This window comes from Notothenia rossii, assembly GCF_949606895.1.
Source record: "Notothenia rossii genome assembly, chromosome: 9".
NCBI classification, from domain to species: domain Eukaryota; kingdom Metazoa; phylum Chordata; class Actinopteri; order Perciformes; family Nototheniidae; genus Notothenia; species Notothenia rossii.
This window is the reverse complement of record NC_136907.1, coordinates 48821403-48965003: the sequence shown is the minus strand read 5'-3', so window position 1 is coordinate 48965003 and position 143601 is coordinate 48821403. Positions and strand designations below refer to the sequence as shown.

Here is a 143601-nt window from a genome sequence, read left to right as displayed (position 1 = left end):
TTTTGTTCTGCACAACTGTTGACAAGGTCCATAAGAGACAGATTTATTATGGCTAGCTTTTCCACATTTTAGTTGCAAGCTTTGGACATTTCTGTCCTTATAGGAAACTCAGCTGATGCAGGACTATTGTAAATGCATTGGCATCCAAACTAAACTCAAGTACAGGAACTGAGAAACCTGTGTGTGATTATCACAAAGATAATAGTTTCATTTAGAGAAGTAAATTCAAAGAAAAAAGCACATTAAGCCAAAAGGAAAGGCAGGATGTTTTCCAACACCAAAAAACACTTTGATTCATAAGCCAAGTGCACATGTTGGTGGAGTAAATACTGACCTACTACAAGGCCACATTCGGGGCAGATCATGTCCCCTGCTCTGTAGTCCTCCACCAGGATGGCATCAGGGTGGTTGGGACACTGAACTCTGGGAAGGGCGAGGGCATCTCCGCTACAAAAGGCAGAACAACAACGGTTAAGTGATCAAACAGCAAGACACGACAAAGATGGGGAAAGGGAGGACATTGAAGAGGAACAAACAAAGGTTAGGGTTTAAACGGACAGAGCTCATGATGAGGTCAGGACGCAAAACACACTTTCATGCTAAAGTCTTCAAAGTTTGGTGACATCTTGCAAATCGAAACTGCATCGGGACATGTTGTTTTCCACTTTTAAATACATATTTGACATAGTATAGATGTATTATTTCACCCTCTTTTGTCTGGCAGACAAAGAAGAAAACAATATAATCAGTTAGTATGAATCCATGATTAATAGTGCCGAAGTCAACATCAAACAACCTAAGGGCAAACAAATAATAGCAGCACAGAAGCATCAGCTTATTTGGAATTATTAAATTACTTTATTAAATTATTATATAGTTTATTTGTATTTATTGTATGAAATGTTAAAACGTAAAAAATGCACATACGTTTTCTAGAGCGGCATCCTTATGAAACATGGCTAAATGTGTTCATATAGAGAACATCCTTCACATTAAAAAAATCATACAAATAATATGTCTTATTATTGTTGCCTCAGTCGTTGAGGATGAATGACCACGGTGGATTCAGACATAATCAAAACATAATAACGTGTACATGTTGGTTCCTGGGCTATATCCAACAAACAAAACGTCACGATGATGTGGCGATAGAAAAACAGACTTTCCATGGGCGTCAAATCATTACTATCCTGCATTTACTCTTTACAATTGACATGTACACACACGTGAGACACACGTTTCCCCGACAATGATTGTATTGTCAACACTAATGACTTAACGTTTATGTGACAAACTAAGGCAAGAGCTGAAATAGATACGCTGCCGACTAATGTTGAGTAAAAGCTGAATGTAGACAAAGTGTACAGGACAGAGGCATATGTGTTTACAGTTTGCTGGCAGTGACCGCTAGTGTCTATAATAATGCGAGTTTAGTACCTTTCAGTTTTAGCCTGAAACTACACAATCTCTTTTTGTTGTTGACGGCAAAAATGGCGAAAATATCTCTACGATAATAAGTGACGTTAAGGTTTAAATGATTAAAGCCATTATTCGCAATAACGGTGAGAGAAGGGCATAGCGATGAGAAACGGAGACACAGAAAGTGACTTCTGGCTACATCTACCCAGCTAGCTAGCTAATAAAGGTTAGCCGTTACCTAGCAAAACACATCGTACAAACAACGGTACGAATAAGGACGTCATGTTTTTGGAATAGCACTAGCGTCTCCCATCATGTCTAAGTTGATAACCTTTCCAATGTACATTGTTGGAGTCACACACTAAGAATGGTGAGTTGTTATATTTGGTAAAAGTTGCTACGCACCGGCTTGTCGACGCCATGTCACTCCTGAATGCTCGTCCGTGTCAAATTGAATGCGCCACCTCTATTTATAACTTTGTTTGATCACGTGTCCATTGGAGTACGGGGAGCCATTAGGCTCAAACTAGTCGAATTAACCTCCTGATTGTATAACATTGTTTTGTTGACAAGAAGAGTGTAAAATACTTTTAAACACAACAATTGAAATATCTATGATTATACAATCACGTTTAACATTTGGTAAAATTAAAATGTATTTGTACGGATTAATGCTAATAACTTTTCTAAGACATTTCCCGGAAATCAGGATACCTCTCAAAGGTGACATTTTAAAGAGATACAATGCACGCAATGCCAGTGACGTGATTATTGAATTACAACAATATGATTAAACCACAATATACGATCCATCGGTAAAGCTTTAGTGACTAAGTCTCTATTTTCCTGGGAAGGAACTCTGATATGTAATGCTAATTGAAGGAAGACATTTGAATTTCTTATAAAAAACCAAACAATTCCAACCAAATTACAATGTTATTCATTTTTGATTTATTATTTGAGACTTGATATATTTAATATTTTGAATTCATCAAATCTCCCAATATTATTTTTAAATGAAGACATTTGATTGATTGGAATTAAATAATAGGAGGTGAACCAACTGTACCCTTTTTCATTATCCATATACACTTTTATGTTTGGGTATCTTTGATCGCCTGTGTTAATGATGGAGAATATAAAATATATGATTATATGGAAATGCCAAACAAAGCAATTATTACCAATCAAACCAGCAAAGGTATAAAGTAACAGAGAAAAATGCAAACCCATTATTGGATAAGCAATAAAAACAACATCATTTATTTCAATTTCTTATAACCAAGTTATATCAATGGGCAATTCAAATATCTGTAATGCAACAATAAACCCCACAAGTGATCCTAAGTTGTCTACTGATGAGTCACAATGCTGCTGTGATTTTGCTGTTGACAGTGACAGCCTGTGTCTCTGTACCAATCTGTGACTGCTCTCTGCATCATACTTCCAAGTCTGTGAAGGAACCAAACAGTGCCACAAAGACTCACTTGATCTTAGTTGTTTTGGTAACAGAATGACCAATCTACATCTGCCTATACATTAATTAAATAATTTCAGTCATATAAACATGAATTACCTAATACTTTAAGGTATGTGTGGAAACATTTAGGCTATACTCTTGTGTCTCTTTACCTATTTTCTTACAAATCTTCTTTGAATACTGGAATAAACTATCATCTGTTCTTACGCATATCATTACCTCATCAGTGTCAGTGAAAAATGCCAGTGTACGTCAAGACAACAGCAGGTGGAGCCAGATAAATAAGAGTGTGTCAGGCTCTGCAGTGACACACTGGATGATGGTTACAGTGATTCGCTTTCATGCTTTACTCATTTATCATGATCTCTTTCAGGGGGGAAACATATAAGGATTCTTACATTTCAGGTCATATTTATTTGAATAGTAAAATTAAAATGATCCTAGCCCAGAGTATAGACACATTTTGCTGCATATACTGTAGGCATCATCTTGGCAGTTAAAACCACAGTTTTAAGACAACATGGCTAAATAAAAGTAACTTTTTCAGAGTCCTTCAGGTACGCCACCACATAAGCAGTTCTATGTTAGAGAATCAGAAGGCGTTTGAAAACAATACTGAACGTTTTTATTTGTGCATATCGTACAGATTCAGGGCTCAACGTGATTTCAAGAATATATAAGGGACTCCAGGAGACTATTGTGAATTCCAATGGAGAATCTCCTCCTCATGGAGAGCGTTCGCCTGGAAGAGTCCAGGGTTTCCCACACATAGACTATACTTGGGCGGGCCGCCCAGGTATATTAACGGCCGCCCAAGTATATTTCGCGTTTGAGAGAGTAGTGATTAGTAAAATATGCATGAATAAATAAATAAAAAGTTAACTAGGTGAAAAAAGGTAAGATACACTTTTAAAACTTTTTGAGAGCTAAAACTAGTCTTTGCTGCTGCCTCAAAGAGGAGAGGAGGGAGAGGAGGGAGACAGGAGAGGCTGACTCAGGAGCACAGACACACTCACAACTATAAATGAACCAAAAATAAATTAATAAACAAGTTTCAGTGTTTTTTTCATATTAGAAATGGGATGTTATTGGTTATGGCCATGATTTTATGATTATTGAAATGTATACAGTTCTGTTTAATATACTGTAGGTGTTTCCATAGATCTATAGTCTCTTTATTTCCCCCTCAAAATGCACCAGATTGATGCATTTAACTCCAACATTTTAAAATAAATCTTACCGGGGGAACATGCCCCCGGACCCCCCTAGAGGATTTGAGGTCGACCCCAACTTAAAATCACATTGATAGCTTCCTAAATACATTTATTTTTTTAAATAGTAACCCATTTCCATATGTTTATGTGTGGGTAGTAGATTTAAACTATAGGGCTATCACCATGGGCCCTGCCTGTACCTGTTCGCTCTGCCATCGCGTGAAGGGTCTGCTAACAAGCGCTACCACCACCCCCCCAAGTATATTTTAGATCTGTGGGAAACACTGGAGTCTCACTAGATTTTTGATCACGCGCGCCCAGCAGTCTCACCATGGAGAGGAGGCTGCTGGAGGAATGTTTAAAAAAACACGTGCTCTGGGATTGCCCAATAGTTTTGGGCATAAGGTTTATAAAGAAATTGTCAACATATTTGGAACAAAAACTAATTTTAATTGGGACGAACTCCTCTTCGCTTTCCTGCTCTCAACAGCCGCAAATATTAAAACAAAATACTTATTTGGGATGTTGAGTGTCGCTGCCAGGAAAGCAATCTGCAAACAACAATAAATGGCTCAAACAAAACAGCCCATCGATAGATGATTGGTACGATATGGTTTATGAAATCTAATGGAAAGAATAACTTTCTCTATGAGGCTTCAGGAACTTAACATATGGAATTATATTGTGAGAAAATCCTATACAGTGAATTCACGATACACACTATTTTTTTAATTGCTCGAAAGCATGTCGTCATCAAGATACGAAACGATATGTATCCATAATGTATGTCAACAACCAAATAGTGAACTGTTTCTTTATGTGACAGTAAAAAATCTCCTTCTTAAACAAGTATATAAAAAGCCTATAGAATAAGCTTAGAAATGTATCTACACAAAGCTGAAAACAGGCTTTTTTTTTGGTGAAACTCGTGACAAATCAACTCTTTAGACATACATGGTTCTCACAGCAATGCAGTAAAGATAACAACATATGAGGACCTTATTTAATATGATGCATTGCTGTTGATTAAACTGCCTAGCAGTAAATGAAAGCGTTGAAATATGTACAACCATGAACATGTACAGTATATCAATCAACATACACATGAATGCGGAAGTATTTTTGAACTAGAATCATCATAACACACTGACAGGGAACATTTGACTGCAATGAATGCTTTTACTTGAATACTTGAGGAACAACAGTGCAGATACTTTTATTCAAGTAAAGTTTGTAATGCAGGACTTTGAATTGAAGTAGAGTATTTTTTTCAGAGTATAAGTATTTCTGCTGCAGTAGTATCTTTATACTGATTAAGAAACAATGTTTAAGAAAAGATGTGCACCACAAGCTATTCTTTTTTTGTCTCTTTTTTACTCCAACTGATTCTCATCTGAAAAGTGTCCCTGAAAAGTATTCATTTTCCACATATCTTTAACGCACGTTTTCGGAAACTGATGACGTGGAACCTTTCCTGGACCGTGGAAAATAAAAGTTGCATATGTAGTTACAAGTCACAGCATGACAGACATATCAAAGGCAATCCAAACAAAATGAGGGCATGAAGAGGCCTGCTATCCAAGCAGGAGAGGAGTAGCACATGTTCTCAGTCTCTGTATTTGTCTTTGTCTTAAACACACATAAACACACACTCTGCACTCAGCAGCTGTTTATTGGTTTTCCAACAGCAACATCATATCACACCACATCATTGCTCTTCATCACTCTTACTGTATTTCAAGTAACAACAATGGATCCACATGCAGGAACAGCCTGCGTGCAGGTCTGGAGTTTGTGTGTAATTTGACACATACACACCAACACACATACACACAAACTCAGTGTTTATTTTGCCTAAAGGAAATAAAGGACCAAAGAAACAGGTTTGTTTGGGTTTGTGGACGGTTAGTGGCTGGTATGAATTTGAATTTTACTGTGTAGTTTTTGTTACATCACAAGTGTATATCCGGTATGCATTTAAACCACCAGCTAATGTTTGTGAATGTGACACTACCCTCTGTACTCTTTACAAATCAGAGAGGGAGGTCCACACTGAATTATTTATATCTCAATGGGCCAATTCTTAACGCACTGAGCTGGTTGCCAGGGGCGTTTGGGGTCCCCAGCTGTTGGCCCTGTCTCCCCACAGACAGGAAACCCCATACTGTCCGACCACTAGACTGCCAGTCAGTGTGACAACAAACCAAAGCATTCCCTCTTTACACCGTTTCTCTTCCCCCCTCACCACACCGACAAATTGTCCTTCCACAGTCAGGTAAACTAGGTTAGGAAACAGAATCAGTGTCGATAACAATTGTTATTATGGCTGCTACCTTTTTTTTGCACCATTTCATCCTGTAACAACACTGTTGTTAAATAACACCTTGCATTATAAATGTTTTCCTATTTACTGGTGTTATTTGGCTCTTCATTACTTGTATATGTTTCAACTACTTCTATAATGATGCCGATTATTTCTTCTTAATTGTATTTGTTTGATTTGATTTGATTAATATGTGCATGCCTCTTTATTTAAGGGTGCTATATTCTGCTCATGTTCAGGTTTATATTAGTATTTAGTGTCTCTGCTGTGACATGTCTCCATGCTTCAATGTTCAAAAAGCTTGGAGGCCATTGAATCAATTAATATCAGCATTTATCATATCAAAGGGTTGAACTTCTGATAAAGAAGAGGGGTTTAAGCAAATGACAGAGAATTTGCCCTTTTTAGGTACATCTCATATTTTAATGATAAAGGCTAAAGGTATCCTTTTCAATGACTTCATATATATAGGCAAGCCAAATGGGCTCTTCATTTCTTATCCCCTTTCTCCTGCTTTGGCTGCACCAGACACTTTGTTTTGTTTCAAGGTTTGATATGTTGCTCACTGATGGCTCCTTCAAGGCCTGGCGCTGTGCTGATGGACTTTTGAATCATTAATGGTATGAACGCTGCAGAGATGAAGCTGCTTTCTTGTTTAGTCTTTGTCTTTGCTGTTTTATTGATTGCGTATGTACTTTTGTCTATTGTAAATTTCCTTAAATAATCAATTAGATGTTTGGTCGATAACATCTCAGAAAATGGTGGAAAACATCTTGCAAAATATGAATATTTCTCAAAAGTATTCTCTTTCCTGGCATAAAGGAATAAAGAAACCAGACAATAATCACATTTAAAAAAAAAGCTGGAATTCAGATATATGTTTTGAATTGACTATTTAAGTATTTTATCGTCAAAATACTTGCCGACTCATTTAAAAGTTGATTTATTTTGTAACTCCAAAAAGAAACCTGACAAATATTGGTTTTGCAACAAGTTATGAAAGGTTTCAATGTGACTGTCTGAAAATGAGTTAAGTGTGTTTACATCCACTACTTTCTTATTGACTTTGTCCACACTGCCTTTGTTTGGGATTCATTAGGGAAGCCACTATGAACTCAGCTATACAAACTGCCTCACTCAAGTCTGAACAAACATTATTGCAAATACATCTCCATAGAACAGAACACAGACAATGATCAGTGTAATCATTCTGCATGTGTTCATGTGTGGTCACACACCACCTCCACATCTGATCTTTTAAACCTGGCAGACTATCGCAAAAAAAACGCCCCACTGCCTGCTATTCTTTCTTTCCTTCTTTCTTTTTTTTCTCTTCCTCTCAAAGTACAGGAGTAGCCTGAGCGAGAACAGTGTGCCCGCAGCCAGCAGCCCAGGACCGGTTGAAACCTGTATAGGGTTGCAACTGAGGAGACATTTCCTCCACCCTGTGCATCATCAACCAAATCCAGAAAGAGCTGGATATGATGCATGACTTCAGCACTCCAGGGTCCTATTAACTGCTGAGTTTATCAATACCCATAATACAGATGAAGATGGATATAGATACATAGATAGATAGATAGATAGATAGATAGATAGATAGATAGATAGATAGATAAACAGTGTTGCCCTATGGTAATAACATGGCATATGGTAATTACTGTTTTGTGTAACAAAACAAGACAACCTCTCCAACACGTGGCACGTGCACAAAAGGCACATGTCAGAAGTCTTATAATTAGTCAGCTAAGTTCTTTCAACACCACGATGCATTTGTGGTGTCTGCTGCTGCTACTCTGAAACAAAGAGGGGGAAGCAGATGCCGCGTTCATTTCGCGCTGGAAAGTCGGTAAATAAAGGAGCTCGGCTTTCAGTTGGTAAGCCGTGGAAAGTATGCTCTTGGTTTTTGTTCGGTCATGCATTTAATTCGTTTCACTTGCTTGATACCTGTTTTAGTTATATTATGAATGAAAGGATAGTGGCTATATTTACCACTTCAAAAAGAAATGTAAATCCACAAATAATTGCTCGTACATAGGGTTGGGAAAATAATAACGTTAAGATATTTCCTTCGTCAGATATATGCGAACGTTAACATAAACGTATAAATATAAGGTAGAAATTATTTGCATCATTATAAAAGTAAAAGAAACATTAATTAATGCAGTAGCAGCCAAATAACACCAGTAAATATATTGCAAGGTGTTATCATAAACTGGTCTTTGTTACAGTATTTAAAAAAAACGTAGCAACTAGTAATAACAATCGTTATCCGTTATTTTATATTATTTTCAGGCCAGCCGTGGGCTGTTTAACCTTCTCCCACACGCCCTGAACGCAGCACAGATAAGCTCCAGGGCGGTGTCTTCGGGAAGTTGCCGGAATGTCATCCTCCAATGGGAGGCTCGCATAACACCCACAGCAGCGGTCTGAGCGGCTCCATGTTGGATCTGCCTGCTCTTAGAAATACATTGGAGCTCTGTTAATCCGTCTGTCTGCGCGTATTGTCTGTCACACGGCCGGGCAGCCGGCTCTGCTCCCGGGCTCAGGTAGGAGGGATGTAGCCGACAGACCGCACTGTCACCACCAAATATATCTCGGAGCTTTCCGTTCCATAAAACCGGCGTCATTCCCGCACTTGTGAGCGGGGCTGAGAAACCAGGTTAGAGGCGCACCTGAACAACGGAGCGAAAAGTGGCATGCAGGCGGAGGAAGAAATAATTGGATTGAGATAACGCCTCGCAGGCAGTAAGTGTATTTTCCGTTACCGTATGTTTTAATTGTTTACTTTTAACTGTAATATTCAATAACCTGATTGATATTCCGAGCAGATAACGCTTTCCAGATAAGAAACTGGTTACCTGAGTGCTTTACGGCGCGGCACATGCCGATTCTCAAATGAACATGTTTCAACAAGTCACATGACCCAGTACCCAACTGATAATAACTGCGCACTCACGTGAAGGGAAAAGTCAAGCGGTTCATCATTCTGGGACAGACATGTCTTATTTCCTCTTTTGGTTGAATAGTCTTAACTTAACACAAAAAATGCATAGTCTACAGCTTGTCTTTTAGCAACCTGTTTCCTGTCTGTCTGGAATTCAACCCCCAGAACTGGTTTCAACTTAGTTTACCCTAAACTCAACATTTGTCGTAATGTAATTACACTTAGCACGCAGTACACTGGCTGCCATCACGTGGTGAGGTCAGTTGTATGTAGTTTATCTACACAGGGCAGCAGGGACATGGCACTGCTGCTAGGGTGCCATGTGCTAAGGGGCCCCTCCCTGTCCTGGGGTGGCCACCACCCACTAAGCTTTGTTATTTTTTCACATAGCAGCCTGTTAAGATGTGTTACCTCTGCTAAGTGTGATGAGTTGGTGGAAGGTTGATGAGAATAAAGCACTGGAGCTCAACTTTGTCACCCTTGCAGTACTCAAACACCACCTGCACTGCCGCAAGATAAATCATTAAGCAAGTCAAATATTATTCAGCCATCAGTCATTTAATTATTCACCCTCATAACATGTCAAAAGCAACCTCCACCCCTACTTGGAAACTCAATAATAATAACATTCACTCAAAAATAAAAACATGAAGTGATGACACGCTATCATGAATCTTATTTTGCAGTGAAGCAATATCAGAGTGTAACAGATACAAAAAAACGGTATAACAGCTGTTAGAAGTTTATAACATATATCTTGTTTCAGCATATAAAATGGTGGTGCAAAAAGACCAAACATATCTGAGGTTATTTAGCTGTTGCCATCCCATAGTTTGTCCAGCAGAAAACAGATGACTTGCATGTTCCTGAAAGGTAACTTAGTATAACATAGTAGTAATACCCAAAACTGGGAAATCTTGGTCTTGATATGAAGACAATAGCCTGAGACATAGGTTATTGCATTTTTTATTGGCTTATTATGCCAATATAAGCAGATATTTGTTACATACATATGTTACATTTTTTATCTGGATCTAAGAAATGTGGTGAAAAAATGTAACAAAAAAATTCTCAATGCTATATAAATGAAAATCAGTAATAAAATAGTCTCTAAATAAGAATAAGAAGTATCAGAAGTAAGTATTTCTGGATATAGTAATTTCTTACATTTAGGCTGATACAAAATATCCATAATAAATGTAGGTCAGCTGATTATGATTACTTTTTTTTTTGTAATGGTCTTCTTAAATTATTCATACATATAAGGTATAATTGATGTGCATTACATTTTAATGAGCCTACATGTGACATAGGGAAGGAAGCCGGATCTGAGTGGTTTGTTGAATCACATGTGGTCTGACCAAGGCAGCCCATAACAAACAGACTTTCTTTCTTTCTCTGTTGGTAGGCACTTCAATTAGCATAAAGGGAAATGCACAATCTATACGCACATGCACTGAAGAAGAGAATCTTTCATGATATATGTCCCATTTCTGAAATACAATTGCTTTTATGTGCGAGAAAGCCCTACCTTTTTAAAAAGCCTTATTCTGTTTTTTGCTAAATCTGTCTAAAAAGGTCAAATGTCACTTGTTTTGCATCAATCTTGATACAGGGTACTTATTATATGTTATAGTTTGGATTCCTAAAGCGTTTAGTCTACTATCCCATCATTCAAGGGTGGTTTTCGCTTTAAGTAATGTTTTATTTTGGACGGACTCTATAATTTAAGTTTTTTTAATATGTTCAATCTGAATTTACTTTAAAAAAAAAAAAAAAAAATCTATATTGATTCTGACTTTGCTACATCCAACTCACAGGTTTATCATTACTTTGAAAAAAAAGATTATTAATTTACCCCTTTTTAAAAGTGAAGATATAATCTTAACAATATACAATATAATTGTTCTGGGAATGTCATTTTCGAGCCTGAGACCTGAAAAACAGGCTCAGGGTTTAACAGGTTAAATAACAACTGCTGAATTGTAACCTGTTAACTTGTCAAAACAAAGCCTGGTCCCTTAGCATCCCTAGTGTCAACAACTGGGCGTCACCCTCAAGCTAAAATGCATATTATGTTATGGCAAATTCTATCGTTCGTTTATCATTTTATTCTTTTTGAGGATTTCTAATCTAAAATTCATGATAAAGTGCAAACCAGTGTAAATCATTGTAGTAAAAGTAAGATGAATTTTGACCAAACAGACAAAGTATCTTCTAGATAAAAAAATCTAACATTAACACATAAGGTAAAATCAAATATATATTTCCTTTGTAGAAATTCTCCAAATCCAGCCTTCTTACTTGCAATGATAACCTGCTTTTGGTAATGCAGTTCAATGTGCCTTAGTTTGAAATGCAGTTCAAATATATTAATATTGTTACAGAACTTTTGTGATCCAAAAACAACAAATGATCAAGATGGACAGATAATCATTTATTTATTTATTGCTTAACACAATTATTTCATTGTGGATTTAGGGGATTAGAGGTAGCAAACAGATGAAAGAATAACCAAATGAAAGCCCCCTCCACTAAATGAGAAAAAGGCAATTCACTAAATGAAACACACATGTGCAAAACATGTTATTGAGTCAGAACAGTTGGTGGACTTCAAATAACTATCTTCTCTATTTCCTCTCTATTCCAGTAACAGCCTGCTGTAGTAATCTGCTTAAACATCATTAACACATAACTGAATGAAAGTAGACTGCAAAGTGAGAGTTGGCACCCACAGATAAAAGGCTGGAGTTTACAGTGATATCTTCACATCCACAGGGTTTGTATCATAGAAACTCATGGCAAACGTTATTTTTATTTTCATTTCCGTAAAGCTTACTCAATGGGACTGGGTATCATTTTAAAGATAGTTATTGACCATTTCAGCTTTTGGGTCATCTAGACAGAGGGATAAGGGCAGCCACTAGCGATTATTTTAATTTTATAATCTTTTGTTGATACATTTTTCTTGATTAATCATTGCTCTATAAAATGTCTGGAAATTGTGACAAGTTAAGGTTTATAGGTGGTGTTTTAAGATCTCATATTTTATCTCACCCACTTCCAAACCCAAAGGCATTTGGATAACAATCATAGAAAAGCGGTGAACTTGGGAATAGAGCATTTTTTGAAAGGTTTTGCTAAACAATTACAATTACTAGGGAGGCTCCGACCAGGGTTTTTGGGGCCGATCGCCGGAATCAGAATCGGCCGATACCGATCATAGGATGGGTGGGGGCTATGGGGATCTTCCATTTAAAGTGATGTTTAAAACTCAGTTAATGGGTCTCATTTTTATTTTGCTTCAGTTTATAATCGTAACGGGTCGAAAAGTTCAGATGAATTTTTCAATACATGATGCGCTTCCACAAACAACAACCAACATAATTATTACATTCAAATGAAGTACATTATTCAAGTTTACATTAACTTTGGATAATAACACGGGAGGAATGAGCGGAAGCGCTCTTTTCCTCTCTCTCTCTCTCTCTCTCTCTCTCTCTCTCTCTCTCTCTCTCTCTCTCTCTCTCTCTCTCTCTCTCTCTCTCTCTCTCTCTCTCTCTCTCTCTCTCTCTCTCTCTCTCTCTCTCTCTCTCTCTCTCTCTCTCTCTCTCTCTCTCTCTCTCTCTCTCTGTCAGTATTGTCTCATGCAGCTCACTGATCCAGTAATGAGTGACCCGAGAGTGAAGAATACATATATGTATAACTAGTTTAGCTTGTTCCAGAGGTAGATGAAATAGCTAAGTGTGTTAGGTCTAACTCTTCGTGTGTGTTTTGCTCCGCTCACCAGTCCGTCGCAGCGGGTGGAGCTGCTGGATTTCTGCTCCGCTCACATTGCATACCACTATTTTACTGTCATTTTCGGACACCTTAAAATAATACCAGACTGATGAAGCCATTTTGGCGAGCTTGTTTTGCCGCACAGAGAAAAGTGTCATGTATCTTACGTCATGTGATCGGCTCTCAAGATCAGAATTTATAGAGGGCACCGATCACACTTTTAAGAGCGAATATCGGCCGATAACGATCGGCGGCATATCGATCGGAGCACCCCTAACAATTACCTTAATCATAAAAATGCAACCACATCATTTTCTGTTAATCAATAAATGTTGAATCAAGCAGAAAAACTTGTGAGATCTTTGAGTTAAATAGCCTTACTTTACATTCTACTTCCTACAATGTGAATGCATACGCATATTGTGATGTCAATGCTGAAACGATATATTGTCCAACCCTTGTACTAACTGTTAATGCTAAAAAAAACTAGAATGGATGAACTGACTCTCCTCTGTTTGTTGCAGTGATGTTCACGCTCACTGAGGTTGCGTCCCTGAATGACATCCAGCCGACGTACCGCATCCTGAAGCCATGGTGGGACGTCTTCATGGACTACCTGGGGCTGGTCATGCTCATGCTGGCCATATTCGCCATGACCATGCAGATCACCAAGGACCAGGTGGCTTGCCTTCCTTGTCTCGAGGAAACGGACGAGGCTTCGGGGGTGAAGCCTAATTCGTTCACGCAGCAGAGTTCACAGAATGGGGCTTCAGCAGCAGCCCCCGTATCAACATCCCTACCCCTAGTCACTAAGGACATGCCGGACGAAATGGCCCATGAGATCCACGTCACACACCAATACAATCAACCTGAACCGACAGGGGTCAGGACCAACCTGGACTACCAACAATATATCTTCATCAACCAAATATGTTACCATGTTGCCTTGCCCTGGTATTCCAAGTACTTTCCTTACCTCACCCTCATCCACACCATTGTTCTCATGGTCAGTAGCAACTTCTGGTTCAAATACCCCAAAACCAGCTCAAAGATTGAGCACTTTGTTTCAATTCTAGGTAGATGTTTTGAGTCTCCCTGGACTACGAAGGCTTTGTCTGAGACAGCTTGTGAGGACTCTGAGGAGAACAAACAGCGGTTGACAGGCACCTCCATGGCCCAGAAACATGTATCTTTAGAGGGGAAGGACGAAAGCACAAATGTAAACTCCTCCACACCCATGATTGGGGTGAAGTTCTCGGCAGATAAGCCCATCGCAGAGGTCCCGAGCAGTATGACAATCCTGGACAAAAAAGACGGGGAGCAGGCCAAAGCCCTGTTCGAGAAAGTACGAAAATTTCGAGCTCATGTGGAGGACAGTGACTTTATCTACAAGCTTTACGTAGCGCAGACTGTCGTCAAAACGGTCAAGTTTATTTTGATATTATCCTACACTTCTACCTTTTTGGCTAAAATACATTTTAAGCACGATTGTGAACCCGATATTAAGCAGCTAACTGGATACCGAAAGTTCTTCTGTACGCACAACATGGCTTTCATGCTGAACAAGCTGCTCATTAGCTACATGGCTTTAATATTGATCTACGGGATGGCTTGCTTGTACTCTCTCTTCTGGGTGTTTCGAAGACCGCTCAAAGAGTACTCATTCGAGAAGGTCCGTGAGGAGAGCAGCTTTAGTGACATTCCTGACGTCAAAAATGACTTTGCATTCCTCTTACACATGGTTGACCAATATGACCAACTCTACTCCAAACGCTTTGGGGTCTTCTTGTCCGAGGTCAGTGAAAACAAGCTTAGGGAAATCAGCCTTAATCACGAGTGGACCGTTGAAAAACTGAGGCAGCTTGTGATCCGTAACGCAATGGACCAGCAGGAGCTGCACCTTTTCATGCTCTCTGGTCTTCCCAATGCAGTGTTTGACCTAACGGACCTGGAAGTGCTGAAGCTGGAGCTCATTCCTGACGTGAGATTCTCTGCGAAGGTCTCCCAAATGAGCAGTCTGCTGGAGCTGCATCTCCTGCACTGTCCGGCCAAAGTAGAGCAAAACGGCTTTGCTTTCCTCCGGGATCATCTCCGCTGCCTTCACGTCAAGTTCACTGATGTTGCAGAGATCCCGGGGTGGGTGTACTTGCTGAGGAGTTTGAGGGAGCTCAACCTCATGGGCAACTTGAGCTCTGAAAATAACAAAATGATCGGGCTAGAGTCCATGCGAGATTTGAGGCATTTAAAGACATTATGCTTGAAGAGCAACCTCACAAAAATGCCCACAAACATCACAGAGCTTTCACCACATCTGATTAAGCTAGTGGTGCACAATGATGGTACTAAACTTGTGGTACTGAATAGTCTGAAAAAGATGACAAATCTAATTGAACTGGAGCTGCACACGTGCGAACTCGAGAGGATTCCCCACGCTATTTTCAGCTTGACCAACCTGCAGGAGCTCGACCTTAAATCGAACAACATCCGAACCATAGAAGAGATCATCAGCTTCCAGCACCTCAAGAGGCTGACGTGCCTCAAACTGTGGCACAACAAAATCATCACCATCCCTTCATCTATCGCCCAAGTCAAGTCTCTGGAATCTCTCCACCTGTCCCACAATAAACTGGAGACCCTGCCCCCAGCCCTGTTCACGCTCCCGAAGCTGCGGCACTTGGATGTGGGCCACAACTCCATCACAGTGCTCCCTCCGGACGTGGGCCTCCTCCACAATCTCCAGCACTTAGCCATCAACTCCAACAAGCTGGAGGTGCTGCCCAAGCCTCTGTTCAGATGCACCAAGCTCAAGGCGCTGTGTTTGGGGAACAACGCGCTCACCGTGCTGCCGGAGACGGTGGGTCAGCTGGTGCAGCTCAATCAGCTGGAGCTGAGAGGAAATTGCCTGGACAGACTGCCTGTGCAGCTGGGAAACTGCCGCCTGCTGCGTAAAAGCGGCCTTGTGGTGGAGGACCATCTCTTTGAAGCACTGCCTGTGGAAGTGAAGGAGAACATAAGCAGAGAGAACAACGTGTCGTTTACCAGTGGCTTATAGCACACAAAGCATGGCAAGCTTGCATAATGGATGTACGAGTAAACTCTTAATGTGTGTTCACACCGGACGCGAAGCAAATCTTTTGTGCGTCGCGATTACATGTTAAATCAGTGAGCACACTTGCAAAAGCATTAATTCGGTTTTTACTAACCAATATCAGTATATTGTTATTACTGCATCATTTTGATACGTCTATTTAAATTAAATTAAGGCAAAATATGTTAATTTCGTTGTTGTTGGTAACTACATGAAGATAAGCCCCTACTCCTCGCCAGTGGTATACTTTGAGTGACACTAGTAAACACAAATGATGCTGCGGTCAAACCCGCAAGAGTAACGTGATGTGGTTCTTCGCTTGGCGTCTGGTGTGAACGCACCATTATTGTAATAACAATTAAATGCATTTTCTTGATTATTTTAATGAGTTGTCTTATTTATATATATATATATATATATATATATATATATATATATATATATATATATATATATAAAATGGTACAGAATGCTTTTCTTGTTGCTGAGTATGTAATTCAGCAACTTTTATGGCATTAAGCTTTTTTTTCATAGCTTTGAGTAATAAAACATTTTGCTTCTGTATGTTATACTCTATAGACCAAAACTGTTCACTCCAATGACACAGTATGTAGATTTATCATTATTGTTTTAGGTACTCAGGTATAATTGTAACCATGGGGAACAATCTTTTTGCCTTAACTGCTGCTACTTTTTTTTTTTTAACAGTGAGGGCTTTCACAAACAAAAAGGCCAAAAATGAATATTTCATGTTTTCTTGTCAGTTTTTCATACAAAGAGACTTCAATGTAAGGGGACACAATGAAACACTTTTTCTTAGTAGTTGTTTGAAATCATGTAACCTTTATTTTTCCTCCATGTCTTGTAGCCAACCGATCGAGTTTAGAGTTGTGAAACTCAGGTGGAGACTAAGCACCAGAATTGACCCTTTACCTTACTTGTGTAGAGATTGTATACTAAAGGCTTATAGTAATTCATTTGCACATTGAAAACTTAATGATTTAAAGATCAGTGAATGTCCTTTCTGATAACATGTCCCAAGACCAACGTGAGCTGATAAAGGGAACTCTGTTGACTGTCTTTTTTTTTTTAAATCATACTTTGACATTTGAAATGTGTAATAAAAACTGCACACAGGTAAAACTGATTATTTAACAGGTTCTTGTAATGACGTTAAACAATTTCTGCCTTTTAATGTATTTCTGCGTATACCTATATACCATATATATATATATATATATATATATATATATATATATATATATATATATATATACACAGTATTTATTCTTCAGAGCTGCTGTACCACCTTTGAGATCCTGCTCAAAGTTCACACCTTTATGGCACAATAAAACAAGATTTTAGAATGATGTCTAATTATTATTCAGCTACTTCAGGTGCACTCTGCTCAGCACTATGGCAGATAGGGAAGTGAATAAATCAAGTGAGTTCATCTGAATAATTCCTTTTGACTCATAGCCAGAAATACAGGAGGTGGAACTAATAACATTAACAAGCCTCTGTCTTAGGCATTATTGCAAAGCAGCAATTAATCATCTTATTAGTAACACTTCTGTTTGATGGTAGTTCCTTTATTTCCTGTCAACAAAATAAGACATTTTGCTCATTTCCTCTTTTGGCTTTGTTGGCTAAATTCGGCCGCTGATCGTTTTTTAAACTGCCCAAAATGATTAAAAAATATATATATATATATAAAAAGGCCTTAAATTGTCTCTCTTGGCACTTCAACCAATATTTTACTGATAGCTACATCTTAATATTAGATGTACACATTTACATACCCATATTCATTGTCATTGGAGAGGGCACTAGATCAGAAACCAATATATGGCCATTTCTGCCTCATAATATTAAGTCTGCTCAGCACTATGGCAGATAGGGAAGTGAATAAATCAAGTGAGTTCATCTGAATAATTCCTTTTGACTCATAGCAAGAAATACAGGAGGTGGAACTAATAACATTAACAAGCCTCTGTCTCAGGCATTATTGCTAAGCAGCAATTCATCATCTTATTAATAACACTTCTGTTTGATGGTAGTTCCTTTATTTCCTGTCAACAAAATAAGACATTTTGCTCATTTCCTCTTTTGGCTTTGTTGGCTAAATTCGGCCGCTGATCGTTTTTTAAACTGCCCAAAATGATAAAAAAATAATATATATATAGAAAAGGGCCCGAAATTCTCTCTCTTTGCACTTCAGCCAATATTTTACTGATAGCTACATCTTAATATTAGATGTACACATTTACATACCCATATTCATTGTCATTGGAGAGGCAGATCAGAAACCAATATATGGCCATTTCTGCCTCATAATATTAAGTCTGTGCACTATATTAGAGTTTAAAAGTATATACATAGTTTAAAGATACAGAATACTTTTTGTAATATGAAGGCACAGCAATTAAATGTAAAACTATTAAGAAGTTAATTTGGCGGGGTTCCTGGTCTATAAAACGGATTTTCTAGCAATGTAACTGGTTGAAATGACAGCTTTTATTATAGTTTGGACCAAGACTCCTTATATTTTTTCTGTATGGACCATGATCAAAAAGTTTATCCTCCCTGCTTTAGGGGCTCCATACAAAGGCCCCTAAACCAAAAATTCACAGAGAATAGCAATGTGATGCGTTTCCAGGTCACTGATAGTAAAGAAGCGGTAGGGTAGGTTTAACCCACATAATCCATAATCTGTTTCACCTGGTGTCTAATGTTAACATGATAAAAATAGATAATTCTTGTGTTCATCCATCCATATGATCCTACAGAAGATATGTCGAATTAAGACTCCCTCCTGCCCATACATGGGTCGGCTTTTACTGGAGACCTGGGCCCAGGAGTTCAAAACTTTTAATCTCAATCAGATCCAATCCGATTTTGAAATCACATTTTTTGTGATCCAGGATCAGACAAATCGGCCAGATTTTGTCCCTGGAGTTCAAAGCAATTCAGGATAGGATCAGCCTGATCCAGATTACGATTTTTGAAGATGACTAGATCCTGAATATCAGTGCTTTAATCCTACCGATCGCCATCTAGTGGACATGAAAGATAATACAAGGAAGACAAGAGACCACATTGCAGAGGCATCTATAATGTCTAATTATATTTTTTTAATTGAAAGGTGATGACAGATGATGGACTTTTTTTTTGTTGAAGATATTTTTACTTTAATCTAAATTACATTTGTGATTGACAATCTTTGCTGTGATACTTTTATGAGCATAAACATTTATGTCATCAACATTTGGTTAAAAACAAAATAGGCCACCACAGACGTGAGCAAAAATGGAAAAAATAAAATGTATTTCCCATGAAGGCTAAAAATTGTGTATTATTTCAGTTAACAAACTTTGCCATCTTATTTAAATTGAAACATATTTTAAAATAAATTGTAAAGTACATTTTGCTCTGGTAATCCACTGGAAATCCACCCCTCTAGTGAGATCAGGATAATCCAGTTTTTTGGGATCAAACTGATCCCAATCCTTTGTTGTTGGTTTGAACTACCCATTTTGAAGATTTGATCCAGATTAAAGCTTGGATTGGATATCCTGATCTGATCGGATATGAAAGTTTCTATTGTGATCTTGTCGAGGGAATAGAGCAGGTCATGCACGTTATGCATGTAGGTAACCTTCTGTTCAACAATCAAATTGAAGCCTTACAGTAATAATAAGGAAATTTATCTAAGAACTGAAATGATGATGTTCCTGACCTTAACACTAACCTGGTTTTAGACATGTCAGCAACTACTGTTGCTCATTACATTACCCCAATGTACTCTGTTTGGATTGAATTACCTAGATTAAATCGTTATTTTCGGTACGAAATTATACCAAGTTTAAATAAACATTTGTTTCACAGGTTTCAACATCAACGTTTTTTTTCTTTTTATAGTAACTTTAAACACTTAACCATAGGAGCTTGTATGATGCCAGCATGAGGTCTGTAATGGTTTTCAACATTTGGTCAGTTTTAGCAAAACTATGATTTACGCAAAAGACCCTCTGTCTTGTGCGGTAATTTAGTTCACAACAATATAGCCTAGAATGCAAGACAGATAATTTAGTGGGAATGCTGTTAACAGCATTCCAACTAACTGTTCTTCTACGCACAAAAAGTTTATTATTTTGCCGCGCTTCTTCTCACGCATTGAACATCGCAGAAACTCCGTTCAAACATCAAAACGTTCAGCTCGGTCGGGAATCGATGGCTATTACTTTTCTCATTCATAACTTTCATAATTCCAGAGATACATCCTATAATTCATCACATTTTTAACATTTGAACTTTAACATTGCGCAGCTCTTTAAGGCAGAGTGCGTGATGTCAGAGTTAGAGTGGAGGACAGTCTGAAATTTGCCTTCATATATTTTTTTAAAACTGCCATCATTCCCAAACCCTACATTCCTGAGACATAATTTTTTATGACAAACATAGGAAAACATCCCGTAGCTTGAAAAATGACAAATAATTAAGCAAAAAATAATTAAACAAAGTGCCTCTTGAGGGCATGAAGTGACAAAAACGTTCAACATGTCTCCATTGAAGCCCATTGTAATTTCAGGCAGATATTTCCTCACAGCAGCAGCCGCACACCTTTAGTTAAACTGCCAAAAAGGCCACATTATTAACCCGAAACTACACAAAAATTACACTTCAGATACTCAACTTCCTTGACATGCTTCACGTTTTGAAATTTCACAGATATCTGTTACGGTTCTTCCACAAAACGCTCACATGTAAGAGGTTCATCTCTCATTCAGAACAATGAAGCCTTCGAAGTCTAGGCACCTCGTTAGCTCAACTATAAACACCTGTGCAATGGAACACGATGATGTCATCACTCCAACTGACATGCTCAGAGCAGCAGACTTCAGATAGCAGTGTGCAAACAGTCCAGCCGTGAAGACATCTACGGGACAGTTTTGAGATTTCTTCAAATGCCGTTGCTATGGCAACACAATGCTCGCCTTGAAACACGGTTTTCTCATAACTTCAGTGAAAATACTCCAAACAGCCCAGAACTTCACAGGTTTGGTAACGATGCAGCCATCAACGCATCTAAGCGTAGTATGGGGTGTCATCAAATGCCGTTGCCATGGCGACGGACCACTCGCCATGAAACACGATGTGGCTGTAAGTCCCATCGACACTGTCCAATCGTCCCCCAATCTTCACTTGGATATCACTGGTCCTTGCCTCAACAGCTCTACGCCAAATCTGAGATCTCACCATATGCCGTTTCCATGGAAACGCATCCCTCGCCATAAAACATGATGTCGCTATAAGTCCAATAGACACGATCCAAATGTCCCCCAATCTTCACTTGTATATCACCAGTCCATGCCTCAATAGCTCTACGCCAAATTTGAGATCTCACCATATGCCGTTTCCATGGAAACGCATCCCTCGCCATAAAACATGATGTCGCTATAACTCCTATGCAAATGTTCAAAAAGTGCTCAAACTTCAAAAGTGTGCTAACAGTCCAGCCGTGAAGACATCTACGGGACAGTTTTGAGATTTCTTCAAATGCCGTTGCCATGGCGACACAATGCTCGCCTTGAAACACGGTTTTCTCATAACTTCAGTGAAAATACTCCAAACAGCCCAAAACTTCATAGGTTTGGTAAAAATGCAGCCATCAACGCATCTAAGCGTATTATGACGTGTCATCAAATGCCGTTGCCATGGCGACAGATCATTCGCCATAAAGTTAGTTCAGAAGTTTGCGGTTCAAATATTCTGCTGCTATTCCAAGTCTTTTCACTTTCTTTTCTTCTCTCATCACACATTCAAGCCCCCAGTGTTCATGTATCATTTCAATCTAAATTATTCACTTTTTTTCTGACACATTACATTTCAACAGTTAGCGTCAGATTTTCAGCATAAAGCATTCCCACTAGCAATTTCTTCAGGAATTGCATTCTCTAGTTATTAATGTTTTACTGAAGTAGTACTTATTTACAAGCATTTACTTTTATTGGACACGCTTAATCTGGGTCCTTATTCAGGAACAGAAAGCCTCAGAATTAGGATTTACTACATGTCAACTGGTTTAATGCTTCTTATTTAAAATATTTCGTGTTCTAAGCTTTATTACCAAAAGTTGAAATCCTTTCTTCTGGAGGAACTACTATGTCTATACTTTCCTTAACTTCATTAGGCCTATGCAGCCAATAACTTTATTATAACAGTTTTAGTGACCACAAAACATAATGAACATGAACAAATCCATTTGGAGGTCTGTATGATTCCCCTCTTAATGGTATAGAGAACCGCAGTGACGCGTCGAAAAACCCGGAAGTAAACTTCTTCCGGTTCCTTCATGAAAAACCAATGCAAATTCTCCATAGGATTTTGGAAAATAGCTCGAAATAAGGTCTGTGGTTGACACACATTTAAGAGAGGGATCACGTTTTGTTAAGCCGGATAATCTCCACATGTCAACCCTACTTTTATAATTTTTGAATCATAAATCTAGTCGCCAAAAGCGAAATGCTAACGTTATGCTATAAACGAACTACAAGCCAGTACAGCAGCAGGGTCGCACGACTTCAACGTCACGCCAATTTAAGATCGTTTCAACTGACTTGCACTGAAACTGCACTTTGAACACTTTAAATATATTAACATTTTAAACTGTATACCCCGGTCATCTAGGCCCTTTTTGTTTTGTTTAATGTATACCACGTTTATCTAGGCCCTTTTTGTTTTGTTTTATGTATATATATGTCACACTGTGGGAAACGATATTTCTGGATGTATAACACATGTAGAATTTTTGACAATAAAGCTGAATTTGACTTTCGCCTGCTTGCATAATTTAATAAAGCTTTTAATTTTAGCCACACTGAATTTAACTAGAAGTCATGGCTGTGTCAATTACCAATCTGATATCGTTTTACAAAGATGACAAGAAGAGTGTAGATAGGAGAGAACCACTACAAGTCAGGACACGTAACAGTGCAGCCTAGATGAAGGTGTGCTTACCGGTGTTGTCAGGGCTAGCATGAGGGAAAAGGTTTATAGTGGTGGTGAGTAGTGATAGCAAGAGTACCGTTAACCTAGAGTTAATTTATTCACATTCATTCCCATCAACAAATCAATTGTATGTGTCACATGAAATCTTTATTAGGCAAGGCAACTTTATTTATATAGCACTTTTCAACACAAGGCAATTCAAAGTGCTTTACAAAAAATGAAAGACATTAAAAAAGGCATTTAAAATCAGTCATTAAAAAGAAAAGCTAATAAAAGAAACATTAAAAGAAAAATACATGGATAAAAGTTCCAGTGCAGTCTAAGATATGAATAGTTCAATTAAAAGCAGCGACAAAAAGAAAAGTCTTCAGCCTGGATTTAAAAGTAGTCAGAGTTGCAGCAGACCTGCAGGTTTCTGGGAGTTTGTTCCAGATATTTGGAGACTAATAACTGAACACTGCTTCTCCATGTTTAGTTCTGACTTTGGGGACAGAAAGCTGACCAGTCCCTGAAGACCTGAGAGATCTGGATGGTTCATCATTTAGCAGGAGGTCACAAATGCATTTTGGTCCTAAACCGTTCAGTGCTTTATAAACAGCATCAGTATTTTTGAAATGTATTCTTTGACACACAGGAAGCCAGTGTAAAGACTTCAGAACAGGAGTGATGTGATCCACTTTCATAGTATTAGTGAGGAACCAGAGTAAAGACTTCAGAACAGGAGTGATGTGATCCACTTCCTTAGTGTCAGAGAGGAACCAGAGTAAAGACTTCAGAGCAGGAGTGATGTGATCCACTTTCTTAGTGTTGGTAAGGACTCGAGCAGCAGTGTTCTGAATCAGCTGCAGCTTTCTAATAGATTTTTTAGTGAGACCTGTGAAGACACAGTTGCAGTAGTCCAGTCTACTGAAGATAAAAACATGGACAACTTTTTCCAAATCCTGCTGTGACATTAGTCTTTTAATCCTAGATATGTTCTTTAGGTGATAGTAAGCTGATTTAGTAACTGTTTTAATGTGACTGTTGAAACCAATAACTAATTTAACCCGCTGACAAGAGAGCCCACCTCCGAAGATCGTGACTGGCTGAGGGACAGACTCGGGGGCAGGTTTTCAGGAATTTCTTGGCTTCTCTCCCCCGAGCCAGAAGAGGAACACTACAGCTTGGAAACAGTTACTGTTCCTGAAATTATCAAATCTGTTGGGCATCAGAGACCTGAGGCAATTGTGGCAAGCATGGCATTGTCTGAAGAGCAACAGAGGGCGATTCAGGTGGCTACCACTGGTCAGCGAACAAACCCAAACTGGCATTTGTTCAGGAAAGGAAGGTTGACTGCCAGCAACTTTGGAGCTGTCCTGAGGTCAAAGCGTGTGACTGCTTCCTTTATTGCCAGGCCCTTGATGGTGTTTTGTCTGTACAGTGGGGGACTATGAATGAATGTGAGGGCGTCAGGGCATTCACCACTGCAACCCAGATGCAGGTCCATGAGTCAGAATTGTTGGGGGCATCTCCAGATGGTCTGGTAGGGTCTTTCGCTGTGCTGGAGGTAAAGTGTCCCTACGGAGCCAGGGAAATGACAATTAGTGAAGCATTGCAAATCAAGGGCTTCTGTGTCAGTAAGGAAGGAGAAACATTCAGCCTGCGTGAGGAACATCCTTACTGGCACCAAGTGCAAGGTCAGCTTCACCTCACTGCAAGGAAGAAGAAATAAAAAAAATTGTGAATTGTTTTTAATTTATATTTACTCGCCTTTGCAATGTTGTGGTTTTTAGAGTGTTAGGTTTCCTGTCAGCTCGTCTGTTGGGAAGATATAAAATATTAGTTTCATGGAAGTCACACCGTCACATATACTGTAAGAGCATTAAGACATACAGTACATTGGCTAAAACAAAACATCTAAAGATATAACCTTGCACTTTGATAAGTCTCGTTAACATTTTCACTATTTTGACATTTTTATAGATCAAAATTGAACTAAAGAAATAAATGGTAGATTAATCCATATTGAAAATAGGTGTCAGCTGCTACACTAATTATAATAGTTATATTTCTTAATGAATTAAGATAAGATATTACTGTATTGATCCCAATTTGGGAAATGTTTGTGTTGCAGCAGCATAACAAGAAAAACCAAATATAAGTTATTATATACAAAAGTATGTGAGGGATGGAATATTAAATTGAATATAAATGTACATGTGATTTTACGTCCAAGAGAAGCTATGGAGCAGAGAGCTCTCTGCCAGCCAGAGGTGATTTGTTATTAGTTCAATATGTCAAACTGATTTCCCTGACTACAATCTTTAGTTACATGGTGAAACGTTATGCTGCTTGTACTAATTAGACTTATCATATAAGCCACACAGGTTTTAATAGGATGTATTCATTATCTTTACTTATGTTGCGGTCTTTTCAGCAGCGCCATCTCTAAAACGGCGATACAGTCACTACCCATCATTTACATTTCACCGTGACATGGACAAAAATGTAACGTCAGCTTACCTCATGACACGAATCCAGACTCTCCTTTGGAAAACATTGGCCGGGAAACGATAGAACAAGCACGTTTCATGCGAAGACCTGTGGCTGCAACCTGGAGCAAAGCAACAAACCATTACGTAGCTAACTAGTAGCGCTAGCGTTAGCTAACGAAACGAACTGCCGAGTAAAATTGGAAAACACTGGTAATTAATTATTCTATAATTTGTAAAACTACGGTGTTAAAAACGACAATTTCAAAAATACAGATTCTAATAGTCAGATATAGATATACAGATACTGATAGGCAGGTACTTGCTTTCAAGCAGAACACAGGGGAAAACAAACTTAGCGGGAGTGTTTACGTGTTCGGCGTAATGACGTACAACGGCCTCGACAATTTCTGTAGTCCTATTCAGCCAGTCGGTAACAACCATCGTTTTTCAGACACGTAAACTCTTCAAAAATCCCCAGTGGGGTCACTGCTGATGTATTTAATGTCGTAGAACAAAACGTGACTTATCTCTTAAATTTGTGTCAACCACAGACCTTATTTCGAGCTATTTTCCAAAATCCTATGGAAAAAATGCATTGCTTTTTGAGGAAGGAACCGGAAGTGCTAAAAATGCTAACTTACTTCCGGGTTTTACGACGCGTCAGTGCGGTTCTCTATTTAGAAAACAATTGCAATGTACAGAAGAATTTCCTCTTGCAGTATGCTGCCATCTGTCGGCAGGATAATGTTTACCTGCTGTTTGTAGGTGAACTAGCTTCACTTCTCACAAATTCTAATTCATTTACTTTCCCACAAAACAACCACATGATGAACCGTCAGAGTAAAGCTCCACCAAACCTTTCAGCGAAAGGTGCTAAAGCAGCAGCTCCAGCATTCAAGCAGCAGCAGCCGCAGCAGCCTGGAAGGTAACTTTAGCCCAGTGCTTAGCTTTAAAAACTAAACGTTAGCTTAGCAACGCTAATATATCTGAGAAAGTGTTCCGGTTAACAATGGCGTGCAAGGTTGCTGGTTTGAATAGTTGGGAAACTGAGGGTGCATGCAATTATTATTAACCGCTACTTCGTATATTTTTTAGCAATAAACTGTTATGTGTGTAGCTATGTGGCTAAAGCTAACAACACAACATGCTAAGCCAGTTTAGTTTGCTAGCCTAACTTGTTGAAGTTAGCAAAATTAAAACACCATTCTGCATTTACCATGCAAAATGCAGGTTTTGTGACGTATTCTTTTACGGTTGTATTTACTTAGTCTTTAGTTTTGTGCTAATTGTTCACGTTGTCATCTGTTTTCTGTGATAAATAGAATACCCCAGGAGTTCAAAGAAGCTATGCTTCACATCCCAGTGAAGCCAGCAGTCAACTCACAGCCGACATTTCCTACGGCTGCTAACGCAAAACCAGCAAAGAAACGTCCAGGTAACTTCAGTGAACACACTTAGAAACAGGCACACAAGACGAGTTACTTGGAGTTTACATAAAAACGAACTATTTAGTATATCATGCTGCTGTATTTTGTTTACTGATATAACCATTCACTGATTTGATTCCTTACTTTATGATTATTTTTGCAGACAGTAAATCATCATGTGAAGGTTTCTTTTTCTTTTTTAAAATATATGTTTCGAATGTTATCACAGGGCATGAGGGACATTGGAGAGTGACATGCAGCAAAGTTTCCCACCTGGACTTGCACTTTAATCCCTAGGCCACTACATTGCCCCAGTCTGTATTTTGTCTTTAGTCAGTGATTGTATTTGAAAGGTAATACAGTGCAGCGCTTTAAAAAACACTCTGCACATATACTGCTAGCATGTCATAGTTTTGGTTCTAAAAAGATATCAAGGGAAACCAGTCAGCTGTAGGAAAAGCTATTTCTGGGTTCCATTTTCCTATTTGGGAATTACTGTTCTTTTGTACATGTTATAAACAAACAACTTCACAATACTTTATTCAAATTTTTATTTGAACAAATATGTACCCTCTAACACATATTGTGCTTCCTGCGATTGGAATATTACACTACTCTAGATAGCAATTATTATAACATGTTGCTTAATTGTGCAGGCCTAACCCGGTCTGTCAAAAATAAATGATGTTCATTGTTATTCATATTTTCTTATCATACAGCGCAAACCTCTGTTGATAAATGGAGGTCTTCGTTTCAACCATTAGGAGATGGAAATTACTCTATGGACGAAAGCAATGAAGGTTCACGAAGGTAAGCAGCCAGTAAACTGTATGTGTAAACTGACAAAGTGTCAGGTAGAAAGTGATGTTTCCTGTAGTCACAATCCAGGACATCTCTCATGTCAACCTTTGACTTTGTCTTGTTGTGACTTAATTGTTGAAACGTGGAACAGTTTCACTCAACCTCCTATTAGTTTTTTCTCATTCTAGAAAAAGTTATTTTATTTAATTGTTTTCCCCCAACAGCACATAACGTTTTTTAACACATTCATAGTGTATGTAAACATTAAGTGGTTAATAGTATCATGTCCTTACAGAAAATATAGTGCTGCAACTGACCATTATTTATATTATTCATTAATCGGTCCATTATGTTCTAGAATAAATGTTTGGTTTTAAATGTCAGTAAATATATGTCCATCTCAGTTTCTCAAAGTCCAGGGTGATGTCTTCAAATGTGTTGTTTTGTCATTCCAAAACCCAAAGGTTTTCACAAAGCAATGTATTCTGGAAACAGCATACATTTCAACATTCATCACTTTCGATAACTATCCAACCATAGCTAATCTAATATGATCTAGCTCAGGGGTGGCCAACTAGTCTGAGGTTAAGAGCCACATTTGTTCTATGTTACTGCAAAGAGCCACATCAAACACACAGTCACTGATACCGCTTGTTTCAGTTTTTTGTTTTCTGGAGACAAGATTTCAACCACGTCACTGATGCATTTTTGTGACATTGGGATATATATTTTTTAAATCCTCTGGAGCAGAGAGAGGAGCTGTGGATTATTGTTATTGATTAATGCATCAGTGTTTCTTACGGTACGTCTACACTACAGGCATCAAAAAATGCTTTCAACGCTTCGCCCATTCACTTGAATGGGGTGACGTAGAAGATTTTAAATCTTCGCCGAACTGCATTGTGGGGAGCATGGCATGGCTTTGCAAGCATCACGAGCATCTATCGGCATCAAAAGTTGAACAATGTTCAACTTTTGAGGCTCGATGCTTGGCATCAGCCAATCAAATTCCGTTTATGCAAATCCCGCCAGTGCAAGCTCAGCCAATCAAACCGCGTGCAAGCTGGGAGAGCCAGACCGCAGTTCATTTCCTCATATTCCAAACGAGATATTACGGTAGCAAATCACCCGGTTCTTTACGACCGGAACTATTTACCGGGATACAAACCGGAGGAACCAGGCATGGAGGGAGGTGGCAGAGACAGTGGGTGAAACTGATGACTGTTTTTTCGCCTGTTTGGAGAGTTTATATCCAGTTTACTTCGTTTTAACATTGCTATTGCTTTGTATGTCGGGGGCGGGAGATTCATGTGATTGGTTGCTCGCAAAAAATCGCCAAGCTTCAGACACGCCCAGCTTCAAGATTTTTTCATGCCTGTAGTGTAGACGGGCCGTTAGGGTCAAAAACACTAAACTCACAACTTAAAATGAAAGCGTTTAGTTTATTTAATAAAAGAGCACATGTTCAATGTGAAAAGTGACAGTAGTTATAGATTATTTGCAATTTGGTGCTATATATATAAAAAAATATATATATTATATATATATATATATATTCTTTTTTAATTTCAGGGGGGGCGCGGGGCTCTGTTGGCGCCCCTCCAAGACAATGGTAGGGGAAACACTGGATAATGTTTAATCAACGATAGGTTCCCCCCCCCTCAAAGGTGATTGGTTCTCTGCATCCCAGTATTATTGTGATTGGCTCTTGGGCCACATCAAAATTAGACGCGCTGTCATCCTCTCATACTGACACCTGACACCACACATACACACGTATGGAGAGCCGGGACGAAAGTAACACGGGACGAAAGTAACACGGGACGAAAGTAACGGAGCGATTTTATCCGAGCCCAAACAACTTTGACCGGCCAAATTACGTCAGAATGGTCAGCACTCAATACTCAACAGACCTACTAAATATCAGGTTTAACTGTCAGGAGTAGTGTTGCCATGATACCAACATTTTGGTTTCGATACCGATACCAAGTCAAGAATTACGATTCCGATTATTTTTCGATACTTTTCTTAAAAAAATGGAAACAGTCTTAAATGTAATTAGTGTGCTTTATTTCACACCAGAACCATAACCATAACACACACTTTTAAACAATGAGAAAAATAAATAAAATAAATGACAAGAATTCGTATTAAATAAAATGTATACATTTCTTACAGACAGGCCTCGTGTAGTTCGTAGGCTTGCCCTCACTGTCAGAGATATAGCTAAAATACATCAAAATTTCGCTTCTGGCGTCTTTTTTGTCAACAAACCGAGGCGCAGCGGCAGTTGCACTCCCACTTGCAGCCATGCTTTTCGTTTTCTCACAGGCTCTGGCAGCTAGCGCGTGCACGACAGAGGGGAGGTACTTGAGCGTGCTTGAGAGGGGCGGGACTGTAAGGCACGGCTGCAGTGCAGGGATTGGAAGCAGAGCGCTGAACACACACGGCTCTTATTAAAACGGCCCTTTCTCACCGGAGTACTTTCCCCCGTCATTCTTAAAGTACCGATAGTAATGAAACGGAGGAATCGTAACGTTTTTAACGGCAGGGTATCGCGGTATACCTTTTCAAGTATCGGTACACCGTGCAACACTAGTCAGGAGTCAGTGTCTCTCCCCCAAACTCACACATATACAACTCGATATGAACTGAAGAGCCGCATGAAACTAGGCAAAGAGCCGCGGGTTGGCCACCCCTGATCTAGCTAATAGTAAATTGCATTCAACAAACACACTAACCCTTCTTTGTTCTCCCCCAGGGCTGAGATTTATGATCCTTACGATCCCGTCTCGTCAGACTCTGAGCAGGAGATGCTACAAGCCCAAAACCGTAACCATTCACCCCCGGATCAGGACAACCAACTAGAACATCAGCATTTGTCTCCAGGTCAAGACTGCCTGAAAAAACGCCGCTTTGCCTCAACCTTCATTGAGTCAGTGGGCATCAACATGCAGGACTTGAGCCCTGACACTGGACCCAGCGAGGGTCGAGATCTCAGTCCAGATCATAGACTACCTGACCATAGGCTGCCTGAACAACAGGCTTATAGCCCCAGCACTGAATCACATGACATTTCAGGTTATGACTCCATGAGAAGACATCTGGACCACAGAGTGGACAGCCCTGACCGGCTCATTCAAGACTCCTCCACCCAACACTTTCCTCCATCCTATGGAGAACAGCGGACCAACGGGGAGGAGAGGATCACAGTCCCAGAATACATGAGAGAGGTATCAATAATAAAACTGAACAACCTGCAATGTTTGTTTTCTGAAGATTGATATTTGTGCAGTTTGTGTTCCGTGGCTTTAGGCCCATCTACTTTTGTCACGCAATAAATATTGTCCCAGTAATAATTGCAAGAAATTATATAATTGTCAATGTTTTATGGCACTAATGTAATGATTATATAATTGTCCATTCAAGAGCAATTCACTTTTTATTATTATTATAATTTATTTATACACTGGAATTGGAATGTGACTCTAAATATATTAACAACTTACTTGCTATAAATGATATCCAACAATAGCACTGCTTTATCATTTGGCTTAAACTGAAGATGTTCCAACATCGTAGTTGTGGACAATAAATCATTTTTGTGTCAGGTCCAGTTGTAGACTTAAACAGCATGATGTTTGATGTGCTTTTCTATTATTTTGCATGGTACTGTGGTACCCATAACAGCTCATTCTCTCCTGTGTAGATGACCAAAGTCAGATTATCCCCCCCCAGGCTACAGAGGGACTATTCACTTCCGTTGGAATCCAGGGGAACAGGTACATTTGTCATATGACTCACCATTTTAAGTAAATGTAGGAGAAGTCAATACAGACGAACCAATTAAATTGCATGAATCAGCTTATGGGGTGTTTTGTTTGGAAACCAATTTGAATAAGGAAAACAGTACTTCATTATCGTGTTGTGTGCATGTTTTTCCTCTGTAACCTCATAATTGTTCTGTTTCTAAGGTTCTACTGGATTGGACCACGTTCCACCTTCATCTGATGTGCCAAGAATCAGGAAGTTGAGAATGATAATGGACACGTAAGAACTAAGGATACTGATGCACGATTGTTTAAATATGCTACACGTAGAGTATTTACATCACACTCACTGCAACAGCAGCATCAAGAAATCACATGGTTATATATTTTTCAATTTGTTTTATATTGTCATCTGCCATAGTTTGGCTAAAATAGTGCACACATGTAGAGCCTTTCAACCAACATAAAAATATGGCAGTGCAGCGTCAGCTTTTGCTGTATTAGGAGTAACATAAGAGGAGGAAATGCACACAACTTAATTCCTACGCTGATAGGATAGTTGTTTTTGGCTGTCATCAGCTAAAGTTAGGGCTGGGCAATGTATACAAATATACACAACTACATATATACACAACTTGCTCTAGGTATGATGTTTTAAATGAATATAGCGCAAACATCTAGTACAAATTGTCTTGTCATTTTTTAAGCTGGCATGAGCTTTGGCCTCTGCTTTCGCTTTTTCCCATGGCTGTCTCTCATAGACACACAAAAAACACTCATCATAGCCTAAAAGTATGATGGTATTTGTTAGGTCATTTATCCAAGCCCTAGCTAAAAATTCAATGTAATTGCCAAAAAATGTCTTGTTCAGAACTCCTTAAATAACTAAGTGTATTCTATCTCAAATGTGTCACCATTGTTATAGGGTATACACTCTGGGTAAATGACCAAGTTGACAGAACATTACCATTACCACTTTTAATTCCAATTGCTTTAAAACTTTTTGACTTTTTGCTTTGGTACTTTGAATGTTAGCCACTGTAGTTGCAAAGCTTTATCCTAAACTGCCATTGAGCATGACTTATTATGATGCGAGAGCTGTGTTGAACTGATCTACGACTGACAGTTCTTTAGGGACAATCTCTTTGATTGTTTTGGAAACGGCTTTAAAACCTGATATGGAGGTTTTAACATGTGACTTAAATGTTAGAATGTTTTGGTTGTTAGTTTGGTATACATGGTTGTCACTTTAAGCTTGTATAAGATTATTTACATGTGTATTTTGTGCTGTTAAAGGTCTGTTTTTTAGCAATACTAAATGTCATTATATTTTTATTTTAGTATCCCCTGTGACATCTCCTGTGACCTTTGTGACGTTGAGTTTATCAATGGCTTGGAGCTGGAGGATCACTTGGAGAGCAAGAGTCATTGGGACATCCTGGAGTACATCCAGCAGCACAATAACTATGATGATGTGACCATAGCCTTCATACAGGTAAATAATACATAGTATGGCTAAATACATCCTATTGCCTATACCCAATGTTGGTGAATATCATTATTTTGTCTTCTTGGTGATGGAAGGTTTTTTTATGCCCGTAGGAAGTCATGCTGCATAAAAGCCATCAGTGCACCCGAACCATAGAGAGTAGTGCACTTCAAGGTAAATCTCTTCCAAACAACTTCGAATGACACACGATCTCTTATCAAAGTATTTTCCATTCCAGACAATTCAAGTCTAAATACAATCCGTTCTTTGTTTTGTCAGCTCTGCAGGAAAACGACCACATGACAAAGATTGAAATGTTCCACTGTGCAGCTTGCAGCGTCTTCCTATCCACAGCTGCTTCCTCAGTGCACGCTCACATCACCTCTCAGGAGCACCTCGTCAACACCAAGGTAGCACTGCTGTACGTAGCACTGCTGTACGGTAGCACTGCTGTACGGTAGCACTGCTGTACGGTAGCACTGCTGTACGGTAGCACTGCTGTACGTAGCACTGCGGTACGGTAGCAGTGCTGTACGGTAGCACTGCTGTACGGTAGCAATGCTGTACGTAGCACTGCTGTATGGTAGCACTGCTGTACGGTAGCACTGCTGTACGTAGCACTGCTGTACGGTAGCACTGCTGTATTGTAGCACTGCTGTATGGTAGCACTGCTGTACGGTAGCACTGCGGTACGGTAGCACTGCTGTACAGTAGCATAACTTTTAAAGCTGGTATAGGCAGTGTATTTTAGGCATCATCAGGAAAGCATTTAAACTTTGGAGGATATTTATTTATTTAAATGGTCAGGGAGAAAACTAAATTCCTGAATCTTCTCTTTACTCGGTCTTCACGCTTTAGAAAATCTAGCCTGAAATCCACGAAAGATGTTTGCGACTCACAGGTCATTTTGGTTAGAAATGCATGTGCACGTCCTTTCAGATTGCGAGAGACTGGTGCAACCACTGCCTACATTAAAAAGCAAACCCTTAAAAGGAAGACAGATTTTTTTTATCAAAAAGAGAAATAAACAATATTTGCGAAATCATTTTACAGAAAGAAGAACATTTTGCTCACAATTTAGTTTAAGGCTCATCATACCCAAGGATTCCAGATAAGCTACAGTTGGCAGAACTGCTACAGTTAGCAAAAAGCTAAAATATTAGCAATGTTTTTTCTTAATCTTAACACTTTGCTCACATGCATTTTCAAGCATTTGGACTACCTATGTTGTAAATGTATTATAACATCTATTGCACGTCTGTCCGTCCTGGGAGAGGGATCCCTCCTCTGTTTCTCTCCTTAAGGTGTCTTCCATTTTCCCCCATTAACTGGGGGGGGTACCCTTTTCGAAGTTTTTCCTTGTCCGATGTGGAGGTCCAAGGACAGAGGGTGTCATATTCATATTCTGTACAAACTGTAAAGTCCACTGAGACAAATGTATATTTGTGATATTGGGCTATATAAATAAACTTTAATTGATTTTAGCTAGCGAAGGCCTCGCTACGCAGGTTCTGTCATCTCAAAGGTTACAGACCAACACATTTGCAAAAGAAAACGGACAGTAACATAACTATTGTTTTGGAGATGAATGACTGTGAATAAACATGCTTGTGTGGCGGGAGGGGCTTAGGACTGAAGGAAAAACTGCAGGATGAGGGCTGTATCTTTAAATTCTTGCATCAAATCAAATCAAAGTTTATTTATAAAGCACATTTAAAAGCGATTTTTGGTCGGGCCAAAGTGCTGTACATGTAATAAATACTACAATCACATAAAAACACATTACTACAATCACAATAAAAGACAATAAATTACAACAGATATATAAACAACACAGGGAATAGTCAGGAGTCGTGCTCCGTTCTGACTAGAAGGCCAGGGAGAAGAAGTGTGTTTTGAGAGTAGATTTAAAAACCCCTAGGGTCTGGGTCGACCTCACATGGAGGGGCAGAGTGTTCCAGAGCCTAGGGCCAGCTGCTGGTCAGCAGACCTTAAAGCTCTGGCTGGGGTGTAGCGCTGGAGGAGTTCAGCTATATAGGCCGGAGCCAGCCCATTTAGTGCTTTAAAAACAAATAAAAATAGTTTAAAATCAATTCTGAACCGAATTGGAAGCCAGTACAGGCATACCATGTGACATGGTAAAACTAGGACTACACTATGCTCGAAAGTTATTATGGGCTTTTTAGCCGATGATGCTAACGATAAACTGCCTACCCCAGCTTTGACAATTCTTTTTGTCTAAAATCTCTTTGTCTTTTGTCAAGTTTAAGTGATGATTATAATTCTGATCGGATTTCTTTTTTTACTGAAGGATTTTCAGTTGGAGCGGAGACTTTCCTGCCTTGACAAAGCAGAAATCATTATGAAGAAGCTGAAACATCAGTTTGAACACTTCCTGGAGGTATTTTGCAAGACACAACATTTCAAAACTATTCCAACTCAGCCAATGGCATCATGGAGAAATGTGTGAAGAAGTAAGAAATGAGGCCAGAAATGCAGGGAACACATTGTTGATAAATATCTCCTTCTCGTCTTTGCATTCTTATTTTGTTTCTTCAATTAAGTAGATCATTCTAATATTTTATAAATTACAGAAATAATCCCCTAAAGTTAAAAGCATGAACACTCACCTTCCATTTTGTATACATGACATGTCACTAGAGACTGCTGGGATACTCTTAAGATTTGTTTAGATTTTGGACCAAGAGACATGGACATACTTAACAATTTTAATCTTAACAAACATGCTAACAATATCGCTATGTTTAACATCATTTTAGGTTTTCAATGTGGTATTATGTTGGCACAAGCAATATATTCATATTGACCAAGTCAGTAATCTGCTATTGAGTCCAAAAGAAACCGGTTATCAACTGGCTCTGTTTACTAATGCAAATAACAAGCTATTCTAAAGAGGGGTTTACAGCCTGTGGCCAGTCAGATGCTATATTACCTGATCAGATTATCTATTTTATACCAGCCACGTAAAAGATGCATCGCAACAAAAGAACACTTTTCGTCGTAAAATGATATCATAATAGCTTGGTTCTGAAAAACATGTAAGTTATTATGTAGCTGATCCTTGTGTGGGTAAAGGTACATCTGAGGCCTGTACTACGAAGCCGGATTTTCGCTTAGCGAGCTAACTTCAGGGAAAACTCTGGGTTTCCGGTCCTACGAAGCTGGTTCACTTCTTAGCGGGCTGGATCTCCATGGTAACTTATGCTGAACGGCTATCCTGGTCCGGAGCAGGTTAGGTTCCAGGATAAGAGATCAACTCAGTGAAAGCACCGCCTGCTGACCAATCAGGGCTCAGTGTGCGGAGTTTAAAGCTTTCATATTACAGGAGAAAGGAAATACAGTTTAGACTGCCGTTGCAGGAAAGATGGCCAGCAAAAATCACCAACTGTGTGAACGTGAAAATTAATAGAATATCACCCCCCATCTTCAGAGCAATCTGACTATTATAACATTAGTGTTAAGAAAGCTTACTTAAATATCTGCCACAACATAAGTAACCGGATCAAAGTAACATTACGTACAGCCCGCGGCACTGTGAGTGCAGGCGTTGATATGTCCCATTATCATTCATATCACATCATAATGTATCATATATTTCCTTATCTGAGTCAGCTGAGCCGTATCTGGCTGTGCAACACTCACAGTGTCACATACTGTATGCAGAAGTATTATTTTAAGCAACACATTAAGTTGACGAAACACTCGAGTCTAATGTAATTTAAGTCAGATCCACTCGGCAGTTATATCATAAACCTGTTAATGTACACATTCAAACACTTTTTCTTTTACCAGCTGCATTCACCTTGTAGGTGAATACAGTTTATATAGATATACAGTGGGGCAAAACAGTATTTAGTCAGCCAGCAATTGTGCAAGTTCTCCCACTTAAAAAGATGAGAGAGGCCTGTAATTTTCTTTTTTTATATTTATTTTTTATTTGCACAAAAAAAATTAACAGTTACAGACCATCTTACATTTTTTGAAATAATACAAAGCAAATAATGTGAATCACGCATACAGACAAACGAACTTGAAAAGACAGAGACACAAAAAAAAACAAATAAATAAAAAATAAAAACAATTGTGTGTGGCAGAGAACCAGGGGGTTACATTACAAATTGAGTTTTTAGTTGAAGTCTGATCTATACGGGTTGACAAACTCGATCCATCCCTTCCAATACTTTTCAAATGTGTCTGTCTTGAGTCTTAGAGCAAATGTTAATTTTTCCATAACAAAAATGTCATGCATCAGCATCACATTAAACCAGTCTGCTAGACTAGGTGGTACTTGGCTTAACAATTGTTTCGTTATGGCTTTTTTACTGTTGAGAAGCCAAGAAGCTGTTGTGGCATCTTACCCAGGTACAGTACTTGAAAGCAGAGATCAATCTCAATTTTTAAAGCTCTTTCCATTCCATCTTTTATTGATTCCCAATAGTGAACCATCCCAGGGCATTCCCAAAACACATGATGGTGATTGGCCCTCACAGATCCACATCCTCTCCAGCACACCATCTGCCCCGTCCTTGACTGCACTGGCGTTATAAAGTATCTGACCAGATTTTTCCAGTTAAATTATCTCCATGTTAGTGAGTTGGTTGATTTCCATTGCCTTTCAATTAAGTTGTCCCACTCTTCTATTGATAAGACAAAGTTTCCTTCACGTTCCCACTTTTCCTTTATGTAGGACGTGTTCAACCCACTTAGCTCCTGGAGGCCCTTATACAGCTTAGAAATAGTCTTCTGACCTTGGTCAGCTCTGTATGCCGAAATAAAGACACTTAATATACCAGTTCCAGATAATGATTTTAACATATCTTCTTTACTAATCAGTTTGTTCACATGATGTCTGAGCTGCAAAAATCGGAAGAGGTCCTGGCTGGCCAAGCCGTATTGATCCCTTAGATTTTGGAAGCTTTTAAGTGTGTTTCTTTCAAATAAATCCAAATAAATATTCAGGCCCTGAACCTGCCATTTTTTTAAATTTGCAACAAGCCTGTTTGGAATAAAACCTGGATCCCAGGCCACCCAACTGATCAGTGAGTAAGGCTCCACGGTCCCAAATATCTTAGCTACTTTAAACCAAATGTTCAGTTACAGATCTAGACATGGTTTGGGTTGTTCCCCCAGGTGGTGTCTCAATTCACTGTCACCAATAACTGCCTGTAGTTGTACCTTGGTTGAGTATTGACACTCAATTGATTTCCATATTGCTGAATAGGCAGGGTTACATATATTTATCAAAGGTTTAATTTGAGCTGCTTGGTAGTATGTTTTAAGACAGGGGAGGGCTAGGCCCCCCTTGTCTCTGGGAACCTGTAGGGTTTTGTACCTAACTCTTGGTTTCTTTCCCTGCCATAGGAATCTCGAAATCCACTTGTCTGGGATATTCACTGGCAGTGACTAGAGCAGCCTCGGAAGAGTATTCATTTTAATTATTTCAACACGTTGGATCAAGCCCAGAAAGAGCAGCAGGCCCCACCGAGCCAGATCTTTCCTAATGTTAGAAAGCAGTGGGTCATAATTTTCGGAGGTTAGGTTTGTTAGATCCCTTGGAATCTGCACACCCAGGTATTTCAGACTGTCGACCTCCCTAATGGCATATTTGTCTTTGAATTGCTGGCTGGTCCTGTAATTACATGTTAAGAGCTGGGATTTATGAGAATTCAATTTTGTAACCTGATACTGCTCCAAACTCTGACAGTGTTTGCAGCAAAACAGGAAGACAGCGAGCCGGGCGCGTCATATAGACAAGGACGTCGTCCGCAAACATCGCTATTTTGTTTTCTCCTGCCAGCGAGACTCCATGTATTTGGTCATTTTACCTTATAATTTGGCTCAGAGGCTCTATAAAGAGCGCAAACAGGAGAGGGCTTATAGGGCACCCCTGGCGGCAACCACGCTCCAATTCGATGGGTCCTGAAAGGGAGCCATTTATTTTTATTCTCGCCGTTGGTTTGTTATAGAGAGCCTTGATTGTCTGTATGACATTTTTATTAAACTGAAATTTGTACAGAGTTTTGTACAGAAATGACCATTTAACTGAGTCAAATGCTTTTTCTGCATCCAGTCCCATTATAACTGCTTCAATTTGCTCCTGGTTTATCTTGTGAACCATGTGTAGAGTACGCCTGATGTTGTCCTGAGTTTGCCGATTTTTAATGAAGCCTGTCTGGTCTAAGTGAATGGTTTAAGGCAGGATTTTCTCAAGTCTTTTAGCTAATGTTGAAGCAAAAATCTTGTAATCTTGGTTCAAGAGGCTCACAGGTCGGTAATTTGAACAATCTAGCCCATCTCCTCCCTGCTTGGGGATAACAGTTATTACCGCTTCTCTTCAGGAGGGGGGGGTCTCCCCTGTCTGGAGCACCCAATTAAAGGACCTAAGCAGTATTGGAATTAGAGGCTCTTTGAACGCCTTGTACCATTCAGCTGTGTATCCATCTGGCCCAGGGCTTTTGTTGATTTTGAGCCCAGAAATAGCCCTACTCAATTCCTCACCTGTAATTGCTGCCTTTAAAGGCTTATTTTGGCTATCTGGCCTGTAATTTTCATCCTAGGTATACCTCAACTATGAGAGACAAAATGAGAAAAAAAATCCAGAAAATCACATTGTCTGATTTTTAAAGAATTTATTTGCAAATTATGGTGGAAAATAAGTATTTGGTCAATAACAAAAGTTCATCTCAATACTTTGTCGTTGCCAACAAAGGGTATATAACAGAGGTCAAACGTTTTCTGTAAGTCTTCACAATGTTTTCACACACTGTTGCTGGTATTTTGGCCCATTCCTCCATGTAGATCTCCTCTAGAGCAGTGATGTTTTGGGGCTGTCGCTGGGCAACACGGACTTTCAACTCCCTCCAAAGATTTTCTATGGGGTTGAGATCTGGAGAGTGGCTAGGCCACTCCAGGACCTTGAAATGCTTCTTACGAAGCCACTCCTTCGTTGCCCGGGCGGTGTGTTTGGGATCATTGTCATGCTGAAAGACCCAGCCACGTTTCATCTTCAATGCCCTTGCTGATGGAAGGAGGTTGTCACTCAAAATCTACATGGCCCCATTCATTCTTTCCTTTACACAGATCAGTCGTCCTGGTCCCTTTGCAGAAAAACAGCCCCAAAGCATGATGTTTCCACCCCCATGTTTCACAGTAGGTATGGTGTTCTTTGGATGCAACTCAGCATTCTTTCTCCTCCAAACACGTCTAGTTGAGTTTTTACCAAAAAGTTCTATTTTGGTTTCATCTGACCATATGACATTCTCCCAATCCTCTTCTGGATCATCTAAATGCTCTGTAGCAAACTTCAGACGGGCCTGGACATGTACTGGCTTAAGCAGGGGGACACGTCTGGCACTGCAGGATTTGAGTCCCTGGCGGCGTAGTGTGTTACTGATGGTAGCCTTTGTTACTTTGGTCCCAGCTCTCTGCAGGTCATTGGCTAGGTCCCCCCCGTGTGGTTCTGGGATTTTTGCTCACCGTTCTTGTGATCATTTTGACCCCACAGGGTGAGATCTTGCGTGGAACCCCAGATCGAGGGAGATTATCAGTGGTCTTGTATGTCTTCCATTTTATAATAATTGCTCCCACAGTTGATTTCTTCACACCAACCTGCTTACCTATTGCAGATTCAGTCTTCACAGCCTGGTGCAGGTCTACAATTTTGTTTCTGGTGTCCTTTGACAGCTCTTTGGCCTTAGCCATAGTGGAGTTGAGTGTGACTGTTTGAGGTTGTGGACAGGTGTCTTTTATACTGATAACGAGTTCATGCCATTAATACAGTTAACAAGTGGAGGACAGAGGAGGCTCTTAAAGAAGAAGTTACAGGTCTGTGAGAGCCAGAAATCTTGTTTGTTTGTAGGTGACCAAATACTTATTTTCCACCATAATTTGCAAATAAATTCTTTAAAAATCAGACAATGTGATTTTCTGGATTTTTTTTTTTTCTCATTTTGTCTCTCATAGTTGAGTTATACCTAGGATGAACATTACAGGCCTCTTTCATCTTTTTAAGTGGGAGAACTTGCACAATTGGTGGCTGACTAAATACTTTTTTTCCCCGCTGACTTGCATATTTACATTTAGTATACATACTCTATGTTGCTCTTATCCTGGATAAAGTGTTTAAGTCATGGATGTTTAAAGTTTAACGTCTTCATATTTGTCTAATATTATAGTTGACTTTTCATTCAGGAAGTATGACGCGCTGAACTGTCAGTATGCTTGTCCATGTTTGTGATTGGTCGAATGCTCCAAATAACACCCCTTTCAGCTGAACGCGCACCCAACTAGATAGGGCAAAGCTGGCTTGAGCGATCGAGTTGATAGCCAGCGTCGTAGGACAGCTTAGCGAGAACGCGTTTGTTTTGGATTATGTAAACCGGGTAACTCAAACATATCCAGGTTAGGTTAAACCGGCTTCGTAGTACAGGCCTCTGGTGTTTGAGATATTGTTTCTTTAAATATACAAACTACTGTAGAAAGTAAAAATAGTAGCACATTACAACATGTTAAAAAAACACTGTGCATGTAAGATAAGGTGAGATTGCGCTTCTTTTTTTATTTATGTCGATATGGCATTCAAATATATAAGGGACAGTAAACCAAATCTTTCCAAGTAAAACAAAATAAATGTACACATCTTACATTATAACACTAGGCAATAGTACCAACGAAGGGCTACTAATAAAGCTGCTGATACCAATATCTTAAATGGGATTTTTTAGTATCCTTTGCTCGTCCTTACTGGTGCAAGAAGTACATAAATATTTTTGTTATCTAAAAGTAGCAATACAAAATTGTAAAAAGTACTCCGTTACCAGTAAAAGTCTTGATATGAATTCAAAATCTAAAGTACTTGTTAATGCCCCATTTCAGGATCACACATTTCTTTGATGAAATTGTGTCTATAACAGCTCGTAAAGTTGCAATTTTTTTCTCCAGGGTGACAGCCCATTTGAATGATGTGAACCAATGGAAGTCTCCAAAAGACAACTGATGAAGAACCCTGGAGTTAAACCGCTATCACCACCCGTAAATGCTGCATTTGAGTGGTGTATTGCAGAGTCGTTCAGGATTTGTCTGAATAAAGAGTCTCATCTTGTATCAAGGTTTGTTCACATCATATGGATTTGTCCCTTTGTCACTCATTATCTGTCACATTTGGTTAATGTTATCTACAGGACCCAAATCACCATTTGAGCCTTTCACGAGGACAAAGTGGTAGTATTATTCATTTACAAATGTAATGTTTTTTTATATTTTGTGTGAAAAAAAAAAAAGATTGAAAAAGACAACTTGTTTCTTGTTTTCTTTTATTTAGAACAACACAAATGTTTTAAGCATTGTATCTGAGTGATATAGTACATTTAAAATAAAATTATTTTCAAAACAGTATATTCAAACATTAAATATAGGTGACATGTATGAAGGGCGTCGTCAGCACCAGCTGTGCTTTTAAGTCTTTTTTTTCTTAACCACCTTCAGTTTTAATTTTGTATTTGTAATAAAAACAATGCAGTTAACTGAAATACTAATTTTTTTTAAAACCACTTTCTATGCATTACAAGTTTGTAGACATTTTCTTTTTGTTCTTGTAGAGAAACTCATCTTTCCACTCGGGATTTGTGGAAAAGTGAGCTTTCAGATGTCGTCATTTTCAGTGGGAATATTCATCTCACTCACGCTGTGGCCTGGAAACAGAGACTGTGGGCTTGGACATGTTGCAATACAACAAACATGATTTTAAGCATCTTTTAAAGAGTGAAATTGATACAGAAGAGAGGTGCTCCCAAATTTTGACAAAAACGGAAACCATGAAAAATCTGAGGTAAAGGTTGTCTTGGATTCCACACTACATTACTGCATAAAACAAAATAGTGTGTCCGTTTGGAAGTTTATTTCCAAAAAATGAACCATGTAAAAACAACAAAAGGTAACAATATCCAAATAATTAAAAAAATCTTCTGTCCAAACATGTACAATATCTCTCCATCATTGACCAATGATTTACTTTTAGCCAGTATTTTGACTAAAAGATAAAAGAAAAGTGAAAACATCCAATGTACATACACAGTCTAGTGAAATCTAAAAAGGTCCCCGTTGGCTTCATGAGGCAGCGTGTTTGGCTGTCAGAGAGCTGTCTTGGTCAGTCTTGAAAGTTGAGGGGTCCCTGGGCAGCGAGGTGACCTCCACCATGCCCAGCCCAGTGTGAGGGACACTAGTGTTCATAATGTGTCTCTGTAAGTGTTTAATCCAGTCCTCCTGCACCGACAAGGGACCCTGGAAGACGAGGTCACAGAACCTGCAGAGATCAAACATTGATAAAAAGATCATTAGATATTACACAGCTTAGATGAACACTGAATTCTGATCTGGTCCTTTTGGAAATTCTGCGGTCAAATCTTTCTCGATAGTAGACCGCTGGTAAGGATAGCAGAATGTTGCTAAGGACGCTCTGTTCAAGGGACAATGTGCCACAGAAAGATGTCCAGACAATTTTACACCGGTAAACAAACACATTAGTTTCCCGTTTATGGATATTAATTTTGTATCCATATTGGCTAAACTGTCACCAGTCCAAAAAAAAAAAAAAAGGAACAATAAAAATGGGACTTAGATAGTTACAGAAAACCTTGACCAGTACTGCCGTTATTTCAAGTTGCATTGCTGTCGCCACAGTTCCAGCCGTTGCTTCACTGAAGAATTACTATTTTTTCTTAGCTGAAGCAATACAATAATCTAATACGATCAATAAACCGACAGGATAATGTAAAACCCCTCTTTGGAGTACATTCTTCACAATAATTGTTTTAGAACTGAAAGGTCTCCTATTATACTATTTTTAGGCATATATTATGGGTCTCAGATATAAAAAAATATATAAAAAACATGTCTATGATGTGTTTTGCTCAAAAATACCAAACAGATCATGCATTTTAGACATCCCTCATATCCCTCTGTTTCAGCCCTGTTAGAGAACTGCTGATTCGAGGAGGGGGAGTTAATGCCTGCTCAGAATTCTACGGAGATACAGCTAAATGCTCCCGTGATTAAACACCATCATGTTCCAAACCACATCAAAGATTATTTCTGAAACAGTATGGAGCTCAAATGCTTTTGTTCTTGCGAGTTTACCACAAGGTGAGTTAATTTTTTTATTTCCTGCTTTTTAACACATACTGGCCGTTTCTCAATGTCCAGTATACCTGCTGCAGAGCCACTATTTCAAGTATACTACGTCATAGAGTGGCGCCGAATGCTGGGCATTTAACGTGCATTTAAACAGTCCTTCAGCGCCACTCGATGACGTAGTATACTTGAAATAGTGGCTCTGCAGCAGGTTTACTCGACATTGAGAAACGGCCACAGTCTCCAGTACAGGTTAGCTCTGAGTGTTAGCAATGCTTGCTAATGTAAACAAAGACCATATTACGTCACACATATTTATGTATAAAAGACATCAAAAAGTGCATTTTGCAGGATAGGTCCCCTTTAAAGAAAATGGCTGGCAACAGAAGCAAACAGACCACAAAAATATTTTGACAGCGGTCCAACCCACTGTTGGATTGCAAACACGATGATGTACGCTATTAAAACATAATATCCAATATTATAAACTATATACAAAAATTACCTGCAGGTGAGTCTGTACATTTCCTCTGGAGTTTGTGGTAAGGGCATTAGCTTCTTCTTTGAGCCAGGCCTTGAGCGGTACCTCCTTGCTTTACAGTCAAATGCTGGGAGACAGAACAAACTTTATTAATGATCAGCACTAGCCTTGCAAATTCAATACCCAGATTGGATGTGTGGACATCATTAGCTCTATCTTTATTCATCATTAATATTCTGGCTCTGTGTCTCAACAGTATTGGCCAATCCAGTGTCGCTAGGACCAAAAGCCTAGCATATAAGTGTAAATATCTGTGCCTGCAGGAAAAGTAGGCCCTGATGGCTTTCTGCCTCAAAAAGGTTGTTCCTCCAATGGATGCACCCATGAAGCTCCACAATTAAAATCGTTGCAATATTTTACTTGCTGATGCCATTCTGGATCTTTATCTTGGGGAGGACACAAATAACCACCGGTACACTCATTACAACTATGATGTGGTCCTCATAACCTTTGTGGTATCCGGCACTACAGACAGTTTTGGCTTCATCTGCTGAGAGTTTGAGTTATCTGTCTGAGATGTCAACTGACATAACAATACAGTAAAGGTGAATAGATTTCATTGTCAGGTTACATTGAACACATTTCTGCCAGTGGATCCTTGCTCTTTCACTTATTGACATTTGGTGTTAGAGTAAAAAGAAGACTGCTAGCTAGACAATATGGTTAGAAACACTAAAAAAATGTAACATTTTAGAAAATAGTTTTAAGAGGAAGGATTAGGTTTAAACGATAGAAATGATGTGCTTTGCTGAGAAAAAGTTCATGTTAGCATAACTGTTTGTTTAACTAAAATCTCAACAGGTTATCATTAAAAAAGTTGATCTAATGTAGCATTCTACGATCTCAAATGACTAACTTGTGCTCTAAAAATGGCTGTTCATTATGTCTTCAACTTAAACTGTTGCTGATGGCACTTACCGGTTCCGTCAAGTACGGCATTCCTTTTTCGTTTTGCATATGCCCGCAGGTGATTAGACAAGCTAACACCACTGTGGAAAGTTGCATTGCAATGGACACACATCTTCCTATTGAATTCACCTTTCTCTGTAAAAAGACAAAAAATACAAAGACAAACAAATAAGTTGAAGTATAACATGGTCATGCTGATTTGTTAGATGTATTGAATCTAAATCCAATCATGTAAGGTTCATAAAATGTATAAAAGCTATCCTATCCTATTGTTAAAAACCCTGCATGCATAATTACTGCTATTAAAGTTTTGATACAGAAATAATGAGATTATTTTACATTATTATATGCAGAATGCTCCTCAGTTTTGGCCACAAAATCAGAAGGACTTTTGGCAATGTCATTTTAAGCCTTTATGCTGATGACACCACACTTTAACAACGCTTTCAATAATTTGTTTCTCATATATTTGCATTAAACAACTGCAAACTTCATTTGAAATGGGTCAATTTGCATTTGATTTGCCTCTAACAAGCCATCAAAAGCCAAGACAGGATTCTTTTTCCAATAGGTTACTTATTTCTCTTAAATGTACAAGTGAGGTTATACTTTTAATTAATTGAACTTTACTTGATATTATCATATCAGAGATATTGATATATAAATAGGATTACAGGATTATAGACAATTCTAAATTAATCAAAAAACATCAATGCCCCAGTATATAACCTACTGGTTAGTAATTTAAGGAAGTGACTTACCGCATATTGAATTTGGCAATGAAGATGCAACTCTTGATCCTGGACAGTGCTCACTGTTTGAAGAAAGTAACACGTTTCTTGCCATCTGAAGGGACCCCTTTATTTTGCCGTCCTCCTGACACTTCCTCTTTTTCAGAATTCCTATCAAAGCAGTTGTGCCGGAGAGTGAATTTTTAACATCCAACTTAGTCTCTGATTGCCCTTGTTCCGATTCTATTCCCGCCAAAGAAAGCGGGGATATCAATGGTGTGGAATCAGTGCAAACGCCGGGGCATCCAATGGGCGGTGGCGTGAAACGGTCAAAACTGGAAAGCTTTGGGGAAGCACTGTATTGAAAATGGTTCCTTTTCTTTCCCACAATTTGGAGGGCCCGCTGGAACTCCTTCTTGTCCCGCATCAACTCGCGGAGTAAACATAACGGGGATTTGTTCTTTGTTGCAAAGCTTTTACCAAGCTTTTTGAGGTGGCCTCTTATGTGGTTGGACTGACCAGTCCTGTTATCAAATGAGTCCCCACATAAAGGACAGGAATGAATGCTCTTCACAGTCTCAGATTCAGACTCCTGTTGCTGTAACGCTGAAAAAAGATAAAAGAAAAATCAGAAACATAAACATTTTGTAATAAAATTACAAAAAGAAACAGTTTCCAACGTAAAATAGAAAACCAAAGTTTAAACCTAGTTTAAAACTGAGGTTTTACTTTGGTTGGCCAGCTTATTGATTCTATCAGTTGCGAGAACTGAAATCTTGGACGTGCCAAGGTGGCTTAAAGGTTTTCCAATGGGGGAACACAACCAGGCTGATAAAAAACAGTTTTTTTCCAGAATAGTTCAAACCAAAGAAGACTGCCAAATAATGTCTCTAATAATCTTTAATTTCAATGAACAACCAAAGTGTGCACGACTATGCTTACAACGATGCATGCTACTCTGTAAGGTTGTTCCACAAATTCGCAAGATTGACATAAAGTAATAATTAGGGGTGCACCGAATGGGAAATTCTTGGCCGAAACCGATACCGAAAATAGGAAACAGTTGGCCGAAAACCGAATGCCGAAAGGCCGAAAATGATTAATAGAAATATATAAATATATATATAGATATATATATATAGAAATATATATAGATATAGAAATATATATAGAAATATATATATATAGAAATATATATATATATATATAGAAATATAGAAATATATATATATAATGTATACATTTTTTACCAATGTTGTTCAGCTACCTGATTATGGAAAAAGACATGATTATGGCAAAACTTAACTTAAATAATAATCACTATTATGGGTCCATAAAACATTTATTCAGCACTTTTGAATGCATACAGTACATTAATTCCAAGTCAAGTGCATTTTCTTTTCTCTGTAGGATAACTACAACAGATTGCATTCAGAACAAAGCCAAGGTGCTTTAAAACTGCATAAACATCCAAGCCAGTAGGCCTACAACAAAATAGTGTAAATAAAGACTGTAACAGCCAGGCCTTCAACAACAACAAATGCACCTATAAGTTTGGTAACCTAACGTGTTGTTGTGATGACGTAATCAAAACGCGGCGACAAGCGCGGCGTGCGACCATGCTCGCGGCTGGCTCACAGCCAACATGTCTGCCGCTTGGAGATATTTAAAAATATCAGAGAGAGAGGCGCGGATTGCGATTTGTAAAACGTGTTCAACTGACATTTCTCGAGGGGGTGCAACTGCAAAGACTTTCACCACTTCGGGATTACTCCACCACTTGAAATCAAAACACCCGGACAAATATGCGGAGTATGATCAACGTAACCCTGTTCTCTGACATTCGGTGATATTTTTTCGGTGATAAGCCGAAAGGGCCTTTTTAACCATTTTCGGCCAATAATTTTCGGTGGCCGAATATTCGGTGCATCCCTAGTAATAATCGTACTAGTGTTATATAATAACAAATAGCACCAATGGCCAAAGTCCCAAAAATATAAGCAAAGTTCAAATAGAAGAACATGCAATAAGTGCATAGTTACCTTTTTTCAGTCTCTGGTATGCTGACATCTTCCGTCGAATTCTTGGCCTCCTGTCGTGAGTAACTACTTGCTCAGGAGGAACCACATGGCGTGCATTGTAGCTCAGTCCAACCCTATGAAGATGCCCTCGGACATGATTGGACAATCCAACGCCCGACTCAAAGATTGCAGGACAGTATGGACATTTCTTCCGTTCTGAATCCAACTCTGACAAATCCTCTGTGAAGTCTTCACACAATGGTATTTGGTTGGAGTCTATGGTTTCTTGAAATACTTCTGTTTCAATGCATTCTTCTTTGATTTCAGGGTCAGTCTGCTCTTGCTCTTCAGTTTTTATTTTTTCAAACAGCCTTTTAGACGCCTGCAGAGCACCCCTCATTGACATTCTTCTGCTATAGGTATAAATTATGTTTTGCTTTTCTTTCTTTATACCACTGTCAAAAAAGTCAGTATCTGCATCTGAATCGGTAAACTGGAAAATGTCTTTTTTGTCATAGTCTGACAGTTCTTCTTCTTCTTCCTCTTCTTCTTCTTTTTCTTCTTGGTTTATATTCTGTGGAGTTGGCAGAGTTTTTGGTAAGATGAAGCATGAGTCTTGGTCAGAGGTGTTGCGATATGGGGTGGACATCTTCCTTTTGGACGGTGACTTTCTGAGTGTTGACTGATCTCTTTCTGCTGAACTATGACCATTTGGGGATAAAGCTGCATCTTCAACTTTGACTGTCAAGGATCCAGGCAATTGATCAGAGACATCTTTGTCAAATTTGGAATCCAGAACCGATGTGCTGCGATTATTGCTTTCCCCCTTCGGTTCTGCAATTTTTTTTCCATTTCTTTGTCGGGACAGGAGAACATTAATGGATTTGTCGAGCTTTGATTCCGTTAGTTGAGACTTGAGACCTCTCTTGATCTTGCTATTTTTGAATAAGTCTGAAATATCATTGGACTCAGTCGGTGAACAAGCTCTTTTAGACAAGATCTGTTTTTTTATAGAGATTTTAGATGTAAACTCTGCATCTTCTACAGGAGATTTACTATTAGGTGTGTGCTCCTCCTTCGATTTTTGTGCATTTTCTTCTCTTAAATGTTCTGCTTCGTATTCCTCAAAGGTTTGTTGATGACGTCGCAGAAGGTGATTCCTAAAAACATTTTTGCTAAAAGCTCTATAAGAACAAATGTTACAGGAGTAGATTTCAGAGTCTTCGTTCTGGATCTGATTTCTTACAGTAATAACAGTATGCTGCATAATGTTATGTCTCCTAAGATCAGTTTCACTCATAGTCCTGTAGCTACATTTGTCACATCTAAACTTTCTCTTGTCCTTCTCGTGTGTTTTGGCATGTTGAACAAACTTGTTTGGGCAGTTTGTACCAAATGGGCACTGAGGGCAGAAAAGATTATTTTTATCCTCTTTCTTCTTATCATTCATGCGTTTGATCTCCTTAGCGAGTCTTGCCGTTTTCTCCTTGTGCTTGGACATGTGCTCAATAAGCAAACCACTTTGTTTGAAGGACAGTCCACATTCTCGGCATATAAAAAGCTTTGGCGAAATATTCGGCGCGTCAACGTGACACTTCATGTGTCGATGTAAATGATGTTCTTTCTTGAATACAAGCTTACATTTTGAGCACGGGTAGCATAATGGCTTTTCGTCAGAATGAGAATTGATGGTAAGTCTTCCCTTCAATGGTAAAAGCCCATGACCTATACTGTTCTCATTGGAATTTCTGGCAGGTGGATTGTAAAGAATGTCCTTGATGGACTTGACTGTTCCATTAGGATACTTTGTAACTTTACTTGATAGAGATGACTCTGACTGGGGAAGGTTCCTTGACTTTCTGAATTTTCTGAATGGAATGGAATCTACGTGATCTTCAGCATCAGACAATTCCTCAGGTGACTTGTGGCTCAGATTGGGGTAAAGGTCCTCTGAGGGATCCACCATGACAACCATGTCCATTTTCCGTCTCCTTGTCTTTTGGCTGTTGGAAGGAGGGTCTTCATCTTTATGCTCCTCACCAGGGGAATCCCCATGGTTCTCCCACAGAAACTGCATGAACTCTTTGTGAGGGTCCCAATGAAGGTCACTGGCATTACTAAAATCCTCCAATGAGTTCTCCGGAGAGTCTTCATCAAAACCCCAAATTCCTGCAGTGTCAATTTCCTGCACCGTTTTTAATGGGGTGATGCTCTTTGTCTCCTCCTTCTCAATAGAGATGCTGTTGAGTTCATGGGCTTCTGTAGCCTGGTGCGAAGGTGGTCCATTTCCCAGGCCACCCGGAGACAGCATATCTGTGTTCGACAAAACATCTAGGACGCTGTTTTGTTTCGAAGAAGGCTTGCCGTAAGAATTGGTGCAAGATGCGGATTCTTGGGCCATTCTCACTGGTTCTTGCAAGAGTGTGAGGGCGTTGATTTCATGATCTGCATCTTTGTCGTCTTCATCAACATCGGTCCGACATGACATTTCAGCTGCCATGACCTGAAAAAATAAAAGTAAAGCCTTCTTATATATTCCTTAACCAAAAGTAACTACAAAATCCAGTTATCACTGTAGCTTCTCAAAGGTTACATACAAACCTTCATCACCTTTGGTGGCTTCTCTGGCCCTGCACAATAACAAATAACTGATCTTAGTAGGGTTGTTGCCTTTGAATCTTTTGTACGTATTCTGAAGTTTAAAATGTTCCTCTGTAATGTCCTTGGGAGATTTTGACTTGATAGCTTTAAACTGTTAAAATGTGTGGTGAGGTATTGTGCATTTGTATGAATGTACTGTGTTATTAGGCATTGAGAACAAAAAACACAGACAGCTCTGTGTAAAATCAGCCTTTTGGGGGGTATGAGTAGTTTAGTACCGGTAAACAATAAAATACAAGGAAGTCCAGTTCCAAAAAAATATTAATGCGTTTAATGGCTTATCAAATGCCAAAAGCCTGCAAATAGTTTGTAGTACTCACAGAGAAGATTTTACAACTCTGACATTTTAGAAACCATGTTGTATATTTTATACGGATTTGGAGGTCAACAGTAAGGGTTTGTGCTAGCAAGAAATCAAATAGAAATGTGGGCTTGCACCCTGCATTGGTAGAGGGACAGGCTCCATTCAAACTAATAAAAGTGCTCTAGTTAATGCGAACATGAAACGACGATAGGCGCGTTTTGTTCACTGGAAAGTGAATGTGTTCACAGTAAGTCTCGAAAATAAACTAAAGCTAAGCTTAATTAATCTAGCAATGCTGGGCTGCTGCGTGAAAATGTGGCCTATAGTTCTGGTAATTTTTTGGGCCTGAATAGATGAGCAGTTTAAAATGTGTTTTACACCAGCCCAGCTCTACACAGTTTAATAGTCAAATAAAATGTGTGTATATTTATTCAAACAGTTTTTGTCATCATTACCATCTGAAAAAGAATGCAAACATTACGTGAAAAAGAGATGTTGATTATTTCTGGAATAAGGTATATTTTTCATAATAAAGCATTAACCAATCACGTTGTACCAAATTGACATAACCAATGGTTTTCCCGGGGGGAAATCAAGTTCACAAGCATTTTGCTTAAAGTTAAGAGCTTGAGCTAAGCTGTTGAAAACTTTTATTGAACCATTGACGCAACGTTTGCTAATTTGTTTGAATGTAAACGATTAAAAAGGAGAATATTTAGCAATTTCTTGTTGTTTATTTGTCCCTCCCTGGTGTGTAAAAGCCTTTAACCTTGTTAATTTGAACCTGAAATATTAAAATATGCATTTTTACATTTATTTTGTAATTAATCAAAGTGCCCAATTAAAAAGGGTTTGCTTTGGTCATTGTTTCAGCACATCGCATGGCCTAACATTAACAAATAGCAGTCACCATGTAGTTTATATTGCACTTTAGCGCAAGCAGACACTCACTGCAGAGGAAGTAATCCGGATTTAGTATAAGGGAAAAACAAATAGTCTATAGAAGGAGTCATTTTTTTCTCTCGAGTGTAATGAGCATCGCAGCCACTAGAAACTGCTAGAATGGCAACAAAAAGTTGTTGTTTAAGTTTAAGTTTTAAAAAGAAAATGGGGATGGTTGGATAGGGAGAGACGATTAGTTTTTATTTTGCAACTATTTCAAAATAGTAATCCCAGCTAGCTGTTTTTTTGTGTAGCCTATTGTGATAGTAAACCTTAGATTAAAGAAATGGTAAGGTTTTTTTTCACTGTTCACATTTTAGCATCCAAGAGGTAAAGCATAAAATGGCAGATTTGTCAAAATGTAACATAGTCATAAACTGTAGTTCTTAATACAATCGTAAATCAGTGATGGTTAAGATGTTTAATCATCTAACTAAGATTATAAGACATTTAAAACGTTTAGAATGCTGTGGTGAACAACAGTGAGATTTATGTTTCAAGTCCAATATTGGAATGCTTTATAAAGCTACAATAGGTCGTTTTTGAATTGATTAGAATGAGTCTGTTTGATGTAAAAAGTAAACCATTTAGTTATTTGCATTGTCATCAGAGTTAGATTATTTACTCAACCAGCAATCATTGACTACAATATCAATATATCTAATTAAAATATACTTGACACTTGCTCTGATAATTAATCGTTGCCATTTATAATGCTACAAGGTCGTGGTAGTGAGAGGTCTTGCATTTGAAGGGCAATAAAAGTGTCATACCAAGTGAATGCTCCTGTGTGAGATTTGTTTCTAACAACACAGCAGCACTGAAAATGCAAAGAGATGGACCTCGGAAATGGCTTATAATAAGCGGTTGTGGATATTGTACAGAGCTAAAACTTTCAACACAGTAGTTCAGTTATATGCCAACCTACAATAGTTGGAGTATGTTTCCAATGCTATCTTAATAGAGGGCAAATTGTATCATTTATACCAAGTCCCATAAGGGTATCGTTGCATTTATTTGACGTTTATATCACGCTGTGTTGTTGGATGCTGCTTATGGGAGCTGCAGACCATTCCATTAAGGCTGTTCCACACCAAAACCTATTCTTCAAGCTAAACTATAGCTATTGACAACCGTTTCACGCTATTTACGCAACAGACATGAATAACATGACGAAAAACAAACAAACGTTACCTCCGAGCGGTGCAGATGCAGACAGGGCGCAATTTAAACGATGCATTGAATAATTTCTTACTTTCGTCTTCCATCTATTTCACAGTCGCCATTTTCCGTGGTGGTCTGGTGTGGGACAGATCATTTATTTTGTAAGGGTAACCATACATACAGTTGTCTCCACAGTAACAAAACAAATACATGCTTCACATATTGCGTTAGTAGTGGAACTATTTTATAAAATAGTAATAGTAAGGAAGTTATGCAAGTTATGGTCTTGTATATTTTCGTCATGTAATGTTACGAGTCGGCGCTATGTCCCCCCGAAAGATTTGTAATGGTTCAGTCCAGATAGGAGGAATAAAAAACCTGAGTTAATGACCATCTCCTTTGAGTATCAGATTTTGTTGTAGGTGACGGCGGTGTAATCGTCGTTGTAATTGATAAAATGAATTGAAATCTCACTTAATAATTGTTTTTTGGTTTTTTTAAATAACATATTTTTGTTTGCTATGTGAACTTGTCCTTCACACACAGACAATACTTGTTTGCCAACACAGGAGAGATGTTACACTATCCCCCAATGGTTGTATTCTTATCACCGGTCTTTGTTGCTTTCGCGGCCGGTTAAGTTATTCACAGTGACGTGTGTTTTAAACAGAAAATACACCTTCAACATAGAAAAAAATTAATTTCAAAGTAGCATTTGTTCTAGTTTGGCAACTTATATTTTAATGAGAACAACAAGCTACAGCTGATATTTTTCATTTGAAAAAACAGCATTGTTTATATTAATATACTACTTAATATTGTTGTTATTGAACGCAACATGGTATTCGGCGCTGTCTAAAATGTCAAATGTGGCTAGTGAGGTCAATGTTTAACAACTGATTTGTAATGTCCCTGGAATACATTTAGACATTGACACAGGTAAGTTCACTGCTAGAAAATAGTAAAGATAACTTTCATATAGGTAATTAGTTAAACTGATAGCCTTTGTTTAAATGTCTTCATATTTTAATATTGCTAGCTGGTTGTTCAGGAGCTAAGGCCTTAGCTTAAGCTAGCAAAGCCACATTTGTTTCACTCTTTTAGCCTGAAAATGTAGTTACTTAGTATTTTTACTGAGATACTAACTACATTAGTCATAATGGAATGTACATTGTTCATATGTCTTGGTTCAGTAGGTGGTCTTCTTATATAGCATTCAGGTATGTCAGATGTTAGTGGAGTAGAAGTACATAGTAACATAAAATGAAAATGCTCAACTAAAGTACAAGTACCTCAAAATTGTAATACAGTACAAAAACACAGTATTTGAGTAAATGTACTTAGTTACTTACCACCACGGTATTTGTAAGTAGCTATACTAAATGCTTAAGTTCACATTAAATCAGCTGTAAGATTGCTTACAGTATTTTTATGAAAGCCATACATTTATTAATACTCTTTTGTGTGTCGAAACATATCATGTATAAACTCATTTGTAAAATTAATATAAATATTAGAAGAGCGCTTTGTTGTGTTAATTCAGACAACTACAAACGTTTAAAAGCCTCCAAGGTTGCAGCAACTATGGTGTTTTCCTCTCATTCGACCTTTAAATAAATCTCAGCCACAGAAGTAATATTGTAAAGAAATAGCTTCTCATTTATTGCTTTGGTATTGCATCTATAAAAGTATGTTTGGTTTGTTTCCTTGTTCAACCATATATCACCATTTACCCATAGTGATTGATTGGCATTGCCCAGCTTTGCGTTCACATGTGTGCAGGCCTCTGGGACCTGATGAGATGTTGGACTCCGATGACTGCACCTTGTCCCTGGACAATCTGTTTTTTGAGAAACCCATTGTCCACAAAGTGTGAGTACAAATAGATGCCCCATTTTATCAGCATCTTTCCTCTCACAGCTGAAGCATTTTTCTTCTTTCTGGATTGTATTTGACAGAAAGCCACTGCACCAGGAGGTCAGCCCATGGCACCTGGACATGCCTCCGTCTCTCTCTCAGGTCCCAGCCACTCAGGATATGCAGAAGGAGGCAGAGTCTCTCTCTTCTCTATACAGTATGTTGTGCTCTGGATTAGAGTGAATTCCTTTTCACTTGACTTGAGTAAACTGCGCAGTATCTGGTCTACTAAATTTAACTGTATGACTCACTGACGCAAAAGCTTAAAAAGGTTTGATAGCTTTCCCAATTTTCCATGGTTTGCATAAACAAACCGGGTTCTGAGTCTTATGATATATTCTCATAATCGAATGTGTAACTGAGTTACAAAACAGAGCTAGCCAGCTAACCAATCAGAGCAGACTGGGCTCTGGTTTCAGACAGAGGGTGAAAAGAGGTGCTGCAGCACAGGCAGTATGAGGAAAATAAAGAGCTTTTTGAACATTAAAGCATGTGGACATGTCACAGTAGAGGCACTAAATACAAAGATGAACCTGAACAATGAGCATAATACATCCTCATTAAAGATGTCACCAAATGATATCTACCTCCTACTTTGTAACAGTATATATAACTATGTTTTCCTTCTTTAAAATGACTCTCAGGTTTCCCACAAATATCCAAGCCTTCTTTTAAAGGATCAGCTGGCTTCAAGGCTTTACCAGCAAAAATCAACAGTCCATACAATTATAACATTGATGAGAAAGAGAAGGATCAAACTCAGGATGGCAGAAATATCAGCACCAGAAGTGATGGCCTTTGGGGAGGTGAAGGCTTCTGGGATTATTATCAGGATGTCTGCCATAGCGCCAGAAGTGGGGATGAAACCCCGCAGGAGCCTGGTCATGCAGCCATAAGCAGGAGGTGTTTGTCTCTTGACGGCAGCAAAAGCCCACCTCTACGGAGAAGGCAAGTGTCAGTTATCAAGACTATATTGTTTATGGATAGTCTCCCTTTTGTACATATTTTTGAAAGATGTGATGAAATCTGCACCTTGAGGCAGTAAAGGTTTATTATTTAAATGTTTTAACTGCCAATTATTTATACATGGCCTTGAGGCTGTAAGAAAGCAGGCCAAAAAGGATTTTGCGTCTTGGAGGCAGATGCAAAACATACATTTAATAAATGCTTAAATTAGCATGATTTCATATAATTAACTTTAATCAAATATACTTTAGGGAGAATCAAGTTGTTTTGCCAGACACGTTTAAACATACAAGGAATTTGCTTTCGTGCATAAGAAAATAAGTTGTAAGAGAAGGTCAAAAATATAACGAAACAAAAAAAAAAGACAATACTTTACACCAAATGTAAATATAAAAATATATTTATAAAAAAATGTAGTACAATGAATAAATGACAATATGTGACAAACTGAAAAATAGTTCTAAACATTTTCAATAAAAGCAATGCATCCATTTTTGCTTTTTCTGAAGTGGGGACACTTTGAATCCATTAAATGGTTGAAACCCATGATATGCTTAGTGAAAATGAATGTAAAGCACATCATGAAGAGATTCGCTTTTTCAAATCAGTGGACAATTCTTAAAGATAATGAAAATATGCTAAATTGTCCCCCATAAACTCCAACGCAGCCTCAAAACTGGCAGTGCTCTCATTCTTCCTCCCTCTATCAATTCTTCATTCCCTCGCAAAACAGCTTGTTCAAGGTCCAGGTGTGGAACAGCGGAGGTGACTCGTCAAACAAACATGACCTCGGAAACAGCGGCAGCCAGACATCATCCAGACCTCAAACTTTTCTCAGGCCGGTTACCATGACGACAGCGCCTCTTCCTCCTCTTCATCTGCCAGGAGCGACAGTTAGGCAGGCGGCTCCTCCTTTCTCCCCAAACACCCACTTCCCTCCCCCTCCTCTGGTTTTCTCTGCAGTGAGCGGCCGCCCCCCGCAGCAGGCGGCACACACTGAGGCGCAGGACAAGGGCACAAAGAGAGCCTTCGTTCCTCCCATGATGCCTCAGCCGCTTCACATACAAGGTGCAAACGCTGCGCCAACACAGTCAAAGACACTGTGTTCCTTACTGGTTCACCAACAATCACGTGTACAGCTTCTGTAAAGTGCTGCAGCTAATGAGCATGCCCAGGTCGAGCCGCGGCAGCAGCTGCCACATTGTGTTTGTGTGTGATGAGGTGAAATGAGGTGAACTCCCCTCAGTGACCGCTCCATTGTAATGCAACATACTAGGCACTAGGTGGTGGGTTGAAAAACAGTAGAAGCTGTACAGAGTAACAGTAGTGCCTTTGTAAACACATACACTATCCAGCGTGTTTCCTTTTATTTTCAGTAATATCATATTATTTATTTATGTACCATAGACACATTTTAACTAAGTACATTTACTCAAGTACAGTACTTAAGTAACATTTTGAGGTACGTACTTGTACTTAACTGGAGTATTTCAATGTTTTGATACTTTGTATTTCCACCCCACTACAATTCAGAGGTAAATCATGTACTTTGACTCCACTAAATGTATTGAATACCTTTAGTTACTTCACAGATCTGGATGAATGAAGTGAAATATAATCAAGTGTTAAATCAGACTTTAGTTCCACCTGGAGTAAATCCACAAGCTACCCTGCAGTATACAAAGTCATTCAAACTAGCTGCACCTTTACCAGCTTTGAGAACACTTTCATGATCAATCATTATAAAACATATCATATATATTATTCTGAACGGACCAATCTGCACAATGACTACTTTTACTTTTGGTACTTTGAGTATATTTTGATGCCAATACTTTTGTACTTTTACTTGAGTAACGTTTTGATTACAGGGCTTATAGTATTCCTGGTAGTTCTAATTTTACTAAATTACAAGATCTGAGTACTTCTTCCACCTCTGGACATGTTGACTGCAGGGGATGGGGATTAAACCGCTGACCCTCTGATTGGTAGATGCCCATTTTCCCCCTGAGCCACAGCAGCCCCATATTTGCATAAAAACACAGGAATAGTCGACATAAAAATATATTAAATGAACCACTAAGATAAGTAAGAAAACACTAATTACTAAACAATTTCTGTCATTAAAAAGTACAAAAAGATTTCTGCAGTTTTACTCAAGATTCACCAGGAAAAAAAAACTATCCATTTTAAACCCTGCAAAAATGTTAACATTTCCTATTTCCATCTTGACGGAATTAGCTAAATCTGTGAGATTTGACTGAAAATTAACGTGTGTAATGTTTTGTATTTTAGGGTCCTGTGGGTCTGGAGTTTTGAGACCAGTTTCTGAAATCCGTATCCTTTTTGTGGTTGGCAAAACAATATCAAATTGTTAAACTGTACCTGAATGCTTCTCCAATTTTGCAAGAAATGTGTTTTGAATCTCTCAATTTTCTGAACCATGCTAACACAGCAGCAAAGTTCAGATCCGTCTTCAAAGAGTTCCCCTTTTTCAACTACGTTCAGTCCAAAGCATTAGATGATGTAAGCATTATTTGAAAACCTCTATAAACACTAATCTGAGGATTATGAATAACATAACATGTATTTCTTGTTTGCTGTGTTCACAGGTTCTTTACACGGGTAACAACTTTGTGGCATGTGCCCCTACTGGATCTGGCAAAACGGTTCTGTTTGAGCTGGCCATCATCCGTCTGTTAATGGAGACCTCAGAGCCCTGGAATAACGTCAAAGCTGTCTATAGTGAGGATAATATTGTGTAAACCCATTAAATACATCATCAAAGCTCAAGTCAGAGTAAATTTGGCTTAGAGTAAGGATTTATTGTCACAATATTTTTTGTTTCCAGCCTTAGAATTGGAAGAAACAATTTCCGACTAAGAAAGTTTAGAAGAATTCCTGAAAAAGTGTTATATTTTCCTAACTCCAAAGAATATAGAACTTGGTATATGTACTGTATATGTTTGTCTTACTTTATAACTGATTGAAAATATAAAACACAGATTTACCTTCCTATTCTATATAAACGTTGCCAATATGAACAAAGCATCTGTGTCAAAATTCTAGCATGTGGAAGAAATCCTATACTATGAAATACAGCCTTAAAGGTCCCATGTCATAGCCATTTCTACTGATCATAATTCCATTGTTGAGGTATACTACAATAGATTTGTATTGTGCAATTTTCCAAACTCACATTGGTTTCTCATACAGCATCTCTGTATAGTATGTGTATTCACTCTCTGTCCTAAACGGCTTGTTGGAGCTCCTGTTGTGACTCTGCAGACCGTCTACATGCAGAAAAACCTTCATAACACACAAGGTACGGGTATTAACCGGAAAACCATGACATGGGACCTTTAACAAAGTTAGTGAAGATCAACAGTGTTTCAACCCACACTCCTGATTAAATCATTCACTGGGGCTTTGAACATTTTTCTTCTGATTTGCTTTACTTTGAGTGTTTTGATTTTGGATTCAGTTCTAGATGTATGTGTTTCTGAGGAGCAGAGAAGTGTTTTGTAATAACACTCCCTGTGTGTTCTTGTCAGTGGCCCCCATCAAAGCGCTGTGCAGTCAGTGCTTTGAGAGCTGGAAGAAGAAGTTTGGGCCTCTCGGGCTGAACTGTAAGGAGCTGACGGGCGACACGGAGATCGATGACTTCTTCGAGATCCAAGACTCCCATATCATCCTGACCACGCCTGTGTGTGACACTACACTGCGTCGTAATCTAACAAATGCAACAATAAAATGTGATAAGAACTTACTTTTGAGTATTTCATGTTCTATTTCACTTTATTTTGACAGGAAAAGTGGGACAGCATGACCAGAAAATGGAAGGACAACTGCCTGCTGCAGCTGGTCAGGCTCTTCCTTATCGATGAGGTCAGATACTTTGTTTGCAGAGCCTGCAGCATCCAATAATGTTATACAGGGTTCCTTTAAAAGTCTTAAAAGGCTTTGAATTCATAAATGTATCATAAGGCATTAACTGCTATTGAAATAATATCAATATTTCTAAAGTCTTAGAGTAAGAGAATCCTTAATTAGTTCACCTGCAGTGTTACAGAAAGTAGATATTTCAATTGCCATTATTATATAGTAATACTATAATGAAAAGCTTAGACATGGTCAGTCAAATCTTCAAATAATTGTTAATATCTATGTTTTAAATCTTCTTACTAATCTCTGTAGGAACCCTGTAATAACTTTTCCAAAAATGCAATAACACCTGAACATGTTGATATATTTAAACCTGACCTGATCAAAAATCTCATTAAATGTCCTGAATGATATTGGAACAATGTGTTTACCAATCATTTAATATCCAATTGTGTTCTCATAGATAATGTACCTTCAGATGGCTCTATTTTCAAAACTCATGATGTTATTAATGTTTTAGAAATGTGACTGTACCGTTCTTAACACAAACTGATGCTAGCTTTGCCTTATTAGAAAATAAATTAACAGGGGGATAAAAGATGCCCAAAATGTTACTTTAAAAAGAAAAATCCCTTATGGCAATTTAATAAAAGCAAATGTTCTTCTTATGTACAACCTAAGATCATTTCTAGTCTAATGGACCATCCTTTAACAACGAGCAATCAGCATGGCTATGGGCGGGTTCATTTTCTATTTCCAGGGATTTGACTTTTATCTCTTCCTGATAACAATGCAGCTGTTGTGAATTCCAAATTCTACGTAAAGCCTCAAGCTTACATTTCTAAACAAGAACATTCCAGTGGACATTTTCACACATACATTATAACATTATCCTTCAAAATGATGACATCAGTTCTGAAAAAAGACCCACCTGGCAGGTATCACAATCTTTCAGGATTACATTTTGGTCACATCATGACATTATTGGGTCACTTTTATTTAGACTTCCAGTATATGATTACATCAGGCACTTATTTCCTGCACAGAGGTGGATGCTCACTGTGCACCAGAAGATTCACTGTCTACAGTGTGTTTTATTATGCCGCAGTGTGTGATGCCACATAATTACCCTCTGCCCTCAGCACTTCATTTCACTTGAGGTTAGTCATTAAAATGATAGTACATCATGTCCTGGGACTGTGTATTATGAGAATGCATAGGACCTGAAATACACCTTCTGATGTTAATAATGGAATACTGTGCTAAAAGATAGCTTTATTTGATTCGACCTACATACCGACTTCCCTGTGTTGAGCCTTTAAGGCAGGGGTGTCAAACTCAAGGCCCGTGGGCCATATCCGGCTCGTGACTTCATTTTCTGTGGCCCCACAAGATCTTGCAAAGAATATAATATGTTTATTATACGGTTACAATCCGATTTACAGAAGCACGTTCCCCATAAACTACATCTCCCACAATCCATCTCATATATATTTTTTCAAAATGTTTTTTTTTTTTTGTGACATTCTCACTGAAGACACTTGCAATTATTTGCTCTAGACTTCTACTTTCAGATGTAGTTAATTATGAAGTTATTACCTTATCCAATAATAATCCAATGAAGAAGCAATAATGTAATATAATACATTATTTGATATATATTAAATATTTATTTATGTATTTTTATATAGTCTTAAAGCTACAACCGGCCCTTTGAGTGCAACCATAATGTTAATGTGGCCCGTGATGAAATTGAGTTTGACACCCCTACTTTAAGGGGTCTTCCTAAGCCACCTGTGTAACGGCACATTATTCCTCCAGGTGCATGTGGTGAAGGATGAGACCCGCGGTGCCACGCTGGAGGTAGTGGTGAGCAGGATGAAGGCGGTGCATGCCTACAGAACAGCACAGAATACAGAGACAGGCCTCTCCATGAGGTTTGTGGCGGTATCAGCCACCATCCCCAACGTCTCGGATGTAAGTGGCTGAGAAATGTATTTATGGCAAAAATAATTCAGCAGCAGGCAGCTTTCAAAGTGACATCAAATCTCTCATAATGACCAGGGTGTGATAGTAACCAGGATGCCAGGTTTCAATTAGCACATTTTCTTTAGAAATAGGCAACCAATTCTTTATCTTTGCCTTTTAACATACAACAAAAACAAATATATTAAAATATATTTTGCATTTCTGATCTTAAATATTGCTCTTACAATCAGGACCAGACAACTTGGCATGTGCGTTCGTGTGTCAACATCACAAAGGAATGTGCACATTGATTCAACTGACAAAGAACCAGATAAACCCAAAACTTAAAAACCAAAATGATATCTTGAAGTTTTGGGAGGCAAAGTATCCCGACATCTTTGACATGACGTTTTTTTGGGTTACCGTAATGAAGATTTAATTATTTGATGTCACTTTTTTATTATTAAAATGACATAAATGCAAAGTATCTTGATATATAAATTGACTAGCAATGGCAACAATAGTTTCAGTTTTGCCAACCAAGTGTTGATGCAATGCAACCACTTTTTAAAAGATATTGTTGAGTCCTGATGGTATACTTGACATAAGTAAGATTCGCATCTTAAGCAAGAATAAAAAAAAGTAGCAACTCAAAACTAAGTATCAACAGTTAAGAAAGCCGCATCTCTGAAGTACTGTACTTTAATTGATGGAAACAATTGTGTGTCTTTACTGTATTCCCATTGTAAATCAGCTGCTCTGCTCATTGTTTTGGCTCTAATGTTGTGTTGATAGATTGCAGACTGGTTGTCTGATGAGAGCGGTCCGGCCACATATCTGGAAATGGATGAGAGCCACCGTCCAGTGAAGCTGAGGAAGGTGGTGCTGGGATTCCCCTCCAGTCCCAACCAATCAGAGTTCAAGTTCGACCTGTCGCTCAACTACAAGATGGCCAACATCATACAGACGTACTCTGACCAGAAGCCCACACTCGTGGTGGGAAAATCAAGCCAAATATTGTTTTTATTGGATAATATTATAATGTTATTATTGAAAATGGTGTAATTATATTTCTTCATAATCTAAAAAGGATGGTATTCTGTAGTTTTGCTCTACAAGGAAAGGAGTCCAGCAGGCAGCTGCAGTTCTGGCCAAGGATGCTCGGTTCATTATGAGCATTGAGCACAAGCAGAGGTACGTTTCTGACTTATCTATGACATGTTTTCATCTATTCATCAAACATTTGAGTTCAGTTTAATATAAAGCTTTAGCTGAACTTGCTTGACTTTGTATCTGTTAAGGCTGATGAAGTATGCAAACTCTATTCTGGATTCAAAACTAAGAGGTGAGTGCTCTTTTGGAACCATGTCAAGAGCCAGTATATCAGAACATGATTGTGGCCTTCTTTTGAACTGTTGAACATTATTCTGAGGTCTATATTCCAGATCTAGTGATGTTTGGAGTGGGATACCACCATGCAGGAGTTGACCTGTGTGATAGGAAGTTGATAGAAGAGGCCTTCACTGTGTCAGACCTGCCCGTCCTCTGTGAGTCCTTTTATCTTGTGCTGTATATAGAAGTCTGACTATATAAGTGTGCAGCACGATTATGTCACAATCTGTCTGTTTTATTTTGAAAAGTGTCCAGCCCCTGTGTTATGTCTGTTTTCACTTTCTGTGTGTTGTCCCTCCTGTTTGATTACCTGATTCTGTTCAACTGGTGCCTCTGTGTGTTGCCTTCCCTCCCCAGCTGTGTCTTGTCCTTGTGATTAGTCTTGCATGAGTTGAAGTTCTGGTTTTCTGTTTGTTGTTGTCGGGTCCTTGATATTTTATGTTAACGAGACAGAGTTCTGTTTCGTTTTTCTTTGCCTACCCAGCTCTGTTTATTCCTGGACAACTGGCTATAAAGGACTTTTCTTTTAAAGTTTTTTGGTGTCCTGCACTTGGGTCCTCCCTGCTCTTCTCTCCAGCATGACAGTTTACTTTCTGTTACGCTGCATACACAAACAGGAAAGACAAGTGCCACGGGTTACAACATCTGAATGGACTTCACCCATATCATGTTTATACTTTGCATGGCATTATTCCAAGCTTTGTTACTATAGGTTTGTGTCAAAAATGCCTGTTCAATTGCAGAGAATACAACTTAAAATGATCTATGCTGGTATGTTGTTCTACCCTTATTGACTGATATGCACCAGTTGTGGGAATCTAAGTACAAACAAGTAAGAGTTTAAAACATGTATTCTATGTTATTCTCCTTAATTCAGACCTACAATAAAGATTCAAACAAAGTATTTCCATTGGTTAATAAAGAAGGCCATATTATGCTCCCTTTCCTGTAGTGTGTTCTATAGGTTTTCATGTAAATGGTCTGGAAAGGCAAAAATCCCTAGCCTCATCCCAATACCCCTCCTCCACTCCTCCTTTCCCTCACTCGCTTCCCTTCCTTGCGTCTTAGCTCCGCCTCCGTAAGATGCGAGCGAGAGACACGAGGAGGTGACGCGAGGACAGAGGAGTCCTCAGGTATTAATTGGGATGTCCTCGTTCACTCAAACGTCACTTTTAAACGACGTCTGTTAATGATGACATGCACACAGCTGTATCCCCTCTCATCGGGCTGAACTGAATAACCCTTTAGAACCGGCCCATTTCTGGTTAAATATTTATTTAAATAAATGAATCTTTCTCTTGTTAGTCAAGGAATTCAATGTATGATGCTGGTCCTGCTTTTGTGTTCCGTTTTGGTGTAAAATGTAGCCTACATTTAAATAAAAATATAATTATAGTAATATGAAAGCCTTTTAGAAATGAATTGCACATAATAATTCTCACGGAGCTGTGAGCACTTATACATTTATGGGACGCTTTTCCACTCATCTTCCAGTTGTTGGTTTTCCTCTGTTGAAATCGACCAGCTGTGAAGGTGGGGGCGGGGCTTTTATACGCGAATGGTGAAAACACTTCAGCTCAGTCTGCTCGCGTTTATCCTCCCTTTCGTCTGGTTATGGCTAGAAAGGATCCGTCTAGTGTAAATATGACATCACGTTCTCGTTGTAACTCTCGTTGTAATCGGAGCGGCTCGGAAACACATCTACAGCAGTAACATCATGCAACATAGACATTAATGCTGCAGCAATATTAATAGAGAAACATCAGACATAATAGTAAAACACTGAAAGGGAACATTTTATTACACCAGGAGCTATCTTGGAACTTTTACTGCGACAACGTTGACTTGCCTGTGAATAAAAAATAAACCATAGTGTCACACTCCCTGTAAATGACATTAAGTTAGTTTAGCTTCTCACCATCATTTGCTGTGGTCCACTGATGTTAACGATCGTAACTGAAAGGCTGCCTGCCAAAAGTAAACATTCAGCCATGTGACTTGCAATCTCTCGCTAGCGTTTTACACAAGACGGATCCTTTCTAGCCATAACCCTTTCGTCTCCTCCCGCACCCCTCCTCCCTCACCCCCCCTCGACTCCTCCGTGTGCATTTCAGCTATTGGGACGTCCTTCAAAAATGGCGTGTCTTGATCGATTTCCGGGTCAAGTCCCAATCACAACAGAGCTAGCTAACCAATCAGAGCAGACTGGGACTGGGTGAAAAGATTTTTGAACGTTAGAGCATGGAGACGTGTCCCAGTAGAGACACACTAAATACGAATATGAACCTGGAAATTTAGCAGAATAGGTCCTCTTCATTTTGTTTCAAACCTTTATTTAATTAGGTGAATCCCATTGAGATCATCAATCTCTTTTTCAAGGGAGACCTGCTGCAAGTAGGTTCCACATGAAGACAAAAAAACAGAAAACAACAGAAAAACAAAAAGGACCTCATACAGCAAAGATACAGGGATTTACAATGTACATACCTAACGACATTTACAGGTACCAACAGTATCAGATTGCTCTTGAGGGTAAAATGCGGTAAGTATCTCATATACGCTTTGGCAGTGATCATTTTTTAAAGCCGATAACCACTAATAATAATCATATGCCAACTATATCAAAAAGATAGCATAATATTTCACATAACTTTGGTACAGTTTGACATCATCAAATTCATTGTATTTTCATGAGCACTGAATGTATGCTATTTTCTTTTATAATACACCAGTTACCACCAGGACTCTGGCCATGGGCGTGAACCTGCCTGCTCATCTGGTGGTTATCAAGTCGACCATGCAGTATGTGTCCGGCTCCTGTGAGGAGTACAGCGAGGCTGACATGCTGCAGATGATAGGCCGAGCAGGAAGACCACAAGTAATGGCAGAATAACAATGGAATAATGCATTCTTTTTAATTATCTCCCTTAGTATGAGGAAATAAGGTCTGGTGCACCACAACAAAACAAAGTGTAGATATGTGTCTTTGTTTCACTGGCACTGTACACTTTTATATGTTCCTCTACATTTACATATTAAAGGTGTACCTTTGGTGGTATCTGAAGCCGTTATGGAAATAGCTGTAACTGTCTAAACACATTAAACTGATTCATAAAGATAGCAACAGCTTGAGTATGAGGCACAAACTAAATACCAACTTCTGTCTTACATCCTGTAGTTTGACACAACAGCGACTGCAGTGATTATGACCAAGATGCAAACCAGAGACAAATACATCAATCGTTTGAATGGAGCGGAAATCATTGAGAGCAGGTATTACAGCTCCGTCACTTGACATTCTTCCTCTTTCCTCTCAGCCTGAGCAGGGTTGGGTAGGAATGGCATTACATCAGACTATTATAACATAAGTATCTATAATCAACACTGATTCATAAGGTCACCAAGGAGATTTAGTTACATTGTCAAGGATTTCTTGGTTACATTTTTGATAATTAAAGTTAATTAAAATAGCAAAACCCCTATGTGGGCTATAATTAGAAAACAGCTGCAAAAAAGATGTACAATGACCCGCATGGGGTAAAATACATACATTATATCTGAAGTGCTGTTTCTGTAGGACTCTTGAGTTACCAATTGCAAATGATGAATATGCGAAATTTGACATGTATTTAAATGTTAAAGGTCCCATGTCATGCTTTTCTGGTTATTACCCGTCCCCTTGTGTGTTATGTAGCTTTTTATGCACGTAAACGGTCTGCAGAGTCACAAACCCTCAAAGTACACCCTGTAGCGAGTAAAACTCTAACACAGAAAAGACCTGTCTATGCTGCCCCAGAACGCCTCGTTGGAGATTTCTCTTTTTCCATTGTTTACTTCCTGGGTATAGTGACGTATTTCGGGTATAGTGAGGTAACGTGGAACAATCTGCGGAGCCGTTACGTTTGGACCAATCCGCGGACTTCCTCACACACACACACTCGGCGGGACGTTGCGAGGCTCGATGCTGCGAGGAGCGGGACACTGTGAGCTGGCTCACTGGTGTGGGGTCTGCGAGATAGCAAGACACAGCGGAACTCAGCCTGAGCACACACACAAACTCCCAGCCAGGCTGCAGGTGTGTGTGTGTGTTCGGGCTGAGTTCCGCGGTTTCTTGCTGTCTCGCAGACGGCCACTGGGCTCACGGGGGGGGGGGGGGGGCAGGAGCTCCAACAAGCCGTTTAGGACAGAGAGTGAATACACATACTATACAGAGATGCTGTATGAGAAACCAATGTGATTTTGGAACATTGCACAATATAAATCTATTCTAGTAGACCTCAACAATGGAATTATGATTAGTAGAAATGGCCATGACATGGGACCGTTAAGAGATGTTTCAAGAGAAAAAAGAATATAAATACTTTACAAATATGTGTGAGTGTCTAAAATGTTCAATGTTTACATTTGAAGTAATCCAAATGTATTCAGTTTAGATTAATTTTTCTCTCCAGATGATGTTATTTATTTCCAACGCTGCCATTTCATTTGTACTTCAGCAATGAATGCATTTCAAAGTAACATGACCCGACCCTGCACATGAGGTAACAGTACACCCTCCTCCCCCAGCTTACACACCCACCTGGTGGAGCATCTGAATGCTGAAATTGTTCTCCAAACCATCAGCGATGTCAACATGGCTCTGGACTGGATCCGCTCCACCCTCCTCTACATCAGAGCCCTCAAGAACCCCACACACTACGGTAGGAGTTCAAAACACACAACCCTATCAAAATGAATGTTCTTCTTCTTTGTCATAACTGTATTTAAAAAACTGATTTGACTCTAATTTCAGGTTTTTCCGCCGACTTGGACAGATATGGGATTGAGGCAAAATTGCAAGGTGAGCGACCATTTTTTTAATTCCCTATTTCCCATCAGTAAGGTAGCATTCTGTTATCAGAATAATACTGTAATAAACTATTTCAACCACTATTGAAGCCAGCTATCATCCAAGCTGTTCTTCTGTCTGTAATCTGACTTTTTGGGTCAATTGTCCACATTACTTAAACTACTGTAGTTCAGGGTGGTTGTTGTGTCCCCTCTCATAGAGCTTTGTCTGAAGAACCTCAACTCTCTGTCCTCCATCGACCTGATCCACATGGATGAGGATATCAACATCAAACCAACAGGTAGAGAGGAAATGAGTTTGAATGGTTGGCAAAATGCTCAATGTGCGCCTACTGAGTTCCTTCTTCATTTTAATTTATGTTCAAAGTGAGGATTACATTTAGTCTTCTTTTTCACTGGGGTTTAAAAGTAAGAGTTGGGAAATACATAAATAATGAATGTGAGGGTAGAGCTTCTCAAGACTATGAATCGATTCACAACTTACAAAGATGTATTTTTTAAAAGATTTGTTTTTACATAAAAGTATATTTATTGCAACTGATGTTTAGGAACCTGTGATGCAGGTTATTCATCACACTCAACTGCACTGTAGTTGTGTATATGACATTTGACCTTTTTGATTGACAGTAATCATACACACAATGTCGTAGTTGTATCAAGCATCATTGTGTGATTTGATGATAAATCATACAAAAGACCAATTGTACAGTGTTATTATTTGTACAATACATGTTATATTTGAAACATCTGAGAAACAAAAAGGCAGCTAGCCTAAGCTGACCGATTTTATTTATGTAACAGGCAGAATGTTTTCTTTTTGTACAACTTGGAAGTTGCTTTTCATTAAGGCACTGACAACGTTTTTAGTAATTTGTGACATTTTACAATAAATAAATGATGCTTTTTGTTTTGGGTTTGCCATTGTATATTTACAATATTGCAATCAGTTGATAAAACCGACAGATATAAAAACTCAATAATCCAGATTCATACACCATTTACTCAGCTTTCATGCTGCCACAACACTTTGAACAGCAAACTGGAGTAAAACTGATGTGTTCTAAATTGAGAATCCATTTTGAGATTAATCATGAGAAACATTCAGATTCACACGGCGGGTGATAAAGACTAGAGAATTTTAAACCTTCCCTAAATGATTGCTTACAATACTATTGTACACTATCAACAGATGTTAGAAAGTGAAAAGCGTGAAGTAGTCCTGTCTTGTGTTCCCCATAGAGAGCGGCAGGTTGATGGCTCGGTTCTGTGTCGCCTTTGAAACCATGAAACAGTTCAGCCAAGTGTCTGGCACGGAGAGCCTGTCCGACCTGGTACGTTCCTGAGAACACTGCACAGCAATGCTTTTGATTCAAATGAACATATAGTAACTTTCTCTATTGTTAGGCTGGCTTCCTGCAAAAGGAAATTATTTTCATTATTATAATGGTAAGACAAGGCTAAGAAAATAGTGTTCAGATCAAACGTGGCTGTGTGTGCAGATTGAGATGGTGTCCAAGAGCAGAGAGTTCAGCGACATTCAGCTGAGAATGAATGAGAAGAGGCTCCTGAACACTCTGAACAGAGACAAGAACAGGATCACCATCAGGTCACACACTGATACGGTTAACAATAACATAAATCATTACCCCTATTTTTAAATGTATACTCATGAATTACATTTATCTGCATTTTTCCAGGTTTCCAATCGAAGGAAAGATCAGATCCAGTGAGATGAAAGTGAACTGGTAGGTTTATTCATGCAGTGTTTGAATAATAAGTAATACTGGTTTATGGTTTTATTGCAGAATATATTTTATAAATTGCTATTCAACTGTCCATTAGACGTATTTTGTGTTTAGTGCCTTGTCTGTGGATTTTCTGAGTATAAATGATATTACTGTGAAAGTAAATAAATACAATTAAATTAACCTGTTAAGCCCCAAGGTCCCCCTGTTTTTTTTTTTCAGGACACTGTGTCTCAGGGGATCTTAATATTTAAGAACCTATTAATGTGTTATAATAATCTCAGCTAACTGACGATATAAACAATTTTTACCAAAACAAAACACAAGTCTCATAAGAAGCATCTAAATGACCCCTTAGCGAAAAATGCTAAAGGACATTGGCACAGAACTCAAGATAAAAGTACCCTTATTACTAATCGTAGCTGCACATACAAGATCTCCGATTAAAGCTGAGGTTCCACAGATTATTTAGGTATATAGTATCATCACTGAGTGATCCGAACTTGCGACAGGGGAAGCAAAGACAGACATCACAACACGTACCTTTACGTAGCTTCTAGAGAGATCGTCTCACCGTAGCTGTTAATCTGATCAAAAGACGTGTTCAATGGCATTAAAATGAGAAAAAACGCGGCTGAATCGGTTAATCCATAGGTTTATAAAGTTTCTAGGCAATAATTGGAATTATTTATAATCCATAATTCCATTTTTATGTAAAAATCGCAGAGCAAAAGTTAGCTGCTAATGGTAGCCACCAGATTGGCTGCTGCTTCCGGTCTTGGCTATGCGGCAGTATAATACACACACATGACCAAATAAGGACTATGTGGGAGTTCCCCTCGATTCCATTGGCTCTGACGGTTAGAAAGAGATGTCACATGTCAAAATCCAGCAGGGGGAGCCAGAGATATGAAAAATCCACCCAAATGGCCCCAGAAGAGGGTTTTTTTTGCAAAAAATGTCTAAAAATGTCAAATATCACTTGTTTTGCATCAATCTTGATACAGGGTACTTATTATATGTAGTACTTTGGATTCCTAAAGCTTATAGTCTACTAGCCCATCATCCAAGGTTAGTTTTCACAATAAGTACAAAATATTTTTTGGACAGACACTATAATTTACAGTTTTTTACCATGTTCAATCTGAATTTTCTTTAAAATAAAAAACATCTATATTGAATCTGACTTTTCTACATCCAACTGACAGGTTTATCATTACTTTGAGAAAAAAGATTATTAATTTAACCCTTTTAGAAGGGAAGATATGGTCATTTGTTCTGGGAATGTCATTTTCGAGCCTGAAACCTGAAAAACAGGCTCTGGGTTTAACAGGTTAAATAGCAATGACATTTCATACAAATTGCATTGAATTCAAGTACCAAAGAAAATTAATAATAGTTACTTTGGCAAAACTAGGAAATATGTATAAACAGTAAACCACAAAAAATGATGATTATATTTATTGAGCTGAATATCGTGACAAATTGAGCCCTATTTTCAGTTATCTGTCATGTCCGCTGTATTGAAAGCTAATGGAATGGAATTGGTTTGTGCATTTATATTATGAAATGCCTTTGGACTGTCTGCTATATATATATGTTGTGTTCCTCGTCTTGTCTGTAGCTTGATTCAGGCTCAGTTGGGCTCCATTTCGATCCAAGAGTTTGGACTTACACAGGACACAGTGAGGATCTTCAAGAATGGGATGCGCATCAGCAAATGTACGTTGCTAAAATCAGGGATAACAAACAAACAATGTACACTCTGTTTGAATTGATATTTGTCTAAACTCTGATTGTATTTTGATGCTGAACAGGCCTGACAGAGTTTCTGAGTCACCGATCCAAGAAAGGTTTCTCTGCTGTGCTCCACTCCCTGATGCTGGCTAAGTGCTTCAGAGCTAAACTGTGGGAAAACTCGCCCTACGTCTCCAAACAGCTGGAGAAGATAGGTGCATCCACATAACATATTATAAGATCTTAAATCGAGGGCTTTTCACATGCATTTTCAAACCAAATCTTAACATTTGATAATAATTCACTGTGTTTTTCAGGCCAGACACTGTCAACTGCCATGGTGAATGCTGGACTCACCACTTTCAGCAAAATAGAGCAAAGCAACCCCAGAGAGCTGGAGCTGGTCAGTTTCCCTCCCACTGCTTTTATCCTTTTCCATCCCTAGTCGTTCCTCTGTGAGGGTAGTGATGTTTGGCTCCTAGGGTTATACTATAGTTCAATGTATCATTCCTAATGTTGAGAAATGAACAATACACCTTCTCTTCCCTTCTCCCTGTCCTAGTCTCAGTCCTCAGTGCAAAAGTCCAAATCCTTTCCAAAATTCTAAAATGTTTTTATCCTACAAAATATTTTTACTTCAGCCCTCCTGTTGTCTTCGGGTCAAATCTGACCGATTTACTACTTTCGTCAATCTTAACTTTTTTGTTTTACATTCGATTGAATTAAGGCTTTATGATATCCTTCACAGTAGACATTGGAACATAGAAAATTGCTGATCACCACTTTCATTGAATTTTGGATGATTTATTCAACTTTGTAACACCCATGGTGTTCCCGGTCAAAAATGACCGCCATAAAGAAAAGGAATTAGTAACCATCTGGATCAGATAAAACACACACACGAAAACACACACACACACACACACACACACACACACACACACACACACACACACACACACACACACACACACACACACACACACACACACACAAACACACACACACACATACTCTAGATGTGTTCCCCCCCCTTATGTGCCCATCCCCCCATGTGGATCACACCTGGCACACGCAATACATGTTCAGTGTCTATTCTTTGTTTATTTACAGTTGTTCATGTATACCAGTAGTAGTTGATACAATATTTACAGTTTGAAAGGGTGTTAAATTAAATGTGGTGATGATTAATGGTTTTTGTGTTAATGTAATAGCAGTTAAAACAGGACCGGTCAAATTTGACCGCGAACACCAAAGTAAGGGGGGGAACACGAAGACAATAGGAAGGTTAATACATATTTGTTGACGTCTAGCCTTTTCAAAGAATACATGTTCTGTACAGTTTAACAACAGTTGTCTCTGTGTCAGAAGGTGACATGCACCTTTATTCATGGACATTTGAGGCTTCATAAAAAAAAACTCCATTAATCTGATACAGACCATGTGTTACCATCCAAGCCACAGGATTGGATCCCCATGATTGAACACTGGGTTATTTTCAGTTAGTTTCAGTGCACATGAAGACGGACAGCTTTCGGACATCACCTTTAACAATTGTTTGAGCTGGATCAGTGACAATTACTTCAACTGTGATCCTGATATGTCTCCATATATGTGTATAATTTTAAAGGTGACCTATCATGCAAAATGCACTTTTGTGCGTCTTTTATACATGAATATGTGTCCCCGGTGTTCCAGGGAACTCACCAAGTGTCAGAAAACACAACCCTCTCTATTTTCCACCATACCCAAATCTCTTAAAAAGGGGCTGCAACGGATCTGATACAGATTGATCCAGATTTGAACACTTCTCTGACGTCACAGAGGTGGCGCTACGGCTATTGGGCCAACTCCACCAATCATGAGGAGACAGCCACGGACATTGCCGTTCGAAAGCGCTGGAGACGCTGTAGTACATATGCCAGGCCTGTAGATGGTGCTGTTCTCACAGAATCAGCCCATGAAAAGACAGTGTTAAATTGAGCGAAATGAGGAATGGCTAAAATGCATGATCTGTTTGATATTTTGAAAAATAAAAAGTATAAATATGCCTTATATAGGTATGATCCTACACTATATTATTCAAATATAGCATGATAGGTCCACTTTAAATTCTCAAATAATTATTCTATAAAGTATTTGGTTGTGATTTCTAACTTTATCTCTATTGTATTTAGATCGTCAATAGACATCCACCATTTGGCAACCAAATCAAAGAGTCTGTTATGAATCTCCCAACGTACGAAGTGACTTTGGACCAGGTAAAGCACAATGCAGGGTTTTACAGTATATTAAAGGCATGCATATGTTATATTACATCATGTCATTGAGTTTTTTTACCATTTGTTGGTGACACTTGAGCTTATCCTATTAAAAGTGAGGCTACTTAACTCTGATTATTCTTAACATTATTTTTTAAAGTTGTTGCTTTTTCGCAGCTTCCAAGGTATAGCTGTGCTACGGCGGAGATCGTGGTGAAGGTGATCCTAAAAAACCAAGCACAGCTGCTGTCTAGGAACAAGGCTCCAGACCAGAACTATGTCTCACTGATTATTGGAAACTCTGACAACACGGTGGTCTTCCAACAGAAACTCACGTGAGGAAATAAAACCGTTTTCTTGTCTTTGTTTTCTTTCACATACCCTCTCTTTCTCTGACTCTATCACTATTTTAGAACCCAGACCTTTCACCATTATGTGCAAAAAGACAGAAACTAGTTTGGAATTTATTATGGATTTTCAGCAGGCATCATCTTTTTTTTCAGGGACTTGGCACTGCTGAAGTCTGGTAGCTGGACGAAGAAGATTGAAGTGGGGAAGGCCTCAACAGGAGACGGGATCAGCGTCAATCTCATCAGCTCACAATACGGTAAACCAGTTAAATATTTTTGAATTTTACATAGAAATATATCTACAATATGTATCACAGTTTGTCAACCGCAACGTGAAATTTTTTCTATTATTTTGCTGTATTTTATACATAATTTTTGCTACACACCATTGGAAAAAAAGTAGCATTGTGTTGAATATTACAAAAGGCTTTTTTATCTATACAATGTTATTTTTCCCTCCTCAAAACAAGTTCACCCCCCAACTCTGTAGAAATAAAATAATGGTAATGTAGTAAAAAAAAACTGTTAAAGTTCATACATAAAATAGAATTAAATGAAATAGCAATAACATTTGGTAAAAACCGAGTTATCAAGTACTGCTGTAAATAATATTAAGAAAAACTAAAGAAAATAGCGGGGGAAACGAAATGGGAAATATGTTAAAATAGTCGTTGTTTCAGATGTTTTGAAAGCAAATCAAAATCCAACTGTATATTTTGTTGTTGCACACCCTGGCCCGGGTACAAACTCTTTAACTGGACTGCCAGTGCAAGGATGCAGTCACTGAGCATGTTGGCCTTTTTTCTGTCCTGCAGTGGGCCTGGACATCCAACAGAAGTTTAACGTCTACTTTTCTGGAGCCAGGAAGTTTGAAACTGATAATCCACACCACTCTCTGCATGACCCGAGTGGACAGAGAGCGCACGCTGCACCAAATCCTCTGTCTGCAAAACCGGCTGCAACTCAATCTGTTTCTGCTACGGACCAAGGCACTACACTTTGTTACTGATAATTTGGTTAATGCTGAAGTATGGAACTGTGTGTATGGATATATAGTATGTTTTCAAAGGCTAGCAGAGGTGGGAGAAGTATTCAGATCTTGTACTTGAGTAAAATTAGAAGTACTAGAGTGAAGGAATACTCAGTTACAAGTGAAAGTCCTGCACTCAAAATGTTACTAAAGTAGAAGTACAAAGGTATTAGCATCAAAATATACTTAAAGTACCAAAAGCAAAAGTAGTCATTATGCAGATTATGCATTATTTCAGAATAATAGATATGATATGTTTTATAATGATTGATCATGAAAGTGTTCTCAAAGCTGGTAAAGGTGCAGCTAGTTTGAATGACTTTGTATACTGCAGGGTAGCTTATGGATTTACTCCAGGTGGAACTAAAGTCTGATTTAACACTTGATTATATTTACCATCATTCATCCAGATCTTTAAAGTAACTGAAGGTATTAAATACATGTAGTGGAGTGAAAGTACACCATTTACCTCTGAATAATAGTGGAGTAGAAGTACAAAGTAGCATAAAATGTAAATACCATAATTTTCGGACTATAAGGCGCACCTGAATATAAGCCGCAGCAGCGGCATACCACTCTCGGTTCCACTTTTACTTTTGCGCGCTACCTGTCTCACTCTTTTCCGGCCTCCTGCTTTTCCTGCTGGAACCCGCCGCTTAAAGGTGGGGGTCCGCCACCGGCCATAGAGCCCATAGAGTTAAAGGTGTTGGCCGTTATCTGTAAAAATCCATAGATTAGCCGCACCGTTATATAAGCCGCAGCGTCGAAAAATAGGGAAAAAGGCGCGGCTTATAGTCCGAAAATTACGGTACTCAAGTAAAGTACTTAGTTACTTCAAACCTCTGAAGGCAAGTTGATATTTGTGATGACTTTCTCTCTTCAGATTCAGGCAATAAAAGACAGTGCAACCACTTCTGCAGGAATAAGGATCTCTGTGGCCACGAATGCTGTGAGTGCAATCTTTCGTGTTTCACTGTGTGCGTATTTGATTGTATTGACTGGCTGTCATGATCATTGAGGTCTTCTCTCCACCCTCAAGGTAAAGTAGGTGTCACTGTGGCCCGGAAGAGGTTATCCGATCCAGAATCCAGTTTCTCCTCCTATCTGCAAGACCTGAGGTGCAGGAGTGACACACTCGGACAGACTCCTGTCAAACGGCTCAAGGTGAAGGAGAAAACCAGTAGGACTTTATGGAGTCTGTCCAAGCCTGAATAATATGCTCTTTGAAATAATAACCATCGCACAAAAAAGTCTGTGTATTGAATTGAATAAACACTATTCAATGTGTGGTAAATGAATATTAGATACGAACCTTTTTTCTAAAAATACACTTTTTATTGAGTCATCTATTCAAATAAAAAACAAGAAATAAGCCAGCCACAATGAAACAGCCCCGTATTTGTAACATCGTAATGCATGAACAGATATTATACAGGATTAAACTATGAGGATAATATTATAATGGTAAAAAAGACGTAGTACAGGTTGGTTGAAATATGGAATATGTTAATCCTTGATTATTTTCATCGTAGGAATTGCTTTTTCTAAATAACATTTCTTAATATAATCCGCCATGGTGGCAGTTGACTATACATTTGAATCCTTTTTAATAAGATAGCTTAACTTTGACAAACAATACATTTCTCTTCTTATTTGCTCATAAGTTAATCTAAAAAGTGTTTTATTACTGATCTTTATACATCTTGTGTTTTCTATACTGACTTTTTTATAATTTCTTTAAAATACATGCTGCTATGTGGAGTGCATTGAAGTGGAAGAAATGTCTTGTGTTTAAACGCAATGATAATAAAACATCTTATTGTGTTTCCTCAGATGAAAATGGGCGAGCAGGCTGTGTGTGCCAACATGCAGGAGTTTGCTTACCAACCCAGAGAGAGGCTACCTACTGCCTCCTGGTATTCAGAGTCACACTGACGTCTAACACCCTGATTCATAAGTGCTCATACCAGAACAAGTCTATTAACAGCTGCAAATGACATTCTGAAAAAGTGTGACAATAAAATAAGTTTCATTTCAATGACATCTGAAGAACTGATGCTAAATGATATCCATGACCTGTTTTATGGGATGAAGGTACGAAGGAAATCAGTATGCAGCTTCAGTTAGACCTCACACTGAGACGGTGGATCTGACGGGGGAAGACTTCACTCAGCTACCAGACAGAGTTCCACTGGACCACATTGATGGTGGGAAACATGACTTGAACAACTCAGTATTGCATTTGCATTTTGCTCACCCCTTTATCTTTAATTGTATGTCTCTGTCCCTCAGATTACGATGACTATGTGGAGGAGGCTGTCCCGACACCTGCTGTGTCCCACACTTACCACCATGGTATTGTTAAACAGCTTAACTCATCACGAGACAGAAACTGGTGGTTTAACATGATTTAACAGATTTTTACAAAACTCAAAAAATGTACACACAGCCAGTTTCACCCATTGTCCTGAGCTCATTAAACCCCTTTGGAGCGTGGTATGTGCATTTGTACGTTTTATAAGGATACGGTTAACATGCTTTATGAAAATCTGTTTTCTTTGTCCACTTTTAGATGGAGCATCCATAAAAGCACCAACAAAGAGAGTGTTTCAGTTGTCCCTTAAAATATCAAACAATATCTTATTTACTTCGATGTCTTTGTTGTAAAAGTATATTACTGTAAAGGGGAAGTAAAACTTAGCAAGATAGGACTAAACATAATTCACAATAGACCAAATCTTTAGTCAGTGACATTTGTAGACACACATTTTTTTGGACAGAACTTAATAGAGAGGCAAAGTCCCGCCCATCTACTTCCGACCCATGGGACCTTATTTCGGAAAAAGCATGTATTGAAGTCAATGGGGAGAGAAATATTATCTTTCGATCCCGTTTGAATTGTGCCATGAATTACACATATGATGTTTGTCAATCTTAAAAAATCCTTTCCATGTCAAAAGAGTCACAGTTTGTCGTAAAACTGTTGAAATATAAGACTATGAAAAATACGCAACTAGAAAGACTACAAATCCCAGAATCCCGGTCCCGCATGCTGGCTCTTACGGAACCGACTATCTCCCCTTGTGTGTATGTACAGCTCTCAACATGCCCAGACTTGTAGTGATTTTCACGTCTTTTAATACTTTTCACCTCATTCTGAAAGAAAGAAGTCAAATGTGCTAACGTGACTGGTTACTCATATGTGTAATTCGTGGCACAATTCAAACGGGATCGAAAGATAATCTTTCTCTCTCCATTGACTTCAATACATACTTTTTCCGAAATAAGGTCCCATGGAGGTCTACCGGAAGGGGAGGGACTTCGCCTCTCTATGGACTTTTGTACTGGATATCACAGAAGCATAGTAAGAGCAGAAGGTGAAGAAAGAAAAATTTACTTGGTAGGGACCAAATTGGAATGTTTTTTTGTGTTATTTCAGCAATCACGGAAAAAAGTTGGTCATTCTATATTATTTGGCTAAGATTATCGTCTATGCCTTTGGAGCACTTGCTTGCTGCGAATGGTAAAAACCTGTGATACCACAAATTATGGTCTTCAAAAGGGGGATACTATTTTTTTATTGAATAAAACAAAACCTAAAGTGCAGAACCATTTCACGGTGTATTCATCCTTTTTATTTATTTATCCGTGTTTAGGTTCCTCAACGTGGAGCAACACAGGAAACAGTGTTGGAGTGAAGCACAAACCTCTAGAAAACCAGACCAATAAAAGCTCAGCTTACAGCAACATGTCCTCTGCTGTGCCAAACCTGAGCGCTCACCGCGACAACGCTTCATCCTCACACATCCCCACTGTCTGCTTCGACCTGGGAGATGAATGGGACGACTGGGGAGACTTTGATGATGAGAACTTGGTGAATGCCAGCGAGATGTCGTATCAAACCAATACTGTACCTACAGTCCAGCAGTCTGTTAACTACAGTGTGACAGGTAGAGTAATACCTTACTTCAGGTGTGATCATAATGGATTATGACCCAACTGTTGTAATGATTTTGATAAGAATCCAGATGTTTCATGTGTAGGCTTTGCTGCAGAATCTGCATCAGTACTCCTCAATCGCTCACAAGTCAAACCCCGGATCACCAGAACACCACTGAGGTAAGGGCAGACAAATGTCCACAAAAGATCTCCAATTAAGGTGTGGCTGTAACACAAGAAAAACAAATAATGTGTGAAATATGTCAAATATCATCCCAGAAAATAACACAATCATTCATTTTGGTTTTATATTGTAGCTAAGGTAGTAAAACATTTGTCGTATTTTTGTCTTTTAGGTCAATTTCACCAACTGTAAGTCCTGGATTCAGACATCCACAATCCTCATTGGTCACAGTCAAACCACAAAACAGACTCACACTCGACTGGAATATAAAGGTGCGTGTGTGCATGTGTGTGTGCGTGCGTGTGTGCGTGTGCATGCAGAGATCTACATGGATAATATTATTTTAGATACAGACCTGTTTCTAATTTGTTTAACCAAAAATCCTACTGTGGTCATAAGAGACACAATGGAGCCTTATTAACATCTACTACTGTTATTGTGTCTGCATGGCTACATTTAGATGTCAACAACAAATATGGCAAAAAGCAACATTTTTTATCAAGGTTGCTGTTTTGCTGATGGGATTTTGGGTCCTACACGGTACTTACTCCTAGGTTAAGATAAGTCAACTGAACTTCAAAACGCTGGCCCTTATGGCACATGCCTGTCTTCCTCCGTTTGCAGAGACCAATCATATTCCAAGAAGGGATGAGAGTGACGACCCCAGAAATTCTCCCAAACGTGGCCCCCACTACCAGAGGGTTTGATTTCTTCTCACACAGCCTCCCATCCAACAGCAGCTCATCTGTCAACAGAAGGTAGAGGAAACTATTATAACAAGGCTTTTTTGACTTATTACAGTGTTCTTTTTTCTCCATTAAAGCATTTTGACTAAAGTACACTTTTTTCACCCTCTTTTTATATTTAGCACAAACTGCAAAGAAGAGGAAGCTTTCCTAGGGATATTTGATGGTTTATTTTAGAAGTTTTGTATGTATAACTGTTATATGAATATGTTGTTAACATAATATGTTTTAATATGTTTGTGTTCGCTAACATGAGATTTGCATGAAGAGTTGTTGACTGTTCTATAGGCTATTAAACATTATAATAGTTAAAGTGCATTATATGTTCATATTGTAAATTAAACACATTTTTTCTAATGTCTTATTGTTACTTATGTTATTTATTTATGTATTAAAATAAAGTATGTGTTGACTGGAGGACTCATTGCATTCTTTGGGGTATTTCAACATTTACTACATCCACAGGTCATTTGGAGATGGCTATACAATCACCTTTATTTATTTAATTTAGCTATTATTACATGTACATTTAGAACTATCAGGATGACACTATTTACTATTTACTATGTCCTAAAGTTTGTATTAAGAATATACCATCGGTGGTTACAAGGCTAAAATGACATGGCGTGCACACTGTTGTACAGTAGGGGGCGGTATGCAGCAGTCTGCCAATAAACCGAGAGAAGAAGAAGAATGTGCTGATGCTGCGCGAGAAGCAGGAGATGCGACGTCACTTTTAGCGGGGAGTTTGTTGTTCGCGGAAAGCTTCAGAGCCTGAAAGTCCACTAACTATTGTATTCATCCGCCGACAGATAATTATATGTTATGTATAGGTTTTTGCCTATGAAACATACGCCTATCACAGTATGGTGTGTTCAGGCAATGTTCATATGAAGAAAGAGTTGTACTGAACGACAAACTAACGCGGTGAGTTTATTTTTGTCTGACGCAAGACGCTGTGGTTAGCTATAGCTTGACAGACTAGCTAACAATAGCTGCTAGATTTGGTGTAAAGACGAACACAAACGGAGCTAAGCTTAACATTAGCTGTGCATGTTCTGACCACCTGCCAATAACAGGATAGTTTGCCAATAACTTTAGCAAGGAAATACAGTTTTCCATACACTGTCCAACTTAACATTACTTCCATAAGTTAATATGACATATTGTAACCTAAATATTGGTGGAAGAAGCACTCATACCTTTTATTTTAGTAAAAGTAGCAATACCATAATATAATTATATTATTATGTAAAAGCCTGCATTTAAAGTTGTACATAAGTAGCAGTATAAAAGTATTGGCATCAACAACAAAACAATTACAAAATATATTGTACATGCAGATCAGAACGACCCATTTTGGCATTATATATTATTTTACACATTAATGACGCACTTATTAATGTATCACTTAAATGTTGCAGCTGGTAAAAGTGGGGCTTTTTAAAATATGTATATACAGTGGGGCGAAAAAGTATTTAGTCAGCCACCAATTGTGCAAGTTCTCCCACTTAAAAAGATGTGAGAGGCCTGTAATTTTCATCCTAGGTACACTTCAACTATGAGAGACAGAATGGGGGGAAAGAATCCAGGAAATCACATTGTAGGGTTTTTAATGAATTAATTGGTAAATTCCTCTGTAAAATAAGTATTTGGTCGCCTACAAACAAACAAGATTTCTGGCTCTCACAGACCTGTAACTTCTTCTTTAAGAGCCTCCTCTGTCCTCCACTTGTTAACTGTATTAATGGCACCTGTTTGAACTCGTTATCAGTATAAAAGACACCTGTCCACAACCTCAAACAGTCACACTCCAAACTCCACTATGGCCAAGACCAAAGAGCTGTCAAAGGACACCAGAAACAAAATTGTAGACCTGCACCAGGCTGGGAAGACTGAATATGCAATAGGTAAGCAGCTTGGTGTGAAGAAATCAACTGTGGGAGCAATTATTAGAAAATGGAAGACATACAAGACCACTGATAATCTCCCTCGATCTGGGGCTCCACGCAAGATCTCACCCCGTGGGGTCAAAATGATCACAAGAACGGTGAGCAAAAATCCCAGAACCACACGGGGGGACCTAGTCAATGACCTGCAGAGAGCTGGGACCAAAGTAACAAAGGCTACCATCAGTAACACACCACGCCGCCAGGGACTCAAATCCTGCAGTGCCAGACGTGTCCCCCTGCTTAAGCCAGTACATGTCCAGGCCCGTCTGAAGTTTGCTAGAGAGCATTTAGATGATCCAGAAGAGGATTGGGAGAATGTCATATGGTCAGATGAAACCAAAATAGAACTCTTTGGTAAAAATTCAACTAGACGTGTTTGGAGGAGAAAGAATGCTGAGTTGCATCCAAAGAACACCGTACCTACTGTGAAACATGGGGGTGGAAACATCATGCTTTGGGGCTGTTTTTCTGCAAAGGGACCAGAACGACTGATCCGTGTAAAGGAAAGAATGAATGGGGCCATGTAGATTTTGAGTGACAACCTCCTTCCATCAGCAAGGGCATTGAAGATGAAAAGTGGCTGGGTCTTTCAGCATGACAATGATCCCAAACACACCGCCCGGGCAACGAAGGAGTGGCTTCGTAAGAAGCATTTCAAGGTCCTGGAGTGGCCTAGCCACTCTCCAGATCTCAACCCCATAGAAAATCTTTGGAGGGAGTTGAAAGTCCGTGTTGCCCAGCGACAGCCCCAAAACATCACTGCTCTAGAGGAGATCTGCATGGAGGAATGGGCCAAAATACCAGCAACAGTGTGTGAAAACCTTGTGAAGACTTACAGAAAACGTTTGACCTCTGTCATTGCCAACAAAGGGTATATAACAAAGTATTGAGATGAACTTTTGTTATTGACCAAATACTTATTTTCCACGATCATTTGCAAATAAATTCTTTAAAAATCAGACAATGTGATTTTCTGGATTTTTTTTTTCTTCTCATTTTGTCTCTCATAGTTGAGGTATACCTAGGATGAAAATTACAGGCCTCTCATCTTTTTAAGTGGGAGAATTTGCACAATTGGTGGCTGACTGAATACTTTTTTGCCCCACTGTACATACACTGCAGAGTAGCTTGTGAATTTTACCAATGGATCAATAAAGTATTATCTTAATCTATAATAATAATTACTATTACAGGAAAGTACCTCAAACTTGTACTTAAGTACAGTAGTACTAGAGCTAATGTATTTACCTTTCCACCCCTAATTTAGATATGTCTATGTCCTAACGGTATGTGATCAACTATATTAACATATCAATAAAGTATTGAATCTCCTTACCCTAAATCCTTTCTTATTCAAATGTTTCAGTTAGCAGCTCTTTGAAGTGTGTCCTTTCTGACTGTCTTTGTCTCAGATGGAGTTGTCTCCTGTCTGCACTGACAGCATCAGCACAGAGGGATGTGTTATTAAACATGACGGAGGGGGGAGGAGAAGCAAAGTCTCAAGTAAGTTGCTTCATGACTTGAAAACAAACACTTTTATTTATTAATGTTCTGTAATGTCTTATATTCCATCCTGTAACACATTATTTGAGTGAGTATGTTAAAATGTTATTGGATTTAAAAATCTTGTTCGTTTATGAGTGCGTATTTCTTGTCATGTTTTCTTCCAGGAGATGTGGACATCGAAATTGAGAATCTTTACAAAGCTATCCCCCAGCTGGCCAAGGTTTTCCGCATCACTGACAAAATCGGAGAAGGTACATACATTTGAAGCGTTTGTTAAGGTTAATAAAGTAGGCACTCGTACACATCATTGGATTGTTGAAGCAGAAGAGTGTGTTTATGAGATGTGTGTCTGTATACCAGGTACATTCAGCTCTGTGTTTCTGGGTGAGGCCCAGATGCATGATGGGGGGAGAGCGATGTTTGCCTTGAAGCACCTCATCCCAACCAGCCACCCTACACGCATCGCTGCTGAGCTTCAGTGTCTCACTGTCGCTGGGTGAGTCCAACACTGATGTGTGATTACAAATGACTTTACATCTCCAGACTTTCAGAACGCTTCTTTAACAACTGAAAAGCTCATTCTTCTTATATTTTTGAGTTGTCTATTCAAATGAGTGTTTAGACTTTAGATGCATGATCTGGAAAGAATAATGATCAATAACCACATCATTATTCTCATTATCATGAAAACATTGAAATAAATGATCATGGTGGGATGATCTGTACCAAACCAATATAGATGGATACATGATGGATATATACTTTACACTCAAATTGTGAAATTGTTTTGTCACAGAAGCAACTATAACAGTCATTACACATGAGTTCAAAATATATATATTTTAAATATAATAAAATACATTCAAATACAATAAAAGCATTGACATCAAATATATACATTTCCACAGTAGAAAATACATATATCAAAATAGTAGGATTAATTATACAAAATGTATAGCATTCCTCTATAATGGACCAATCAACTACAAACACAGTAACATATAGACATAGGGTACTACATACGTTATAAATTGTGCAAAGTGGCTGTTTTTTTTATTTGATTTAAGTGTGGATATCTTTGTCTTTGTATATCACAGTACTTTTCTAAAGAGGTATTCTTACACATATTTAGCCTTTAGCCAATATGTGTGCCTTGTCCTATTAGAATATTGCGCTGGTCCATATTGCAATACCCATAAAAGTAGGATTCATTGTGCAGCCCCATTATACTTTCAGTGATCGTTAATGCTTTTGTCATTTTGATTTTTAGTCTGAGTTCGTTTGAACTCCTGATTTTTGGTTTCTATCACCTTTTTTATAAATGTTTAGTTCTTTTTACTTTTGCAATATTACATAATTACTATAGACATCATATAGTGTTACTAATAGCCTAGTTTGAAATGAGTTCATTGTGCAGTAATTCCTTTTGATCTGCTAGGTATTATTGTTTGTATGTTATGTTGCCCTTGGAAACGTATGGTACTGCAGTTAGAGATGTGAGACACAGTGTCTAGTCAAATGCTCAATGAAACCACTCTTGTATCATTTTGTTTCATCTCTTTCTTTTAAGGTTTTATGTTATGCTTTAGCAAATTGAGCTCGTTTGCAAATGCACTCATTTGAATATATGAAGGTGCATTTATGTTAAATCTGTGTTTTTATTGTTATTATATACAAATATTTATGTCCTTTTTCTTTTCACTTTGCAGAGGCAAAGAGAGTGTGATAGGGGCAACATATTGTTTCAGGAAGGAGGACCATGTAGTGATTGTCATGCCTTATATGGAGCATCAAGCTATCGTGGTTTGTACTTTTTCTTTTAAAAACATGTGGCTACAGCTTTTCAGTTGTAACTGTTATTAAACACGATAACCTCTTGATTCTTGTTCCTATAAAAGTTCTGATCCTATCTCCATGTATTCATCAGGACATCATTGGCTCGTTGACTTTTGAAGAGGTCCGTCTGTACATCTATCACCTGATGAAGGCTCTGAGACACGTCCACCAGTTTGGAATCATCCACAGAGACATTAAACCAAACAACTTCCTGTACAACAGGAAGAGCAACACGTGAGTACTCGTATCTCTCTGTAAGGAATGCAGCTGCATGACTACGTCTGATGGGGTTTCATTTCTTCTTCTTTTTTTATAGGTTAGTGCCAATGATTTTGTGAGCAATTATGTAACAACTTTATACTCTCTAGTAGTTCAATGACTACTTTTATATAGAAAAAGAGCATTTGTATATTCATTTCTTAGCCTGTGTGACCTTGTCCACACGAAGTGTGATAGAATTGGAATATCATTTTTTCGAGCAATAATACTGGAAAGCAGAAAAAAAGCTCCTGGAAGCTGGAACCAATGTCCTACTGAAGTTACTCCGCTATCAGTTCCCCCACACTCTCCTCAGGTCTGCATGTAGAACTGATTATCAGACTGGCCATTACTAGAATGTGCCTCTAGTCAAACATGTCAAGAATCCAAAAAACAGAGGTCACACTCCTATCTACCTGATGTGTCCTAAGACCTACTTTAATGATTCCTAATATGAAAATGATGTCCTCTTTAAAAGTGAGCATAGAAGTGCCGAATGTGTCATGTAACTGATGAACAAATGAGTACATAACATCAAGTATTTCCTTGTTTGAAAATGTGTGTAGGTATGCGCTGGTGGACTTCGGCCTGGCTCAGGGAACAGCGGACACACAGATCGAGCTCCTGAAGGTGGTGAGGCAGAGGGCCGCACTAAAAGGTGGAGGGTCCATGGGGAAACAAGACTCCACACAGAGGAGCAAAGCACCACCTAGGCCCCCTCCCAAAACCACCACCACAGCCTCCACCTCACTACCTCCACGGCCATCAACAGCCTTACCTCATTCCTCCTCCTCTTCCTCCTCCTCCTCAGCCACTCGGAAAGCTCTGGTTAAAAAAGCACGTTGTGTCTCCACCACTGTCCCCACCTCCGCCTCTCGTACCAACAACACAAAGGTGTCTGCACTCATATTTTTCTGTCTGCTTTTTTGGGCACACTCGCCTGAATTTGGGTTAGGAATTTCCTGTATAGATTTTTAGAAAAAATGTGTTTGTCTATGCATTTGTTTCCTTCCAATGTTTTGCCTTTAACTCAATTATGTCACCGTCTTTTTTTCTGTAGGATCTGTCCGGTCTGCGCAAACAGCCTCGGCCGGTGTTTGGAGAGAGGAACCTGAACAGCTGCACTCCAGCTGCAGCCATCACCAAACCAGCTGCCATTAAAGCAGAGGTGAGCACAGTGGAAAGTAACTTTTTAGTATAGGACATGTATTCTCTGTTAATTGTATCTGAAAAGTCAAGAGTCCTTTTCATTTGGTTTAAATGAAGACCCTCTTAAAGGATATCATCAGTGTTTATTTCTTACTCACTGTATTCTTCTCATCATAAAGTCTCTCATTCTGCTGGTAAAGTCCAGTAAAACAGAGGACCCGGCCAACAGAAGGTACTGTGCGGCCGGCCGGGGCCCGCTGCCTCTCAGGACCCAGAGCAGCGGTCAGAAGCCTCAGAGGGCCGTCCATCCGGGCCTCACCTGCAGCTGCTACCAGAGCGACCGCGTCTGCAACATCTGCTTGTCCAGGTAACAGCCGACAGAGAGGAGATTTCTGTTCTTGAAACAAATCATTAAGAGCCACTTTCACTCACCATTCAGAAAAGAGTTCCTTAAATACATTTAAACCTAGAGATTTGAAAGACAACTCATCCGTCCAATGCCTTTGGTGTGTTCCTCCTTTAAACCCCCTGCCCCATGTTGTTCCTTCAATAAAGGAAACCTCAGGTGGCTCCCAGGGCTGGCACTCCGGGCTTCAGAGCACCAGAAGTCCTCACAAAGTGTCCCAACCAGGGAACAGGTTGGTACTTTACAGCACGGCTTCTTAAGGATCAGATAGAACGCTTGCTGCAGGTTGAAATGTGAGGCACGCCAAACTGCCTTTTTGTCGAGCGCTAATGTTAGCTTAACACAAACCATGAAGTCTAGGCTACCTGATAGTTAATACTTAAGTAAGACTCGTTTGCTGCTCCTTTCTGCTCAGATCATGGAAACCACAGTTAGAAAAGTCCAATAGCTGTGTCAAGCCATCTTCATACAAACATTCAGATGTAAATTATAAAAAAACATACCACCTCTTGCCGTTTGGCCAACATTATAGATGTTCTTTGTTTGCAATGTTACAAGTTCAATTCACCTACATTTTAACTTAACGTTTAAGTTTTCACACACTAACTTTGCAATGAGTCCTCTCCAAATCATCTTTCAATGAATCATGGTGTTCATATATCAACAATCTTTGGACAAGAAGGATAAAACCTGGTTAGGAACGGTCCTTTTTCCGACCTGAGGCCCAAATGCAAGGGCTCAGTAACATAAAAGCAGCATGCAAACTGTTTCTCTCATTGCTAACAATGAGGTGGCCTCACAGGAGGCGCTGCATCTGATTGGCCACTTCCCTCTGTAGTTGTCACTACTGTTGCCCTCTGCCCTGCAGCTATAGACGTGTGGTCAGCTGGTGTGATCCTGCTCTCGCTGCTCAGCGGACGCTACCCGTTCTTTAAAGCCAGCGACGACCTGATCGCCCTCACTCAGATCATGACCATACGAGGCTCCAGAGAAACCATCCAGGCAGCCAAGGCTTTTGGTTTGTATTCTTATTCTCACCAGATTCCTTTGCTTTCCTAATAATTCCCCTGAAGTGCACGGCAGAGCCACACAGGAAGTCAATAGACTGCAGCTGAGCCCAAACTATAACACTTTCAACTGTGCAAATTCATATCTTATGAATACTAATATAACACTGTTAATATTGTAACAAACATGTTATATATTGTAGTATAATGTGCACATTTTAACCACATTTTATATACATATTTGTATTCTATTTTTGACTGTATCTTTTATTGGGCATTTACTTCAGATATATATTTATCTTTATTGTATATTTGTAATGGACCACTCTTACTTGATACATTTTTATAAATATTTGTATTCAATTCTTCTTTTTTTTGTCATTTTAAAATGGAGCAACTGTCCCGAAATCTTATTTATGAGACAAATAAAGTATTCTGATAATATACCTTTCTTTAAAAAGAATACAGTCATTTCAGAAAAACAGTTTATGACCAAGGGTGTGAATGTGAGTGAATCCAACGTCACCGTATAATCAACCTGTTTTGTTTCACTTGTTGCAGGTAAGGCGGTGGCGTGCAGCAGGGAGCTGCCTCGGCAGGACCTCAGGACGCTGTGTGAGACCCTCAGAAGGCGGAGGCCGTCCCCAGATGAAGTCACACCTCTCCCCGAAGCTAACAGAGACTCCACCTCCACCCGCCTTCACAACATCCAAGATGCTATGCCCACACATCGTCCTGCTGAACAGCACCAAGACGGAGCAGGAGAGAACCCTTCGTCTCTCTCTTCTGCTCTCCCTAACCAGCAGGAAGTCAGGAACTCAGAAACAGACTGTAAGGTGGAGCTGGATGAGCGGGGCTGGGACAGAGTTCCTGGCGAGGCCTACCACCTGCTGGACCGGCTTCTGGACCTGAACCCTGGAACCAGGATCACGGCGGCTCAGGCCCTGCAGCACCCCCTCTTCAAAGACCTGTGAAAGACTTCCTGCTCTTTGGTTCAGGTTCCATGAACCAGATGATGCCAAGACAATAGTTAAGCTTATTAAAGCAGCAGCAGAGTCAATCTGTCACCTTTTTATACTAAATTATTCTGCAGAAAAGTGTGCATCTTTGGAGAAACTACCTGACCAAGCTGATACATTTCAAACATCAAAGATGGAGTTCTCCAAATGTTTCATAGATTTTAATATAGCACCCTTTCAGGCAGGCTCCTTATTAAAAGGCCTGCAGTCCATGGCAGCTATGTTACAAAGGACAACAATACTTAAAAGGGCTTTAAGCGTGCACTGTATAACCCAAATATAGTGCACGTGACAAGATAGGAGGAGGGTTGACTTGAGGCATTATATTGCTCATTATTGGCTTTTACAGTTTTACAATTGAAGGACCCTGATACCCTCTGTACTTTTTTACTTGGAAGACTAAAAAAGAACAATACGAAACTTAAGGAGTCTTTGGAGATGGGGGAGGTGTCACTTAGCTGTTTGTGTAAACTTAGCAAGAGGGAATTCTGTATGTTTACTATCGTCACTATATTACAGCAATATAAGATGACTGTTTCCAATGTAATAAATGGCTTTTAATTTAAAGGTGCATATAAGTTCCATCTGTATTTTATGAATTGAAGTATAAATATTGCTGTATAAAAATGTCATTTATGACACTGAAAGTGTATTGCTGCCTCATTCTAATTAGATTTTCTAATACAGGGAAAGTCAAGGCAATTGGCTGCCATTTACAGTAGGTAACATATTGAGCATACTGAGTGTACTGAAAGTTCAAATAATCATTGCAGTTACTCACACAGTTCAGACTTGTCAGTTTTCAGGTTTTGCTTTTTCCTGAAGTAATATCACAAGTCCTAGAGGGAACTTCTTGAAATGTCGCACAAATGTCAGCTAGGGTCCATTTCTTTCCGCTTGAACATAATCATTCCGAGACTAATTAAGACAATATCTCTCAAATGTCCAGAACACGCACCGAACTGCAGCTCTAATATAACCGTTAATTTTTGTCAACTAATAGCAATGTAGTTAATCCTTTGGTTGGATTTCACACATTTCTTTACAAACTTGAAAGGTGGGGTATGTAATTTTGGAGAAACCAGCTCGAGTGCGCTAGAATTTGAAAATACACAGCTGGAAAAAAATCTGCCACTTCCTTCCAGAGCCCCTCCTCCAACACACACAAGATAAGTTTGTGCATAGATGGAAGGCTGACAGGCAGGTAGGCAGGCAGGTATCCAGTTATTTTAGCCGGGCCGGCTAAAATTATTGGTCGTGCTTTTTACAGTACCACAGCTTCCACAATGACATTTTTTTATGGATTTATTTTCAAAGCATGCAATATATTCATTGCTATCGGGATGTTAAGAGCATTCCATGGAATATAAGAAATAAATTAAATTACACCATCCCCACCTTTAACTGACATTGTATGTGCAATTTTTCTGGATGCACATTTCAGATATGCAGCATTAACCAACCACAACTGAATTGTGCTTTGCCACAGAATAAACCACACTTCATAATAGAAACATTCCACCTTGTTTAACTCGTGTGTACAAGAGTTTGAACATTTATTACAGAAGCAATACAAATGTTCCATCATTTGAATCTTTGTATAAACACAATGCAAATTTGAAAGCACCTGCTGAAATACCAAAAGAAAAAGACATGAAACACTTGAAAATAATGTTTTACAGACTTCTGTTGCTTTTCTTAAACAGAATAAATCAACAGAACATTGAAGGCTTTTGTTGGCTCGCCCCTGAGACGATGAGGAACAAAACTCGTCGGCTCGGCTTAAAGATTATCCTTCACCTCGGTGAGCTCCTCTATCCGCACCAACACACTCTCGATCATGTCGAAGGTGTGCAAGGCCGAGTGCAGAGCCTGGGGGAACACATTCAAATTCAATCAGTACATTTCTATCAGCACAGTATGAAAACAATCACGATTTGTATAAGAGAATCACTGACCTGGATCTGAGACTCTGAGGTCATGTTGGGCAGCTTCTCTTTGCCAACGGACACAGAAAGCATGGACTCCGCTGCGGATACGTAAACATGTATATTAAATACTTTATCACATTTTTACAGGCTTTTGTATAAAAAGGTGTTATTCTGCAAAAGCTTTTGATTGGATAATAATTGTGAAACTGAATTAGTCGTGCAATAATGACGGATTTGTTACGGAAGTTAGCATCGCAAGGGCTCCCTCAAAAAAGCTAACGGGACTTTCCAAAGGATTTCTGAATACAGCAGGAAATAAGCTCTGTGGGAACCACATGTCTATGATACTTAGATGTTCAGCAGGTTAATCTTCACATACTTACACCAGTTTATGATTTTTGAAGCGTAATTGCCTGAAGTAAAAGGGTGGGGGGGGGGGGGGGGGGGCGGTTCCAACAAGCCGTTTAGGACAGAGAGTGAATACACATACTATACAGAGATGCTGTATGAGAAACCAATGTGAGTTTGGAAAATTACACAATATAAATCTATTTTAGTATACCTCAACAATGGAAATATGATCAGTAGAAATGGCCATGACATGGGACCTTAAACACGTAAAAGCTTCAGACATTCACCAGCGGGGTATTTACTGATCCATTTTCAAAAAGTTCAGGTTATAAAGTTCAAATCTCTTCAGTTTGTGTTAACCACATAACTCATTTTACGCATCTTCCCACAAACCTTTTTTGAGACGAGGGAACCATAAGTGCTAAAATGTAACTAATATTTTTTAGGACTCATTCCTGCACCTCTCTAAAGACATAAGTGTGTTGGTCTGACCTTTGACCTTGCCCCTCTTGGTCGCCAGGGTGTCGTGGAGCTCCCTCTCGTAGTGAGCTCTCGACATGTTTACTCCGACACGCAGCGGCTTCAGGAACGTATCTTCTATCTTATACAGCTCCGTCCAGATCCCCGTCTGCAAGAACAGCAGCGGAAACATACGATGAGTTGAATTCACTGATGCACCATGGGAATCAGAAACAAGAATGGATGTTTGTAAAATCATCCAACTAGCATTCACTCAGGTACAACCCTCACCTGGTTCTCTGTCACTTTGTCTCTGATAACGAGGTAACGCAGCAGGTTCAGAGACTCCATGATTCTGTTTAAAACGACACAAACAATCAGGTTCACCCACTCACTTTTGTATGAACATAATCATGTAATAATGACATGGTAGCACTACAACAGCATATAGAGGTCAAGGAAGGATCCAAGTATTGGCCTGTATCGAGCAAAGAAAACAACTAAGGAGATTGCTAAAATTAATAACATCAGGTTAAGAACTCTCCAACGCATTATTAAAACCTTGAAGGATAGTGGTGAACCATCATCTTCGAGAAGTGAGGCGGATTAAGTGATGTACTGTAACTTCACAACCCCTCCCCACTGCTGGCTACATAAAAAACTGTTCACCTATAAATGGCCCTGATACAGTGTTACATGTGACATAGTTGAGTCATTTGTTATCCTATACTTCAATTAGTGTCACTCTAAACTAAACTTTCATATTTTATTCATTTGACAATGGGGACAAAAGTACATTTGAGTCTATGTAAAACTGATGTACTCATGCCTGGAAGCACACTAATGCTTGATAGAATAAATAATTGTTAACATTGGCTTTATCTATAAAAACATACTTTAGTGATTAATAAAGCAATACACAATAACCTCAAATCATACAGTCAGGAGAAAAAGCTCACTGACTATTTTCTTAATTGTGTAGTTCAGTGGTCCCCAAACTTTTTCAGTCGGGACCCCCTTGGGTATTGGAAATATTTTCGGGACCCCCTAACCCGGTTCCCTTCTATATTGGTAGGATTAATTGTATATTGTTGTAAAAACATTACATTTTCTTTGCTAATAATAATAATAAGATACAAAGATCCAAATATCATTTTATATTTTATTATGGATTACACATGAACAAAAGTGAAAAATAGATTTAAAGAAAATATATGAATGAACACTGAACTACTATTTCTACTGCAGGTTGCAAACGATCACATCACTATACAATTCCTATTCCACACATAGCCTATCAATGGCAAGATCGTTCCCCTCCTCCTCCAAGAAGATTCTGATCTCATCTTTAAGCGCCAGCACCCTGGACAGCACTTTTTCCCCGAGAGAGCCATCGGGACTCGCTGTGAAAAAGAACAGCTGTGTACTCGGAGCCCATCCCCTCGCACAATACGGAGAAAAGGCAAGCTTTCAGTGGTCTTGTTTTGATGTAATTGACGGTGGTTATAACATCGGACAAAACGACATTAAGCTCCGGACTCAGCTGCTTTGACGGCCGTGTTAAAAACATCTCCATTTTATAGATTTATTTTCGAGCAGTGTTTGTTTACAATTTCTTCCCGCGCCCCCCCCTGCATAACCTCCACACAGTTTGAAAACCACTGGTGTAGTTGCTATGAACTCTCGCCCTAATGCATGCTGGGAAATGTTCCAATGAGCTGGGGCATATAAAATGGATGCAGTGTTGAGTGTGCTGACCTGTCCAGGTATTGCAGCAGGTCGGTCTCCGGCCCGTCGGGCAGAACCAGAACCTTCCTCAGCAGAGGCAGCAGCTGCGCCCCCTCAAACCACAAGTTACTGTTCCCCGGCTAAGGAAGGAAGGAAGGAAGGAAGGAAAGGAAGGAAGGAAGGAAGGAAAGAAAGATGCTTTGTAAAAGACATTTTGGACTACAGTACACAACCATAATGTAGCTCTTAGTTCAGCATCAGACCTGTAGCGCAGCGTCGATCTGATTCTTTATGTTTTTGATGACGTAGCCTTCCACTCCTGAGTGACTGCTGGTTTTCAGCATGTACCTGAAACAAAGGTAGAGTTGAGAGTCAGTCTGCTGCAGGGTGGGACAGGAGGAGATGTTTATGGAAGACAAGTGGAACTTACTGGAAAAAGTTGTACTTGGCTTCAGTGTTGAGCTTATCGATGCTCAGCTGCAGCACCTTCAGACCTCTGGTTCTCTGTGGGCACAGAAGGAAATATTAAAAGAATATCTATTATACAAAAATACTCTAGAAAATAATAGATACAAATGAAGTGGGACCTAATTTAAATCTAAGCCATCGTTAAAGGGACATTTCAAATCAAATCAATGTGTTCCTCTTACCTACAGTGCTTCCTACTGTCTCTAAATTGTCTTAGTGTGAGTTGCAGAGTGTTAGAGTTGCCTTCCTCCCCCTCAAAGAAGAAACTAAATGGCACTCAGCATGTGGCGCTCAGAGCACCCAAAAGATTTTTTGAAAAACTTAATAGCAATGTCTCTTTTCAGAAATCTTGACCCAGTTACTGAAGAGAATCTACAGAGCTTGTTGAGAACAGTTTCATACTGAATGACTTTGTAGATGAAAGCATGCCACACCCCCAGAGGTTCTCCTGAGCTAGCTGATGTACAGTCTGCAGAGGGGAAGACCATGTACATTAACCTTTATATCACTAAATAAATATTTTAAAAGAAAGCATGCGAGATTGGGGATGACTCTCCGAGAGCACTTCTAGTTACATGTGAAATAGCATTTTGATTCAAATTCACATGGAAAAAGCACATTTTACATGTGAATTATAAACAATGGGCGAAAGGGTTTACAAAAGTGTACACCTCATCCCGGTGCAGATGAATGCTACCGTCTTCCTGTTGGTAAGGTCAACAAGAAGGTCGTTCCGTAAATGAAACCGCCCAAATCAAAGTCTTTGGATTATCTTAAGTATCCGGGTCATCATTGCCATACAATCTCGATAGATGAAAAACATTACAGTTAGGAGGAGAAATATATGTTTTAGATTTTAGGGTGAACTGTCCCTTTAATTCCATTATCTATTGCATTATTGTTCAGAATCAGAATCAAGTTTATTGCCAGGTACGTTACACATACAAGAAATTTGATATGGTGTCTGGTGGTGCAAACATAAACATTCTAAGAGAATAAGTTGCAATAGTAGGTACAAAATATAGGTCATAAAATAAGTATTTTTAAGAAACTATTTCGCATTAAAAAAATAACAAAGACAAGTATTTACACCAAATTGAAATTGAAATATACAAAGAACCTTAAAAGGTTAAAAACTAAAACACATAGGACAATGAATATATCGCAAACTACAGTATATTATATTGAATTACCGTATATATATTACACCTAATGTAGCCTTTGCACACGATTGCTAAATCATCTGCTAATGCGAAGACTTACCAAATCATGCCTCGTACATAACGTCATCACCTTCACCAAGTTCTGGAAACAAACAGGGAAATCAATCAGTGAGCATCATAACGCTGTGAGGGTCCCAGCAGAGCAACAGCTGATCCTGAATCACCTGAGGGACGGTGAGGAAGCTTCTGATCTCCAGCAGGTCTGCAGGCAGGCTGCCGTTCTCCACCCGCACCAGGCTCTTCTCATACAGCTCCTGAGATGGAGATCACACAGCGTTTAGGTTAGACTGTGGAAGCTTAGTAATAAGAATGGATATCTTAAGATCCAGTTCTCTATAACAGCTGGACGAGTATCAGAACATTTTCATCCTTTTTTCTCTTGAAGCTACAAATCACCTGGGTTATATTTGAACAGTAACCACAATACAAATCTCGAGCATGTTGCAAAAAACAAACAAATAATCTTGAAATGTATGTTTCAGTTGAACTCACCAGTCCTTTCTGAATCCTGGACTCCTCAGTTCTGTCAATAAAAAAAACAAGTTATGAGGGTTCAGCTCAAACACAGCACACACCAGACATTAACCTGAAGAAGTTTGCATTTCTGCAATATAATAGTAGTTATGCTGTGGAAGCACCCTGATTATTTTATCATGAATTTCATTAAGACTTTGTTTTTTATCAATCTCCTTCACATGGCTTTGTTCGGCTTGATGCTGTACATTTTTGACAAAGTACATCCTCATTTATGCTTTATACATTGTTTTATGAAAGCTAACTATCATGCACACTGCCAGCGGTAAAACTGAGCTAATGCTAATGAAATGATATTGGGTCTGTGTGTACTCACCTGGACAACAGCAGGTAGACGTGCTCCATGTTACACCGGAGAGCAAACACAGGACTGTGAACACAGAGGGTCAGGAGGGTTAACAATGCATCTTAATTCAGGATGTTATTTTAAAAGGGTACTTTATTTTATTTTAACCTGGACCCTATTTTCTTATGTCGTGGAATTTAAGAGGCTTTGCTGAGTTAGGTCCAGTATAGAGTGAAAGCGATGTGATGGCTCAGGAGAACATTTGCAACGTCAATTTAATCATTTCTTTAATAATATAAGTTTCACACAACACTGTCATTGTTTCATGTCACTTGTGGGCCAATGACAACTGTGGAATATGAGTGAGAGTTAAAGAGGGGCATATATCCAGTCTCTGATAGTGTTACGTTATTATGAGAGTGCTCTCATACTTGTTTGAAATCTGAAATTGTATATATTTATATATATGCGTGTGTGTGTTATGAACACATCTGTCCATCAGACAGAGGGCTGCTGTGCCTCCTGTCATCATTAATGGACGTCTATTTAAAATGACCGCTCAGAGGAGAGGAGTTCTCATTTCCCTAACCGCCTGCAGCTTCCCCTCCTCTCTCCTCGGTTCCCTTCCTCAGTCCTCCGCTCGCATCTCCTGTGGGCGGGACTAAGACACGAGGATAGGAGTCGAGGAGGGGAGTCGAGGAGGGGAATTAAAGAAATGAGAAAGGGCCTAGGTGTTGTCAGAGTTTGTTGTTGAAGCGTAGCTGAGTTTTATCCAAAATATATTTCCTGGCTAAATATTCATCCGATTCTGACAATGTGGTTGCAACGCAAGATTGCAGAACGAGCGAGACTTGGTTAGAAACAGACTGCATCAAGTTGAAAGCTAAAGCAAATGTTTTATTTCTCAGAAATACAGATATTCTGTATATAATCTGTCTATCTGAGCCTGTCAGAGGCAAGGACCTATTTAAATAACTGTTGTCACCATAAGACACTTGGACATAAAAAACTGAAGAAAAATGGGGTCCAGGTTGAAAGTCCCCCTTCTATTAGGTGTTTAAGCTGTACAAACGACCGTCAGTACTGTCCATTGTTCATATATATCCACTTTGGAGGAAGCTCCTACAGGGCATCAGAGCCCTGACACCTCTATGACAGCAGATATTGCTCTCTGGTACCTGAAGACACTGGGGAAAGCGTCAGCCGCCAGGTGGTGGACGAACAGCAGGTGGGCCAGGCAGGCCAGAGACTCTTTGGGGTACCGCACCTCCTCCTCCAGGAAGCCCGGGACCTGCCTCCTCTTCAGCAGGGGCTGGAACACCAGGCTGGGGAGGGACTCGCCCACAGCACTCAGGCTGGTCTGACACACACACCCACACACACACACACACACACACACACACACACACACACACACACACACACACACACACACACACACACACACACACACACACACACACACACACACACACACACACACACACACACACACACACACACACACACACACACACACACACACACACACACACACACACACACACACACACACACACACACACACACACACACACACACACACACACACACACACACACACACACACACACACACACACACACACACACACACACACACACACACACACACAATTAACAAACCATCTGGCAGTGTCGACCAACCAAATGTGAGTCCTGTATCTGCTGATCAACATGTCGCCGTGTCATTGGACAGTACACCTCACCCAAAACTGCTCCTGTGGGTATTGTCCACAGTCTTGATGTATTACATGTCTAATATATGTAATATGTGATGTAAGGCGCTTTGAGCACTTGTAAAAGTGCTAAAATAAATGCCATGAATTATTAGTATTATTAGTATATATATATTTCAAATGTATGGTTGTTTACAAATATTTGAATACAAATGAGTTTTGGTTGATGTTTGGATCCTCCCTATAACCAAAAATAACCCGCTGTAAACAAAGAGGAGCTTGTCTGCTAAATAAAAATTAATAAAACATAAAACATATGCTATAAAATAAACCTCCAATCCAACAAAGTCAATAATTAGGTAGAACATACATTTCAAAATCATATAAATCTAGAACATTTAAAATATCAATATTGTATTATTTCAGACAGATTATGAAGTAAAGTTTCATTGCCTTATTGCTTTAGTAAGTACCCCGATTAGCAGGACCCATCCCAACCTTCATACTCCAGTCACTGGTCAGCATGCGCTTTTCACACAATATTAGTGATTTAATTTCCGTACCAAAATGTCTGTGGCGAAGTCCCTGAGGGGGGACTCTGGCAGAGTGTCGGGGTCTTTGAGCTGCGCCTCCAGCAGAGTGTGACTCAGCGTCTTCATACAGCTGCAGACAGGAACACAGAGTCAATGTTCAGCATGCTGCAGATATTTAATAAGCAATCATCTAAAACTTCCCACTCACAACTTCAGCAGTTCTGTCCCCAGCTCGTCCTCCTTGTCCCGGCCCAGCTCCCACCCCACCCTGTCTGTTCTCTGGATGTTCCCCTCTCTATTCTGGAGGTTCTGCCTGGCCTCCTGGACAAAGGGCTTGATGAAGTCTGTGATATCATTGCAGCAGCGACACAGGGAGAACACGTCGTCCTCCTCCTGCTCCTTGGTGTGAGGCAGAGGCAGTTTGGCCAGCTGATCCAGCACAGAGCACAGAGTCATGCCCAGAGACGAGGCCTTCCGGCTGCCCAGGCACAGCAGCACTGATAGGGAGACACGGAGGAGAGGTGATGCATCTGTCTGAGTCCACATGTGGAGCAAGTACATTCAGAACATAGTTCTAGTAAATCTGCAACAGAAAGTGGACTAATGCATCCCAGGAAGATGCAACGCCAAATATTTGGATTATTATTACAAAACATTTTTCATGCAAAAATGTCAGTAAATTATTTAACCTGTGGACGAAAATGACATTCCCAGAACAAATGACCATATCTTCCCTTCTAAAATGGGTACATTAATAATATTTTTTCTCAAAGCAATGATAAACCTGTGAGTTGGATGTAGAAGAGTCAGAATCAATATAGATTTTTTTTATTATAAAGTAAATTCAGATTGAACATAGTAAAAAAATGTAAATGATAGTGTCCATCCAAAAATAAACCATTACTTATAGTGAAAACCACCCTTGAATGATTGGTTAGTAGACTAAAAGCTTTAGGAATCCAATCGATAACATATAATAAGTACCCTGTATCAAGATTGATGGAAAAAAAGTGACATTTGACCTTTTTAAGAGAGGTTTAGCAACAAAAAAAACACTTCTGGGGTCATTTGTGTGGATTTTCCATATCTCCGGCCCCCCTCGGTCGATTTTGCTGATTGACATCTCTTTTTAACAGTCAGAGCCAGTGGCGACTGGTCATTAGGGGCAGGTGGGATAAAGCCCCACCTAGTGTCAGCAGAAAGTATGAAAAATAACGATTACAAAAAAATGCTAAAACATGAATTCTAAAATATATTTTAAGATCATGTTTAATCATCTGATTCGTCTGTAGATTGCTGTTTTAGTCTGTGTTCTTCTAATTAGTGTCTACAGTGTGCCTATTGAGCTGTCTTGAGCGACGTGGGTCAAGCCCCGATCTAGCCCCTCCCTCTCCCTCTCCCTGTCTAAGTGAACGGTGACTGTAAAAACTACACTGCGCATGCTTAGAGTATTTTCCTGTTTAATGTGTGTGTCAAAAGAATAATGACCATAGGGGCACTGAGCTGCCATCCCCACCATACGTCATCTCACATAATTCAGAGCTGATTTGCTGTAAGTACGTGTGCCGCGAAAAGTGTGGTGTGTGAAGAGCAGACGAGAGAGCTGCAGCGACGTGTCCTAAAACCCGGAAGTAAGCTGCGCATTGGTTCCCTCCACAAAAAAGCAATGATATTTCTCCATAGGATTTTAGAAAATAGCTCAAAATAAGATCTGTGGGAAACATACCTGTCAGATAAATGCACGTTTTGTTCAGCCGGATAATATCCACATGTCTACCCTACTTTTATCATTTTCTATTAAAATAAATCTATTGATTATGGATTAACCTTCAGCAGCGTTTTTCTCGTTTTAATGCCATTGAACACAACTTTTGATCAGAAACAGCAACAGGTAAGACATTTCTCCCGTTTTTGCTCCATAAAGCTCCGTGTCGTGATGTCTGTGTTTGCTTCCCATGTCGCGAGTTCTGATCGCTCAGTGATGATACTAACACCTCTATAATCTGTGGAATCTCAGCTTGCTAGCTTATAACTTGTTTGTGCAGATCCGATAAGTAATAAAGTATTTATACCTAGAGTTCTGTGCTAAGTGCGTTAGCATTTTTTCGCTCAGGGCTAATTTAGACGCTTCTTGTGAGACTTGTGTTTTGTTTCGGTAAAAATGGTTCGTATCATCAGTTAGCTGAGTTTCTTCCCGTTAAGTGAGTATGACACATTCATAGTTTATTAAATGTTAAGTAGCCCTGAGAGACAGTTTCGTGAAAAAAAAAAAGCTTAACAGAATATTTCATGCTTCTCTCCGTTCTGTATCACAATAAAATGAATATCTTTGGATGTACTTGGAGTTTTAAAAACCGGATGGAAATGTTTTTATATATTTGATAAATATACGTAATACATTCCTCTTTTATTATCATAGACATACATGTTCACAAAGTAAAACAAATATATCAAAATATATATCAACATATATAATTGAAATCTTTAATTTTACTCTCCTTTTTTTCACTGGCAACTAACAATTAACTACTCTCTCATCCTCTCTGGACTCTCTCTGTCCTCTCACATCGCGGCCGGCTCGTCAGTCCCCTCCTGCTCCCTGGCTAAATGACGCACTGCGTGCTAATAGAACCATCCTTCGGGCAGCAGAGCGGAAATGGTGGAAATCCAAACACCATGACGACCTCCTAACCTATCAGGCTCTCCTCTCCTCTTTCTCTGCTTCCATCTCTCAGGCAAAAAGCACTTTCTTTCAAGATAAGATCCAATCTTCCTATTCCAATCCCAAAAAACTATTTTCTATCTTCTCCACCCTCTTGGACCCTCCCAAAGCACCTCCCCCCTCCTCCCTTCTGTCAAGCGACTTTGTTAACCACTTTGAAAAAAAGGTTGATGATATTCGCTCTTCCTTTTCTGACTCACCTTTACTCACCGCTGGGTCACCAGACCCTCCCTTCACCCACACACTGACCTCCTTCTCCCCTCTCTCTCCAAGTGAGGTTCTTACCCTCGTTACCTCTGCCCGTCCTACCACCTGTTCTCTGGACCCTATCCCCTCAAACCTCCTTCAGACTATCGCTCCTGATATTCTACCATTTCTCACCCATTTCATCAACACTTCTCTAACTTCTGGTCACTTTCCAAACAGTCTCAAGGAGGCAAGAGTAAACCCTTTCCTTAAGAAACCCACTCTCAATCCGTCTGATGTTATTAACTACAGGCCCGTCTCTCTCCTCCCGTTCCTGTCTAAAACACTTGAACGCGCTGTCTTTAAACAACTCTCCTGTTATCTCCATCAGAACAACCTTCTGGATCCGCACCAGTCTGGTTTCAAGGCAGGTCACTCAACAGAAACTGCTCTCCTTGCTGTCTCTGATGAACTGCACACTGCTAAAGCAGCCTCCCTCTCCTCTGTCATCATCCTTCTGGACCTGTCTGCTGCATTCGACACAGTGAACCATCGGATCCTCCTTCGCACTCTCCAAGAACTTGGAGTTTCAGGCACTGCACTTTCCCTCCTCACCTCATACCTCAACGACCGCACCTACAGGGTTACTTGGAGAGGGTCCGAGTCCGACCCTTGTCAATTAACTACAGGGGTCCCTCAGGGCTCGGTTCTTGGTCCCCTCCTCTTCTCCCTGTACACAAACTCGCTCGGGTCTGTCATTAGCCCGCATGGTTTTTCATACCACTGCTACGCTGACGACACCCAACTAATTCTGTCCTTTCCCCGCTCAAAGACCCAGGTCGTCGCACGCATCTCTGCTTGCCTAGCAGACATCTCTCGGTGGATGTCTGCTCATCACCTCAAGCTCAACCTTGACAAGACTGAACTGCTCTTCCTTCCGGGAAAAGATTGTCCCACTCTTGACCTAACAATCAACATCGGCACCTCTGTTGTTTCCCCGACTCAGACTGCAAGGAATCTGGGTGTGGTCCTAGATAACAAATTGTCCTTCACTGCAAACATCGCTGCTACAACCCGCTGCTGCAGATACACGCTTTACAACATCAGGAGGATACGTCCCCAGCTGACCCAGACATCAGCGCAGATTCTGGTCCAGGCTCTCGTCATCTCACGCCTAGACTACTGCAACTCCCTCCTGGCTGGTCTACCTGCATGTGCCATCCGACCTCTGCAGCTCATCCAGAATGCAGCGGCTCGTCTGGTCTTCAACCTTCCCAAATTCTCCCACACCACACCGCTCCTCCGCTCCCTTCACTGGCTTCCAGTAACTGCTAGAATCCACTTCAAGACACTGGTACTTGCGTACCATGCTGTGAATGGATCTGGCCCTTCCTACATCCAGGACATGGTTAAACCGTACACCCCAGCACGTGCACTCCGCTCTGCATCAGCCAAACAGCTCGCTGCACCCGCACTGCGAGGGGGACCCAAGTTCCCGTCAGCAAAAACACGTGGGTTTGCTATCCTGGCTCCAAAATGGTGGAATGAGCTCCCCATTGAAATCAGGACAGCAGATAGATTACACATCTTCCGACGCAAACTGAAAACTCATCTCTTTAGACTCCACTTCGAGCGATAGAATTACTAACAAAGCACTTATATACTAATAAAGGGCTGGCTTTCTAAATGCCAGTTGAGTAGCACTTGAAATGTTTGGCTCTATGAAACCTGATGTACTTATATGATTCTGTTTTCTTAAAGGTTGTATCTTCCTGGTCGAATGCACTTATTGTAAGTCGCTTTGGATAAAAGCGTCAGCTAAATGCAATGTAATGTAATGTAATGTAATGTAACAAAGTAGTCCACAGTTTTGCTCGCCGGTTCCCATGTCCCCACAGAATGAGCTTTTCAGCCCCATAAGTAATACATAACCCATTATGAATAATCTTCAGCAGCAGCCCTGACAGTACAGTCTCTTCAGAGGCTTCAGCAGCAGGTGGAGGCTCTCTGCTATGGCCACGGGGTCGTCCTGCTCCAGCTGCTCCAGCAGGCCAATCAGAAGCTCTTTGGGTCTGCAGGTCTGAAAACAAAACAAACACTGGTCCATAATGCAATTTTGATACAAATTTAATTATTTCGGCAGCCCTCTGTAACATTGTTTTAAAAGTGCTATATCAATGAAAATTATACCTACTACGCATCTACACTGTGCTAGTTTGGATAGTGGATCTTATCAAATTATAACTTGTGTTTTATCCTATATATTTTATGAACAGACCTGTAGCAGGTGGTTGAAAATGGCTAGGCATTGAGAGAGCTTCTCGCTGTCTTTGTTCATCAGAATCTGGATCAGAGGAGGCAGCAGGTTCCAGCCCATACACCTCACTATCTCCTGCAGAGAGGGGGACAAGAGGAGAGTTTTAATGCAGTGTGCAACACACACGTGAACAAGTCTAAGTGCTGGAACAGGGCTCAGTCTCAGTACCTGGTTCTTCTCATCCAGGACAATGCTGAGGACCTGGGCGCTGTCTCCCTCCTCGATGCAGGTCCTTCCAGAGATGGTGAATACGTCATGGTCCTCTGAGGTGTAGCTGTCATCAGGGAGGGCTTGCTTGTATTAAAGAAAGACAGGTGAAGGATTAAAAAACAAACATGTAAAGACTTTTATTGTAGGACATGATAATAAATTCATTTTATATGGTCAAAATGCTTGTTTCCAACTGCTCAATTTGCTGCTTTTATTTGATTGTAAAGTGAATACATTTGATGGGCAGTATAGCACTAATATATCAATATTGTGCCATAGTACGAGATATCATCTTAGATTTCTGATATTGTCATATTGCATACGATGTGAGGGTCAGGGGGTGTCATACTGGTATTCTGTACAAACTGTGAAGTCCACTGAGACAAATGTAACATTTGTGATATTGGGCTATATAAATAAAGATTGATTGATTGATTGATTGATTGATTGATTGATTGATTGATTGCATCGTTTCTTAACTGGTTTTTAAAAATACATTATAGTAGAGATGTCATTTTCTGAACTTACTAGACTGTACGTTTATTTGCCTTTACCAACCCATTACATCCACATAACTCATTACAATTCATCAAAAATGTCCGTTTATTTTTTGAAAGCACCACAGTCCACTCTACAATATAGATATTGAAGTTATCCATAGTCCATGCAAAATATGTAAATATTTAATTGGAGAACCCAGACATGAATAGTTGTAAAGTGTATATGCATGTCAGGAGGTGGGTGTGGTGACTCACACATCTCTGGACCACATCACTGAGCTGCTCCAGAGCCATCCTCTCTGTCTTCAGGTTATCTTCACACAGAAACTCCTCCAACACAAACAGGATGCTTCCTGTCAAAAAGAATGCACACCATATAATAATCAAGTACAAATCTCTCCTAATCTAAGTGCATACTCCCACAGCTGCATGTGCAAACATTTTGATTGTGATTTGTTAAAGTCAGATAAACAACGTGCCTGCTGTAAAAATAGAAGTCTAAAATACCTCATTCACACCAACGGTGTTTCAGGGCCGGTTCAGAGCTGGAGCTTGAAAAGCACCGGGTTTTCCTCTTCACACCGCAGCGGAGCAGCCTCTGAATGAATGCTACTGAATACATCTGAATTAGCCTAGCCTTTAGGCATTACAACGTGTTATTGTTCTAGCCTAGCTATACAAACAGTTAAAACACCACTCCCTGTTTCCGAATATAAAAGTGAAAAACGGAACAAAATGAACAGAAATGTAGATCCCCACCTTAGCACACTACATGTCCAAACAGCCCGGTGACAATACCATGCTAACGCTACCGGATTAAAGCGCGAACGGCTGAATTGTCCGTTAGGCTTGCCGTAGAAGGAACTACGTCGTATGTCAGAGTTCAAGCTGTAGCAAACAGGAACAACATGGAGACGGGGGAGAGGAGAAGGAGCGAAGGCTCTGCTAAAACTACTAAAAATGGTAGGTTTTCACTAATAATATGTTCTTACTTATCCATATCAGGCTTTCCGAATATGTGTGTATCCTGGCATGAGTCAGAAAGAGTTAAAATATGTATACAAATGACTGGAACACAAGTTCAACAGGCCTTTAGTGTTTTCATCAGTGGAGGAAAGTAACGGAGTACTTGAGTATACTCAAGCACTGTACTTAAGTACACAATTAGGGTACTTCGGATTTATTTGAGTATTTTCTATCCAACAATAATATATATATAATAATATATATATATATATATATATATTATATATATATATATATATATGTATGTTGATTATAAAATAGTGAATGCAAATTGTTTTGGTATTTTTAATGTAAACACTTTTTTAAGTTCTAATCTAAAGCGTGAAAATGTTCTGCAGTTAATTTTCCTGATCATACTTACAGTGGGGCAAAAAAGTATTTAGTCAGCCACCAATTGTGAAAGTTCTCCCGCTTAAAAAGATGAGAGAGGCCTGTCATTTTCATCCTAGGTACACTTCAACTATGAGAGACAGAATGGGGGGGGAAAATCCAGGAAATCACATTTGTAGGATTTTTAATGAATTAATTGTTAAATTCCTCGGTAAAATAAGTATTTGGTCACCTACAAACAAACAAGATTTCTGGCTCTCACAGACCTATAACTTCTTCTTTAAGAGCCTCCTCTGTCCTCCACTTGTTAACTGTATTAATGGCACCTGTTTGAACTCGTTATCAGTATAAAAGACACCTGTCCACAACCTCAAACAGTCACACTCCAAACTCCACTATGGCCAAGACCAAAGAGCTGTCAAAGGAAACCAGAAACAAAATTCTAGACCTGCACCAGGCTGGGAAGACTGAACTGCAAAGGGACCAGGACGACTGATCCGTGTAAAGGAAAGAATGAATGGGGCCATGTAGATTTTGAGTGACAACCTCCTTCCATCAGCAAGGGCATTGAAGATGAAACGTGGCTGGGTCTTTCAGCATGACAATGATCCCAAACACACCGCCCGGGCAACGAAGGAGTGGCTTCGTAAGAAGCATTTGAAGGTCCTGGAGTGGCCTAGCCAGTCTCCAGATCTCAACCCCATAGAAAATCTTTGGAGGGAGTTGAAAGTCTGTGTTGCCCAGCGACAGCCCCAAAACGTCAATGCTCTAGAGGAGATCTGCATGGAGGAATCGGCCAAAATACCAGCAACAGTGTGTGAAAACCTTGTGAAGACTTACAGAAAACGTCTGACCTCTTTCATTGCCAACAAAGGGTATATAACAAAGTATTGAGATTAACTTTTGTTATTGACCAAATACTTATTTTCCACCATAATTTGCAAATAAATTCTTTAAAAATCAGACAATGTGATTTTCAGGATTTTTTTTTTCTCATAGTTGAGGTATACCTAGGATGAAAATTACAGGCCTCTCATCTTTTTAAGTGGGAGAACTTACACAATTGGTGGCTGACTAAATACTTTTTTGCCCCACTGTATATACTTTGACTTAAGTTCTGATCTCAATTGAGTACTCTTACTTGTAATTGAGTGTGTTTACAGTGTATTATTAGTACTTCTACCTAAGTAGAGGATCTGATCTCAATCTCTGATTTGAATAATGCTGGCAGAGCGGACAGGCGTCAGAGCAATGGCTGCCGAAGAAGAAGCAAGAAGGTGAGAAATAACATATTTTCATTTAAAGTCCCTGTTTGGAGGATGACAGATAGAGTTGAACGTAGTGTTCCTAGAGAGTGTACCTTCTCAGACACTTATCTTTAAGACTGTACTTTGATTTTTTTCTCTACCTCCACCACTAACCTCTTTTACAGCCAAAATGATAGTGAAACATGTCTTCAGTAAAAGCACTTCCTCTAACGTGTGAACTGTCCTCTGTCAGGAGAGAGTTGGTGAAGGACAAGTTACGGCAGCAGTATGATCTGGAGAAGAGAGCCCTGAAGATAGTGGAGCGTCTCCTGGAGGACAATGTGGCGGAAGACTTCCTGGTCGACTGTGTAAATATCAACTGAGTTCACTTTTGTACAAAATCAACAGAAACTCCAGCACACAGCTGACCCCTTAATATTCTAGTGTTAGTGAGACATCTACCGGACATGAGCTGCATCTCACTTCGGTTAAATGGATTCCTTGTTTCCCTCACTTGCGTCGTTTCCCTGCGTTTAGTCCCTCCCACCAGGGAAGCATAGAGAGATGCTCGGGCCCTGTCTCAGGTCGACTATTTTCATTTCCTCGCTCCTCGGTCCTCGGTCTCACCGGAAGTTGATTTGTCTGCACCATCTTGAGTATCGTCCCATGGCTCTTATTTCTGCCGGAGGACCGAGGAGCGAGGAGCGATAATGGAGGAGCAATAATCGAGGAACCACCAGTCCATCCTACGATGAAATCCTCAGATACTCACCCCGCCCCCTTACTGTGTATCGCTCACTGATTGGACGATGCAGTGCATGCACTGATCTCATGCTTCTTATTCTTGACATGAGAGCAGTACCCCAGCGGAGTTAAGAAAATAAATGAACCTCACGAGAGTCACTCCTCAGTTTATACCATATTTTGTTTCAATTCATGTATCATTTAGTTACAAATATGTGATATATCTGAACAACAAAGTGGTCAAAAATCATTTTATTAATTTTTTGGAAACATTTTCATGATCGCTTTTTTCGTTTTATATTTTCATTTACTGTCATTTCCATTCAGTCAGTCATTAAGTGCTATTAAAATGTTAATGTGCTACATATCCACACAAACAAACAAAGTGTGCAATCCAATGAACGTTAATCTAACTGGGTTTTGATAGATAATATATATTTTTCTTCTCTCAATTATTTTATTTCTATTGTGCACTCTAATCAATATTAATCAAACTATTTTTCGTTTATACATTTTAAGAATGGTGTTTATCTTTTTTGAGAATGAGTTCTTATTTGATTTTATTTATTGGGGTCTACAACAGATGATACAAATGTTTGTGTCAGTAAATGTGTGGCGGGGGTGTTTGTGAAAAATAACTGCTGCTGTAAGACGAACAGCTGTGCGGCGTCATCACAAACGGACGTCGCTTTCACGTGCCGCTCCGGAGGAAAGGACGTCCCATTGCTCTTAAAACTAATTTCCCTGCTTCTCGTGGTTTCCTTGCGTCCCTCCATGCTTCCCTGGAGGGAGGGACTAAACACAGGGAAACGACGCAAGTGAGGGAAGCAAGGATTTCATTTAACCGACCTGAGACGGGGCCAAGGAAACCACGAGTAGCAGGGAAATTAGTTTTAAGAGCAATGGGACGTCGTTTCCTCCGGAGCGTCACGTGAAGCGACGTCCGTTTGTGATGACGCCGCACAGCTGATCGTCTGACAGCAGCCAGATCAGTGCATGCGCTGCATCGTCCAATCAGTGAGCGATACACAGTAAGGGGGCGGGGTGAGTGTATGAGGATTCCACCGGAGGATGGTCTGGTAGTTCCTCGATTATCACTCCTCCGTTATCGCTCCTCGATCCTCCGGCACAAATAAGGCCACTGGGACGCTACTCAAGATGGCGCAGACAAATCAACTTCCGTTGATACCGAGTAAATGAGAAATAAGAGAAGTGAAACTGCCCAAGCTTTGAACAGTATTCCCTGCCATGTCTTGTGATGTTTCTTCCTGACATCACTATGACTCTTATATCACTGCACATCCACTTGAATGTTGATCTTTTCATGTTCTTTTCACATGGATTTCCATCTGGATGAAATGGGCCTTTTCCTTTGTTGATTATGACATTTCTTCTGTCAAAAAAACATCAACATTTTTAAATATGAACTATGATATAATTAAAAGTGAGGCTTAAACAATTGTGACATTAAAGATAATAGTGCATTGACATAACATTTTAAATGTAATCTCCTCTCAGCTTTGAGGCTTTCTTCCGATGCACAGTGAAGTAGTTCATTTTTTTCTGATTAAATGCTATCCTTTAGTCAAAGCCAAAGCCATTATTATGTTACATTACATTACATGTCACTTGTTAGACGCTCTTATCCAAAACGACTTACATACTCAATACTGTGGGCAATCCCCACAGGAGCAATTTGGGGTGAAGTGTCTCAGGGACACAACGACATGCTGACTGCAGTGGGGTTTGAACCTTGACCCCCTGATCCCAACACCAACGCAAGAGAAATCTGACTAAAGACACATATGAGCTATTCATGTCAAGGGGTTTTATACATTGAAGTGAAATTCAAATAAACATAGTATTGTTGTGTATATGGGCTGGCAACCAAATAATGAATTGACTTGTATTGACTCAGCAGGGATAACATTCAGAGACCCATAATGCTATATCATTCATTATATTTTTTAATGATCACCTGGTGCCTGAATTGTTTTATTTATTTACATAAATAAAGACATTTCAACCATCAATCAGGTGAATGTTAATGCTCTAAAAATGTCCAAACCCATCACTTCATGCTAAAAGGAAACCTACGCCCTCGGTTAAGACTGACTTTGTATTTGTGTTATGTATTATATTTCGTCAGTCTATGTTTAGCTCTCTCAATGACAGGCAATATGTCTGAAGTGGTGAAAGCAGTGGACTTTCTCTGTTTTGTATTGTTTTAAATAGTTATATTTGTTTTTATTGTCTCCTTTCTTCACAGGCAAAATTCATAACTCCTACTAATTACAAAGATGTCGTAGAGGAGAGGTTCATCGCTAAAATGTGTGCTTATCCAATATGTTCGATTAAACTGGGCAAGGTAAGAGCCTTTCACATCAGTCTTTACAATCCCACGAGCATTAAACGTCATTGTGTGTCGTGTTCCAAACTGACTCTGCTCATTTATAGATCCCAACTCAAAGGTATCAAATATCGACAAAGACCAATAAGGTGTACGACATCACAGAGCGTAAGGTAAGGGCTGCTTCATGGATTCAATATTCAAATATCCTAAACATTTCATTTGGAAAGGAACTGTTAAGAAACTGTTCTTTTTGCACCCCTCTCTTGTGATCAGTGTTATTGCAGTAACTTCTGCTACAAAGCCTCCAAAGAGTTTGAGCTACAGATATCCACTTCACCTCTGTGGCTCAGGCCGCACGAGACGTAAGTGTACTCTTCTATTCGTTGATGATTCATTATAATAATCATCTTGTACATACTAAAACATCATGACTGTTTTTAATCACTGACAGTCCTCCAGAAATTAAATTGATGAAGAAAGGAGATGGGTATGTATTTGATTAAATATACTATAGAATCAACTTATATTACATATTTCTTAAGGTGTATAATCCCACATCTTTCAAACAATGTTTAAACCTAAACAATTCTGTCATTTTATTACTATTAATATATTATATGAAGTATTTGATTTGATTTAAGCTGAGCAGATGTTTGCAGCAGCCAAACAATGTCAGGAAAACATAGATTTTTCATTTTAGACTTCTTTATTCAGCCTTATTCAACGTACTAAACATCTCCACCTTAAATAAGAGAGAAACAAGCTCAGCAAACATTTCTCATTAGCTCGCAGACCCTCCATCCTATATCCACCTACTGGTGATCAAAAAGCACAGCTTTTTTAATTGAATGAAGAACAAAATAATCCTTTCTGGGAGAAGCTGACTGAACTGAAAAACTCCCATGATGCTAAGCTATTTCACAACACCACCAAACTCTGTGTTTTTAGATTGAGCGACCAATATTGACAAAGAATGCAATATTATGCATTTTTAGTTTTTACATGAAAATATTTGAAACATATCTCAATAGTTTAGAGCAGATTCGACTAACTAATAGACACATTTTGTTTCATTTTCTGAATGTAATATAAGTCTAATCATTCATTCTTACCTATGTCTGTCCAGCGGGAGTTCTGGTGAGGAGGTGAGGCTGAAGGTAGAGCGTCTGACAGAGGAAGACATTGAAAATTCTGCCCCCCCTGAGGAGCCCCTCAGCTCTGAGCAGGGTCCTTCAGACGGCCTCCCCTACAGTGAGAGCAGCGACACCGAACAGGAGCAGGACTTTGTCTCCAGCGTGGTGTCCCAGAGGCAGGGAGCCAGGGTGCACTGGGGCGACCTGCCTAAACGCACAGATGAAGACCACAAAGAAGATGAAGAGAGGGAGAGGAGAAAGAAACGGGAGGGGAAAATAAAACAGGAATCACGAGCAGAAGTTGAAACTGATGGTAAAAAACAGCCGTCATCTTTACGCACAGACACACCTCATGTAGAGCAGGCACCAGAGGAAGTAGCCAGTGTGGAAGAGGCTATAGCTAAGCTGAATTTATACAACTTATCTGAGACTCACGCTGCTCCTCCACCTGTTCACTCAACAACGAAAGCACAACATACAAATCTTTTTGCTTCTCTACCTTGTGAAGACTCAAACAGCTCAACAGAAGGCAAACCCCTCCCCTTTTCCACCCTGATCAAGAGTAATCATGATGATACAGCATCGAACATCCAGCCAGGCCTCAACATCACCCAGGTGGGGATGAGCAAGAGAGGTGCTGCCGGGCTTCGAGACCTCTTTAAAAACCACGCTGCTAATGCTGCTGCTGCTGCTGCCCAACCCGACTCCATCAGGCTCAACCTGCTGGAGAGCCTGAGGAGAACGCTGAAGGAGTGGGGCACCGAGGAGACGCTGAAGTTCCTGTACGGCGCTGAACACTCACACAGCGCAACTTTCCATGGTGTAAAAGAAGTAGAAGAGGATAAAGAGGAGGAGCTGGACGAAGACGACCTTGAGGATGAGGATGATGATGGGGGGCAGGAGAGACCGTCTGCTGCAGCTCCAGACTACCAGGCGCTGAGGCAGGAGACCCAGCAGGCGGAGATCAGAGTCAGGGAGTTCTATAAAGGCAGCCGGACTCTACCTGAGAAGAAGGAGGAGCAGGAAGGAAACAAGGTGAGGGAAGGCGAGAGGAGGGGTGTTAATGAAGGGTGTTGTTGTGAGAGTCAGTGGCCACATGAAGGCACTGTATGAAACATCTTTGATACTGAAATCACTATGTAACACTTGCGCTTCTATTGGCTAGAGCAGGGGTTCCCAAATTTGTCAGCCCGCGACCCCCAAAATAACTGTGCCTCAGACTGGCGACCCCCCGCCACGTGAATTGTCAACGGGGGGAGACATTCTACAGATGGCCAGTCCGCCCCTGAAAAAGGTCTATGCACAAATTATTATTAATAATAGTAATACAAATAATAGTGTTTCCCATACATCGACATACAAACCCCACAGATCCTTAACGCGACCGGTGTGTCTCACTCATTAAGGCGAGAAACGGCAGGCAAAAACACAGTTTTTCATATTTTGTTCTATTTTGATTCCATAACATGTTTTCTTTCAGGCTTTTGGTAGGAACATGTACAAAATACACATTTAGGTGTTTATTTTACTAAAGTTTGTCTATTTGCGTCTGTAGATTTCTCCTAAATTCACCAAAAGTTAGCTTTCTAACGTAACATAAAGTACCGCGACCGCTGTTTGCACCATGTCATCAGAGGTATCGTTGGAAAGCTCAGTCTCTCCTGCACAAAATCTTATCCGATCCAAATATGGTAATTTCCTTTGTATCAGCAACCAATCGTGAAAGTACAAAGGGGTCTTAAACTAAAAAACTAAATCTCATTGGCTGGTCTCAATTTCTGACAATGTGATTCGGTTCAGATGCGTCACGTGGTGTGCTTCCACTTCTTGGTTTAGCTTTCGCTGGACATTTTAATCTCAAAATGGCAAAAGAACAGCGAAAAAAACGTTCACAGAGAAGACTACAACAATTGTCACTTGCACAAAGCAATGTTAGACAAAAAACAAATAATCCAGAACACAAAATACCTTCACGGAGTGCGTTGAAGCGCAAGCTGTCATCCAAAGAACAGGAGGGTTTAGGTAGCGCCACACTTCAATCTTTAAAGGTCGTTTTCTCAAAATGAATTTTTTCTCCTATTCTGAGTGAGAAATGTCCACTTCAGTATCACGTAGATAAACCAAACCTCCTTCCAGTTATATTCCTATCAATATTCTGAAGGTTTTTACAGAAGGGTTTGTTCATATATCATTCATAGCTAAAATTATATATACCTAAAAACATGGCGAAAATTGATATTTTAGGGCTGTTGACAGTATTTTCTGATTTATGGAGTTGTTATGACATTAGGGTCATGCAGAGTGAGATCGCTATCCCTTTAAAGAGCAACTTGCAGGTTAGACACACCAGTGAATAAATGTGTTGGAAAATGATGAATACACTAGATTTTCAAAAATATATACAGAAATATACACTACAGTGAGATCTAGCGCCGTTTTTGTAAGACATTTTTACTTCCGCATAAAAAAAGCCTCTGCACGTGACCTCCCGCGTGTGACGCAACATGGGGGAGAGCGGCCGGTCTAACGTATGAATAAACATGGATCACAATGCTAGTTTTGACACAGAAGAGGTTGAAAATATATATTCAAATGCGTATGATTATAATTATGAGCCTGATTAGAAGAAATAAAGGAGAGAAATGCAGCTGTCTTGGTGAGTGACCGGCGTTAGCTACACAGTGACGGAGCTGGGGGTGGCCACCCCAAACACCCTCACCACGGGGCCCAAACAATTTTAGAACATTAAGAAAAAAATGTTTAAGTAACCTTTCATCATTCACCCAGAATTAACATTAATAGGACGTTATATGGATAATGTACTCACTAAACTTACAATTCATTTAACTTATTTTTTTCCAAAAGTAAATTATCCAAAGCCTCTGTACACCCCCTTCTATTTACATGTAATGGTTTGGTCCTGCCTCCAAACGCGGCGCAGCACCGCCGGCACTTTCTAGCAGAAAGTGAGAGCATGTTAGGAGCAGGGATGCTAGTACTTACGTGTGAACCATGTCTCAACGACTCACAAAGTCAGGCTTTCAAAAGAGAAAAGAAAGGAGAGAAAGACAAGAGAGAGGGACTAAAGGGCGACAGTATGCCACCCAGTTTTTCAAAGAAAAGGTGGGTGTGGTCTATGAGTGGTGGAAATGTGTGTGTAGCTAAGCGTAGTCCATTGTAAATAATAATTGTTATGTTTTTTTTTTACTAAGCTGACATTAAGTACTGTTAATATCTATACAGGTTTTTAATTTCACTCCTCTTTTAGCTGACATTTAGTAAATGCAGGTACATTTTTAGCAGCTATTCATACTAAATCAGTTGTCCTGGTGCCAGGACCAACAGATCCATCTCTAGACTTAGCAGCCCTGTCCCCCCATAAGTGTTATATTTTCACAGCTCAGTGTCGGTAAATATTGTGCGGTTAGTATTGGACTACAAGATAGATGCAAGCCTGTACAGCTAGAGTTATTTAAAGCATAAATTAGTGGGTTGGGTTCTGGAGGTGTGGTTACAGCAAGTGTGCTTGGTTGGCGTGGCCTGGGCCTGGTGGTGGGGCCCAATGTGATATCTTTCATGGGGCCCAAAATCCCTGGCGTGTATGGTCAGAGGGCAGGACCTATAACACATTTACTACCCAATAGCATTGTGAGGCTAAACAAAAGGACCTTTTAACTGTGTAAATGTAGTCTTTTAAAAAAAAAAAACATTTACTGACTTTTTTAGGATAGCTTAAAGTAATGTTGTAAAATTACAACCGGGGACCTTACAGGGTTAAGGGCTATTGTTTATTGTTATTTACAATGTTTATTCTTAACCTATCATTTAATTTAAAAACTCTTATTTAAATGATGTGTGTGTGTCTCTGTATTCCTGATGATACACTGAGAGAATGAGCTCATAGTGCTGCTGATCATTATATGCTAAACAGTCTGTATATTGCATTACATTTGTATAATGTAAGCTTTGTTGATACTTTGCCTGCGGGGATACGAAAAAAATAGTTAGATATACTGAATATTATTTGATCTATTCCACCACTTAATCCCAAATAATGTAGAGATGTGTTGTAGGTGCCTTAAAGGTGACCTATCATGCAAAATGTACTGTTGTACGTCTTTTATACATGTATATGTGTCCCCGGTGTTCCAGGGAACTCACCAAGTGTCAGAAAGCACAACCCTCTCTATTTTCCGCCATACCCAAATCTCTTAAAAAGGTTCTGCAACGGATCTGATACAGACTGATCCAGATTTGAACACTTCTCTGACGTCACAGAAGTGGCGCTATGGCTATTGGGCCAACTCCACCAATCAGGAGGAGACAGCCACAGACATTGCCGTTCGAAAGCGCTGGAGACGCTGTAGTACATATGCCAGGCCTGTAGATGGTGCTGTTCTCACAGAATCAGCCCATGCAAAGACAGTGTTAAATTGAGCGAAATGAGGAATGGCTAAAATGCATGATCTGTTTGGTATTTTGAAAAATAAAAAGTATGCCTTATATAGGTATGGTCCTAAACTATATTATTCAAATATAGCATGATAGGTCCACTTTAAATAACCCCTTATTTTCTAGCGAGATGTATTTTTATGTTCATATAATAGTGATTTCAATGCCACCCCAAAATGATCACTGGTTCCATCCTGGCCACCCCACTGAAAATGTCCTGGCTCCGCCACTGTAGCTACAGACAGTTAATGTTAGCTAACTTCAGTCACGTCACAACATTGTAAAGTTAGCAATCATATATCAGGCTATAACTAAAGTATAATATAATATAATATAGTAACGTTACTGGCAGGACTGTTGATACTGATCCATAACAGAAACTAATGCGCAAGTATCAGCCGTATCTCGCGTTCCCTAATGCAACTCCACACTACGTCTTACGGTGCTGTGTACCGGAGGGGAGCGAGAGAGAGAGGAGCGAAGGGGGGGAGAGAGATGTAATACAGTGGCGAAGTCACGACCTTGTTAAAGGTCCCATGTCATGGCCATTTCCACTGATCATAATTCCATCGTTGAGGTCTACTAGAATAGATTAATATTGTGCATTTTCCAAACTCACATTGGTTTCTCATACAGCATCTCTGTAAACTACGTGTATTCAATGAATTTCACTCTCTGCTTTTAACGGCTCGTTGTAGCTCCAATAGAGTGGCGAAGTCACGCCCATCTACTTCCGGTCCATGGGACCTTATTTCGGAAAAATTATGCATTGAAGTCAATGAAGAGAGAAAACTTGTGCCATGAATTACACAAATGTTACCAAGATGGCCGTCACTACTGTCTTGCTAAACAGGAGAGGGACTTCGCCACTCTATACGGTTTCCTGATAAACGTTTTGTTTGATAGGCTTCAGCTGTGGAGAGTATGTGCTGCAGGGAGGTGGATGCACCTCGCACAACGCACCCAGGAACGAACGCTAGCTCCGGTCCTTTTCCTGTTAGGGAAACTGTGGACTTGATGTCCTAACACTGACAGGCTCGAGTTTCTGCAACCTGCACAAACTCAAGCTCACCATGATTACAAATGGTGAAATGCAATGTAAAATTACCGAAAAAATACCAGCTCACTAAACCACAACCGCTCAAACCAACTACAAACTACTACCGCGGATTGGGCAGGAAAGGAGTCCGAGAAATGTGCTCCCCCATGTGACGTAATATGACGCGTTTGACTTATGACGTAAAAAAAAAGCAGGTTTTAGTAGCAGAGCCCCAAACGGCTCCTTTCCCTCTGAATTCCTGCCCTGATGTCTTGTAAAACATATCAAATCCTGCATTAACGTTTTTAATTGTGATTTTCAGGCAAGATTAAGCATAAATGTAGTAGACCAAAAAAACCTGCAAGTCGCTCTTTAAGAGAGGGGTGTGGCGCGTGCATGTGGGTATGGGAGAGCGAGAGGGAGCGAGCGAGCGGGGTATAAGTTTTCTGGAAGGGAAACGAGGCAGCAGAAAAAGCTTAGATCTGTGATGTATCTTGTGAAACAGAAGAACTAAATAAATGCAACAACCTCCCAAGAAGAGCTCGCCTCTCTCCAGTCATTTGATAAAGTGGGTTATTGAACCCAAAGCGTGTTGCTTCTGCCCTGGAAGACGACAGAGAGTCATCCCCCCTGTCTCCTCGACTACGGTCTGGGAGCCACAGGAAAGTTTGCAGCTGCAAGCTAAGCTAAATGGCGGCCGCTAACGCAAACAAGCCGGAGGATTGCTACGAGCTAACAAGCTATTTCAACCCGTTCATGAGTCTAACTGCTACAGAGACACAGGTGGAATTTAAAATGGACAATGTTAATGAAAGAAATAAAGTGTTTGGATGTTTTAACCCTGCCCGGATTCTTCAGAGGGTAAGGAGGACTGCGAACAGAGAGAAAGAGTCCCAACACTGCGCCCTGGTCAGTATGATGGCACAACACCTTGGAAAGAGTCCCTGCACAGGTTTGAGAGCTGCGCCAAAGCTAATTGTTGGTCAGAAAAGACTATGGCTATCCAATAGGCTCTGTGCACAAGATGGCGTCCATCAACTTCCAGCGGGTGGGTGTGAAGCCGACTACTTCCGGTTTGAGTATAGAGTTTTGACAGCTTGACAGTTTGACAGTTTGTTATGACACACCAAGAGCAAGAATGAGCGGATTTCGGGGTATAGAAAAGCGATTGGCCTTCCAGCAGGTAAGAAAGTCGGCACTACATTGCTGTGTGCCCCTGTGTACGAATTTGTCCCGTTATAATCGGGAGATAAGTTTCCATGCATTTCCCATTGATGCTGAGGTAAAGGCTCAGTGGCTGATCAAGGTCCGTAGGGACAATTTCAGCCCCACAAAAAATACCTGTGTTACTCATGTTATCCAAAACACGTAATAGTACATCATTAAAACGCTTTACACTGTATCAAGACTGTCAAGTTGTCAAAGTTAGCCAGTAACTACAGCTTTGTTTGTCACTTACCTTCATAATTGTCGATGTAACTGGACATGTACATCTTGAACCCCTTTTCTGTTTTGCTCCTCGGGGCTGAGCTTGCCGCTTGTACCAGCCGATGTACATCACTGATGTTAACCTTCGGTAGGTATTGCAGACATCGAGTGTAAAATAGTGCCATCACGTTAACGTTAGCCTTCTCACTTTGCTCTACCGCTATCTGTATGCTATCTGTATGCTATCTATCTTGCTATCTGTATCTCTATCCATCTATCTCTCTCTCTATCTATATCTCTATCTATCGCTATCTACCCGCTCTACCGTGGACCGGAAGTTTACAACCGCACACTCAATGAACCGGAAATGGAAATACGTCATCCCGTGCAGCTAGCCTATTGAAGTTTTGCCTTGTGGGTGCAGCAGCGGCAATTGTCCACAGAAATCCCAGGTCTTCACAGTGGGACTACCGCCACCTGCTGAAGGAACTAGAGACTGCATACTGTTGGAGCTGCGGCCTCAGACACTAGCCCAAGCCTATGACATTGCCCGCCGCCATGAAACCACCAAGCAGACTGCGCTTTATGTCACTAGCCGCATGCACCCAGGGGCACACAACATCACTGAATGGATGCTTCAGCTTCAGCTCCCTGCAAGGCCATCCATTGTTGGTCCAATCCAAAGCACGTCTCGATTATGGTACCAATCGTATGGTTCTGTGTGGTGAAAAGGTCCCATTCTTCAAGCCACAAAGCAAGCCACCATCACGTGCAGTGAGAGTATCCCGGACTGTTGTAGTGGAGCCTGGGTGGGAGTACTAGGGTGACCAGGTCCCAACAAACCAAATGTGGGACAAGGAGTATGTTTGTGTGGGACAATGTGGGACACCCTCTCAACAGCACCCCGGAAAAAAAATCTCTATTTCTATTCTGTTTCATTTGGTTATTCAACAGCATCCAATAAACAATGACAGAAAGTGAAGTCAAAATGCAGTAACAAGAAAAGTAAACTAAAGGCCCAGATACACCGGCCCGAAATCGGCAGTAAATGGGAGTTGGGCCGAACATGAGCGTGGGCACGCCCTATTGGGAGTGGTGTGCGCCGCACCGTCGGGTCTTTTCTGCCGACCTGACGCCTTTTCTTGCCGATTCAACATGTTGAATCGGCGTCGGGAACACCACCGGAAGTCGGACAAAGGGATAACACTGATTGGCTGTTCAGCTAGCGAATCAGTGCATGAGAAGCGTTAACGGAAGTGAGGGAGGTAAACAAATTATTTAAAATGGAACACACACGGACGGCTATTTCACCTCATCGGTTTATAGAGCTCCTGTTCGTTCATGTTTTCAATGGACGAGAGTGAAAATGGAAAGAAAAACGATATTTGTTGTTTGTTTATATCACGGAGTCTGTTCTTCTCTGTCTTCCGGTTGTTCCAGTTGTTGCCTCTTTTGAATGATGAATACACACTACCGCCGCCTGCTGGTAAAGAGAGTTATTGCCACTCACGCATACGCAGTTCATACGTGCTCGGCTCGGATTTGCGGTGTGTTCCAGTGCGCGAAGTCGGCAAATACGCAGGAGAGTCCTGCGACGCAACAGTCGGTTTCGGTGTCGGCGACTTCTCAGGTGACTGGCCGGTGTATCTGGGCCTTAAGGCTAACCAAGGCAGCAGGCATTATTCACTTCAAGTGTTTAGAGATGCATCTTCCTAATTCAACTAGTGTATTACCTGTAAAAGTAGGTACAACATAGATTAATAGATCAAATAAAACCATAAATACAAATCAAAACTTGCCAGGAGGGAACAAAAACATAATAATACATAATATAGCTTTCAGTTTTGTCCATCACAGCAACAACAGGTGCCCCCCCACTGTATGGTAAACACTGGTTATTTCTGCTACTGTTACCTTGTCTGAGTGGCCATCATTTTTTGGTTTGAGTAGGAATGTCTCCAAAGAGTGTGATGTCTCTTTTTGAGCGACACGTTTCTTTTGAGAATCGCATTCTCTGTGTCTTTTGACGTCGTATTCACCGCCATGTGAAATAGAAAAATTACTCTTGCAAAGATTGCAAAAAAAATCTGCACTGGCTTCACCCAAGGGTAAGTGTCTTCCCAGTCTTTGTTGTATGTGCATCTTCTTTTCTTGTTAGCTGTAGTTTCAGTTTCCTCCATTTTCCATAACCTGCTGCGTCGCCTGCGTTATTGACTGACTATCGTTGTTGTTGTTTGGCGGGGCCGCGGGGGGGGTGTGTGTGAGTGAGTTACTCCCATTGGTTAACACTTGACCACCACCCGCCGTGTGTTACAGTTTGATTGACAGCAAACACACCACCATGATGATAGCCTTCCTGCTTTCTCAACAGCCATTGGATAAAGCTGATTTTAGAAAAGCGTTTTAGCCAATCAAAATGAAATATGAGGGACATCGTCTCAATTTGCGGTACGCACCAAAAGTCGTGAAAATGCTGTGCAGTCCCGCGCAAAGCGGGACATCTGGTCACCCTAGGAAGTACATGGTGCCAGGCTACACACGTTTTAAAGAACAAGCTAAAGGGGAAGTAATGCTTAGCCCCACCAAGGGTTTCGTTGAAAAACACAGACTGCTGGTAGCCCGAGCCCTTGTAGAAACTCAGCACTCTGGAACTGTGCCCCTCCTCATCTTCAATCCAGGCAACGCTCCTGTAACAATCAAGGAGGGGGCTAGTAACAGCAGCTGGGCGTCACCTATAGTTATGGTGCGCAAAAAGGACGACACCTACCGCGTTTGCATAGACTATAGAGCCCTAAATGACAGCACTATTAAAGATGCGTATCCACTGCCCCGCATCCAAGACAGACTAGACACCCTCTCCAATGCCAAATGGTTCAAATGGTGTAATGCGCACAGTGGCCCGGCTGCAGACACGATACTTCTGCTACATAATGAGAGAAGACGTTGCCCTCTGGTGTAGCACCTGTACCAGCTGCGCATCCAAAGCCAGGCTCCGTAAGACACCACAAGCTCCAATGGGCACTGTCAGGATAGGAGCCCCCATGGAGCGCATCGCCTTGGACATCATAGGGCCCCGGAACGAGACAGATCGCAAAAACTGTTATGTGCTTGTGATGCAGGACTATTTTACAAAGTGGGTGAAGCTTACCCCCTTCCCAACCAGCAGGCTGTAACTGTGGCTGAAGTGCTGGCTTCAGAGTGGGTGTGTAATTATGGAGAACGACAGATGCTGCACAGTGATCAATGCCGAAACTTTGAATCCGAAGTGTTTCAGGAATGTGTAAGCTGTTTGGCATTGAGAAAACACGCACAACACCTTTCAGACCTCAATCTGATGGCCAAGTCGAAAGATTTAATGCCACACTACAAAAGATACTGGCCACAACAGCTGAGCGCTGCCACTGGGACTGGGACCTCATGATCCCCTATGCTGTTATGGCTTACAGAGCAACCAAGTACAGTGCAACTAGTTTCACCCCCAACTTCATGATGTTTGGCCAGGAAGTGAGCGAGCCGGTGGACCTGGTAGCTGGTCTACCTCCAGACTCTGACACACTCCCTTCAGCCCCTGAATATGTCCAGCAGACCCGACAACGCCTGGAGCTGGCTCATCAAATCACCAGAGAGGCCCTTGGTGAGTCTGTAAAACGTGCTAAGAGACAATACGACGAAAATTGCTGTCGCACACAGTACCATATTGGTGATGCTGTGTGGTACCTGAGTAAAGGAACACGGAGTGTCCAAAACAAAGTCAGAAGTTTCTCCCATCGTACGAAGTACCATACTTCGTTCTGGGACAGTTGGATGATCTGGTGTATCGCATCCAGAAAGGCGTGGACGGACGGGCCGCAACAGAGAACCACCTGTCTGGTATGGTGAGTGGGTGAGGAGGACATAAGCCCCACAGTTAAAGGACTGCTCAAGGACACCGTTATGTTGTTTACTAATGTCCAATATAAATGTTATTGTTTCATATGTTCATACATACAAAAAAAAGAGGAGAGCAGTTTGATAACCATATGGGACTAAAGTTATATTTCTTTCTTTGATATTTCCATTTAAAGTTGTCATTTTAATGGAGAATTTAAGTTTTGAATGTCTTCTGACTGCTATTTTAGAGCTCAGCTATTAATGCCTTTTTCAGGGTTTCCTTATGCCCCACAGTGATATGTGCACACAAAGACTCCTACATATCTGCACTGAAATGTTGTACCCTTTTTCTATCGCCCACTTGTAAATGGACTGAATGCAAATGTGGATGTTTATCGGTATGCATTTTAGGCAAGGGTCATGTAATTTACTTTGCTGGATTAGAATTGTGTGCAATTGCCATCCAGAGTGGGGGTAGTGTTATGACATTAGTGTCATGCAGAGTGAGATCGCTATCCCTTTTTAAGAGAGGGGTGTTGCGCGTGGGTGAGAGAGAGAGAGAGAGAGAGAGAGAGAGAGAGAGAGAGAGAGAGAGAGAGAGAGAGAGAGAGAGAGAGAGAGAGAGAGAGAGAGAGAGAGAGAGAGAGAGAGAGAGAGAGAGAGAGAGAGAGAGAGAGAGAGAGAGAGAGAGAGAGAGAGAGAGAGAGAGAGAGAGAGAGAGAGAGAGAGAGAGAGAGAGAGAGAGAGAGAGAGAGAGAGAGAGAGAGAGAGAGAGAGAGAGAGAGAGAGAGAGAGAGAGAAGAAAAAAAAGCTTAGGTCTGTGATGTATCTTGTGAAACAGAAGAACTAAATAAATGCAACGACCTCCAAAGAAGAGCTCGCCTCTCTCCAGTCATTTGATAAAGTGGGTTATTGAACCCGAAGCGTGTTGCTTCTGCCCTGGAAGACGACAGAGTCATCCCCCCTGTCTCCTCGACTACGGTCTGGGAGCTGACAGGAAAGTTCAACAGTGATAAAAAGAGATATCCAAAATCCCTTCTCTAAAAACGTCAGATTCTAATATGACTACAAAATGAAACAAGCATTTCGAACCTGACTTTATCCAATGCTGAGAATTGTGTTCCTGAAATGTATATTCAAATATGCGCATAGTTAATGAGAGTATGGCTCATTTGCATGGGGGGAGGAGGGGGCATGGTGCGGGTTTTTTTAGATGTTATTAATAACTGTATCTATCAATCTATGTGTCCTTTGATACCAATCTTTTAATATTTTATTTTTATTAATATTTTTATTTTATTGTTTTTAAATCACACGACCGCCCTTCAAGCCAATCAGAATCGAGTTGCCGCTACTGAGAGTGAAACTGAGTATCTGCTTAGCTTTTGGAGCAAGTGAGAGCTAGTGAATATTTCGCTCTGCAGCTGGATGAGAGCACGGATGTAGCAAATATTGTTTATATATATATGAATATAAATATGTTTATTGTTAATATTACTGTTGAATATTATTAAGGCATAAGTAGCTTTCAAAAATGCTAAAAATATATGTTAATTGTTCATATTACTGTTCAAAATTATATTATCTTATAAAGACAGAAATCACTTTAAAAATGCTTTAAAAATATGTTTGCTGTTGATATTACTCTTTAATATTGTGTTAACAATGTTTATAACAGAACACACAATGAATGTAATGAATGACAAACAAAAGATAAATACAAAAAAAATGTTGAAGAATAACTGATTATTAATTATGAATACTAATATATATTAATAAAATGTATTCAGCTGTATGATTAATTAGTCATTTTTTCCATCAGAATGTACTAATCATTTAAAAAAAAATTGCAACAGGGGGGTCCCCGCCAGAGGATAATGCTATATGGGGGTCCTTGGCATGGCAAAGTTTGGGAATCCCTGATCTAATCTGTTAGTGATAAATGCATGGATAACAGTTTTCAGACTTTTGGGGGTTGGAAATGGTCTGATTTTTTGTAATGTTCCTTAGAGGATGAAATCATTATCAATCCACTGATTTGACATGTCTATCTAAGCTGATGCCAGTAATCAGGTTTGTTATTAACTGATTCTTGCTTCCTGCCACTTGCTCGCCCTCTCAGCAGGGAGTGGACGAGGACGAGGACAAAAGGTATCCCACTCTGCCGCTCGTCGACTCTCAGGCTCAGCACCTCATCCAGAAACGGATCACAGTGGAGAAGCTCAGCAGCTGGTGTGTGTTTATAGGATTTTCTGAATCTTTTTAAAGGTCACATGTCATGCTTTTCCGGTTATTACCCGTCCCCTTGTGTGTTATGAAGGTTTTTATGCATGTAAACGGTGTGCAGAGTCAAAACCCTCAAAGTACACCCTGTAGCGAGTAAAACTCTAAAACAGAAAATACCTCCCCAAAACGCCTCGTTGGTGAAACGTCATCATGACGTCATCATCCATTTGATTCTTCCGGGTACGTGCTTACGAAAGCACGTACCCGGAACTAAATGGGCCAATCCGTGGAGCCGTTACGTTACGTCCGCGGAGCCGTTACGTTAAGCCCCCGCTGATTGGTCCAAATTGACCAATCCACACACACACACTCAGTGCAGGCAGCCCTGCTGATCTCTCCTCCCTGGCTGCAGGCTGATAACAGACAGTTGGGATCTCGCAAAATTCTCTCTGCAGACCCATTCTCACAGCGTTTATCAACCTATAAACCTTTTTCTTACTCAATATCAAGCCACACTTATATTTCGGCTGTGACTTTGTGTGTGTTCAGGTTGAGTTTTGCTGTGTTTTGCTGTGTATCGCTAAACAAGGAAATCACGGAGGGGGAGGAGTTGCAGCGAGCCGTTTAGTGGAGAAAGTGAATAATGCTGAATACACATACTTTACAGAGCGTATGCGAAACCAATGTGAGTTTGGAAAATTGCACAGTATTTTTCTATTTTAGTATACCTCAACAATGGAATTATGATCAGTGGAAATGGCCATGACATGTACAATTGTGTTTGCTGCAAAGGAGGGATTGGGATTGGTTAGTCTGTTTTTTGTCGGTCAGCAGAATAACCTAAAAAAACGACAGCCTGATTTGAATTAAACTTGGTAAAGGGTTTTAGTATGGCCAGGGGAACCCATTAAGTACCGTAATTTTCGGACTATAAGGCGCACCTGAATATAAGCCGCAGCAGCTAAATTGAATGATGTGTACATATATAAGCTGCACTGGACTATAAACCGCAGGTGTTTTAATGTTTAATTACCATATGTAAGGGTTCGTGCACAGAGGGGATTGTCGGGAAAGAGATGGCTGTTTGAGGAAGCTCCCATTTATTAACATTTCAACAAACAAGTTGCATATTTGCATAACGTATTCAAGTGTTACCATTTAGTGCAATAGTAGCTACAGAACATGTACTGTGTTGTGTAAACTGTACTGTATCACATAGCGTTTCAGACACACAAACTTTTCAACTTTCAAACTTAAACGGTGCGCTCCCAGCGCACGTACCGGCAGTGATCTACAGCAGCGGTTTTCAACCAGTGGTACGGGGACAAACTGTCTCGCTCTCGTAATGTCTGTATGTCTTGCTCTCGTTCTGTCTCTCGTACCACTCTCGGTTCCACTTTTACTTTTGCGCGCTACCTGTCTCACTCTTTTCCGGCCTCCAGCTTTTCCTGCTGGAGCCCGCCGCTTAAAGATGGGGGGCGCGGGCCGGCCATAGAGCCCATAGCGTTAAAGGTGGTGGACTGTAACCTGTAAAATCCATAGATTTAGGAGGTCCCTTAGTGGCCGTTAGCTGTGAAAATCCATAGATTAGCCGCAGCGTCGAAAAATGGGGAAAAAGGCGCGGCTTATAGTCCGAAAATTACGGTAATAAGAAGTGGATCCGGATCACAGTTCGAATCACTTTCAATGTTGTTATACAGCGATATTCATATGGTCTTATAAATAATATGTTACTGACTTGGAAAAATATCGGAATAAGAAATTATCAAGACCAGCTATCCGCGGTTGTTTAACGCTCACTTTTTAGCATCCATGTTGTTTCTACATAACGACTCAAAGCTCATTACTTATCAAGTTGCTGGACTGTGGAAGTTTCATTCACTTTTACAGGACTATGTATTAGTTGTATAGATATGATGCAGAGTTTCTGTCTTTGTGCCTCATCTTTGTGTCTGTGCTGTGTTGCAGCCTCAGAAACATCGTTGGTTCTCTGCGGCTCACCATGAGTGACGTCTCCAACGCCCTCAACAACCTGGTCAAGACCTTCAGGTCAGTGCAGCACACAGATACACCGAGCACCCAGGATCATCTTAGCATGCTGAAGAGGCCTGAAATCTGTCACAAACATGTATTTGTAACATCTCGAAAAAAGGCATAAATATATTCACATTTAAGGAACAGTACAACAATCTGCATGCATCACAATGAACAAATACCACTTGCTTTATTCATGAAATTGATATGTACTCAAACTTTATAGAGGCCCCATTTGTAAAGTAGGCCTACACCACATCATCAGATGATATACTTAATTTGATATATGATTCATCTTAATTGAGACTGTGTTTATGATCCAAGTATTGCAACATTTGGCTTAATATAAATAAAAACATGTCTATGTTATTCCCTTTTTGGTGTAAAGCTAGAGAAAACTCATTTGTATGCAAGTGTTATCTGTAAACCTTTGAAACAGTCTGCTAGCAGAAAACAAAGATGGCAATCAATCTCCCTGAGAGCACTGTAATATTCCTAGAGAAACCACAGCTTATAGAGAGGCAAAGTCCCACCCATCTACTTCCGACCCATGGGACCTTATTTCGGAAAAAGCATGTATAGAAGTCAATGGGGAGAGAAAGATTATCTTTCAATCCCGTTTGAATTGTGCAACGAATTACACATATGATGTTTGTCAATCTTAAAAAATGTAAAAATAGTCACAGTTTGTCGTAAAACTATTGAAATATAAGACTATGAAAACTACGCAACTAGAAAGACTACAAATCCCAGAATCCCGGTCCCGCATGCTGGCTCTTACGGAACCGACTAACTCCCCTTTTGTGTATGTACAGCTCTCAACATGCCCAGACTTGTAGAGATTTTCACCTCTTTTAATACTTTTCGCCTCATTCTGAAAGAAAGAAGTGAAATGTGCTAACGTGACGGCCGTCTTGGTGTGTGGTGCGAGATGGGAGATGTAGTTCATTGAGCGGTTTCACACGAAGAAAAGTGTTACTTCACAGTTTTACGACACATTTTTATTTTTTTGACTTGCAAAATTATCTTTTAAATTGACAAACATCATATGTGTAATTCGTGGCACAATTCAAATGGGATCGAAAGATAATCTTTCTCTCTCCATTAACTTCAATACATAATTTTTTGCCGAAATAAGGTCCCATGGAGGTCCCCCGGAAGGGGAGGGACTTCGCCTCTCTATTGGAGTTTGTTTAAATCCCTCAACATTGTTGAGAACTGTGAAAAGGAGCTGTGGTTCCCCCTACAGGTAGCATGAAAGATAACAGAAGGCCCTCTTACAGAATTGTTTGAAGCACAGCTGTAGTTAGTTACATACAATATTTATCAATGTTTATATATTCTCTTTAGTTGTTTTCTTTCCAGATTCCTAATATTGTGCATTTTGGCTTACTGGGAAACGTGATTGTTACAGAGCCGTAATGTATGATACTAAATACAGCTGTGCTTTCCCTTACAATGAAAAATCATAATGTCTACTTAAAAAAATAACATGTCACGCTTCAGGATTTATTGACAAGGCCTTTTGGAGAGTGCATTTCTATCATATGAAATGGATGTATCGGCTTGCCGTACTATTGTCCTGTGTTATCATAACAATTTAAGCTCTGTCAAGAAGCTACAAAAAAAACACACTGGCCTGATCTACTTGATGTAGTGCCAGATGGATGCGGAAGCATTTAGAAAACACACACTCTGTGTTAAATGTCGTTAAATACACTTCAAACAGTATTGATATGTTCTATACGACTTCAGGCTTCTTCAGCTCAGGTGAAATATGGTTAGACCTAAGCTGGAATAACATGAATTCACCACATTTCATAAATCAAAACTTATTTTTATTATCCACAGCTTTCATTTGGAATTGTCACTGCAGGTAAAGCAAAGGTGGTTAATAACAAAGCTTAGGGTATATTTATATTTCAATCGAAATAATGATCGAAAGTGAACAAGCACACTTTAATTGAAGACGCTAAATTAGATTAACCTATTATCAATTTCCTTACGTGCAATTTGAATTTCCTACTGATACTACAGAATGCTTTCAATACAAAAGGCCTGTAAAAGTGATATATTCATTAGAAGGGATTTCATTAGACAAATGAGTGGACCCGTTTGAGTGGACCAAAGTCTTTCTTTCCTGCCCTTTGTTATTGTTTCCATTTATATATGGCATTGGTTATATAAATGATGTTAGGGCTGCACAATAAATCCATGTTTCCACTCGATAATGTATTTACTGTACAATATTTGTATAAATGTTTTCGGTCAATCAATGTTCCATTTCTTCAACTATAAAAAATGGCAAATATTTTCCTTTCCTTTTGACTTAATTGAACAAGTACTGTATACTGTTCACACAGTATATGGAAAGCAACCGATGGGCGCTTAACTACACATACACTTTAATATATATATTTATATATTTCAAGTAATATAGGTATATTCAACATTATTGCATATTTCCCTTATATCAAGCAGCCTCAATATAAATGGCATTTCTATTTTCCTTGCCCAGTATTAGTCAGTATGGCGGTTCATTAAAACTCTCCCCAGAATTGAACACTTCCTGCCATAGAAGCACTCTGCGTTCCTATTGGCTGTTCAGCATGTTTTCAACAGGAGAGCTATTAAATCACTGTGCAGAGAGTGAACCTCCAGAGTCCTGCTTCCAGGAATTCTCCTTTCTGCTGCCAGAGGCCCCGCTGACAAGAGGCTAACCCAGAGGAAATACACAGCGCTGTCACACACACACACACACACACACACACACACACACACACACACACACACACACATCACAGCTCTATTACAGGCAGTGTGTGTGGCGCTGCTGCAGCCTGGTGCACATTTTGTTTCCCTGTTCTACTTATCGTCCCAATCGGGTGATTTTTGACGCCTGCCTAGAAAGGTTGCTAGAGTTATGTGTGTGTTAACACAGATCCTGAGGTTAGATATGTGTAACATATACACAAGTGACCTTACGGGACATAAATCTCTATGTTTGACCTATGTTTGTTTTGTCTTCACACCGCAGGTTCACCAACAAAAACATAATCCACAAAACTCCAGAGTGGACCCTCATAGCCGTCATACTTCTCCATCTGTAAGTTGTGTGTGTGTGTGTGTGTGTGTGTGTGTGTGTGTGTGTGTGTGTGTGTGTGTGTGTGTGTGTGTGTGTGTGTGTGTGTGTGTGTGTGTGTGTGTGTGTGTGTGTGTGTGTGTGTGTGTGTGTGTGTGTGTGTGTGTGTGTGTGTGTGTGTGTGTGTGTGTGTGTGTGTGTGTGTGTGTGTGTGTGTGTGTGTGTGTGTGTGTGTGTGTTAAATGTGGGCCCCTTCTAGCAGACTACTACAACAGTAACACAAAGGCAATATGTCTCCATTACAGGCAATCAAAAGAAACAGAGAAATGTGTCCTTTTTATCAAGGTAACTTAGTTTGAACTTTATAATAGTCATTTTAATATTGAAATGTTACCTTATACATATTGATGATCAAACCAAAGCTTTTAATTCTCATTCAAAGAAGGAAACTGTCCTAACTGTGACTGTGATTCTCTTCCAGCCTCAGAGCTTCATGGGGCTTTTGTCGAGACACTTTATGGTGTGGAATTATTTTTGCCCGTGCCATATGGTCATTGTGATTGCGCATGTATGTGAATGTGTGTGTGTGTGTGTGTGTGTGTTGCTGGCAGTTCATGGACAGTTCCGTGCTGCTCCCGCCTGAGTACACACAGACGCCTCATGGCCTTATCTCCACCTGATTGCCCCCCCTCCAGATCCGTGATCCAGGAGAGAAAGCACACACAGAGAGAAGCAGCCCTTTAAACACACACACACACACACACACACAGCTCAGTTTGTATACGTCCTTGCTTTTTAAATTGCTCTGCCTGGGAAAACGTTCACCTGAGGCCCAGCTGACTCTGATTTATGACTCCATCACTGGCCCTGGGTCAGTTTGCAATTAAACAAGACACTAATATAAAGTGTTGTTTATTTTGGGCCACATTAGCCTTTATTGCCGAGTGACAGTTTTAAAAGGGGAGACATATGTAAATGGTCCCAGGCCGGATCTGAACCTGGGTCCTCCGCACAGGGACTGAGCCCCAGCACATGGGCTATACATCTATAACTTCTAATCTAGGTTCGGCAGTGGCTCAGTCAGTATGGGCTTGGACTGTGAGCCGTAGGGTCGCCGGTTCAAGTCCCCGAGCAGACCTAAATATTGAGTGTGGACTGCTACTTGGAGAGGTCCCAGTTCACCTCCTGCCCTGCCGTGGTGCCCTTGAGCAAAGCACCGGACACCCCCCTCACGCCACTTTTAGAAACATAGACACTTGTCTGATCTATGTACCACTTAATAACCTAAACTCATTACATCTGTGACGAGCCACGTGATGACTGACTACCGTCACAAATCTTGGTTATTTTTTCCATTTTTAATAATCGTCCCTTTTGGAAACATTTACTCTCTTTGTCCCATATTCCGCTGGTTCTCTATGATTCAAGCTTCTCCATCCTTCCATTCCTCCATCATGAATAATTTGGTGCCGCTCCATCTATCTGCTGCACGGCAGCTGTGGAGCTGGTCTAGCCTCTATTGTTGAGGCCGGCTGAATAATTGATGCCCCCCCTGCAACACTAGACCCCGGGCTGAACCTGAGATCAGGCAGCCTCCACACAGGTAGACAGGAGAGAGAAGTGGGTGGGGGGGTAGAGAGGTGACTGAGATCAGGTGGAAGGGTGCTAGCTTGATTTAGAGCTGGAGGTAAACACAAGAGGTTTCTGTACTGATTTATTATCGTGGCACTTTTTCTATTCAAATTTGACATTGCTGCAGGAATGATCACACTGATCAGATGCTCATGAGGTTACTTCAAATCAAAAATACTGTATTTATCCCGTGGGAATGTAGTTACACCTACAGTAGCCAAAATGAATCATACTACGACTATTTCATTAAAGATGTAATATGTATATGTTTTGCATTATATAGAGTAAAAACGACTAAATCTATATAAATGCTATTGACACACCCTGTTTTTTTCCAAAAATATGAAACTTTGAGAAAGCTGTAATTGTATTCAAAGTAATGCACATTTCCTGTGCTTACCTGAAGTCAGATCCCTTTTTTGCACATACATCAGCGGCATCAATTGGCTTTTCTAGAAGTTTAATTTAACAATACAATTTGTTTTTGGTATTTTCATTTATTTAATACTTTTTGTGTAAGTATTATTTAAATATTCTGGCTGCAGTTCCCCACTACCAGGTCACTGACATATACCGGTACACTTGTTTGTGAACATTCTCTTTTCATCATGGCTGTGAGGAATCATGACACAGCTTACTGCAAACAGATGATCTGAAACCTGGTTCCTCATGTAAAGGTGGAACCTGAGCAACCAGCTTACTAATGTAAACACTATGGTAAACACTGTGACACATGTAAGCAGTGGGCAGAGTTTTACCTTTACTGAGTGAAAAACTAGAACCCACCTCAACCTCTGTTTTTATAAGATGTGATCTGTGTTTTACTCATGAGATATCCGTATGACTCCGTAAACCAGATGTATTTTCGGACAACGTTAGCCACTTTTAGCACTTGATATAGATTTCACTATTGGAGTGTGTCCTAAAGAATCTTATTATTAATGTTCTTTTTTGTTGCAGAAAACTGATAACATGAGTGTTTTGTGTATCATGTTGTGTTGCAGGTTGTCGGGGGTGTCTCGGGTGGTGCAGGAGGCCCTGCTGACGGACGCATCAGAGGTGTACATGAACACACTGATGGAGGAGCTCGGTCTGCAGAGGCAGGACCTGCTGGACCTAGTGCAGCTGTTTAAAGCCCCTGCACACTGACACACACACACACACACACACACACACACACACACACATACACATACACATACACATACACATACACATACACATACACATACACACACACACACACACACACACACACACACAACCAGACATGGACGTATTAATAACAAATACAGACTCAGGATCACCGACTGAATTATATAATTGTGGGTACCCTGCATTTACTATCATGTTTGTTTCCATAAAATAAAACCTGGTGATAATTACTTTTGTTCCAAAAGCATATTATTTTACCATATCTACTTACTTCTGATCTAGGCTACAGCCACCATCAGCGTTACAAGTATATTTACTTGAGTACTGTACTTAAGTACAGATGTGAGGTTCATTCTTGTCATGCCATTTTATTCTTCCACTCCACTATAATTCAGAGGGAAATATTCTGCTTTACCGCTGTACAATCATCTGACAGTTCAAGTTACTTTATAAATGAAGGTTTTTGGCTCACAAAACAAACGGAGCTCGAGGAATGTGATTATTTTTATAAATCTAATTATTTAAAAACAAGACAGCACTGAAATAAGACATTATTGTATTGCCACATGGATTTTTTTCAGCAGGACTCGAACGTGTATTCTGGTGACTTTGTAGTTTTCCTTTTTCTCATAACACCTTCTCATAACACCATTCTTTAAGGTCTGATCTTCGATTGAGCTCCTTCTATCATTTTCATCATCATATCAGTATGTAGTGTCTCTACTGTGACATGTATCCATGCTTTAATGTTCAAAAAAAACTTATTTTTCTCATACTGCCTGTGCTGCAGCACCTCTTTTCACCCTCTGTCTGAAACCAGAGCCCAGTCTGCTCTGATTGGTTAACTGGCCGGCTCTGTTGTAATTGGTCAACCACTTAAAGATGTCCCGCCCCTTAGCCTATCACATACAATGTGTTGGAGCACTAGCCAATAGAAGCGTTGGCTTCACTATGTTACAGAAGTAAACAAAGGGGTCCAATGGCGGCGTTTCACGCTGAGGGGGGTTGGCGGGGAGTGTGTGGTAGAGAAACTCCATTTACATGGACTAAAACCTATAGAACACACTAGGGAAACCCCAAAAAGCTAAATAGGGCCTCTTTAATTTTTAGAAACTAAACTACCCATCTGTAGATACAAGTAAATGACAATGAATCACTGGACCGAAAATAAATAGTTTCATGGTTGCTGCTTCTCACATTGAAATCTGCTTTTTTGGGGGGTTTTTTACGGTGAAATCTGATCATTTTTGACAGCATTCACTTTTATTTCTTATTTTTTACAACCCAAACAAACAATAGAAGACAAGAATTTGTAAATAAACGTATCATTTAAAAAAGCATTAGGAAGTAGTTTAAAATGATAGGAAGTAATGTGCAATTACTAACAATAGCAGTACCATCCTGCTTTTTATATTGATACATTTTTATTAACCAAAGAATATAATAGAAAGGGTCACAGGGGCCTTTAGTGCATTTTAGTTTCAGTACACTTTTATGATCACTTGCATACCTATACTAGGATAAAGGATCTGATTACCCCCCCCACACACACACAAACTGCTGCTCTGCAGGCTGTTTTACAGTTGATTCTGTGCCGCAGCATTACCGTACAGCATGTCTACAATCTGTGGTGCAATGTGTGCAAATCACATCCTTGAAGTTTTAGAGCTCTGGATGTTTAACCTCTGCAGAGCCAAATAAATCACACCCAGCTTTCCCCCTGAAAACACCATATGGACATTCTACTTATTGAGCCTGTGCTGTAATAAAAGTTTCTCAGACTTCCTTCACGTGGAGCTTTATGACACTGTAATGACATTTGTTATATGGGTATGTTAACAATGTGTGTCTGAAGATATTTGGTTTGGAGCAGGTGTGCAGGCAGCAAAACGTTTTTCTATTCGACAGAGGAGATATAACTTTGTGCTGTCGTGCCTGCTTAGATTAACACAGCTTCTCGCTTTTTACAACGCTCCTATCTTTGGATCGGGGAAAGGAGGATTACAACCATTATTTAAAAGATGTTATTGTCAAAACCTTAAAGATATCTACATGATGTACACTGAAGAAATTTAAACATTGTCTTAATTTAAATGTGTTATATCAACAGATTGCACATAATAACTATTAGGTTTGTTGAAAATAATATTAAGTTTAAATAAAAAATATTAGGTTCAACTTAATAGCATTGCCTTCAACTAATCTAATACAATCATGTGTAATCTGTTGACATAATAAATGTAAATCAACGTTTCATTTTTTTCAGTGTGGGATATTGTCTTATTTGAAAACATGATAAATGTAGAAACGTTTTTCGATTCCTATTTTAAAATAAAACTGAGCTCGAAAAATGTATGATTAATTCCTGGCATATCGGTTAAATAAAATGTGATCATTCTTTATTTTAAACTATTAACAAAAAGAGCATTCTCCTCTTGAAACAATTTGTACAGCCTAAAATGTTGTACATTTGAATTCAAATGTAAAAGCACACTTGATAAATAAACGTTTATTTCCATGAAATCAACAAGAATATCTCAGGCTAAATAATTAACTACATTCAACATTATACAGGCCAATGCAACAAACAATAGAATAACAATAAAACAAGACCATATAAATAGTCAGAGTTCAGTAAGTGCTGAAGCATGGCACCCTGCTCATTTGAGTCCGTGCTGCGTCTCCTTGTGCCTCCGCAGGTCCACCTTCCTCTGGAAACCCTTCCCGCACAGGTCGCAGCCGAACGGCTTGAAGCCGGTGTGCTTCCTGCTGTGCGTGATGAGGTTGGAGCTCTGACTGAAGGCCTTCCCGCACACCTGACACTTGTGCGGCTTCTCACCTGCAGCACAAACGAGATCACACAATTAGAAATGGTCCACAAAGAGGCATTTTACGCGTTTTTGCACGAAGAGGCATTTAACACTTTTTGTGCATTAATTTTGTTCTTGCGGTGTTTACCTGTGTGGATGAATGTGTGTTTCTTCATGTCTGACTTTTGGTGGAACCTCTTCCCGCAGTACTGGCACGGATAAGGCCGCGTGTCAGAGTGGATGAGCAGGTGCGTGGACAGCGTGGAGGAGCGCTTGAAGCTTTTCCCGCAGATTTTACAGCTGAAGCTCCTCTCCTGTAAAAATATAAATGCAACATGTCATTGTAGAAGGCTTTAAATGCAGAAAAACAGTCAAAACCGCAAATGTGTGCGGTTGTGTTGGGAATTACGCAATCTGGGCCCTTTATTCACGGGGTGTGGGCCTTAAAGTTATAGCAGCTTTATCTCCAGTGAGAAGCCTACCTGAGAGTGAACCGCCCTGTGCTGATCCAGGCTCACTGCGTGTCCGAAGGTTTTCCCGCAGATCGCGCACTCAAACGGCCGCGTGCCGCTGTGTGACCGCCGCACGTGCACCTCTAAACCGTGGGGCGTGGAGAACGACTTTGGAAGAATAAGGTGATTTTTACTTCGACATTAAACTTAAAAACTTCCGAATGTATTCTGATCACACCCTTGTTATGTGTGGAATGACATCTTTATTACATTTTAATATACATTTGGCACAATGATAACCAATAAAACACGACTAAAATCATTTTTTACATATCAACAATCTCAATAAATATTAAAATAATATGACTGACGTGGTTTCGGGCCTACCTTGCAGCATTTCATGCATTTAAAGGATCCACTAGAGCAGACAAAATCATTTTCAGACTTGATTTCCGCGACGCGTGGTTTCTGCTTTACATCCAGCTCGTCCCCATCCCGCATCCTGCACATCTGGTGGGCCGTTGAAGAAAAATCCTGACAGCATTCGGACACCGGGCCCCGCTGTGCGTAAAGAGGCTCTGCGCCGCTGTCCTCACCGTAGAGGCCACCCGGTGAGTGAAGCTCTCTATGGCGATGATATGGCCCCTGGATCAGATGCCTCAGCTCCGAGCCCGAGTACGCCGTCCAGGAGTAAGGAAAGACAGGGGAGTCGAAGGGGTTCCCGTCCTCAGCTGGAGTGCAGCATTTATCTGAATCTGGAGAATAATTTGGATTTAATGTGAGCGGACAATCTTATTGATTTGAGATTATGTGAAGCTCAGGCAGTGTCTTGGATCATTTTCAAATGCATTTGGCCTCATTGGAAATGGCTATAGGGGACATGCGTATTAGTAAATTCAGACAACAACAACAACAACAACAACAACAACAACAACAACAATGAAACCCTCAGGACTCCGCGTCAAAATAACGTTGCACATTATCAACAACACTTTTGTGGGCAAAGAGTCTAAGGATACTGAAATATTTAACAAAATATTTATAAGTTATGATTTATCAAATGTTTTTATATTGGTTCTCCTTTATGATCATCCAAAATTACCAGGATATAAAGTTAACGGTGCTGAACATTTTCAAAAGATTGCACTCATAACGCGGATATGGATTCATGACAACAAAAATGTCATTGTATGTAAACTATCTTGTCCAAAAGAAATGCCACCCTCACAAGTCAAATAGGACACACACAACTCTAACAAACACATCTGAAAGACACCATATGTACAACAGACCTGGTGAGGAGGACGGGGACGGGGGACGCCAGTAATGACAGTCAGAGGATCGGTCACACACACTGCCTCCGCAGCTCAGCGGGGAGCTGGAGGACAGCGACCTCGGGGACAGCAGCCTGGCCCCGGCGGGCAGCCTGTCTGCGCCGCCGCTCACATCCTCCTGCGGCTCCAAGCTCGACTCAAGCTCCGCCTGAGATTTGGTTTCTAGTGACAACAGAGGAGAGCAATGAAACTTAATAAAGGTTTGAAATGAAATGAATGCTATATTGATGAGGAAAATATATGCATTCCACGGATCGCTCTTTCTGGCGTTATTCAATAATTTCTGTGCGTAATTACGCACAAGTGAACGTACCTGCGCACACGTGTGCCAGAATCGTATCCAGCCTGTTGTAGTCATCATCCAGGTACCGAGGCTGGTGGTAGCTGTGGGCCCGTTTACTCTTCACCAGGAAAGACCTCGGCATGTTTACTCTCCTTCAGTGTTTGGTCTGCTGCGGCTTTGAAAATCCTCCACTTCACTTCACCCTCTCCACGCTGCTCTGACTTTATCTCTGGACAGATTGCAACACTATTGGTTGACAGGCGAGACTGCGTTGGGATTTTTGGTCAGCTATTACGCATGCGCAGAGAGACTGTATCGTTTACCAGGTGTCGCAGGGCAGGTGGCCAAAAGCGCGACCACCGCCCCCCGAATGGTCCCTGTAGGGATGGGAACCAAGAGGACTTGTTGTAAGTCTTTAAGCTGACGAAGGCTGAATCGTAAAAGGAACTTTATAGAGATGTTTTATTATAGACTAAAACCAAACCTGGTTAATGTAAAGGGGAATAGTGTGATTCAATTAAAGGATAATCATTTCATGTATTATTATTATTATTATTATTATATTATTATTATTATTACAATGTAGTGTTTGTAAAAGGGAAAACCTATTTTTTTTAACGACATTTCTTTACACGCAGAAATATGTTTTTCTATAGCCTAATGCAAATTGTTCGATTGGTGTCCACAGCTGTAGAAAGTTATTTTCTAAAACTCAAGAAATTATTGTTTTTGAATTCAGTCACATATTTATATAGCATTTTGACGGTAAATCTTTTTCAGCGACCCAAAAACAGCAAACAAACCAACGTAGCTACAATAACTAAGTATCAAATAAGCAAAAAGATTTTTAAAAAACCCCAATAATAATACAATAATTAATAACTCAACTGTTTCTTCAAATTGTTTTTCCTGCATGAGAAAAGTGATTTTTTTTCTCCCCATTGTAAATATTGCGTGTATTATGTCAGTTGAAATTCATTTTTATTTGAAACCGAGATTAAATGTGCTCGTTGGAATGTATTTTAAAAGCCGACTTGACAATAAAACTTGATAATTTAATCTCATCAAGCCAGAGCATGTGCACGTGCCGGTAACTATATCATTTGAGTGTTTTAGACCTTTAAACCTGTGGATCTGTGCGGGTAGAGAGACTGTGATGGATAATGACCTGTTTGTTTGGCTGCTTGTAAAGTGATCCTGTTAAAGAGACGCGCGCGGGCGCTCCGCACACCAGCCTGCTGCTGGGGAGCCGGGTGTCCCTTTACAGACACACTGCTTCAGCCTGATTGTTTTACATCCTTAAAACCCCCTCCCTATACTCAGGCGCAATTAGGCTGCCCACTGAAAGAAATGCAGGACTGAATACTTTAGTGTCAGGTGGAATATTGAGAACAAGATAATCTGAATCAACATATAGTTTTCCAATCTGTCACAAATCATAGCGAAGATTTGGGCTGTGTTCAAGGTCAAAGCAAAGCGACAGGCTATCGATTTTTCTCCCATGTGGGAACAGGGTTTGTTTGGTGCAGCTGCAACAAGTGGCAGAGCTGCAAGCAGAAAGCCGATAGCCATAACGCTGAACACATGTCCCATACTCACTGTCTCCCAGCTCTGAGGACACACACTGCCCGGAACTCTGTCCACAAAGACTGTCTATCTGCACAGGCTGCAGAGACACGCCACACACACACGACACACACACACACACACACACACACACACACACACACACACACACACACACACACACACACACACACACACACACGCACGCACGCACACACACGCACGCACTTTCCCCTCCCTCCCCCCTCCCTCAGACATTAATTGTCATGTTATTCAGCCATGACATTCAAACACTGATTCATGTTTTTGATAAAGGATCACACTGGTTCTGTTATCTTTGGACATTTGCATTCTAAAAATAAATCACTTGATGCTTTTAAAACTTTTTTCTTTCATTATTACAAGCTAGATTTTTCAATATGACTCTCCATGTGGACTTCTAAATAAAAATGATGGATTTATTTTTCTGATAACTCACTCACACAATCATACCAGCACTTACGTTTCATGAGAAAGCTTTATGAAATGTTTAACTGGCCGAAAAGGGTAAAAAATGAAAGAGAAATCACTCCATGAAGTTTGACATTACTGGGATTTTGAAGAATAATTCTTAGGTTTAATTAGCAGATAGCAATATTAAAGCGAAAGTAAAATTATCTCTACAATAAATGCCACATGTTATCCTAGAACATCACACAAAACTAATTAGATTCAAGATTCAAGGCTTTATTGCAGTGTATATGAAAAACTTAAGTCCAAGGCTCCTCCAACAATGCAACATAAATATATAAAGGATATAAAACCAATTGAACCAATACAAATAGTGAAATAAGTTACAATAGAAATAAAATAGTGCAATATTAAATGATATTCAATTTCAATATTATAACAGGTTACAAATCCAGCTGCTGATTCAAAGCATTCTGATTCAATTCAATCATTTAGCAGTGAGTTAGAGAAGGACAGTGTTTTTGACAGGTTTAAACTCAGAGTTACAAACTGACTCAGAACAGGAAACCCAACGCAGAGTCGAGAAGACGCTATCAGTGTTGCCACAGCCTCTTGTGTCTGTATCCCCCCCCCCCCCCCCCACACACACACACACCTCTTCCCCCGCAGGCCTTGATTCTCGCTCTTTCAGTTTTACAGAAAGTATGTGATTGAAATAGAAGCCCAATCGCAGTGATCACAGACAGAGGAAAGAAGGAGGGGGGGTTATTGTGTTTTTGCTTTGCTTTTCGCAGCAGCTCTTGAGTACCTTGTCAAAGTAGCGGATCACCACCGGGGTGTTAAATAAAGACTTTTTGTGCTGTTGAGCCATTAAGGTTATTTTGTCAAGCTCAACTTTGGGCCCCTCTCTGCACCCGCACGAGGATAGAGAGAGACTGTGGGGACTCCTCGTAGTTTTTAATATACCAGAGGCCGCAGCATTTATACCGCATGTGTGTGAATGTTGACAAGAGGAGCAGAGTTCGCCCAGCCTGCCAAAAGAAAACGCTGTCTTGATTTTGACCCTAATTTGTTTAAAAGGTGCACAAAGATTGGAATTCAAAACACGCAAAAAATCTATATTAGGAACAGAATTTGAAGAGGTTATAGTTTTGACATAATGTTGAAACTGTCTTGGTATTGTGTTTTAGAGATATCTTCTGAAATTAGCATGCTAAGCAGTTAGCCCCGGCCTGTTTGATAATACCATATAAGCCTGCCCTCAGTTCAACAAAAGATGAAAAAGTAGAGAAGAAGTAGGGCCCGTGGATGCTTTGAACATTTCTTTTTTATTAAATCCGAAGTAGCAAACAAAAATGCCACTCGCTCACGCCTTTTTTTCTCCCACCGTCGGGAGGCTGTTCACCAAAAGTAGGACCTTCAGTTAGCCTTTAGCTCAAATGCAGCAAGCGCAAACCCAGCACCGGGGGCCTGATTCAGGGGGACCGTTTGGACTCACTGTCAGATGAGTCAACTTTCTAATGTTAGCTCCTGTGCCCTTTATCATTTTCTTATTTATAAGATAGAACATTCGTAAATGTAAAGACACTCCCACTGAACGGGCTAAGTGTCCTGGAGCTGCCAAGTGCCGCAAGTGTTGCAGGTCAACATTACTCCTATAAAATGACATTAGCAAACAAAAATGGCTATATGTGACAGTAAGGGATCATTAAACAGGCGCAAAAGTAAAGAAAGTGGCTCACTGGCTTCTGTTGCAGAACAGACAAAAGTTAGCTAACAGTTGCTAGCATTAGCCTTCCTAAAGTACTGGTCATAAAAGACCATAACACTGTAGCAGGAAAAGTTATTGGTGTGTTTTAGTGCCATGTACAGTGAAAACTAACGCGTTACAAACTAAAGTAACTAATACTAACTATTTTTTTGCGGTAACTAATAGCGTTACTAGTTACCTGTTCCCATTAAGTAACGCCGTTATAGTTACTGTGATTTAAATGGGTGCGTCACTGCGCTACATTATGTGATGTAACTGAACAGAATCTCCCTGCGGATGTACTTACAGGCGAATACAGCGATGTCCTCTCACAGTACAATGGAAAAGTGAAAGTAACCAGAGAGGAGTGATGATTGGTTAACACGGGGTAACATTTCAGGGTAAGCCAATCAGAGTTGGGCGGATCTTGCCTTATGGGGAAAATACACACACAGGAACACTTGCTAATGCTATTGCTAACACACACACACACACACGCACACACACGCACACGCACGCACACGCACGCACACACACACACACACACACGGCAACGCTCACCACCAGCACACACACACACACACAATGGCAGATGCAACTATCAGCGAGAGCAGCAGCGCATTTGCAACCTGGAAATATAACCACTATTTTCAATTTGTGGGGTAAAGGACGCAAAAAATATTACGGTCAAATGTAAACTGTTTGCAGGACAGAAAGCATTGTCGACTTGATTGTTGAGGCTACAATAAAGATGCCTGTCAAAATGTCTAAACATATCTTTTGTGTTTTATTGTTCCACTACATTTCATAATGATAATTGCTTCAATTATAGGGAGTTGTCTTTTCTCTTACTGTGCCACAGAACAACACGAAAACTTAAGTAACGTGTTACTAGTTACTTTTATAATTTAGTAACTAATAAAGTAACTAGTTACTTTTTGAGAGCAGTAACTATAACTATTACTAGTTACTTTTTAAAAGTAACTTGCCCAACAGTACGATTGTTATTTCGTCTAACTTAATTTTTTAACATGGACCCAAACAACATAATGGAATACTTAAGGGAGAAAAGCAACACAGGAAGTGTATGTTTGGAAGACATAACAGGTCTGAGTTGAGTTGATTTATAAAACTGTTGCACAAATTGATTATATTTTTAATTGTACTCTTTTTGGTTGCATAATTGTGTTATTTCTTCTTTTTAAATTGACAAAGTCTCACTTCAAGTCAGACTGCTGACAAGTGAAACTTTAACAGATTTGGTTTTCATATGGACGAAAATAGAAACAAGTGTGTAAAGATTCCTCCTGCCACGTTTGTGCAGTTTATACTCCAGGATATTCAGACTGAAGAGCAATAATATATCAAACCAGTGATCATTTTTGTCTCATAGTATTCTACATGCAATGTATTCATGCCATGAGAGCTTATTGTGGCTAAACTGACTTTCCCAGGCTCTGAGTGTGAGCGTTAACCTCTGAACCTCCCCTCTGCTGTGGCGTCTCAATGAAAACCACATCATGCTATCTCATCCCCTCACAGGTTCCTCTGGCTCCAGAACCCTAACCACAGTGTGACAACCCCCGCCCCTCCCTCTGTTTTCTTATAAACCATCTCCGTCCCTTTCCCTCCAGCTACAATCTGATTTTAGTCCTTTTTCCTTAGGTTCAACTGCAGGCAGCCCCCCTCTGCTGTCGGTGGCCGTCTGAATCTCATCGAGCTCTGCGCCCCAACTGCAGCCACCAGATAGGGACAGAGTGTGAACACAATGAATGATTTACTGGACGCTGCTGACCGCAAGACAGTTCTTGTTTCACACAGTAGCTCCACAAACGTCTTGTTTACCATACACTCACTTTAAATCTTTAGGTCCAACAGAAGTCTTGTGTTCATTGATTTTGTTGTGTCAATTTACTTGAATTATTCTGATTCAACACTTACATCCTAAAACCTCAGCAAGGCTAGGCAACAACAAAATCTTGAGAGTGGCAAACCCCGGAGAAACCCTCATGTTGCACTGAACGGATGCTTGGATTTGTGCTGTAGACACTCCACAAATCACCTCCCTCATCCATCACTGCGATCAGCAGCTCCACTTGTTTGCAAACAGCTCGTTTCTGGTTGTAAATGTATTTCCTAAATACTTAGCATTGCATCAGGGGACGTTGGTGTGTGGATGTGAAGAAACCTGTTCCGTGCTTCCTGGTCATTGTGTCTCTGTGCACGACTGGGGGGTGATGCGGCTGTTTGAAAGGTCAAAGTTCAACAGGCACAGTCAAGCCTGAATAAGCCTGC

The 143601-nt window shown here is 39.9% G+C and overlaps 9 protein-coding genes and 1 long non-coding RNA gene across 24 annotated transcripts in view; 5 read left to right on the top strand and 5 right to left on the bottom strand.

Annotated features, from left to right (window-relative positions):
* The window catches only part of gtf2b (general transcription factor IIB), a 26086-nt gene extending 24150 nt beyond the window's left edge, over window positions 1-1936 (bottom strand). The window contains exons 1-2 of the mRNA XM_079647986.1: window positions 1825-1936; window positions 335-447 (exon numbers count right to left, since the gene is read on the bottom strand). Of these exons, the coding sequence (XP_079504112.1) occupies window positions 335-447; window positions 1825-1841 (130 nt within the window). The 5' untranslated portion in view covers window positions 1842-1936. The remainder of the gene's footprint in view (window positions 1-334; window positions 448-1824) is intronic.
* A 6886-nt stretch (window positions 1937-8822) lies between these two features.
* lrrc8da (leucine rich repeat containing 8 VRAC subunit Da) lies at window positions 8823-17618 on the top strand. The gene is made up of 2 exons (XM_079649146.1): window positions 8823-9184; window positions 13688-17618. Coding segments are annotated over exons 1-2 (2529 nt in total). The 5' UTR covers window positions 8823-9183; the 3' UTR covers window positions 16216-17618.
* Window positions 17619-23396: 5778 nt separating this feature from the next.
* LOC307018288 lies at window positions 23397-26216 on the bottom strand. Of its 2 annotated transcripts, XR_013802398.1 has the most exons (4): window positions 26060-26216; window positions 25765-25855; window positions 25012-25059; window positions 23397-24819 (listed from the first exon to the last, which is right to left on the bottom strand). It is a non-coding gene; the product is annotated as an uncharacterized lncRNA (long non-coding RNA). The 2 variants fall into 2 exon arrangements; XR_013802399.1 differs by lacking the exon at window positions 26060-26216 and having other exon boundaries at window positions 25765-26053.
* Window positions 26217-26378: 162 nt separating this feature from the next.
* Window positions 26379-42350, top strand: LOC307018287 (uncharacterized protein). 4 transcript variants are annotated; one of them, XM_079648453.1, is made up of 12 exons: window positions 26379-26661; window positions 27059-27171; window positions 27883-27973; window positions 30726-31197; window positions 31674-31746; window positions 31939-32014; window positions 33076-33229; window positions 33337-33397; window positions 33503-33633; window positions 35535-35624; window positions 40325-40393; window positions 42185-42350. In XM_079648453.1, the coding sequence occupies exons 1-12, from the start codon at window positions 26561-26563 to the stop codon at window positions 42203-42205; spliced, it is 1452 nt and encodes a 483-aa protein (XP_079504579.1). In that variant the 5' UTR covers window positions 26379-26560; the 3' UTR covers window positions 42206-42350. The 4 variants fall into 4 exon arrangements, 3 of the variants coding, with proteins under 3 accessions (XP_079504579.1, XP_079504580.1, XP_079504581.1); XM_079648454.1 differs by having other exon boundaries at window positions 40325-40397; XR_013802397.1 differs by lacking the exon at window positions 40325-40393 and adding an exon at window positions 37683-37829 and having other exon boundaries at window positions 26381-26661.
* A 188-nt stretch (window positions 42351-42538) lies between these two features.
* On the bottom strand, window positions 42539-53808 carry znf644a (zinc finger protein 644a). Of its 4 annotated transcripts, none has more exons than XM_079648449.1 (7): window positions 53675-53780; window positions 51175-51203; window positions 48595-51076; window positions 46583-47158; window positions 45831-45956; window positions 44877-44979; window positions 42539-43544 (listed from the first exon to the last, which is right to left on the bottom strand). In XM_079648449.1, exons 1-7 carry the CDS (start codon window positions 53718-53720, stop codon window positions 43349-43351), a joined length of 3558 nt encoding a protein of 1185 aa, XP_079504575.1. In that variant the 5' UTR covers window positions 53721-53780; the 3' UTR covers window positions 42539-43348. The 4 variants fall into 4 exon arrangements, with proteins under 4 accessions (XP_079504575.1, XP_079504576.1, XP_079504577.1 ...); XM_079648450.1 differs by having other exon boundaries at window positions 53736-53763; XM_079648451.1 differs by lacking the exon at window positions 51175-51203 and having other exon boundaries at window positions 53675-53808.
* Window positions 53809-54077: 269 nt separating this feature from the next.
* On the top strand, window positions 54078-81029 carry hfm1 (helicase for meiosis 1). Of its 4 annotated transcripts, none has more exons than XM_079647675.1 (40): window positions 54082-54583; window positions 55427-55516; window positions 55603-55718; window positions 56206-56509; window positions 57261-57595; window positions 58823-58864; window positions 58983-59053; window positions 59140-59272; window positions 60082-60233; window positions 60338-60415; window positions 62234-62389; window positions 63176-63376; window positions 63486-63574; window positions 63682-63725; window positions 63826-63927; window positions 66505-66650; window positions 66951-67045; window positions 68339-68472; window positions 68565-68612; window positions 68821-68901; window positions 69860-69951; window positions 70120-70226; window positions 70318-70365; window positions 71990-72087; window positions 72183-72317; window positions 72420-72505; window positions 74280-74363; window positions 74541-74698; window positions 74867-74970; window positions 75529-75702; window positions 76627-76692; window positions 76783-76907; window positions 77577-77659; window positions 77838-77950; window positions 78036-78098; window positions 79400-79693; window positions 79787-79862; window positions 80039-80138; window positions 80491-80624; window positions 80735-81029. In XM_079647675.1, exons 2-40 carry the CDS (start codon window positions 55446-55448, stop codon window positions 80787-80789), a joined length of 4593 nt encoding a protein of 1530 aa, XP_079503801.1. In that variant the 5' UTR covers window positions 54082-54583; window positions 55427-55445; the 3' UTR covers window positions 80790-81029. The 4 variants fall into 4 exon arrangements, 3 of the variants coding, with proteins under 3 accessions (XP_079503801.1, XP_079503799.1, XP_079503800.1); XM_079647673.1 differs by having other exon boundaries at window positions 55405-55516; XM_079647674.1 differs by having other exon boundaries at window positions 55384-55516.
* Window positions 81030-81309: 280 nt separating this feature from the next.
* On the top strand, window positions 81310-90312 carry cdc7 (cell division cycle 7 homolog). Of its 3 annotated transcripts, none has more exons than XM_079651290.1 (12): window positions 81310-81539; window positions 83977-84067; window positions 84235-84321; window positions 84431-84566; window positions 85780-85873; window positions 85998-86140; window positions 86731-87058; window positions 87225-87332; window positions 87514-87680; window positions 87869-87951; window positions 88522-88737; window positions 89288-90312. In XM_079651290.1, exons 2-12 carry the CDS (start codon window positions 83977-83979, stop codon window positions 89698-89700), a joined length of 1866 nt encoding a protein of 621 aa, XP_079507416.1. In that variant the 5' UTR covers window positions 81310-81539; the 3' UTR covers window positions 89701-90312. The 3 variants fall into 3 exon arrangements, with proteins under 3 accessions (XP_079507416.1, XP_079507415.1, XP_079507417.1); XM_079651289.1 differs by having other exon boundaries at window positions 87493-87680; XM_079651291.1 differs by having other exon boundaries at window positions 81311-81539; window positions 87493-87680; window positions 88588-88737.
* A 945-nt stretch (window positions 90313-91257) lies between these two features.
* Window positions 91258-105798, bottom strand: glmna (glomulin, FKBP associated protein a). Its single transcript, XM_079651292.1, has 20 exons — window positions 105670-105798; window positions 105418-105519; window positions 105166-105263; window positions 104369-104494; window positions 104162-104275; window positions 103857-103963; window positions 99184-99474; window positions 99006-99105; window positions 97904-98085; window positions 96756-96809; window positions 96398-96428; window positions 96070-96159; window positions 95946-95987; window positions 94645-94718; window positions 94478-94562; window positions 94245-94354; window positions 92778-92841; window positions 92520-92655; window positions 91704-91774; window positions 91258-91617 (listed from the first exon to the last, which is right to left on the bottom strand). The coding sequence occupies exons 3-20, from the start codon at window positions 105202-105204 to the stop codon at window positions 91528-91530; spliced, it is 1806 nt and encodes a 601-aa protein (XP_079507418.1). The 5' UTR covers window positions 105205-105263; window positions 105418-105519; window positions 105670-105798; the 3' UTR covers window positions 91258-91527.
* Window positions 105788-132891, top strand: rpap2 (RNA polymerase II associated protein 2). Its single transcript, XM_079651288.1, has 12 exons — window positions 105788-105873; window positions 107498-107543; window positions 107767-107881; window positions 110527-110625; window positions 110715-110780; window positions 110884-110972; window positions 111062-111097; window positions 111737-112778; window positions 124655-124764; window positions 126727-126807; window positions 129830-129898; window positions 132511-132891. Exons 1-12 carry the CDS (start codon window positions 105819-105821, stop codon window positions 132653-132655), a joined length of 1953 nt encoding a protein of 650 aa, XP_079507414.1. The 5' UTR covers window positions 105788-105818; the 3' UTR covers window positions 132656-132891.
* Window positions 132892-135155: 2264 nt separating this feature from the next.
* gfi1aa (growth factor independent 1A transcription repressor a) lies at window positions 135156-141763 on the bottom strand. 3 transcript variants are annotated; one of them, XM_079651294.1, is made up of 7 exons: window positions 141614-141763; window positions 137571-137769; window positions 137216-137419; window positions 136311-136678; window positions 135954-136091; window positions 135620-135785; window positions 135156-135500 (listed from the first exon to the last, which is right to left on the bottom strand). In XM_079651294.1, the coding sequence occupies exons 2-7, from the start codon at window positions 137680-137682 to the stop codon at window positions 135322-135324; spliced, it is 1167 nt and encodes a 388-aa protein (XP_079507420.1). In that variant the 5' UTR covers window positions 137683-137769; window positions 141614-141763; the 3' UTR covers window positions 135156-135321. The 3 variants fall into 3 exon arrangements, with proteins under 3 accessions (XP_079507420.1, XP_079507419.1, XP_079507421.1); XM_079651293.1 differs by having other exon boundaries at window positions 137571-137917; window positions 141614-141678; XM_079651295.1 differs by lacking the exon at window positions 141614-141763 and adding an exon at window positions 139140-139212.
* Window positions 141764-143601: the final 1838 nt, after the last annotated feature.

What these genes read in the sequence shown, in the direction of transcription:
- glmna (XM_079651292.1), bottom strand. Translation starts at nt 105,204, where the DNA reads ATGGCTCTGGAGCAGCTCAGTGATGTGGTCCAGAGATGT. An exon ending in TTTTCAACCACCTGCTACAG is followed by an intron (nt 103,964 to 104,161) that starts GTCTGTTCATAA and finishes TTTTGTTTTCAG; the next exon opens with ACCTGCAGACCCAAAGAGCT. An exon ending in CCAGGATTCAGAAAGGACTG is followed by an intron (nt 96,160 to 96,397) that starts GTGAGTTCAACT and finishes TCTCCATCTCAG; the next exon opens with GAGCTGTATGAGAAGAGCCT.
- LOC307018287 (XM_079648453.1), top strand. Translation starts at nt 26,561, where the DNA reads ATGATGAACCGTCAGAGTAAAGCTCCACCAAACCTTTCAGCGAAAGGT. An exon ending in ACCAGCAAAGAAACGTCCAG is followed by an intron (nt 27,172 to 27,882) that starts GTAACTTCAGTG and finishes CTTATCATACAG; the next exon opens with CGCAAACCTCTGTTGATAAA. An exon ending in AGAGAGTAGTGCACTTCAAG is followed by an intron (nt 33,398 to 33,502) that starts GTAAATCTCTTC and finishes TTGTTTTGTCAG; the next exon opens with CTCTGCAGGAAAACGACCAC.
- rpap2 (XM_079651288.1), top strand. Translation starts at nt 105,819, where the DNA reads ATGGAGACGGGGGAGAGGAGAAGGAGCGAAGGCTCTGCTAAAACTACT. An exon ending in AAGACTTCCTGGTCGACTGT is followed by an intron (nt 107,882 to 110,526) that starts GTAAATATCAAC and finishes CTTTCTTCACAG; the next exon opens with GCAAAATTCATAACTCCTAC. An exon ending in GCCGTCATACTTCTCCATCT is followed by an intron (nt 129,899 to 132,510) that starts GTAAGTTGTGTG and finishes GTTGTGTTGCAG; the next exon opens with GTTGTCGGGGGTGTCTCGGG.
- znf644a (XM_079648449.1), bottom strand. Translation starts at nt 53,720, where the DNA reads ATGCATCGTTTAAATTGCGCCCTGTCTGCATCTGCACCGCTCGGAG. An exon ending in ATACCAGAGACTGAAAAAAG is followed by an intron (nt 47,159 to 48,594) that starts GTAACTATGCAC and finishes ATCTTTTTTCAG; the next exon opens with CGTTACAGCAACAGGAGTCT. An exon ending in ATTGCCAAATTCAATATGCG is followed by an intron (nt 45,957 to 46,582) that starts GTAAGTCACTTC and finishes GTCTTTTTACAG; the next exon opens with AGAAAGGTGAATTCAATAGG.
- hfm1 (XM_079647675.1), top strand. Translation starts at nt 55,446, where the DNA reads ATGTTGGACTCCGATGACTGCACCTTGTCCCTGGACAATCTGTTTTTT. An exon ending in TCTGGATTCAAAACTAAGAG is followed by an intron (nt 63,726 to 63,825) that starts GTGAGTGCTCTT and finishes TCTATATTCCAG; the next exon opens with ATCTAGTGATGTTTGGAGTG. An exon ending in CAAACAGCTGGAGAAGATAG is followed by an intron (nt 72,318 to 72,419) that starts GTGCATCCACAT and finishes TGTGTTTTTCAG; the next exon opens with GCCAGACACTGTCAACTGCC.
- gfi1aa (XM_079651294.1), bottom strand. Translation starts at nt 137,682, where the DNA reads ATGCCGAGGTCTTTCCTGGTGAAGAGTAAACGGGCCCACAGCTACCAC. An exon ending in TCTGGCACACGTGTGCGCAG is followed by an intron (nt 137,420 to 137,570) that starts GTACGTTCACTT and finishes TGTTGTCACTAG; the next exon opens with AAACCAAATCTCAGGCGGAG. An exon ending in AATGCATGAAATGCTGCAAG is followed by an intron (nt 136,092 to 136,310) that starts GTAGGCCCGAAA and finishes ATTCTTCCAAAG; the next exon opens with TCGTTCTCCACGCCCCACGG.
- cdc7 (XM_079651289.1), top strand. Translation starts at nt 83,977, where the DNA reads ATGGAGTTGTCTCCTGTCTGCACTGACAGCATCAGCACAGAGGGATGT. An exon ending in CAGCTGCCATTAAAGCAGAG is followed by an intron (nt 87,333 to 87,492) that starts GTGAGCACAGTG and finishes CTCATCATAAAG; the next exon opens with TCTCTCATTCTGCTGGTAAA. An exon ending in TGCAACATCTGCTTGTCCAG is followed by an intron (nt 87,681 to 87,868) that starts GTAACAGCCGAC and finishes CCTTCAATAAAG; the next exon opens with GAAACCTCAGGTGGCTCCCA.